Below are 142,533 nucleotides of genomic sequence, written 5' to 3'. Positions count from 1 at the left end.
TCTACCTACCAGTGGCAAGCAAGTAATTTGCTGGGGCTATTACAGAAAAGGCTTGGGAAGGCCTGTCTACCTACCAGGGGTAAGCAAGTAATTTGCTGGGACTATTACAGAATAGGCTTAGGAAGGCCTGTCTACACACCAGGGGTAAGCAAATAATTTGCTGGGGCTATTACAGAATAGGCTTGGGAAAGCCTGTCTACCTACCTGGGGCAAGCAAGTAAAGTGCAGGGGCTATTAGAGAATTGGCTTGGGAAGGCCTGTCTACCTACCAGGGCCAAGCAAATAATATGCTGGAGCTATTAGAGAATTGGCTTGGGATATAAGAGAATTGGCTCGGGAAGGCCAGTCGACCTACCAGGGAGAAGTAAGTCATGGGCTGAGGCAATGAAAGAATAGGCTTGGGAAGGGCAGTCTACCTACCAGGGGCAAGCAAGTAATTTGCTGGGGCGATGAGAGAAAAGGCTTGGGAAGGCCTGTCTACCTACCAGGGGCAAGAAAATAATGTGCTGGGGCTATTCGAGAATTGGCTTGGGCTATAAGAGAATTGGTTTGGGAAGGCCTGTCTACCTACCAGGGGCAAGCAAATAATTTGCTGGGACTATTACAGAATAGGCTTGGGAAAGCCTGTCTACCTACCAGGGGCAAGCAAGTAAAGTGCAGGGGCTATTAGAGAATTGGCTTGGGAAGGCCTGTCTACCTACCAGGGGCAAGCAAATAATATGCTGGGGCTATTCGAGAATTGGCTTGGGCTATAAGAGAATTGGTTTGGGAAGGCCTGTCTACCTACCAGGGGCAAGCAAGTAATTTGCTGGGACTATTACAGAATAGGCTTAGGAAGGCCTGTCTACATACCAGGGGCAAGCAAGTAATTTGCTGGGGCTATTACAGAATAGGCTTGGGAAGGCCTGTCTACCTACCAGGGGCAAGCAAGTAATTTGCTGGGGCTATTACAGAATAGGCTTGGGAAGGCCTGTCTACCTACCAGGGGCAAGCAAGTAATTTGCTGGGACTATTACAGAATAGGCTTAGGAAGGCCTGTCTACATACCAGGGGCAAGCAAGTAATTTGCTGGGGCTATTACAGAATAGGCTTGGGAAGGCCTGTCTACCTACCAGGGACAAGCAAGTAATTTGCTGGGACTATTACAGAATAGGCTTGGGAAAGCCTGTCTACCTACCAGGGGCAAGCAAGTAATTTGCTGGGACTATTACAGAATAGGTTTGGGAAGGCCTGTCTACCTACCAGGGGCAAGCAAGTAATGTGCAGGGGCTATGAGAGAAAAGGCTTGGGAAAACCTGTCTACCTACCTGGGGCAAGCAAGTAATTTGCTGGGGCTATTACAGAATAGGCTTGGGAAGGCCTGTCTACCTACCAGGGGCAAGCAAGTAATGTTCTTGGACTATTCGAGAATTGGCTTGGGCTATAGGAGAATTGGTTTGGGAAGGCCTGTCTACCTACCAGGGGCAAGCAAGGAATTTGCTGGGGCTATTACAGAATAGGCTTGGGGAGGCCTGTCTAGCTACCAGGGAGAAATAAGTCATGGGCTAAGGCGATGAGAGAATAGGCTTGGGAACGCGTGTCTACCTACCAGGGGCAAGCAAGTAATTTGCAGCGGCTATTACAGAATAGGCTTGGGAAGGCCTGTCTACCTACCAGGGGCAAGCAAGTAATTTGCTGGGACTATTACAGAATAGGCTTGGGAAGCCCTGTCTACCATACTTGGGCAAGCAAGTAATTTGCTGGGGCTATTACAGAATAGGCTTGGGAAGGCCTGTCTACCTACCAGGGGCAAGCAAGTAATTTGCTGGGGCTATTACAGAATAGGCTTGGGAAGGCCTGTCTACCTACCAGGGGCAAGCAAGTAATTTGCTGGGACTATTACAGAATAGGCTTAGGAAGGCCTGTCTACATACCAGGGGCAAGCAAGTAATTTGCTGGGGCTATTACAGAATAGGCTTGGGAAGGCCTGTCTACCTACCAGGGACAAGCAAGTAATTTGCTGGGACTATTACAGAATAGGCTTGGGAAAGCCTGTCTACCTACCAGGGGCAAGCAAGTAATTTGCTGGGACTATTACAGAATAGGTTTGGGAAGGCCTGTCTACCTACCAGGGGCAAGCAAGTAATGTGCAGGGGCTATGAGAGAAAAGGCTTGGGAAGAACTGTCTACCTACCTGGGGCAAGCAAGTAATTTGCTGGGGCTATTACAGAATAGGCTTGGGAAGGCCTGTCTACCTACCAGGGGCAAGAAAATAATTTGCTGGGGCTATTCGAGAATTGGCTTGGGCTATTAGAGAATTGGCTTGGGAAGGCCTGTCTACCTACCAGGGGCAAGCAAGTGATTTGCTGGGACTATTACAGAATAGGCTTGGGAAGGCTTGTCTACCTACCAGGGGCAAGCAAGTAATGTGCAGGGGCTATGAGAGAAAAGGCTTGGGAAGGCCTGTCTACCTACCTGGGGCAAGCAAGTAATTTGCTGGGGCTATTAGAGAATTGGCTTGGGAAGGCCTGTCTGCCTACCAAGGGCAAGCAAGTAATTTGCTGGGACTATTACAGAATAGGCTTGGGAAGGCCTGTCTACCTACCAGGGGCAAGCAAGGAATTTGCAAGGGCTATTACAGTATAGGCTTGGGAAGGCCTGTCTGCCTACCAAGGGCAAGCAAGTAATTTTCTGGGGCTATTACAGAATAGGCTTGGGAAGGCCTGTCTACCTACCAGGGGCAAATAATTAATTTGCAGCGGCTATTACAGAAGAGGCTTGGGAAGGCCTGTCTACCTATCAGGGAGAAATAAGTCATGGGCTGAGGCGAAGAGAGAATAGGCTTGGGAAGGCGTGTCTACCTACCAGGGGCAAGCAAGTAATTTGCAGCGGCTATTACAGAATAGGCTTGGGAAAACCTGTCTACCTACCAGGGGCAAGCAAGTAATGTGCAGGGGCTATTAGAGAATTGGCTTGGGAAGGCCTGTCTACCTACAAGCAAATAATGTGCTGGCGCTATTAGAGAATTGGCTTGGGATATAAGAGAATTGGTTCGGGAAGGCCAGTCGACCTACCAGGGAGAAGTAAGTCATGGGCTGAGGCAATGAAAGAATAGGCTTGGGAAGGGCAGTCTACCTACCAGGGGCAAGCAAGTAATTTGCTGGGGCGATGAGAGAAAAGGCTTGGGAAGGCCTGTCTACCTACCAGGGGCAAGAAAATAATGTGCTGGGGCTATTCGAGAATTGGCTTGGGCTATAAGAGAATTGGTTTGGGAAGGCCTGTCTACCTACCAGGGGCAAGCAAGTAATTTGCTGGGACTATTACAGAATAGGCTTGGGAAAGCCTGTCTACCTACCAGGGGCAAGCAAATAATATGCTGGGGCTATTCGAGAATTGGCTTGGGCTATAAGAGAATTGGTTTGGGAAGGCCTGTCTACCTACCAGGGGCAAGCAAGTAATTTGCTGGGGCTATTACAGAATAGGCTTGGGAAGGCCTGTCTACCTACCAGGGGCAAGCAAGTAATTTGCTGGGACTATTACAGAATAGGCTTGGGAAGCCCTGTCTACCATACTTGGGCAAGCAAGTAATTTGCTGGGGCTATTACAGAATAGGCTTGGGAAAGCCTGTCTACATACCAGGGGCAAGCAAGTAATTTGCTGGGACTATTACAGAATAGGTTTGGGAAGACCTGTCTACCTACCAGGGGCAAGCAAGTAATTTGCTGGGGCGATGAGAGAAAAGGCTTGGGCTACAAGAGAATTGGTTTGGGAAGGCCTGTCTACCTACCAGGGGCAAGAAAATAATGAGCTGGGGCTATTCGAGAATTGGCTTGGGCTATAAGAGAATTGGTTTGGGAAGTCCTGTCTACCTACCAGGGGCAAGCAAGTAATTTGCTGGGACTATTACAGAATAGGCTTGGGAAAGCCTGTCTACCTACCAGGGGCAAGCAAGGAATTTGCAAGGGCTATTACAGTATAGGCTTGGGAAGGCCTGTCTGCCTACCAAGGGCAAGCAAGTAATTTTCTGGGGCTATTACAGAATAGGCTTGGGAAGGCCTGTCTACCTACCAGGGGCAAGCAAGTAATGTGCAGGGGCTATGAGAGAAAAGGCTTGGGAAAACCTGTCTACCTACCAGGGGCAAGCAAGTAATGTGCAGGGGCTATTAGAGAATTGGCTTGGGAAGGCCTGTCTACCTACAAGCAAATAATGTGCTGGCGCTATTAGAGAATTGGCTTGGGATATAAGAGAATTGGTTCGGGAAGGCCAGTCGACCTACCAGGGAGAAGTAAGTCATGGGCTGAGGCAATGAAAGAATAGGCTTGGGAAGGGCAGTCTACCTACCAGGGGCAAGCAAGTAATTTGCTGGGGCGATGAGAGAAAAGGCTTGGGAAGGCCTGTCTACCTACCAGGGGCAAGCAAGTAATTTGCTGGGGCTATTACAGAATAGGTTTGGGAAGGCCTGTCTACCTACCAGGGGCAAGCAAGTAATTTGCTGGGGCTATTACAGAATAGGCTTGGGAAGGCCTGTCTACCTACCAGGGGCAAGCAAGTAATTTGCTGGGACTATTACAGAATAGGCTTGGGAAAGCCTGTCTACCTACCAGGGGCAAGCAAGTAATTTGCTGGGACTATTACAGAATAGGTTTGGGAAGGCCTGTCTACCTACCAGGGGCAAGCAAGTAATGTGCAGGGGCTATGAGAGAAAAGGCTTGGGAAAACCTGTCTACCTACCTGGGGCAAGCAAGTAATTTGCTGGGGCTATTACAGAATATGCTTGGGAAGGCCTGTCTACCTACCAGGGGCAAGCAAGTAATGTTCTTGGACTATTCGAGAATTGGCTTGGGCTATAGGAGAATTGGTTTGGGAAGGCCTGTCTACCTACCAGGGGCAAGCAAGGAATTTGCTGGGGCTATTACAGAATAGGCTTGGGGAGGCCTGTCTAGCTACCAGGGAGAAATAAGTCATGGGCTAAGGCGATGAGAGAATAGGCTTGGGAAGGCGTGTCTACCTACCAGGGGCAAGCAAGTAATTTGCAGCGGCTATTACAGAATAGGCTTGGGAAGGCCTGTCTACCTACCAGGGGCAAGCAAGTAATTTGCTGGGACTATTACAGAATAGGCTTGGGAAGGCCTGTCTACCTACCAGGGGCAAGCAAGTAATGTGCAGGGGCTATGAGAGAAAAGGCTTGGGAAGAACTGTCTACCTACCTGGGGCAAGCAAGTAATTTGCTGGGGCTATTACAGAATAGGCTTGGGAAGGCCTGTCTACCTACCAGGGGCAAGAAAATAATTTGCTGGGGCTATTCGAGAATTGGCTTGGGCTATTAGAGAATTGGCTTGGGAAGGCCTGTCTACCTACCAGGGGCAAGCAAGTGATTTGCTGGGACTATTACAGAATAGGCTTGGGAAGGCTTGTCTACCTACCAGGGGCAAGCAAGTAATGTGCAGGGGCTATGAGAGAAAAGGCTTGGGAAGGCCTGTCTACCTACCTGGGGCAAGCAAGTAATTTGCTGGGGCTATTAGAGAATTGGCTTGGGAAGGCCTGTCTGCCTACCAAGGGCAAGCAAGTAATTTGCTGGGACTATTACAGAATAGGCTTGGGAAGGCCTGTCTACCTACCAGGGGCAAGCAAGGAATTTGCAAGGGCTATTACAGTATAGGCTTGGGAAGGCCTGTCTGCCTACCAAGGGCAAGCAAGTAATTTTCTGGGGCTATTACAGAATAGGCTTGGGAAGGCCTGTCTACCTACCAGGGGCAAATAATTAATTTGCAGCGGCTATTACAGAAGAGGCTTGGGAAGGCCTGTCTACCTATCAGGGAGAAATAAGTCATGGGCTGAGGCGAAGAGAGAATAGGCTTGGGAAGGCGTGTCTACCTACCAGGGGCAAGCAAGTAATTTGCAGCGGCTATTACAGAATAGGCTTGGGAAAACCTGTCTACCTACCAGGGGCAAGCAAGTAATGTGCAGGGGCTATTAGAGAATTGGCTTGGGAAGGCCTGTCTACCTACAAGCAAATAATGTGCTGGCGCTATTAGAGAATTGGCTTGGGATATAAGAGAATTGGTTCGGGAAGGCCAGTCGACCTACCAGGGAGAAGTAAGTCATGGGCTGAGGCAATGAAAGAATAGGCTTGGGAAGGGCAGTCTACCTACCAGGGGCAAGCAAGTAATTTGCTGGGGCGATGAGAGAAAAGGCTTGGGAAGGCCTGTCTACCTACCAGGGGCAAGAAAATAATGTGCTGGGGCTATTCGAGAATTGGCTTGGGCTATAAGAGAATTGGTTTGGGAAGGCCTGTCTACCTACCAGGGGCAAGCAAGTAATTTGCTGGGACTATTACAGAATAGGCTTGGGAAAGCCTGTCTACCTACCAGGGGCAAGCAAATAATATGCTGGGGCTATTCGAGAATTGGCTTGGGCTATAAGAGAATTGGTTTGGGAAGGCCTGTCTACCTACCAGGGGCAAGCAAGTAATTTGCTGGGGCTATTACAGAATAGGCTTGGGAAGGCCTGTCTACCTACCAGGGGCAAGCAAGTAATTTGCTGGGACTATTACAGAATAGGCTTGGGAAGCCCTGTCTACCATACTTGGGCAAGCAAGTAATTTGCTGGGGCTATTACAGAATAGGCTTGGGAAAGCCTGTCTACATACCAGGGGCAAGCAAGTAATTTGCTGGGACTATTACAGAATAGGTTTGGGAAGACCTGTCTACCTACCAGGGGCAAGCAAGTAATTTGCTGGGGCGATGAGAGAAAAGGCTTGGGCTACAAGAGAATTGGTTTGGGAAGGCCTGTCTACCTACCAGGGGCAAGAAAATAATGAGCTGGGGCTATTCGAGAATTGGCTTGGGCTATAAGAGAATTGGTTTGGGAAGTCCTGTCTACCTACCAGGGGCAAGCAAGTAATTTGCTGGGACTATTACAGAATAGGCTTGGGAAAGCCTGTCTACCTACCAGGGGCAAGCAAGGAATTTGCAAGGGCTATTACAGTATAGGCTTGGGAAGGCCTGTCTGCCTACCAAGGGCAAGCAAGTAATTTTCTGGGGCTATTACAGAATAGGCTTGGGAAGGCCTGTCTACCTACCAGGGGCAAGCAAGTAATGTGCAGGGGCTATGAGAGAAAAGGCTTGGGAAAACCTGTCTACCTACCAGGGGCAAGCAAGTAATGTGCAGGGGCTATTAGAGAATTGGCTTGGGAAGGCCTGTCTACCTACAAGCAAATAATGTGCTGGCGCTATTAGAGAATTGGCTTGGGATATAAGAGAATTGGTTCGGGAAGGCCAGTCGACCTACCAGGGAGAAGTAAGTCATGGGCTGAGGCAATGAAAGAATAGGCTTGGGAAGGGCAGTCTACCTACCAGGGGCAAGCAAGTAATTTGCTGGGGCGATGAGAGAAAAGGCTTGGGAAGGCCTGTCTACCTACCAGGGGCAAGCAAGTAATTTGCTGGGGCTATTACAGAATAGGTTTGGGAAGGCCTGTCTACCTACCAGGGGCAAGCAAGTAATTTGCTGGGGCTATTACAGAATAGGCTTGGGAAGGCCTGTCTACCTACCAGGGGCAAGCAAGTAATTTGCTGGGACTATTACAGAATAGGCTTGGGAAAGCCTGTCTACCTACCAGGGGCAAGCAAGTAATTTGCTGGGACTATTACAGAATAGGTTTGGGAAGGCCTGTCTACCTACCAGGGGCAAGCAAGTAATGTGCAGGGGCTATGAGAGAAAAGGCTTGGGAAAACCTGTCTACCTACCTGGGGCAAGCAAGTAATTTGCTGGGGCTATTACAGAATATGCTTGGGAAGGCCTGTCTACCTACCAGGGGCAAGCAAGTAATGTTCTTGGACTATTCGAGAATTGGCTTGGGCTATAGGAGAATTGGTTTGGGAAGGCCTGTCTACCTACCAGGGGCAAGCAAGGAATTTGCTGGGGCTATTACAGAATAGGCTTGGGGAGGCCTGTCTAGCTACCAGGGAGAAATAAGTCATGGGCTAAGGCGATGAGAGAATAGGCTTGGGAAGGCGTGTCTACCTACCAGGGGCAAGCAAGTAATTTGCAGCGGCTATTACAGAATAGGCTTGGGAAGGCCTGTCTACCTACCAGGGGCAAGCAAGTAATTTGCTGGGGCTATTACAGAATAGGCTTGGGAAGGCCTGTCTACCTACCAGGGACAAGCAAGTAATTTGCTGGGACTATTACAGAATAGGCTTGGGAAAGCCTGTCTACCTACCAGGGGCAAGCAAGTAATTTGCTGGGACTATTACAGAATAGGTTTGGGAAGGCCTGTCTACCTACCAGGGGCAAGCAAGTAATGTGCAGGGGCTATGAGAGAAAAGGCTTGGGAAAACCTGTCTACCTACCTGGGGCAAGCAAGTAATTTGCTGGGGCTATTACAGAATAGGCTTGGGAAGGCCTGTCTACCTACCAGGGGCAAGCAAGTAATGTTCTTGGACTATTCGAGAATTGGCTTGGGCTATAGGAGAATTGGTTTGGGAAGGCCTGTCTACCTACCAGGGGCAAGCAAGGAATTTGCTGGGGCTATTACAGAATAGGCTTGGGGAGGCCTGTCTAGCTACCAGGGAGAAATAAGTCATGGGCTAAGGCGATGAGAGAATAGGCTTGGGAAGGCGTGTCTACCTACCAGGGGCAAGAAAATAATGTGCTGGGGCTATTCGAGAATTGGCTTGGGCTATAAGAGAATTGGTTTGGGAAGGCCTGTCTACCTACCAGGGGCAAGCAAGTAATGTGCAGGGGCTATGAGAGAAAAGGCTTGGGAAAACCTGTCTACCTACCTGGGGCAAGCAAGTAATTTGCTGGGGCTATTACAGAATAGGCTTGGGAAGGCCTGTCTACCTACCAGGGGCAAGCAAGTAATTTGCTGGGACTATTACAGAATAGGCTTAGGAAGGCCTGTCTACATACCAGGGGCAAGCAAGTAATTTGCTGGGGCTATTACAGAATAGGCTTGGGAAGGCCTGTCTACCTACCAGGGACAAGCAAGTAATTTGCTGGGACTATTACAGAATAGGCTTAGGAAGGCCTGTCTACATACCAGGGGCAAGCAAGTAATTTGCTGGGGCTATTACAGAATAGGCTTGGGAAGGCCTGTCTACCTACCAGGGGCAAGCAAGTAATTTGCTGGGGCTATTACAGAATAGGCTTGGGAAGGCCTGTCTACCTACCAGGGGCAAGCAAGTAATTTGCTGGGGCTATTACAGAATAGGCTTGGGAAGGCCTGTCTACCTACCAGGGGCAAGCAAGTAATTTGCTGGGACTATTACAGAATAGGCTTAGGAAGGCCTGTCTACATACCAGGGGCAAGCAAGTAATTTGCTGGGGCTATTACAGAATAGGCTTGGGAAGGCCTGTCTACCTACCAGGGGCAAGCAAGTAATTTGCTGGGGCTATTACAGAATAGGCTTGGGAAGGCGTGTCTACCTACCAGGGGCAAGCAAGTAATTTGCAGCGGCTATTACAGAATAGGCTTGGGAAGGCCTGTCTACCTACCAGGGGCAAGCAAGTAATTTGCTGGGGCTATTACAGAATAGGCTTGGGAAGGCCTGTCTACCTACCAGGGACAAGCAAGTAATTTGCTGGGACTATTACAGAATAGGCTTGGGAAAGCCTGTCTACCTACCAGGGGCAAGCAAGTAATTTGCTGGGACTATTACAGAATAGGTTTGGGAAGGCCTGTCTACCTACCAGGGGCAAGCAAGTAATGTGCAGGGGCTATGAGAGAAAAGGCTTGGGAAAACCTGTCTACCTACCTGGGGCAAGCAAGTAATTTGCTGGGGCTATTACAGAATAGGCTTGGGAAGGCCTGTCTACCTACCAGGGGCAAGCAAGTAATGTTCTTGGACTATTCGAGAATTGGCTTGGGCTATAGGAGAATTGGTTTGGGAAGGCCTGTCTACCTACCAGGGGCAAGCAAGGAATTTGCTGGGGCTATTACAGAATAGGCTTGGGGAGGCCTGTCTAGCTACCAGGGAGAAATAAGTCATGGGCTAAGGCGATGAGAGAATAGGCTTGGGAAGGCGTGTCTACCTACCAGGGGCAAGAAAATAATGTGCTGGGGCTATTCGAGAATTGGCTTGGGCTATAAGAGAATTGGTTTGGGAAGGCCTGTCTACCTACCAGGGGCAAGCAAGTAATGTGCAGGGGCTATGAGAGAAAAGGCTTGGGAAAACCTGTCTACCTACCTGGGGCAAGCAAGTAATTTGCTGGGGCTATTACAGAATAGGCTTGGGAAGGCCTGTCTACCTACCAGGGGCAAGCAAGTAATTTGCTGGGACTATTACAGAATAGGCTTAGGAAGGCCTGTCTACATACCAGGGGCAAGCAAGTAATTTGCTGGGGCTATTACAGAATAGGCTTGGGAAGGCCTGTCTACCTACCAGGGACAAGCAAGTAATTTGCTGGGACTATTACAGAATAGGCTTAGGAAGGCCTGTCTACATACCAGGGGCAAGCAAGTAATTTGCTGGGGCTATTACAGAATAGGCTTGGGAAGGCCTGTCTACCTACCAGGGGCAAGCAAGTAATTTGCTGGGGCTATTACAGAATAGGCTTGGGAAGGCCTGTCTACCTACCAGGGGCAAGCAAGTAATTTGCTGGGGCTATTACAGAATAGGCTTGGGAAGGCCTGTCTACCTACCAGGGGCAAGCAAGTAATTTGCTGGGACTATTACAGAATAGGCTTAGGAAGGCCTGTCTACATACCAGGGGCAAGCAAGTAATTTGCTGGGGCTATTACAGAATAGGCTTGGGAAGGCCTGTCTACCTACCAGGGGCAAGCAAGTAATTTGCTGGGGCTATTACAGAATAGGCTTGGGAAGGCCTGTCTACCTACCAGGGGCAAGCAAATAATTTGCTGGGACTATTACAGAATAGGCTTAGGAAGGCCTGTCTACATACCAGGGGCAAGCAAGTAATTTGCTGGGGCTATTACAGAATAGGCTTGGGAAGGCCTGTCTACCTACCAGGGACAAGCAAGTAATTTGCTGGGACTATTACAGAATAGCCTTGGGAAAGCCTGTCTACCTACCAGGGGCAAGCAAGTAATTTGCTGGGACTATTACAGAATAGGTTTGGGAAGGCCTGTCTACCTACCAGGGGCAAGCAAGTAATGTGCAGGGGCTATGAGAGAAAAGGCTTGGGAAAACCTGTCTACCTACCTGGGGCAAGCAAGTAATTTGCTGGGGCTATTACAGAATATGCTTGGGAAGGCCTGTCTACCTACCAGGGGCAAGCAAGTAATGTTCTTGGACTATTCGAGAATTGGCTTGGGCTATAGGAGAATTGGTTTGGGAAGGCCTGTCTACCTACCAGGGGCAAGCAAGGAATTTGCTGGGGCTATTACAGAATAGGCTTGGGGAGGCCTGTCTAGCTACCAGGGAGAAATAAGTCATGGGCTAAGGCGATGAGAGAATAGGCTTGGGAAGGCGTGTCTACCTACCAGGGGCAAGCAAGTAATTTGCAGCGGCTATTACAGAATAGGCTTGGGAAGGCCTGTCTACCTACCAGGGGCAAGCAAGTAATTTGCTGGGACTATTACAGAATAGGCTTGGGAAGCCCTGTCTACCATACTTGGGCAAGCAAGTAATTTGCTGGGGCTATTACAGAATAGGCTTGGGAAAGCCTGTCTACATACCAGGGGCAAGCAAGTAATTTGCTGGGACTATTACAGAATAGGTTTGGGAAGACCTGTCTACCTACCAGGGGCAAGCAAGTAATTTGCTGGGGCGATGAGAGAAAAGGCTTGGGCTATAAGAGAATTGGTTTGGGAAGGCCTGTCTACCTACCAGGGGCAAGCAAGTAATTTGCTGGGACTATTACAGAATAGGCTTGGGAAGGCCTGTCTACCTACCAGGGGCAAGCAAGTAATTTGCTGGGGCTATTACAGAATAGGTTTGGGAAGGCCTGTCAACCTACCAGGGGCAAGAAAATAATGAGCTGGGGCTATTCGAGAATTGGCTTGGGCTATAAGAGAATTGGTTTGGGAAGGCCTGTCTACCTACCAGGGGCAAGCAAGTAATTTGCTGGGACTATTACAGAATAGGCTTGGGAAAACCTGTCTACCTACCAGGGACAAGCAAGTAATTTGCTGGGGCTATTACAGAATAGGTTTGGGAAGGCCTGTCAACCTACCAGGGGCAAGAAAATAATGAGCTGGGGCTATTCGAGAATTGGCTTGGGCTATAAGAGAATTGGTTTGGGAAGGCCTGTCTACCTACCAGGGGCAAGCAAGTAATTTGCAGCGGCTATTACAGAATAGGCTTGGGAAGGCCTGTCTACCTACCAGGGGTAAGCAAGTAATTTGCTGGGACTATTACAGAATAGGCTTAGGAAGGCCTGTCTACACACCAGGGGTAAGCAAATAAGTTGCTGGGGCTATTACAGAATAGGCTTGGGAAAGCCTGTCTACCTACCTGGGGCAAGCAAGTAAAGTGCAGGGGCTATTAGAGAATTGGCTTGGGAAGGCCTGTCTACCTACCAGGGCCAAGCAAATAATATGCTGGAGCTATTAGAGAATTGGCTTGGGAAGGCCTGTCTACCTACCAGGGCCAAGCAAATAATATGCTGGAGCTATTAGAGAATTGGCTTGGGATATAAGAGAATTGGCTCGGGAAGGCCAGTCGACCTACCAGGGAGAAGTAAGTCATGGGCTGAGGCAATGAAAGAATAGGCTTGGGAAGGGCAGTCTACCTACCAGGGGCAAGCAAGTAATTTGCTGGGGCGATGAGAGAAAAGGCTTGGGAAGGCCTGTCTACCTACCAGGGGCAAGAAAATAATGTGCTGGGGCTATGAGAGAAAAGGCTTGGGAAAACCTGTCTACCTACCTGGGGCAAGCAAGTAATTTGCTGGGGCTATTACAGAATATGCTTGGGAAGGCCTGTCTACCTACCAGGGGCAAGCAAGTAATGTTCTTGGACTATTCGAGAATTGGCTTGGGCTATAGGAGAATTGGTTTGGGAAGGCCTGTCTACATACCAGGGGCAAGCAAGTAATTTGCTGGGACTATTACAGAATAGGTTTGGGAAGGCCTGTCTACCTACCAGGGGCAAGCAAGTAATTTGCTGGGGCTATTACAGAATAGGCTTGGGAAGGCCTGTCTACCTACCAGGGGCAAGCAAGTAATTTGCTGGGACTATTACAGAATATGCTTGGGAAGGCCTGTCTACCTACCAGGGGCAAGCAAGTAATTTGCTGGGACTATTACAGAATAGGCTTGGGAAGCCCTGTCTACCATACTTGGGCAAGCAAGTAATTTGCTGGGGCTATTACAGAATAGGCTTGGGAAAGCCTGTCTACATACCAGGGGCAAGCAAGTAATTTGCTGGGACTATTACAGAATAGGTTTGGGAAGACCTGTCTACCTACCAGGGGCAAGCAAGTAATTTGCTGGGACTATTACAGAATAGGCTTGGGAAGGCCTGTCTACCTACCAGGGGCAAGCAAATAATTTGCTGGGACTATTACAGAATAGGCTTGGGAAAGCCTGTCTACCTACCAGGGAGAAATAAGTCATGGGCTAAGGCGATGAGAGAAAAGGCTTGGGAAAACCTGTCTACATACCAGGGGCAAGCAAGTAATTTGCTGGGACTATTACAGAATATGCTTGGGAAGCCCTGTCTACCATACTTGGGCAAGCAAGTAATTTGCTGGGGCTATTACAGAATATGCTTGGGAAGCCCTGTCTACCATACTTGGGCAAGCAAGTAATTTGCTGGGGCTATTACAGAATAGGCTTGGGAAGGCCTGTCTACCTACCAGGGGCAAGCAAATAATTTGCTGGGACTATTACAGAATAGGCTTGGGAAAGCCTGTCTACCTACCAGGGAGAAATAAGTCATGGGCTAAGGCGATGAGAGAAAAGGCTTGGGAAAACCTGTCTACATACCAGGGGCAAGCAAGTAATTTGCTGGGACTATTACAGAATATGCTTGGGAAGCCCTGTCTACCATACTTGGGCAAGCAAGTAATTTGCTGGGGCTATTACAGAATAGGTTTGGGAAGGCCTGTCAACCTACCAGGGGCAAGAAAATAATGAGCTGGGGCTATTCGAGAATTGGCTTGGGCTATAAGAGAATTGGTTTGGGAAGGCCTGTCTACCTACCAGGGGCAAGCAAGTAATTTGCTGGGGCTATTACAGAATAGGTTTGGGAAGGCCTGTCAACCTACCAGGGGTAAGCAAATAATTTGCTGGGGCTATTACAGAATAGGTTTGGGAAGGCCTGTCTACCTACCAGGGAGAAATAAGTCATGGGCTAAGGCGATGAGAGAATAGGCTTGGGAAGGCGTGTCTACCTACCAGGGGCAAGCAAGTAATTTGCAGCGGCTATTACAGAATATGCTTGGGAAGCCCTGTCTACCATACTTGGGCAAGCAAGTAATTTGCTGGGGCTATTACAGAATAGGTTTGGGAAGGCCTGTCTACCTACCAGGGGCAAGCAAGTAATGTGCAGGGGCTATGAGAGAAAAGGCTTGGGAAAACCTGTCTACCTACCTGGGGCAAGCAAGTAATTTGCAGCGGCTATTACAGAATAGGCTTGGGAAGGCCTGTCTACCTACCAGGGGCAAGCAAGTAATTTGCTGGGGCTATTACAGAATAGGCTTGGGAAGGCCTGTCTACCTACCAGGGGCAAGCAAATAATTTGCTGGGACTATTACAGAATAGGCTTGGGAAAGCCTGTCTACCTACCAGGGGCAAGCAAGTAATTTGCTGGGACTATTACAGAATAGGCTTGGGGAGGCCTGTCTAGCTACCAGGGGCAAGAAAATAATGAGCTGGGGCTATTCGAGAATTGGCTTGGGCTATAAGAGAATTGGTTTGGGAAGGCCTGTCTACCTACCAGGGGCAAGCAAGTAATTTGCTGGGGCTATTACAGAATAGGTTTGGGAAGGCCTGTCAACCTACCAGGGGCAAGAAAATAATGAGCTGGGGCTATTCGAGAATTGGCTTGGGCTATAAGATTATTGGTTTAAGAAGGCCTGTCTACCTACCAGGGGCAAGCAAGTAATTTGCTGGGGCTATTACAGAATAGGTTTGGGAAGGCCTGTCAACCTACCAGGGGCAAGAAAATAATGAGCTGGGGCTATTCGAGAATTGGCTTGGGCTATAGGAGAATTGGTTTGGGAAGGCCTGTCTACCTACCAGGGGCAAGCAAGTAATTTGCTGGGGCTATTACAGAATAGGTTTGGGAAGGCCTGTCAACCTACCAGGGGCAAGAAAATAATGAGCTGGGGCTATTCGAGAATTGGCTTGGGCTATAGGAGAATTGGTTTGGGAAGGCCTGTCTACCTACCAGGGGCAAGCAAGGAATTTGCTGGGGCTATTACAGAATAGGCTTGGGGAGGCCTGTCTAGCTACCAGGGACAAGCAAGTAATTTGCTGGGACTATTACAGAATAGGCTTGGGAAGGCCTGTCTACCTACCAGGGGCAAGCAAGTAATGTTCTTGGACTATTCGAGAATTGGCTTGGGCTATAGGAGAATTGGTTTGGGAAGGCCTGTCTACCTACCAGGGGCAAGCAAGGAATTTGCTGGGGCTATTACAGAATAGGCTTGGGGAGGCCTGTCTAGCTACCAGGGAGAAATAAGTCATGGGCTAAGGCGATGAGAGAATAGGCTTGGGAACGCGTGTCTACCTACCAGGGGCAAGAAAATAATGTGCTGGGGCTATTCGAGAATTGGCTTGGGCTATAAGAGAATTGGTTTGGGAAGGCCTGTCTACCTACCAGGGGCAAGCAAGTAATGTGCAGGGGCTATGAGAGAAAAGGCTTGGGAAAACCTGTCTACCTACCTGGGGCAAGCAAGTAATTTGCTGGGGCTATTACAGAATAGGCTTAGGAAGGCCTGTCTACATACCAGGGGCAAGCAAGTAATTTGCTGGGGCTATTACAGAATAGGCTTGGGAAGGCCTGTCTACCTACCAGGGGCAAGCAAGTAATTTGCTGGGGCTATTACAGAATAGGCTTGGGAAGGCCTGTCTACCTACCAGGGGCAAGCAAGTAATTTGCTGGGACTATTACAGAATAGGCTTAGGAAGGCCTGTCTACATACCAGGGGCAAGCAAGTAATTTGCTGGGGCTATTACAGAATAGGCTTGGGAAGGCCTGTCTACCTACCAGGGACAAGCAAGTAATTTGCTGGGACTATTACAGAATAGGCTTGGGAAAGCCTGTCTACCTACCAGGGGCAAGCAAGTAATTTGCTGGGACTATTACAGAATAGGTTTGGGAAGGCCTGTCTACCTACCAGGGGCAAGCAAGTAATGTGCAGGGGCTATGAGAGAAAAGGCTTGGGAAAACCTGTCTACCTACCTGGGGCAAGCAAGTAATTTGCTGGGGCTATTACAGAATAGGCTTGGGAAAGCCTGTCTACATACCAGGGGCAAGCAAGTAATTTGCTGGGACTATTACAGAATAGGTTTGGGAAGACCTGTCTACCTACCAGGGGCAAGCAAGTAATTTGCTGGGGCGATGAGAGAAAAGGCTTGGGCTATAAGAGAATTGGTTTGGGAAGGCCTGTCTACCTACCAGGGGCAAGCAAGTAATTTGCTGGGACTATTACAGAATAGGCTTGGGAAGGCCTGTCTACCTACCAGGGGCAAGCAAGTAATTTGCTGGGGCTATTACAGAATAGGTTTGGGAAGGCCTGTCAACCTACCAGGGGCAAGAAAATAATGAGCTGGGGCTATTCGAGAATTGGCTTGGGCTATAAGAGAATTGGTTTGGGAAGGCCTGTCTACCTACCAGGGGCAAGCAAATAATTTGCTGGGACTATTACAGAATAGGCTTGGGAAAGCCTGTCTACCTACCAGGGGCAAGCAAGTAATTTGCTGGGGCTATTACAGAAAAGGCTTGGGAAGGCCTGTCTACCTACCAGGGGTAAGCAAGTAATTTGCTGGGACTATTACAGAATAGGCTTAGGAAGGCCTGTCTACATACCAGGGGTAAGCAAGTAATTTGCTGGGACTATTACAGAATAGGCTTAGGAAGGCCTGTCTACACACCAGGGGTAAGCAAATAATTTGCTGGGGCTATTACAGAATAGGCTTGGGAAAGCCTGTCTACCTACCTGGGGCAAGCAAGTAAAGTGCAGGGGCTATTAGAGAATTGGCTTGGGAAGGCCTGTCTACCTACCAGGGCCAAGCAAATAATATGCTGGAGCTATTAGAGAATTGGCTTGGGATATAAGAGAATTGGCTCGGGAAGGCCAGTCGACCTACCAGGGAGAAGTAAGTCATGGGCTGAGGCAATGAAAGAATAGGCTTGGGAAGGGCAGTCTACCTACCAGGGGCAAGCAAGTAATTTGCTGGGGCGATGAGAGAAAAGGCTTGGGAAGGCCTGTCTACCTACCAGGGGCAAGAAAATAATGTGCTGGGGCTATTCGAGAATTGGCTTGGGCTATAAGAGAATTGGTTTGGGAAGGCCTGTCTACCTACCAGGGGCAAGCAAATAATTTGCTGGGACTATTACAGAATAGGCTTGGGAAAGCCTGTCTACCTACCAGGGGCAAGCAAGTAAAGTGCAGGGGCTATTAGAGAATTGGCTTGGGAAGGCCTGTCTACCTACCAGGGGCAAGCAAATAATATGCTGGGGCTATTCGAGAATTGGCTTGGGCTATAAGAGAATTGGTTTGGGAAGGCCTGTCTACCTACCAGGGGCAAGCAAGTAATTTGCTGGGACTATTACAGAATAGGCTTAGGAAGGCCTGTCTACATACCAGGGGCAAGCAAGTAATTTGCTGGGGCTATTACAGAATAGGCTTGGGAAGGCCTGTCTACCTACCAGGGGCAAGCAAGTAATTTGCTGGGGCTATTACAGAATAGGCTTGGGAAGGCCTGTCTACCTACCAGGGGCAAGCAAGTAATTTGCTGGGACTATTACAGAATAGGCTTAGGAAGGCCTGTCTACATACCAGGGGCAAGCAAGTAATTTGCTGGGGCTATTACAGAATAGGCTTGGGAAGGCCTGTCTACCTACCAGGGACAAGCAAGTAATTTGCTGGGACTATTACAGAATAGGCTTGGGAAAGCCTGTCTACCTACCAGGGGCAAGCAAGTAATTTGCTGGGACTATTACAGAATAGGTTTGGGAAGGCCTGTCTACCTACCAGGGGCAAGCAAGTAATGTGCAGGGGCTATGAGAGAAAAGGCTTGGGAAAACCTGTCTACCTACCTGGGGCAAGCAAGTAATTTGCTGGGGCTATTACAGAATAGGCTTGGGAAGGCCTGTCTACCTACCAGGGGCAAGCAAGTAATGTTCTTGGACTATTCGAGAATTGGCTTGGGCTATAGGAGAATTGGTTTGGGAAGGCCTGTCTACCTACCAGGGGCAAGCAAGGAATTTGCTGGGGCTATTACAGAATAGGCTTGGGGAGGCCTGTCTAGCTACCAGGGAGAAATAAGTCATGGGCTAAGGCGATGAGAGAATAGGCTTGGGAAGGCGTGTCTACCTACCAGGGGCAAGCAAGTAATTTGCAGCGGCTATTACAGAATAGGCTTGGGAAGGCCTGTCTACCTACCAGGGGCAAGCAAGTAATTTGCTGGGACTATTACAGAATAGGCTTGGGAAGCCCTGTCTACCATACTTGGGCAAGCAAGTAATTTGCTGGGGCTATTACAGAATAGGCTTGGGAAAGCCTGTCTACATACCAGGGGCAAGCAAGTAATTTGCTGGGACTATTACAGAATAGGTTTGGGAAGACCTGTCTACCTACCAGGGGCAAGCAAGTAATTTGCTGGGGCGATGAGAGAAAAGGCTTGGGCTATAAGAGAATTGGTTTGGGAAGGCCTGTCTACCTACCAGGGGCAAGAAAATAATGAGCTGGGGCTATTCGAGAATTGGCTTGGGCTATAAGAAAATTGGTTTGGGAAGGCCTGTCTACCTACCAGGGGCAAGCAAGTAATTTGCTGGGACTATTACAGAATAGGCTTGGGAAAGCCTGTCTACCTACCAGGGGCAAGCAAGTAAAGTGCAGGGGCTATTAGAGAGTTGGCTTGGGAAGGCCTGTCTACCTACCAGGGGCAAGCAAATAATGTGCTGGGGCTATTCGAGAATTGGCTTGGGCTATAAGAGAATTGGTTTGGGAAGGCCTGTCTACCTACCAGGGGCAAGCAAGTAATTTGCTGGGACTATTACAGAATAGGCTTGGGAAGGCCTGTCTACCTACCAGTGGCAAGCAAGTAATTTGCTGGGGCTATTACAGAAAAGGCTTGGGAAGGCCTGTCTACCTACCAGGGGTAAGCAAGTAATTTGCTGGGACTATTACAGAATAGGCTTAGGAAGGCCTGTCTACACACCAGGGGTAAGCAAATAATTTGCTGGGGCTATTACAGAATAGGCTTGGGAAAGCCTGTCTACCTACCTGGGGCAAGCAAGTAAAGTGCAGGGGCTATTAGAGAATTGGCTTGGGAAGGCCTGTCTACCTACCAGGGCCAAGCAAATAATATGCTGGAGCTATTAGAGAATTGGCTTGGGATATAAGAGAATTGGCTCGGGAAGGCCAGTGGACCTACCAGGGAGAAGTAAGTCATGGGCTGAGGCAATGAGAGAATAGGCTTGGGAAGGGCAGTCTACCTAACAGGGAGAAATAAGTCATGGGCTGAGGCGATGAAGAATAGGCTTGGGAAGGCCTATCTACCTACCAGGGGCAAGCAAGTAATTTGCTGGGGCTATTACAGAATAGGCTTGGGAAGGCCTGTCTACCTACCAGGGGCAAGCAAGTAATTTGCTGGGACTATTACAGAATAGGCTTAGGAAGGCCTGTCTACATACCAGGGGCAAGCAAGTAATTTGCTGGGGCTATTACAGAATAGGCTTGGGAAAGCCTGTCTACCTACCAGGGGCAAGCAAGTAATTTGCTGGGACTATTACAGAATAGGTTTGGGAAGGCCTGTCTACCTACCAGGGGCAAGCAAGTAATGTGCAGGGGCTATGAGAGAAAAGGCTTGGGAAAACCTGTCTACCTACCTGGGGCAAGCAAGTAATTTGCTGGGGCTATTACAGAATATGCTTGGGAAGGCCTGTCTACCTACCAGGGGCAAGCAAGTAATGTTCTTGGACTATTCGAGAATTGGCTTGGGCTATAGGAGAATTGGTTTGGGAAGGCCTGTCTACCTACCAGGGGCAAGCAAGGAATTTGCTGGGGCTATTACAGAATAGGCTTGGGGAGGCCTGTCTAGCTACCAGGGAGAAATAAGTCATGGGCTAAGGCGATGAGAGAATAGGCTTGGGAAGGCGTGTCTACCTACCAGGGGCAAGCAAGTAATTTGCAGCGGCTATTACAGAATAGGCTTGGGAAGGCCTGTCTACCTACCAGGGGCAAGCAAGTAATTTGCTGGGACTATTACAGAATAGGCTTGGGAAGCCCTGTCTACCATACTTGGGCAAGCAAGTAATTTGCTGGGGCTATTACAGAATAGGCTTGGGAAAGCCTGTCTACATACCAGGGGCAAGCAAGTAATTTGCTGGGACTATTACAGAATAGGTTTGGGAAGACCTGTCTACCTACCAGGGGCAAGCAAGTAATTTGCTGGGGCGATGAGAGAAAAGGCTTGGGCTATAAGAGAATTGGTTTGGGAAGGCCTGTCTACCTACCAGGGGCAAGCAAGTAATTTGCTGGGACTATTACAGAATAGGCTTGGGAAGGCCTGTCTACCTACCAGGGGCAAGCAAGTAATTTGCTGGGGCTATTACAGAATAGGTTTGGGAAGGCCTGTCAACCTACCAGGGGCAAGAAAATAATGAGCTGGGGCTATTCGAGAATTGGCTTGGGCTATAAGAGAATTGGTTTGGGAAGGCCTGTCTACCTACCAGGGGCAAGCAAGTAATTTGCTGGGACTATTACAGAATAGGCTTGGGAAAACCTGTCTACCTACCAGGGACAAGCAAGTAATTTGCTGGGGCTATTACAGAATAGGTTTGGGAAGGCCTGTCAACCTACCAGGGGCAAGAAAATAATGAGCTGGGGCTATTCGAGAATTGGCTTGGGCTATAAGAGAATTGGTTTGGGAAGGCCTGTCTACCTACCAGGGGCAAGCAAGTAATTTGCAACGGCTATTACAGAATAGGCTTGGGAAGGCCTGTCTACCTACCAGGGGTAAGCAAGTAATTTGCTGGGACTATTACAGAATAGGCTTAGGAAGGCCTGTCTACACACCAGGGGTAAGCAAATAAGTTGCTGGGGCTATTACAGAATAGGCTTGGGAAAGCCTGTCTACCTACCTGGGGCAAGCAAGTAAAGTGCAGGGGCTATTAGAGAATTGGCTTGGGAAGGCCTGTCTACCTACCAGGGCCAAGCAAATAATATGCTGGAGCTATTAGAGAATTGGCTTGGGAAGGCCTGTCTACCTACCAGGGCCAAGCAAATAATATGCTGGAGCTATTAGAGAATTGGCTTGGGATATAAGAGAATTGGCTCGGGAAGGCCAGTCGACCTACCAGGGAGAAGTAAGTCATGGGCTGAGGCAATGAAAGAATAGGCTTGGGAAGGGCAGTCTACCTACCAGGGGCAAGCAAGTAATTTGCTGGGGCGATGAGAGAAAAGGCTTGGGAAGGCCTGTCTACCTACCAGGGGCAAGAAAATAATGTGCTGGGGCTATGAGAGAAAAGGCTTGGGAAAACCTGTCTACCTACCTGGGGCAAGCAAGTAATTTGCTGGGGCTATTACAGAATATGCTTGGGAAGGCCTGTCTACCTACCAGGGGCAAGCAAGTAATGTTCTTGGACTATTCGAGAATTGGCTTGGGCTATAGGAGAATTGGTTTGGGAAGGCCTGTCTACATACCAGGGGCAAGCAAGTAATTTGCTGGGACTATTACAGAATAGGTTTGGGAAGGCCTGTCTACCTACCAGGGGCAAGCAAGTAATTTGCTGGGGCTATTACAGAATAGGCTTGGGAAGGCCTGTCTACCTACCAGGGGCAAGCAAGTAATTTGCTGGGACTATTACAGAATATGCTTGGGAAGGCCTGTCTACCTACCAGGGGCAAGCAAGTAATTTGCTGGGACTATTACAGAATAGGCTTGGGAAGCCCTGTCTACCATACTTGGGCAAGCAAGTAATTTGCTGGGGCTATTACAGAATAGGCTTGGGAAAGCCTGTCTACATACCAGGGGCAAGCAAGTAATTTGCTGGGACTATTACAGAATAGGTTTGGGAAGACCTGTCTACCTACCAGGGGCAAGCAAGTAATTTGCTGGGACTATTACAGAATAGGCTTGGGAAGGCCTGTCTACCTACCAGGGGCAAGCAAATAATTTGCTGGGACTATTACAGAATAGGCTTGGGAAAGCCTGTCTACCTACCAGGGAGAAATAAGTCATGGGCTAAGGCGATGAGAGAAAAGGCTTGGGAAAACCTGTCTACATACCAGGGGCAAGCAAGTAATTTGCTGGGACTATTACAGAATATGCTTGGGAAGCCCTGTCTACCATACTTGGGCAAGCAAGTAATTTGCTGGGGCTATTACAGAATATGCTTGGGAAGCCCTGTCTACCATACTTGGGCAAGCAAGTAATTTGCTGGGGCTATTACAGAATAGGCTTGGGAAGGCCTGTCTACCTACCAGGGGCAAGCAAATAATTTGCTGGGACTATTACAGAATAGGCTTGGGAAAGCCTGTCTACCTACCAGGGAGAAATAAGTCATGGGCTAAGGCGATGAGAGAAAAGGCTTGGGAAAACCTGTCTACATACCAGGGGCAAGCAAGTAATTTGCTGGGACTATTACAGAATATGCTTGGGAAGCCCTGTCTACCATACTTGGGCAAGCAAGTAATTTGCTGGGGCTATTACAGAATAGGTTTGGGAAGGCCTGTCAACCTACCAGGGGCAAGAAAATAATGAGCTGGGGCTATTCGAGAATTGGCTTGGGCTATAAGAGAATTGGTTTGGGAAGGCCTGTCTACCTACCAGGGGCAAGCAAGTAATTTGCTGGGGCTATTACAGAATAGGTTTGGGAAGGCCTGTCAACCTACCAGGGGTAAGCAAATAATTTGCTGGGGCTATTACAGAATAGGTTTGGGAAGGCCTGTCTACCTACCAGGGAGAAATAAGTCATGGGCTAAGGCGATGAGAGAATAGGCTTGGGAAGGCGTGTCTACCTACCAGGGGCAAGCAAGTAATTTGCAGCGGCTATTACAGAATATGCTTGGGAAGCCCTGTCTACCATACTTGGGCAAGCAAGTAATTTGCTGGGGCTATTACAGAATAGGTTTGGGAAGGCCTGTCTACCTACCAGGGGCAAGCAAGTAATGTGCAGGGGCTATGAGAGAAAAGGCTTGGGAAAACCTGTCTACCTACATGGGGCAAGCAAGTAATTTGCAGCGGCTATTACAGAATAGGCTTGGGAAGGCCTGTCTACCTACCAGGGGCAAGCAAGTAATTTGCTGGGGCTATTACAGAATAGGCTTGGGAAGGCCTGTCTACCTACCAGGGGCAAGCAAATAATTTGCTGGGACTATTACAGAATAGGCTTGGGAAAGCCTGTCTACCTACCAGGGGCAAGCAAGTAATTTGCTGGGACTATTACAGAATAGGCTTGGGGAGGCCTGTCTAGCTACCAGGGGCAAGAAAATAATGAGCTGGGGCTATTCGAGAATTGGCTTGGGCTATAAGAGAATTGGTTTGGGAAGGCCTGTCTACCTACCAGGGGCAAGCAAGTAATTTGCTGGGGCTATTACAGAATAGGTTTGGGAAGGCCTGTCAACCTACCAGGGGCAAGAAAATAATGAGCTGGGGCTATTCGAGAATTGGCTTGGGCTATAAGAGAATTGGTTTAAGAAGGCCTGTCTACCTACCAGGGGCAAGCAAGTAATTTGCTGGGGCTATTACAGAATAGGTTTGGGAAGGCCTGTCAACCTACCAGGGGCAAGAAAATAATGAGCTGGGGCTATTCGAGAATTGGCTTGGGCTATAGGAGAATTGGTTTGGGAAGGCCTGTCTACCTACCAGGGGCAAGCAAGGAATTTGCTGGGGCTATTACAGAATATGCTTGGGAAGCCCTGTCTACCATACTTGGGCAAGCAAGTAATTTGCTGGGGCTATTACAGAATAGGCTTGGGAAGGCCTGTCTACCTACCAGGGGCAAGCAAGTAATTTGCTGGGACTATTACAGAATAGGCTTGGGAAGGCCTGTCTACCTACCAGGGGCAAGCAAGTAATTTGCTGGGACTATTACAGAATAGGTTTGGGAAGACCTGTCTACCTACCAGGGGCAAGCAAGTAATTTGCTGGGACTATTACAGAATAGGCTTGGGAAGGCCTGTCTACCTACCAGGGGCAAGCAAGTAATGTTCTTGGACTATTCGAGAATTGGCTTGGGCTATAGGAGAATTGGTTTGGGAAGGCCTGTCTACCTACCAGGGGCAAGCAAGGAATTTGCTGGGGCTATTACAGAATAGGCTTGGGGAGGCCTGTCTAGCTACCAGGGAGAAATAAGTCATGGGCTAAGGCGATGAGAGAATAGGCTTGGGAACGCGTGTCTACCTACCAGGGGCAAGAAAATAATGTGCTGGGGCTATTCGAGAATTGGCTTGGGCTATAAGAGAATTGGTTTGGGAAGGCCTGTCTACCTACCAGGGGCAAGCAAGTAATTTGCTGGGGCTATTACAGAATAGGTTTGGGAAGGCCTGTCAACCTACCAGGGGCAAGAAAATAATGAGCTGGGGCTATTCGAGAATTGGCTTGGGCTATAGGAGAATTGGTTTGGGAAGGCCTGTCTACCTACCAGGGGCAAGCAAGGAATTTGCTGGGGCTATTACAGAATAGGCTTGGGGAGGCCTGTCTAGCTACCAGGGACAAGCAAGTAATTTGCTGGGACTATTACAGAATAGGCTTGGGAAGGCCTGTCTACCTACCAGGGGCAAGCAAGTAATGTTCTTGGACTATTCGAGAATTGGCTTGGGCTATAGGAGAATTGGTTTGGGAAGGCCTGTCTACCTACCAGGGGCAAGCAAGGAATTTGCTGGGGCTATTACAGAATAGGCTTGGGGAGGCCTGTCTAGCTACCAGGGAGAAATAAGTCATGGGCTAAGGCGATGAGAGAATAGGCTTGGGAACGCGTGTCTACCTACCAGGGGCAAGAAAATAATGTGCTGGGGCTATTCGAGAATTGGCTTGGGCTATAAGAGAATTGGTTTGGGAAGGCCTGTCTACCTACCAGGGGCAAGCAAGTAATGTGCAGGGGCTATGAGAGAAAAGGCTTGGGAAAACCTGTCTACCTACCTGGGGCAAGCAAGTAATTTGCTGGGGCTATTACAGAATAGGCTTAGGAAGGCCTGTCTACATACCAGGGGCAAGCAAGTAATTTGCTGGGGCTATTACAGAATAGGCTTGGGAAGGCCTGTCTACCTACCAGGGGCAAGCAAGTAATTTGCTGGGGCTATTACAGAATAGGCTTGGGAAGGCCTGTCTACCTACCAGGGGCAAGCAAGTAATTTGCTGGGACTATTACAGAATAGGCTTAGGAAGGCCTGTCTACATACCAGGGGCAAGCAAGTAATTTGCTGGGGCTATTACAGAATAGGCTTGGGAAGGCCTGTCTACCTACCAGGGACAAGCAAGTAATTTGCTGGGACTATTACAGAATAGGCTTGGGAAAGCCTGTCTACCTACCAGGGGCAAGCAAGTAATTTGCTGGGACTATTACAGAATAGGTTTGGGAAGGCCTGTCTACCTACCAGGGGCAAGCAAGTAATGTGCAGGGGCTATGAGAGAAAAGGCTTGGGAAAACCTGTCTACCTACCTGGGGAAAGCAAGTAATTTGCTGGGGCTATTACAGAATAGGCTTGGGAAAGCCTGTCTACATACCAGGGGCAAGCAAGTAATTTGCTGGGACTATTACAGAATAGGTTTGGGAAGACCTGTCTACCTACCAGGGGCAAGCAAGTAATTTGCTGGGGCGATGAGAGAAAAGGCTTGGGCTATAAGAGAATTGGTTTGGGAAGGCCTGTCTACCTACCAGGGGCAAGCAAGTAATTTGCTGGGACTATTACAGAATAGGCTTGGGAAGGCCTGTCTACCTACCAGGGGCAAGCAAGTAATTTGCTGGGGCTATTACAGAATAGGTTTGGGAAGGCCTGTCAACCTACCAGGGGCAAGAAAATAATGAGCTGGGGCTATTCGAGAATTGGCTTGGGCTATAAGAGAATTGGTTTGGGAAGGCCTGTCTACCTACCAGGGGCAAGCAAATAATTTGCTGGGACTATTACAGAATAGGCTTGGGAAAGCCTGTCTACCTACCAGGGGCAAGCAAGTAATTTGCTGGGGCTATTACAGAAAAGGCTTGGGAAGGCCTGTCTACCTACCAGGGGTAAGCAAGTAATTTGCTGGGACTATTACAGAATAGGCTTAGGAAGGCCTGTCTACATACCAGGGGTAAGCAAGTAATTTGCTGGGACTATTACAGAATAGGCTTAGGAAGGCCTGTCTACACACCAGGGGTAAGCAAATAATTTGCTGGGGCTATTACAGAATAGGCTTGGGAAAGCCTGTCTACCTACCTGGGGCAAGCAAGTAAAGTGCAGGGGCTATTAGAGAATTGGCTTGGGAAGGCCTGTCTACCTACCAGGGCCAAGCAAATAATATGCTGGAGCTATTAGAGAATTGGCTTGGGATATAAGAGAATTGGCTCGGGAAGGCCAGTCGACCTACCAGGGAGAAGTAAGTCATGGGCTGAGGCAATGAGAGAATAGGCTTGGGAAGGGCAGTCTACCTAACAGGGAGAAATAAGTCATGGGCTGAGGCGATGAAGAATAGGCTTGGGAAGGCCTATCTACCTACCAGGGGCAAGCAAGTGATTTGCTGGGACTATTACAGAATAGGCTTGGGAAGGCTTGTCTACCTACCAGGGGCAAGCAAGTAATGTGCAGGGGCTATGAGAGAAAAGGCTTGGGAAGGCCTGTCTACCTACCTGGGGCAAGCAAGTAATTTGCTGGGGCTATTAGAGAATTGGCTTGGGAAGGCCTGTCTGCCTACCAAGGGCAAGCAAGTAATTTGCTGGGACTATTACAGAATAGGCTTGGGAAGGCCTGTCTACCTACCAGGGGCAAGCAAGGAATTTGCAAGGGCTATTACAGTATAGGCTTGGGAAGGCCTGTCTGCCTACCAAGGGCAAGCAAGTAATTTTCTGGGGCTATTACAGAATAGGCTTGGGAAGGCCTGTCTACCTACCAGGGGCAAATAAGTAATTTGCAGCGGCTATTACAGAAGAGGCTTGGGAAGGCCTGTCTACCTATCAGGGAGAAATAAGTCATGGGCTGAGGCGAAGAGAGAATAGGCTTGGGAAGGCGTGTCTACCTACCAGGGGCAAGCAAGTAATTTGCAGCGGCTATTACAGAATAGGCTTGGGAAAACCTGTCTACCTACCAGGGGCAAGCAAGTAATGTGCAGGGGCTATTAGAGAATTGGCTTGGGAAGGCCTGTCTACCTACAAGCAAATAATGTGCTGGCGCTATTAGAGAATTGGCTTGGGATATAAGAGAATTGGTTCGGGAAGGCCAGTCGACCTACCAGGGAGAAGTAAGTCATGGGCTGAGGCAATGAAAGAATAGGCTTGGGAAGGGCAGTCTACCTACCAGGGGCAAGCAAGTAATTTGCTGGGGCGATGAGAGAAAAGGCTTGGGAAGGCCTGTCTACCTACCAGGGGCAAGAAAATAATGTGCTGGGGCTATTCGAGAATTGGCTTGGGCTATAAGAGAATTGGTTTGGGAAGGCCTGTCTACCTACCAGGGGCAAGCAAGTAATTTGCTGGGACTATTACAGAATAGGCTTGGGAAAGCCTGTCTACCTACCAGGGGCAAGCAAATAATATGCTGGGGCTATTCGAGAATTGGCTTGGGCTATAAGAGAATTGGTTTGGGAAGGCCTGTCTACCTACCAGGGGCAAGCAAGTAATTTGCTGGGGCTATTACAGAATAGGCTTGGGAAGGCCTGTCTACCTACCAGGGGCAAGCAAGTAATTTGCTGGGACTATTACAGAATAGGCTTGGGAAGCCCTGTCTACCATACTTGGGCAAGCAAGTAATTTGCTGGGGCTATTACAGAATAGGCTTGGGAAAGCCTGTCTACATACCAGGGGCAAGCAAGTAATTTGCTGGGACTATTACAGAATAGGTTTGGGAAGACCTGTCTACCTACCAGGGGCAAGCAAGTAATTTGCTGGGGCGATGAGAGAAAAGGCTTGGGCTACAAGAGAATTGGTTTGGGAAGGCCTGTCTACCTACCAGGGGCAAGAAAATAATGAGCTGGGGCTATTCGAGAATTGGCTTGGGCTATAAGAGAATTGGTTTGGGAAGTCCTGTCTACCTACCAGGGGCAAGCAAGTAATTTGCTGGGACTATTACAGAATAGGCTTGGGAAAGCCTGTCTACCTACCAGGGGCAAGCAAGTAAAGTGCAGGGGCTATTAGAGAGTTGGCTTGGGAAGGCCTGTCTACCTACCAGGGGCAAGCAAATAATGTGCTGGGGCTATTCGAGAATTGGCTTGGGCTATAAGAGAATTGGTTTGGGAAGGCCTGTCTACCTACCAGGGGCAAGCAAGTAATTTGCTGGGACTATTACAGAATAGGCTTGGGAAGGCCTGTCTACCTACCAGTGGCAAGCAAGTAATTTGCTGGGGCTATTACAGAAAAGGCTTGGGAAGGCCTGTCTACACACCAGGGGCAAGCAAGTAATTTGCAGCGGCTATTACAGAAGAGGCTTGGGAAAGCCTGTCTACCTATCAGGGGCAAGCAAGTAATTTGCTGGGACTATTACAGAATAGGCTTGGGAAAGCCTGTCTACCTATCAGGGGCAAGCAAGTAATGTGCAGGGGCTATTAGAGAATTGGCTTAGGAAGGCCTGTCTACCTACCAGGGGCAAGCAAATAATGTGCTGGGGCTATTCGAGAATTGGCTTGGGAAGGCCTGTCTACCTACCAGGGGAAAGCAAATAATTTGCTGGGGCTATTCGAGAATTGGCTTGGGCTATAAGAGAATTGGTTTGGGAAGGCCTGTCTACCTACCAGGGGCAAGCAAGTAATTTGCTGGGACTATTACAGAATAGGCTTGGGAAGCCCTGTCTACCTACCAGGAGCAAGCAAGTAATTTGATGGGGCTATTACAGAATAGGCTTGGGAAGGCCTGTCTACCTACCAGGGACAAGCAAGTAATTTGCTAGGACTATTACAGAATAGGCTTGGGAAAGCCTGTCTACCTACCAGGGGCAAGCAAGTAATTTGCTGGGACTATTACAGAATAGGCTTGGGAAGGCCTGTCTACCTACCAGGGGCAAGCAAGTAATGTGCAGGGGCTATGAGAGAAAAGGCTTGGGAAGGCCTGTCTGCTTACCAGGGGCAAGCAAGTAATTTGCATGGGCTATTACAGAATAGGTTTGGGAAGGCCTGTCTAGCTACCAGGGACAAGCAAGTAATTTGCTGGGACTATTACAGAATAGGCTTGGGAAGGCCTGTCTACCTACCAGGGGCAAGCAAGTAATGTGCAGGGGCTATTAGAGAATTGGCTTGGGATATAAGAGAATTGGCTCGGGAAGGCCAGTGGACCTACCAGGGAGAAGTAAGTCATGGGCTGAGGCAATGAGAGAATAGGCTTGGGAAGGGCAGTCTACCTACCAGGGGCAAGCAAGTATTTTGCTGGGGCTATTAGAGAATTGGCTTGGGAAGGCCTGTCTACCTACCAGGGGCAAGCAAATAATATGCTGGGGCTATTCGATAATTGGCTTGGGCTATGAGAGAATTGGTTTGGGAAGGCCTGTCTACCTACCAGGGGCAAGCAAGTAATTTGCTGGGACTATTACAGAATAGGCTTGGGAAAACCTGTCTACCTAACAGGGGCAAGCAAGTAATGTGCAGGGGCTATTAGAGAATTGGCTTGGGAAGGCCTGTCTACCTACAAGCAAATAATGTGCTGGCGCTATTAGAGAATTGGCTTGGGATATAAGAGAATTGGTTCGGGAAGGCCAGTCGACCTACCAGGGAGAAGTAAGTCATGGGCTGAGGCAATGAAAGAATAGGCTTGTGAAGGGCAGTCTACCTACCAGGGGCAAGCAAGTAATTTGCTGGGGCGATGAGAGAAAAGGCTTGGGAAGGCCTGTCTACCTACCAGGGGCAAGAAAATAATGTGCTGGGGCTATTCGAGAATTGGCTTGGGCTATAAGAGAATTGGTTTGGGAAGGCCTGTCTACCTACCAGGGGCAAGCAAGTAATTTGCTGGGACTATTACAGAATAGGCTTGGGAAAGCCTGTCTACCTACCAGGGGCAAGCAAATAATATGCTGGGGCTATTCGAGAATTGGCTTGGGCTATAAGAGAATTGGTTTGGGAAGGCCTGTCTACCTACCAGGGGCAAGCAAGTAATTTGCTGGGGCTATTACAGAATAGGCTTGGGAAGGCCTGTCTACCTACCAGGGGCAAGCAAGTAATTTGCTGGGACTATTACAGAATAGGCTTGGGAAGCCCTGTCTACCATACTTGGGCAAGCAAGTAATTTGCTGGGGCTATTACAGAATAGGCTTGGGAAAGCCTGTCTACATACCAGGGGCAAGCAAGTAATTTGCTGGGACTATTACAGAATAGGTTTGGGAAGACCTGTCTACCTACCAGGGGCAAGCAAGTAATTTGCTGGGGCGATGAGAGAAAAGGCTTGGGCTACAAGAGAATTGGTTTGGGAAGGCCTGTCTACCTACCAGGGGCAAGAAAATAATGAGCTGGGGCTATTCGAGAATTGGCTTGGGCTATAAGAGAATTGGTTTGGGAAGTCCTGTCTACCTACCAGGGGCAAGCAAGTAATTTGCTGGGACTATTACAGAATAGGCTTGGGAAAGCCTGTCTACCTACCAGGGGCAAGCAAGTAAAGTGCAGGGGCTATTAGAGAGTTGGCTTGGGAAGGCCTGTCTACCTACCAGGGGCAAGCAAATAATGTGCTGGGGCTATTCGAGAATTGGCTTGGGCTATAAGAGAATTGGTTTGGGAAGGCCTGTCTACCTACCAGGGGCAAGCAAGTAATTTGCTGGGACTATTACAGAATAGGCTTGGGAAGGCCTGTCTACCTACCAGTGGCAAGCAAGTAATTTGCTGGGGCTATTACAGAAAAGGCTTGGGAAGGCCTGTCTACACACCAGGGGCAAGCAAGTAATTTGCAGCGGCTATTACAGAAGAGGCTTGGGAAAGCCTGTCTACCTATCAGGGGCAAGCAAGTAATTTGCTGGGACTATTACAGAATAGGCTTGGGAAAGCCTGTCTACCTATCAGGGGCAAGCAAGTAATGTGCAGGGGCTATTAGAGAATTGGCTTAGGAAGGCCTGTCTACCTACCAGGGGCAAGCAAATAATGTGCTGGGGCTATTCGAGAATTGGCTTGGGAAGGCCTGTCTACCTACCAGGGGAAAGCAAATAATTTGCTGGGGCTATTCGAGAATTGGCTTGGGCTATAAGAGAATTGGTTTGGGAAGGCCTGTCTACCTACCAGGGGCAAGCAAGTAATTTGCTGGGACTATTACAGAATAGGCTTGGGAAGGCCTGTCTACCTACCAGGGAGAAATAAGCCATGGGCTGAGGCGATGAGAGAATAGGCTTGGGAAGGCCTGTCTACCTACCAGGGGCAAGCAAGTAATTTGCTGGGACTATTACAGAATAGGCTTGGGAAAGCCTGTCTACCTATCAGGGGCAAGCAAGTAATGTGCAGGGGCTATTAGAGAATTGGCTTAGGAAGGCCTGTCTACCTACCAGGGGCAAGCAAATAATATGCTGGGGCTATTCGAGAATTGGCTTGGGCTATGAAAGAATTAGTTTGGGAAGGCCTGTCTACCTACCAGGGGCAAGCAAGTAATTTGCTGGGACTATTACAGAATAGGCTTGGGAAGGCCTGTCTACCTTCCAGGGGCAAGCAAGTAAAGTACAGGAGCTATTAGAGAATTGGCTTGGGAAGGCCTGTCTGCCTACCAAGGGCAAGCAAGTAATTTGCTGGGACTATTACAGAATAGGCTTGGGAAAGCCTGTCTACCTACCAGGGGCAAGCAAGTAAAGTGCAGGGGCTATTAGAGAATTGGCTTGGGAAGGCCTGTCTACCTACCAGGGGCAAGCAAATAATATGCTGGGGCTATTCGAGAATTGGCTTGGGCTATAAGAGAATTGGTTTGGGAAGGCCTGTCTACCTACCAGGGGCAAGCAAATAATTTGCTGGGACTATTACAGAATAGGCTTGGGAAAGCCTGTCTACCTACCAGGGGCAAGCAAGTAATTTGCTGGGGCTATTACAGAAAAGGCTTGGGAAGGCCTGTCTACCTACCAGGGGTAAGCAAGTAATTTGCTGGGACTATTACAGAATAGGCTTAGGAAGGCCTGTCTACATACCAGGGGTAAGCAAGTAATTTGCTGGGACTATTACAGAATAGGCTTAGGAAGGCCTGTCTACACACCAGGGGTAAGCAAATAATTTGCTGGGGCTATTACAGAATAGGCTTGGGAAAGCCTGTCTACCTACCTGGGGCAAGCAAGTAAAGTGCAGGGGCTATTAGAGAATTGGCTTGGGAAGGCCTGTCTACCTACCAGGGCCAAGCAAATAATATGCTGGAGCTATTAGAGAATTGGCTTGGGATATAAGAGAATTGGCTCGGGAAGGCCAGTCGACCTACCAGGGAGAAGTAAGTCATGGGCTGAGGCAATGAAAGAATAGGCTTGGGAAGGGCAGTCTACCTACCAGGGGCAAGCAAGTAATTTGCTGGGGCGATGAGAGAAAAGGCTTGGGAAGGCCTGTCTACCTACCAGGGGCAAGAAAATAATGTGCTGGGGCTATTCGAGAATTGGCTTGGGCTATAAGAGAATTGGTTTGGGAAGGCCTGTCTACCTACCAGGGGCAAGCAAATAATTTGCTGGGTCTATTACAGAATAGGCTTGGGAAAGCCTGTCTACCTACCAGGGGCAAGCAAGTAAAGTGCAGGGGCTATTAGAGAATTGGCTTGGGAAGGCCTGTCTACCTACCAGGGGCAAGCAAATAATATGCTGGGGCTATTCGAGAATTGGCTTGGGCTATAAGAGAATTGGTTTGGGAAGGCCTGTCTACCTACCAGGGGCAAGCAAGTAATTTGCTGGGACTATTACAGAATAGGCTTAGGAAGGCCTGTCTACATACCAGGGGCAAGCAAGTAATTTGCTGGGGCTATTACAGAATAGGCTTGGGAAGGCCTGTCTACCTACCAGGGGCAAGCAAGTAATTTGCTGGGGCTATTACAGAATAGGCTTGGGAAGGCCTGTCTACCTACCAGGGGCAAGCAAGTAATTTGCTGGGACTATTACAGAATAGGCTTAGGAAGGCCTGTCTACATACCAGGGGCAAGCAAGTAATTTGCTGGGGCTATTACAGAATAGGCTTGGGAAGGCCTGTCTACCTACCAGGGACAAGCAAGTAATTTGCTGGGACTATTACAGAATAGGCTTGGGAAAGCCTGTCTACCTACCAGGGGCAAGCAAGTAATTTGCTGGGACTATTACAGAATAGGTTTGGGAAGGCCTGTCTACCTACCAGGGGCAAGCAAGTAATGTGCAGGGGCTATGAGAGAAAAGGCTTGGGAAAACCTGTCTACCTACCTGGGGCAAGCAAGTAATTTGCTGGGGCTATTACAGAATAGGCTTGGGAAGGCCTGTCTACCTACCAGGGGCAAGCAAGTATTGTTCTTGGACTATTCGAGAATTGGCTTGGGCTATAGGAGAATTGGTTTGGGAAGGCCTGTCTACCTACCAGGGGCAAGCAAGGAATTTGCTGGGGCTATTACAGAATAGGCTTGGGGAGGCCTGTCTAGCTACCAGGGAGAAATAAGTCATGGGCTAAGGCGATGAGAGAATAGGCTTGGGAAGGCGTGTCTACCTACCAGGGGCAAGCAAGTAATTTGCAGCGGCTATTACAGAATAGGCTTGGGAAGGCCTGTCTACCTACCAGGGGCAAGCAAGTAATTTGCTGGGACTATTACAGAATAGGCTTGGGAAGCCCTGTCTACCATACTTGGGCAAGCAAGTAATTTGCTGGGGCTATTACAGAATAGGCTTGGGAAAGCCTGTCTACATACCAGGGGCAAGCAAGTAATTTGCTGGGACTATTACAGAATAGGTTTGGGAAGACCTGTCTACCTACCAGGGGCAAGCAAGTAATTTGCTGGGGCGATGAGAGAAAAGGCTTGGGCTATAAGAGAATTGGTTTGGGAAGGCCTGTCTACCTACCAGGGGCAAGAAAATAATGAGCTGGGGCTATTCGAGAATTGGCTTGGGCTATAAGAGAATTGGTTTGGGAAGGCCTGTCTACCTACCAGGGGCAAGCAAGTAATTTGCTGGGACTATTACAGAATAGGCTTGGGAAAGCCTGTCTACCTACCAGGGGCAAGCAAGTAAAGTGCAGGGGCTATTAGAGAGTTGGCTTGGGAAGGCCTGTCTACCTACCAGGGGCAAGCAAATAATGTGCTGGGGCTATTCGAGAATTGGCTTGGGCTATAAGAGAATTGGTTTGGGAAGGCCTGTCTACCTACCAGGGGCAAGCAAGTAATTTGCTGGGACTATTACAGAATAGGCTTGGGAAGGCCTGTCTACCTACCAGTGGCAAGCAAGTAATTTGCTGGGGCTATTACAGAAAAGGCTTGGGAAGGCCTGTCTACCTACCAGGGGTAAGCAAGTAATTTGCTGGGACTATTACAGAATAGGCTTAGGAAGGCCTGTCTACACACCAGGGGTAAGCAAATAATTTGCTGGGGCTATTACAGAATAGGCTTGGGAAAGCCTGTCTACCTACCTGGGGCAAGCAAGTAAAGTGCAGGGGCTATTAGAGAATTGGCTTGGGAAGGCCTGTCTACCTACCAGGGCCAAGCAAATAATATGCTGGAGCTATTAGAGAATTGGCTTGGGATATAAGAGAATTGGCTCGGGAAGGCCAGTGGACCTACCAGGGAGAAGTAAGTCATGGGCTGAGGCAATGAGAGAATAGGCTTGGGAAGGGCTGTCTACCTAACAGGGAGAAATAAGTCATGGGCTGAGGCGATGAAGAATAGGCTTGGGAAGGCCTATCTACCTACCAGGGGCAAGCAAGTGATTTGCTGGGACTATTACAGAATAGGCTTGGGAAGGCTTGTCTACCTACCAGGGGCAAGCAAGTAATGTGCAGGGGCTATGAGAGAAAAGGCTTGGGAAGGCCTGTCTACCTACCTGGGGCAAGCAAGTAATTTGCTGGGGCTATTAGAGAATTGGCTTGGGAAGGCCTGTCTGCCTACCAAGGGCAAGCAAGTAATTTGCTGGGACTATTACAGAATAGGCTTGGGAAGGCCTGTCTACCTACCAGGGGCAAGCAAGGAATTTGCAAGGGCTATTACAGTATAGGCTTGGGAAGGCCTGTCTGCCTACCAAGGGCAAGCAAGTAATTTTCTGGGGCTATTACAGAATAGGCTTGGGAAGGCCTGTCTACCTACCAGGGGCAAATAAGTAATTTGCAGCGGCTATTACAGAAGAGGCTTGGGAAGGCCTGTCTACCTATCAGGGAGAAATAAGTCATGGGCTGAGGCGAAGAGAGAATAGGCTTGGGAAGGCGTGTCTACCTACCAGGGGCAAGCAAGTAATTTGCAGCGGCTATTACAGAATAGGCTTGGGAAAACCTGTCTACCTACCAGGGGCAAGCAAGTAATGTGCAGGGGCTATTAGAGAATTGGCTTGGGAAGGCCTGTCTACCTACAAGCAAATAATGTGCTGGCGCTATTAGAGAATTGGCTTGGGATATAAGAGAATTGGTTCGGGAAGGCCAGTCGACCTACCAGGGAGAAGTAAGTCATGGGCTGAGGCAATGAAAGAATAGGCTTGGGAAGGGCAGTCTACCTACCAGGGGCAAGCAAGTAATTTGCTGGGGCGATGAGAGAAAAGGCTTGGGAAGGCCTGTCTACCTACCAGGGGCAAGAAAATAATGTGCTGGGGCTATTCGAGAATTGGCTTGGGCTATAAGAGAATTGGTTTGGGAAGGCCTGTCTACCTACCAGGGGCAAGCAAGTAATTTGCTGGGACTATTACAGAATAGGCTTGGGAAAGCCTGTCTACCTACCAGGGGCAAGCAAATAATATGCTGGGGCTATTCGAGAATTGGCTTGGGCTATAAGAGAATTGGTTTGGGAAGGCCTGTCTACCTACCAGGGGCAAGCAAGTAATTTGCTGGGGCTATTACAGAATAGGCTTGGGAAGGCCTGTCTACCTACCAGGGGCAAGCAAGTAATTTGCTGGGACTATTACAGAATAGGCTTGGGAAGCCCTGTCTACCATACTTGGGCAAGCAAGTAATTTGCTGGGGCTATTACAGAATAGGCTTGGGAAAGCCTGTCTACATACCAGGGGCAAGCAAGTAATTTGCTGGGACTATTACAGAATAGGTTTGGGAAGACCTGTCTACCTACCAGGGGCAAGCAAGTAATTTGCTGGGGCGATGAGAGAAAAGGCTTGGGCTACAAGAGAATTGGTTTGGGAAGGCCTGTCTACCTACCAGGGGCAAGAAAATAATGAGCTGGGGCTATTCGAGAATTGGCTTGGGCTATAAGAGAATTGGTTTGGGAAGTCCTGTCTACCTACCAGGGGCAAGCAAGTAATTTGCTGGGACTATTACAGAATAGGCTTGGGAAAGCCTGTCTACCTACCAGGGGCAAGCAAGTAAAGTGCAGGGGCTATTAGAGAGTTGGCTTGGGAAGGCCTGTCTACCTACCAGGGGCAAGCAAATAATGTGCTGGGGCTATTCGAGAATTGGCTTGGGCTATAAGAGAATTGGTTTGGGAAGGCCTGTCTACCTACCAGGGGCAAGCAAGTAATTTGCTGGGACTATTACAGAATAGGCTTGGGAAGGCCTGTCTACCTACCAGTGGCAAGCAAGTAATTTGCTGGGGCTATTACAGAAAAGGCTTGGGAAGGCCTGTCTACACACCAGGGGCAAGCAAGTAATTTGCAGCGGCTATTACAGAAGAGGCTTGGGAAAGCCTGTCTACCTATCAGGGGCAAGCAAGTAATTTGCTGGGACTATTACAGAATAGGCTTGGGAAAGCCTGTCTACCTATCAGGGGCAAGCAAGTAATGTGCAGGGGCTATTAGAGAATTGGCTTAGGAAGGCCTGTCTACCTACCAGGGGCAAGCAAATAATGTGCTGGGGCTATTCGAGAATTGGCTTGGGAAGGCCTGTCTACCTACCAGGGGAAAGCAAATAATTTGCTGGGGCTATTCGAGAATTGGCTTGGGCTATAAGAGAATTGGTTTGGGAAGGCCTGTCTACCTACCAGGGGCAAGCAAGTAATTTGCTGGGACTATTACAGAATAGGCTTGGGAAGCCCTGTCTACCTACCAGGAGCAAGCAAGTAATTTGATGGGGCTATTACAGAATAGGCTTGGGAAGGCCTGTCTACCTACCAGGGACAAGCAAGTAATTTGCTAGGACTATTACAGAATAGGCTTGGGAAAGCCTGTCTACCTACCAGGGGCAAGCAAGTAATTTGCTGGGACTATTACAGAATAGGCTTGGGAAGGCCTGTCTACCTACCAGGGGCAAGCAAGTAATGTGCAGGGGCTATGAGAGAAAAGGCTTGGGAAGGCCTGTCTGCTTACCAGGGGCAAGCAAGTAATTTGCATGGGCTATTACAGAATAGGTTTGGGAAGGCCTGTCTAGCTACCAGGGACAAGCAAGTAATTTGCTGGGACTATTACAGAATAGGCTTGGGAAGGCCTGTCTACCTACCTGGGGCAAGCAAGTAATTTGCTGGGGCTATTAGAGAATTGGCTTGGGAAGGCCTGTCTGCCTACCAAGGGCAAGCAAGTAATTTGCTGGGACTATTACAGAATAGGCTTGGGAAGGCCTGTCTACCTACCAGGGGCAAGCAAGGAATTTGCAAGGGCTATTACAGTATAGGCTTGGGAAGGCCTGTCTGCCTACCAAGGGCAAGCAAGTAATTTTCTGGGGCTATTACAGAATAGGCTTGGGAAGGCCTGTCTACCTACCAGGGGCAAATAAGTAATTTGCAGCGGCTATTACAGAAGAGGCTTGGGAAGGCCTGTCTACCTATCAGGGAGAAATAAGTCATGGGCTGAGGCGAAGAGAGAATAGGCTTGGGAAGGCGTGTCTACCTACCAGGGGCAAGCAAGTAATTTGCAGCGGCTATTACAGAATAGGCTTGGGAAAACCTGTCTACCTACCAGGGGCAAGCAAGTAATGTGCAGGGGCTATTAGAGAATTGGCTTGGGAAGGCCTGTCTACCTACAAGCAAATAATGTGCTGGCGCTATTAGAGAATTGGCTTGGGATATAAGAGAATTGGTTCGGGAAGGCCAGTCGACCTACCAGGGAGAAGTAAGTCATGGGCTGAGGCAATGAAAGAATAGGCTTGGGAAGGGCAGTCTACCTACCAGGGGCAAGCAAGTAATTTGCTGGGGCGATGAGAGAAAAGGCTTGGGAAGGCCTGTCTACCTACCAGGGGCAAGAAAATAATGTGCTGGGGCTATTCGAGAATTGGCTTGGGCTATAAGAGAATTGGTTTGGGAAGGCCTGTCTACCTACCAGGGGCAAGCAAGTAATTTGCTGGGACTATTACAGAATAGGCTTGGGAAAGCCTGTCTACCTACCAGGGGCAAGCAAATAATATGCTGGGGCTATTCGAGAATTGGCTTGGGCTATAAGAGAATTGGTTTGGGAAGGCCTGTCTACCTACCAGGGGCAAGCAAGTAATTTGCTGGGGCTATTACAGAATAGGCTTGGGAAGGCCTGTCTACCTACCAGGGGCAAGCAAGTAATTTGCTGGGACTATTACAGAATAGGCTTGGGAAGCCCTGTCTACCATACTTGGGCAAGCAAGTAATTTGCTGGGGCTATTACAGAATAGGCTTGGGAAAGCCTGTCTACATACCAGGGGCAAGCAAGTAATTTGCTGGGACTATTACAGAATAGGTTTGGGAAGACCTGTCTACCTACCAGGGGCAAGCAAGTAATTTGCTGGGGCGATGAGAGAAAAGGCTTGGGCTACAAGAGAATTGGTTTGGGAAGGCCTGTCTACCTACCAGGGGCAAGAAAATAATGAGCTGGGGCTATTCGAGAATTGGCTTGGGCTATAAGAGAATTGGTTTGGGAAGTCCTGTCTACCTACCAGGGGCAAGCAAGTAATTTGCTGGGACTATTACAGAATAGGCTTGGGAAAGCCTGTCTACCTACCAGGGGCAAGCAAGTAAAGTGCAGGGGCTATTAGAGAGTTGGCTTGGGAAGGCCTGTCTACCTACCAGGGGCAAGCAAATAATGTGCTGGGGCTATTCGAGAATTGGCTTGGGCTATAAGAGAATTGGTTTGGGAAGGCCTGTCTACCTACCAGGGGCAAGCAAGTAATTTGCTGGGACTATTACAGAATAGGCTTGGGAAGGCCTGTCTACCTACCAGTGGCAAGCAAGTAATTTGCTGGGGCTATTACAGAAAAGGCTTGGGAAGGCCTGTCTACACACCAGGGGCAAGCAAGTAATTTGCAGCGGCTATTACAGAAGAGGCTTGGGAAAGCCTGTCTACCTATCAGGGGCAAGCAAGTAAGTTGCTGGGACTATTACAGAATAGGCTTGGGAAAGCCTGTCTACCTATCAGGGGCAAGCAAGTAATGTGCAGGGGCTATTAGAGAATTGGCTTAGGAAGGCCTGTCTACCTACCAGGGGCAAGCAAATAATGTGCTGGGGCTATTCGAGAATTGGCTTGGGAAGGCCTGTCTACCTACCAGGGGAAAGCAAATAATTTGCTGGGGCTATTCGAGAATTGGCTTGGGCTATAAGAGAATTGGTTTGGGAAGGCCTGTCTACCTACCAGGGGCAAGCAAGTAATTTGCTGGGACTATTACAGAATAGGCTTGGGAAGCCCTGTCTACCTACCAGGAGCAAGCAAGTAATTTGATGGGGCTATTACAGAATAGGCTTGGGAAGGCCTGTCTACCTACCAGGGACAAGCAAGTAATTTGCTAGGACTATTACAGAATAGGCTTGGGAAAGCCTGTCTACCTACCAGGGGCAAGCAAGTAATTTGCTGGGACTATTACAGAATAGGCTTGGGAAGGCCTGTCTACCTACCAGGGGCAAGCAAGTAATGTGCAGGGGCTATGAGAGAAAAGGCTTGGGAAGGCCTGTCTGCTTACCAGGGGCAAGCAAGTAATTTGCATGGGCTATTACAGAATAGGTTTGGGAAGGCCTGTCTAGCTACCAGGGACAAGCAAGTAATTTGCTGGGACTATTACAGAATAGGCTTGGGAAGGCCTGTCTACCTACCAGGGGCAAGCAAGTAATGTGCAGGGGCTATTAGAGAATTGGCTTGGGATATAAGAGAATTGGCTCGGGAAGGCCAGTGGACCTACCAGGGAGAAGTAAGTCATGGGCTGAGGCAATGAGAGAATAGGCTTGGGAAGGGCAGTCTACCTACCAGGGGCAAGCAAGTATTTTGCTGGGGCTATTAGAGAATTGGCTTGGGAAGGCCTGTCTACCTACCAGGGGCAAGCAAATAATATGCTGGGGCTATTCGATAATTGGCTTGGGCTATGAGAGAATTGGTTTGGGAAGGCCTGTCTACCTACCAGGGGCAAGCAAGTAATTTGCTGGGACTATTACAGAATAGGCTTGGGAAAACCTGTCTACCTAACAGGGGCAAGCAAGTAATGTGCAGGGGCTATTAGAGAATTGGCTTGGGAAGGCCTGTCTACCTACAAGCAAATAATGTGCTGGCGCTATTAGAGAATTGGCTTGGGATATAAGAGAATTGGTTCGGGAAGGCCAGTCGACCTACCAGGGAGAAGTAAGTCATGGGCTGAGGCAATGAAAGAATAGGCTTGTGAAGGGCAGTCTACCTACCAGGGGCAAGCAAGTAATTTGCTGGGGCGATGAGAGAAAAGGCTTGGGAAGGCCTGTCTACCTACCAGGGGCAAGAAAATAATGTGCTGGGGCTATTCGAGAATTGGCTTGGGCTATAAGAGAATTGGTTTGGGAAGGCCTGTCTACCTACCAGGGGCAAGCAAGTAATTTGCTGGGACTATTACAGAATAGGCTTGGGAAAGCCTGTCTACCTACCAGGGGCAAGCAAATAATATGCTGGGGCTATTCGAGAATTGGCTTGGGCTATAAGAGAATTGGTTTGGGAAGGCCTGTCTACCTACCAGGGGCAAGCAAGTAATTTGCTGGGGCTATTACAGAATAGGCTTGGGAAGGCCTGTCTACCTACCAGGGGCAAGCAAGTAATTTGCTGGGACTATTACAGAATAGGCTTGGGAAGCCCTGTCTACCATACTTGGGCAAGCAAGTAATTTGCTGGGGCTATTACAGAATAGGCTTGGGAAAGCCTGTCTACATACCAGGGGCAAGCAAGTAATTTGCTGGGACTATTACAGAATAGGTTTGGGAAGACCTGTCTACCTACCAGGGGCAAGCAAGTAATTTGCTGGGGCGATGAGAGAAAAGGCTTGGGCTACAAGAGAATTGGTTTGGGAAGGCCTGTCTACCTACCAGGGGCAAGAAAATAATGAGCTGGGGCTATTCGAGAATTGGCTTGGGCTATAAGAGAATTGGTTTGGGAAGTCCTGTCTACCTACCAGGGGCAAGCAAGTAATTTGCTGGGACTATTACAGAATAGGCTTGGGAAAGCCTGTCTACCTACCAGGGGCAAGCAAGTAAAGTGCAGGGGCTATTAGAGAGTTGGCTTGGGAAGGCCTGTCTACCTACCAGGGGCAAGCAAATAATGTGCTGGGGCTATTCGAGAATTGGCTTGGGCTATAAGAGAATTGGTTTGGGAAGGCCTGTCTACCTACCAGGGGCAAGCAAGTAATTTGCTGGGACTATTACAGAATAGGCTTGGGAAGGCCTGTCTACCTACCAGTGGCAAGCAAGTAATTTGCTGGGGCTATTACAGAAAAGGCTTGGGAAGGCCTGTCTACACACCAGGGGCAAGCAAGTAATTTGCAGCGGCTATTACAGAAGAGGCTTGGGAAAGCCTGTCTACCTATCAGGGGCAAGCAAGTAATTTGCTGGGACTATTACAGAATAGGCTTGGGAAAGCCTGTCTACCTATCAGGGGCAAGCAAGTAATGTGCAGGGGCTATTAGAGAATTGGCTTAGGAAGGCCTGTCTACCTACCAGGGGCAAGCAAATAATGTGCTGGGGCTATTCGAGAATTGGCTTAGGAAGGCCTGTCTACCTACCAGGGGAAAGCAAATAATTTGCTGGGGCTATTCGAGAATTGGCTTGGGCTATAAGAGAATTGGTTTGGGAAGGCCTGTCTACCTACCAGGGGCAAGCAAGTAATTTGCTGGGACTATTACAGAATAGGCTTGGGAAGGCCTGTCTACCTACCAGGGAGAAATAAGCCATGGGCTGAGGCGATGAGAGAATAGGCTTGGGAAGGCCTGTCTACCTACCAGGGGCAAGCAAGTAATTTGCTGGGACTATTACAGAATAGGCTTGGGAAAGCCTGTCTACCTATCAGGGGCAAGCAAGTAATGTGCAGGGGCTATTAGAGAATTGGCTTAGGAAGGCCTGTCTACCTACCAGGGGCAAGCAAATAATATGCTGGGGCTATTCGAGAATTGGCTTGGGCTATGAAAGAATTAGTTTGGGAAGGCCTGTCTACCTACCAGGGGCAAGCAAGTAATTTGCTGGGACTATTACAGAATAGGCTTGGGAAGGCCTGTCTACCTTCCAGGGGCAAGCAAGTAAAGTACAGGAGCTATTAGAGAATTGGCTTGGGAAGGCCTGTCTGCCTACCAAGGGCAAGCAAGTAATTTGCTGGGACTATTACAGAATAGGCTTGGGAAAGCCTGTCTACCTACCAGGGGCAAGCAAGTAATTTGCTGGGGCTATTCGAGAATTGGCTTGGGCTATAAGAGAATTGGTTTGGGAAGGCCTGTCTACCTACCAGGGGAGAGCAAGTAATTTACAGCGGCTATTACAGAAGAGGCTTGGGAAGGCCTGTTTACCTACCAGGGAGAAATAAGTCATGGGCTGAGGCGATGAGAGAATAGGATTGGGAAGGCGTGTCTACCTACCAGGGGCAAGCAAGTAATTTGCAGCGGCTATTACAGAATAGGCTTGGGAAAACCTGTCTACCTACCAGGGGCAAGCAAGTAATGTGCAGGGGCTATTAGAGAATTGGCTTGGGAAGGCCTGTCTACCTACAAGCAAATAATGTGCTGGCGCTATTAGAGAATTGGCTTGGGATATAAGAGAATTGGTTCGGGAAGGCCAGTCGACCTACCAGGGAGAAGTAAGTCATGGGCTGAGGCAATGAAAGAATAGGCTTGGAAAGGGCAGTCTACCTACCAGGGGCAAGCAAGTATTTTGCTGGGGCGATGAGAGAAAAGGCTTGGGAAGGCCTGTCTACCTATCAGGGGCAAGAAAATAATGTGCTGGGGCTATTCGAGAATTGGCTTGGGCTATAAGAGAATTGGTTTGGGAAGGCCTATCTACCTACCAGGGGCAAGCAAGTAATTTGCTGGGACTATTACAGAATAGGCTTGGGAAAGCCTGTCTACCTACCAGTGGCAAGCAAGTAAAGTGCAGGGGCTATTAGAGAATTGGCTTGGGAAGGCCTGTCTACCTACCAGGGGCAAGCAAATAATATGCTGGAGCTATTCGAGAATTGGCTTGGGCTATAAGAGAATTGGTTTGGGAAGGCCTGTCTACCTACCAGGGGCAAGCAAGTAATTTGCTGGGACTATTACAGAATAGGCTTGGGAAAACCTGTCTACCTACCAGGGGCAAGCAAGTAATGTGCAGGGGCTATTAGAGAATTGGCTTGGGAAGGCCTGTCTACCTACAAGCAAATAATGTGCTGGCGCTATTAGAGAATTGGCTTGGGATATAAGAGAATTGGTTCGGGAAGGCCAGTCGACCTACAAGGGAGAAGTAAGTCATGGGCTGAGGCAATGAAAGAATAGGCTTGGGAAGGCCTGTCTACCTACCAGGGGCAAGCAAGTAATTTGCTGGGACTATTACAGAATAGGCTTGGGAAAGCCTGTCTACCTACCAGGGGCAAGCAAGTAAAGTGCAGGGGCTATTAGAGAATTGGCTTGGGAAGGCCTGTCTACCTACCAGGGGCAAGCAAATAATATGCTGGGGCTATTCGAGAATTGGCTTGGGCTATAAGAGAATTGGTTTGGGAAGGCCTGTCTACCTACCAGGGGAGAGCAAGTAATTTGCTGGGACTATTACAGAATAGGCTTGGGAAGGCCTGTCTACCTACCAGGGGCAAGCAAGTAATTTGCTGGGACTAATACAGAATAGGCTTGGGAAGCCCTGCCTACCATACTTGGGCAAGCAAGTAATTTGCTGGGGCTATTAGAGAATTGGCTTGGGAAGGCCTGTCTACCTACCAGGGGTAAGCAAGTAATTTGCTGGGACTATTACAGAATAGGCTTAGGAAGGCCTGTCTACATACCATGGGCAAGCAAGTAATTTGCTGGGGCTATTACAGAATAGGCTTGGGAAAGCCTGTCTACCTACCTGGGGCAAGCAAGTAAAGTGCAGGGGCTATTAGAGAATTGGCTTGGGAAGGCCTGTCTACCTACCAGGGGCAAGCAAATAATATGCTGGAGCTATTCGAGAATTGGCTTGGGCTATAAGAGAATTGGTTTGGGAAGGCCTGTCTACCTACCAGGGGCAAGCAAGTAATTTGCTGGGACTATTACAGAATAGGCTTGGGAAGGCGTGTGTACCTACCAGGGAGAAATAAGCCATGGGCTGAGGCGATGAGAGAATAGGCTTGGGAAGGCCTGTCTACCTACCAGGGGCAAGCAAGTAATTTGCTGGGACTATTACAGAATAGGCTTGGGAAAGCCTGTCTACCTATCAGGGGCAAGCAAGTAATGTGCAGGGGCTATTAGAGAATTGGCTTAGGAAGGCCTGTCTACCTACCAGGGGCAAGCAAATAATGTGCTGGGGCTATTCGAGAATTGGCTTGGGAAGGCCTGTCTACCTACCAGGGGAAAGCAAATAATTTGCTGGGGCTATTCGAGAATTGGCTTGGGCTATAAGAGAATTGGTTTGGGAAGGCCTGTCTACCTACCAGGGGCAAGCAAGTAATTTGCTGGGACTATTACAGAATAGGCTTGGGAAGCCCTGTCTACCTACCAGGAGCAAGCAAGTAATTTGCTGGGGCTATTACAGAATAGGCTTGGGAAGGCCTGTCTACCTACCAGGGACAAGCAAGTAATTTGCTAGGACTATTACAGAATAGGCTTGGGAAAGCCTGTCTACCTACCAGGGGCAAGCAAGTAATTTGCTGGGACTATTACAGAATAGGCTTGGGAAAGCCTGTCTACCTATCAGGGGCAAGCAAGTAATGTGCAGGGGCTATTAGAGAATTGGCTTAGGAAGGCCTGTCTACCTACCAGGGGCAAGCAAATAATGTGCTGGGGCTATTCGAGAATTGGCTTGGGAAGGCCTGTCTACCTACCAGGGGAAAGCAAATAATTTGCTGGGGCTATTCGAGAATTGGCTTGGGCTATAAGAGAATTGGTTTGGGAAGGCCTGTCTACCTACCAGGGGCAAGCAAGTAATGTGCAGGGGCTATTAGAGAATTGGCTTGGGATATAAGAGAATTGGCTCGGGAATGCCAGTGGACCTACCAGGGAGAAGTAAGTCATGGGCTGAGGCAATGAGAGAATAGGCTTGGGAAGGGCAGTCTACCTACCAGTGGCAAGGAAGTATTTTGCTGGGGCTATTAGAGAATTGGCTTGGGAAGGCCTGTCTACCTACCAGGGGCAAGCAAATAATATGCTGGGGCTATTCGAGAATTGGCTTGGGCTATGAGAGAATTGGTTTGGGAAGGCCTGTCTACCTACCAGGGCAAGCAAGTAATTTGCTGGGACTATTACAGAATAGGCTTGGGAAGGCCTGTCTACCTACCAGGGGCAAGCAAGTAAAGTACAGGGGCTATTACAGAATAGGCTTGGGAAGCCCTGTCTACCTACCAGGAGCAAGCAAGTAATTTGCTGGGGCTATTACAGAATAGGCTTGGGAAGGCCTGTCTACCTACCAGGTACAAGCAAGTAATTTGCTAGGACTATTACAGAATAGGCTTGGGAAAGCCTGTCTACCTACCAGGGGCAAGCAAGTAATTTGCTGGGACTATTACAGAATAGGCTTGGGAAGGCCTGTCTACCTACCAGGGGCAAGCAAGTAATGTGCAGGGGCTATGAGAGAAAAGGCTTGGGAAGGCCTGTCTGCCTACCAGGGGCAAGCAAGTAATTTGCAGGGGCTATTACAGAATAGGTTTGGGAAGGCCTGTCTAGCTACCAGGGACAAGCAAGTAATTTGCTGGGACTATTACAGAATAGGCTTGGGAAGGCCTGTCTACCTACCAGGGGCAAGCAAGTAATGTGCAGGGGCTATTAGAGAATTGGCTTGGGATATAAGAGAGTTGGCTCGGGAAGGCCAGTGGTCCTACCAGGGAGAAGTAAGTCATGGGCTGAGGCAATGAGAGAATAGGCTAGGGAAGGGCAGTCTACCTACCAGGGGCAAGCAAGTATTTTGCTGGGGCTATTAGAGAATTGGCTTGGGAAGGCCTGTCTACCTACCAGGGACAAGCAAATAATATGCTGGGGCTATTCGAGAATTGGCTTGGGCTATGAGAGAATTGGTTTGGGAAGGCCTGTCTACCTACCAGGGGCAAGCAAGTAATTTGCTGGGACTATTACAGAATAGGCTTGGGAAGGCCTGTCTACCTACCAGGGGCAAGCAAGTAAAGTACAGGGGCTATTAGAGAATTGGTTTGGGAAGGCCTGTCTGCCTACCAAGGGCAAGCAAGTAATTTGCTGGGACTATTACAGAATAGGTTGGGAAAGCCTGTCTAACTACCAGGGGCAAACAAGTAAAGTGCAGGGGCTATTAGAGAATTGGCTTGGGAAGGCCTGTCTGCCTACCAGGGGCAAGCAAGTAATTTGCTGGGGCTATTACAGAATAGGCTTGGGAAGGCCTGTTTACCTACCAGGGAGAAATAAGTCATGGGCTGAGGCGGTGAGAGAATAGGATTGGGAAGGCGTGTCTACCTACCAGGGGCAAGCAAGTAATTTGCAGCTGCTATTATAGAATAGGCTTGGGAAAACCTGTCTACCTACCAGGGGCAAGCAAGTAATGTGCAGGGGCTATTATAGAATTGGCTTGGGAAGGCCTACAAGCAAATAATGTGCTGGCGCTATTAGAGAATTTGCTTGGGATATAAGAGAATTGGTTCGGGAAGTCCAGTCGACCTACCAGGGAGAAGTAAGTCATGGGCTGAGGCAATGAAAGAATAGGCTTGGAAAGGGCAGTCTACCTACCAGGGGCAAGCAAGTAATTTGCTGGGGCGATGAGAGAAAAGGCTTGGGAAGGCCTGTCTACCTACCAGGGGCAAGAAAATAATGTGCTGGGGCTATTCGAGAATTGGCTTGGGCTATAAGAGAATTGGTTTGGGAAGGCCTGTCTACCTACCAGGGGCAAGCAAGTAATTTGATGGGACTATTACAGAATAGGCTTGGGATATAAGAGAGTTGGCTCGGGAAGGCCAGTGGTCCTACCAGGGAGAAGTAAGTCATGGGCTGAGGCAATGAGAGAATAGGCTAGGGAAGGGCAGTCTACCTACCAGGGGCAAGCAAGTAATTTGATGGGACTATTACAGAATAGGCTTGGGAAAGCCTGTCTACCTACCAGGGGCAAGCAAGTAAAGTGCAGGGGCTATTAGAGAATTGGCTTGGGAAGGCCTGTCTACCTACCAGGGGCAAGCAAGTAATATGCTGGGGCTATTCGAGAATTGGCTTGGGCTATAAGAGAATTGGTTTGGGAAGGCCTGTCTGCCTACCAAGGGCAAGCAAGTAATTTGCTGGGACTTTTACAGAATAGGCTTGGGAAAGCCTGTCTACCTACCAGGGGCAAGCAAGTAAAGTGCAGGGGCTATTAGAGAATTGGCTTGGGAAGGCCTGTCTACCTACCAGGGGCAAGCAAATAATGTGCTGGGGCTATTCGAGAATTGGCTTGGGCTATAAGAGAATTGGTTTGGGAAGGCCTGTCTACCTACCAGGGACAAGCAAGTAATTTGCTGGGACTATTACAGAATAGGCTTGGGAAAGCCTGTCTACCTACCAGGGGCAAGCAAGTAATTTGCTGGGACTATTACAGAATAGGCTTGGGAAGGCCTGTCTACCTACCAGGGGCAAGCAAGTAATGTGCAGGGGCTATTAGAGAATTGGCTTGGGATATAAGAGAATTGGCTCGGGAATGCCAGTGGACCTACCAGGGAGAAGTAAGTCATGGGCTGAGGCAATGAGAGAATAGGCTTGGGAAGGGCAGTCTACCTACCAGGGGCAAGGAATTATTTTGCTGGGGCTATTAGAGAATTGGCTTGGGAAGGCCTGTCTACCTACCAGGGGCAAGCAAATAATATGCTGGGGCTATTCGAGAATTGGCTTGGGCTGTGAGAGAATTGGTTTGGGAAGGCCTGTCTACCTACCAGGGGCAAGCAAGTAATTTGCTGGGACTATTACAGAATAGGCTTGGGAAGGCCTGTCTACCTACCAGGGGCAAGCATGTAAAGTACAGGGGCTATTAGAGAATTGGCTTGGGAAGGCCTGTCTGCCTACCAAGGGCAAGCAAGTAATTTGCTGGGACTTTTACAGAATAGGCTTGGTAAAGCCTGTCTACCTACCAGTGGCAAGCAAGTAATGTGCTGGGGCTATTCGAGAATTGGCTTGGGCTATAAGAGAATTGGTTTGGGAAGGCCTGTCTACCTACCAGGGACAAGCAAGTAATTTGCTGGGACTTTTACAGAATAGGCTTGGGAAAGCCTGTCTACCTACCAGGGGCAAGCAAGTAAAGTGCAGGGGCTATTAGAGAATTGGCTTGGGAAGGCCTGTCTACCTACCAGGGGCAAGCAAATAATGTGCTGGGGCTATTCGAGAATTGGCTTGGGCTATAAGAGAATTGGTTTGGGAAGGCCTGTCTACCTACCAGGGACAAGCAAGTAATTTGCTGGGACTATTACAGAATAGGCTTGGGAAGCCTGTCTACCTACCAGGAGCAAGCAAGTAATTTGCTGGGGCTATTACAGAATAGGCTTGGGAAGGCCTGTCTACCTACCAGGTACAAGCAAGTAATTTGCTAGGACTATTACAGAATAGGCTTGGGAAAGCCTGTCTACCTACCAGGGGCAAGCAAGTAATTTGCTGGGACTATTACAGAATAGGCTTGGGAAGGCCTGTCTACCTACCAGGGGCAAGCAAGTAATGTGCAGGGGCTATGAGAGAAAAGGCTTGGGAAGGCCTGTCTGCCTACCAGGGGCAAGCAAGTAATTTGCTTGGGCTATTACAGAATAGTTTTGGGAAGGCCTGTCTAGCTACCAGGGACAAGCAAGTAATTTGCTGGGACTATTACAGAATAGGCTTGGGAAGGCCTGTCTACCTACCAGGGGCAAGCAAGTAATGTGCAGGGGCTATTAGAGAATTGGCTTGGGATATAAGAGAATTGGCTCGGGAAGGCCAGTGGTCCTACCAGGGAGAAGTAAGTCATGGGCTGAGGCAATGAGAGAATAGGCTAGGGAAGGGCAGTCTACCTACCAGGGGCAAGCAAGTATTTTGCTGGGGCTATTAGAGAATTGGCTTAGGAAGGCCTGTCTACCTACCAGGGGCAAGCAAATAATATGCTGGGGCTATTCGAGAATTGGCTTGGGCTATGAGAGAATTGGTTTGGGAAGGCCTGTCTACCTACCAGGGGCAAGCAAGTAATTTGCTGGGACTATTACAGAATAGGCTTGGGAAGGCCTGTCTACCTACCAGGGGCAAGCAAGTAATTTGCAGCTGCTATTATAGAATAGGCTTGGGAAAACCTGTCTACCTACCAGGGGCAAGCAAGTAATGTGCAGGGGCTATTATAGAATTGGCTTGGGAAGGCCTACAAGCAAATAATGTGCTGGCGCTATTAGAGAATTGGCTTGGGATATAAGAGAATTGGTTCGGGAAGTCCAGTTGACCTACCAGGGAGAAGTAAGTCATGGGCTGAGGCAATGAAAGAATAGGCTTGGAAAGGGCAGTCTACCTACCAGGGGCAAGCAAGTAATTTGCTGGGGCGATGAGAGAAAAGGCTTGGGAAGGCCTGTCTACCTACCAGGGGCAAGAAAATAATGTGCTGGGGCTATTCGAGAATTGGCTTGGGCTATAAGAGAATTGGTTTGGGAAGGCCTGTCTACCTACCAGGGGCAAGCAAGTAATTTGATGGGACTATTACAGAATAGGCTTGGGAAAGCCTGTCTACCTACCAGGGGCAAGCAAGTAAAGTGCAGGGGCTCTTAGAGAATTGGCTTGGGAAGGCCTGTCTACCTACCAGGGGCAAGCAAGTAATATGCTGGGGCTATTCGAGAATTGGCTTGGGCTATAAGAGAATTGGTTTGGGAAGGCCTGTCTGCCTACCAAGGGCAAGCAAGTAATTTGCTGGGACTTTTACAGAATAGGCTTGGGAAAGCCTGTCTACCTACCAGGGGCAAGCAAGTAAAGTGCAGGGGCTATTAGAGAATTGGCTTGGGAAGGCCTGTCTACCTACCAGGGGCAAGCAAATAATGTGCTGGGGCTATTCGAGAATTGGCTTGGGCTATAAGAGAATTGGTTTGGGAAGGCCTGTCTACCTACCAGGGACAAGCAAGTAATTTGCTGGGACTATTACAGAATAGGCTTGGGAAAGCCTGTCTACCTACCAGGGGCAAGCAAGTAATTTGCTGGGACTATTACAGAATAGGCTTGGGAAGGCCTGTCTACCTACCAGGGGCAAGCAAGTAATGTGCAGGGGCTATTAGAGAATTGGCTTGGGAAGGCCTGTCTACCTACAAGCAAATAATGTGCTGGCGCTATTAGAGAATTGGCTTGGGATATAAGAGAATTGGTTCGGGAAGTCCAGTCGACCTACCAGGGAGAAGTAAGTCATGGGCTGAGAAAATGAAAGAATAGGCTTGGAAAGGGCAGTCTACCTACCAGGGGCAAGCAAGTAATTTGCTGGGGCGATGAGAGAAAAGGCTTGGGAAGGCCTGTCTACCTACCAGGGGCAAGAAAATAATGTGCTGGGGCTATTCGAGAATTGGCTTGGGCTATAAGAGAATTGGTTTGGGAAGGCCTGTCTACCTACCAGGGGCAAGCAAGTAATTTGATGGGACTATTACAGAATAGGCTTGGGAAAGCCTGTCTACCTACCAGGGGCAAGCAAGTAAAGTGCAGGGGCTATTAGAGAATTGGCTTGGGAAGGCCTGTCTACCTACCAGGGGCAAGCAAGTAATATGCTGGGGCTATTCGAGAATTGGCTTGGGCTATAAGAGAATTGGTTTGGGAAGGCCTGTCTGCCTACCAAGGGCAAGCAAGTAATTTGCTGGGACTTTTACAGAATAGGCTTGGGAAAGCCTGTCTACCTACCAGGGGCAAGCAAGTAAAGTGCAGGGGCTATTAGAGAATTGGCTTGGGAAGGCCTGTCTACCTACCAGGGGCAAGCAAATAATGTGCTGGGGCTATTCGAGAATTGGCTTGGGCTATAAGAGAATTGGTTTGGGAAGGCCTGTCTACCTACCAGGGACAAGCAAGTAATTTGCTGGGACTATTACAGAATAGGCTTGGGAAAGCCTGTCTACCTACCAGGGGCAAGCAAGTAATTTGCTGGGACTATTACAGAATAGGCTTGGGAAGGCCTGTCTACCTACCAGGGGCAAGCAAGTAATGTGCAGGGGCTATTAGAGAATTGGCTTGGGATATAAGAGAATTGGCTCGGGAATGCCAGTGGACCTACCAGGGAGAAGTAAGTCATGGGCTGAGGCAATGAGAGAATAGGCTTGGGAAGGGCAGTCTACCTACCAGGGGCAAGGAAGTATTTTGCTGGGGCTATTAGAGAATTGGCTTGGGAAGGCCTGTCTACCTACCAGGGGCAAGCAAATAATATGCTGGGGCTATTCGAGAATTGGCTTGGGCTGTGAGAGAATTGGTTTGGGAAGGCCTGTCTACCTACCAGGGGCAAGCAAGTAATTTGCTGGGACTATTACAGAATAGGCTTGGGAAGGCCTGTCTACCTACCAGGGGCAAGCATGTAAAGTACAGGGGCTATTAGAGAATTGGCTTGGGAAGGCCTGTCTGCCTACCAAGGGCAAGCAAGTAATTTGCTGGGACTTTTACAGAATAGGCTTGGTAAAGCCTGTCTACCTACCAGTGGCAAGCAAGTAATGTGCTGGGGCTATTCGAGAATTGGCTTGGGCTATAAGAGAATTGGTTTGGGAAGGCCTGTCTACCTACCAGGGACAAGCAAGTAATTTGCTGGGACTTTTACAGAATAGGCTTGGGAAAGCCTGTCTACCTACCAGGGGCAAGCAAGTAAAGTGCAGGGGCTATTAGAGAATTGGCTTGGGAAGGCATGTCTACCTACCAGGGGCAAGCAAATAATGTGCTGGGGCTATTCGAGAATTGGCTTGGGCTATATGAGAATTGGTTTGGGAAGGCCTGTCTACCTACCAGGGGCAAGCAAGTAATTTGATGGGACTATTACAGAATAGGCTTGGGAAAGCCTGTCTACCTACCAGGGGCAAGCAAGTAAAGTGCAGGGGCTATTAGAGAATTGGCTTGGGAAGGCCTGTCTACCTACCAGGGGCAAGCAAGTAATATGCTGGGGCTATTCGAGAATTGGCTTGGGCTATAAGAGAATTGGTTTGGGAAGGCCTGTCTACCTACCAGGGACAAGCAAGTAATTTGCTGGGACTTTTACAGAATAGGCTTGGGAAAGCCTGTCTACCTACCAGGGGCAAGCAAGTAAAGTGCAGGGGCTATTAGAGAATTGGCTTGGGAAGGCATGTCTACCTACCAGGGGCAAGCAAATAATGTGCTGGGGCTATTCGAGAATTGGCTTGGGCTATGAGAGAATTGGTTTGGGAAGGCCTGTCTACCTACCAGGGGCAAGCAAGTAATTTGCTGGGACTATTACAGAATAGGCTTGGGAAGGCCTGTCTACCTACCAGGGGCAAGCAAGTAATTTGCAGCTGCTATTATAGAATAGGCTTGGGAAAACCTGTCTACCTACCAGGGGCAAGCAAGTAATGTGCAGGGGCTATTATAGAATTGGCTTGGGAAGGCCTACAAGCAAATAATGTGCTGGCGCTATTAGAGAATTGGCTTGGGATATAAGAGAATTGGTTCGGGAAGTCCAGTTGACCTACCAGGGAGAAGTAAGTCATGGGCTGAGGCAATGAAAGAATAGGCTTGGAAAGGGCAGTCTACCTACCAGGGGCAAGCAAGTAATTTGCTGGGGCGATGAGAGAAAAGGCTTGGGAAGGCCTGTCTACCTACCAGGGGCAAGAAAATAATGTGCTGGGGCTATTCGAGAATTGGCTTGGGCTATAAGAGAATTGGTTTGGGAAGGCCTGTCTACCTACCAGGGGCAAGCAAGTAATTTGATGGGACTATTACAGAATAGGCTTGGGAAAGCCTGTCTACCTACCAGGGGCAAGCAAGTAAAGTGCAGGGGCTCTTAGAGAATTGGCTTGGGAAGGCCTGTCTACCTACCAGGGGCAAGCAAGTAATATGCTGGGGCTATTCGAGAATTGGCTTGGGCTATAAGAGAATTGGTTTGGGAAGGCCTGTCTGCCTACCAAGGGCAAGCAAGTAATTTGCTGGGACTTTTACAGAATAGGCTTGGGAAAGCCTGTCTACCTACCAGGGGCAAGCAAGTAAAGTGCAGGGGCTATTAGAGAATTGGCTTGGGAAGGCCTGTCTACCTACCAGGGGCAAGCAAATAATGTGCTGGGGCTATTCGAGAATTGGCTTGGGCTATAAGAGAATTGGTTTGGGAAGGCCTGTCTACCTACCAGGGACAAGCAAGTAATTTGCTGGGACTATTACAGAATAGGCTTGGGAAAGCCTGTCTACCTACCAGGGGCAAGCAAGTAATTTGCTGGGACTATTACAGAATAGGCTTGGGAAGGCCTGTCTACCTACCAGGGGCAAGCAAGTAATGTGCAGGGGCTATTAGAGAATTGGCTTGGGAAGGCCTGTCTACCTACAAGCAAATAATGTGCTGGCGCTATTAGAGAATTGGCTTGGGATATAAGAGAATTGGTTCGGGAAGTCCAGTCGACCTACCAGGGAGAAGTAAGTCATGGGCTGAGGCAATGAAAGAATAGGCTTGGAAAGGGCAGTCTACCTACCAGGGGCAAGCAAGTAATTTGCTGGGGCGATGAGAGAAAAGGCTTGGGAAGGCCTGTCTACCTACCAGGGGCAAGAAAATAATGTGCTGGGGCTATTCGAGAATTGGCTTGGGCTATAAGAGAATTGGTTTGGGAAGGCCTGTCTACCTACCAGGGGCAAGCAAGTAATTTGATGGGACTATTACAGAATAGGCTTGGGAAAGCCTGTCTACCTACCAGGGGCAAGCAAGTAAAGTGCAGGGGCTATTAGAGAATTGGCTTGGGAAGGCCTGTCTACCTACCAGGGGCAAGCAAATAATGTGCTGGGGCTATTCGAGAATTGGCTTGGGCTATAAGAGAATTGGTTTGGGAAGGCCTGTCTACCTACCAGGGACAAGCAAGTAATTTGCTGGGACTATTACAGAATAGGCTTGGGAAAGCCTGTCTACCTACCAGGGGCAAGCAAGTAATTTGCTGGGACTATTACAGAATAGGCTTGGGAAGGCCTGTCTACCTACCAGGGGCAAGCAAGTAATGTGCAGGGGCTATTAGAGAATTGGCTTGGGAAGGCCTGTCTACCTACAAGCAAATAATGTGCTGGCGCTATTAGAGAATTGGCTTGGGATATAAGAGAATTGGTTCGGGAAGTCCAGTCGACCTACCAGGGAGAAGTAAGTCATGGGCTGAGAAAATGAAAGAATAGGCTTGGAAAGGGCAGTCTACCTACCAGGGGCAAGCAAGTAATTTGCTGGGGCGATGAGAGAAAAGGCTTGGGAAGGCCTGTCTACCTACCAGGGGCAAGAAAATAATGTGCTGGGGCTATTCGAGAATTGGCTTGGGCTATAAGAGAATTGGTTTGGGAAGGCCTGTCTACCTACCAGGGGCAAGCAAGTAATTTGATGGGACTATTACAGAATAGGCTTGGGAAAGCCTGTCTACCTACCAGGGGCAAGCAAGTAAAGTGCAGGGGCTATTAGAGAATTGGCTTGGGAAGGCCTGTCTACCTACCAGGGGCAAGCAAGTAATATGCTGGGGCTATTCGAGAATTGGCTTGGGCTATAAGAGAATTGGTTTGGGAAGGCCTGTCTGCCTACCAAGGGCAAGCAAGTAATTTGCTGGGACTTTTACAGAATAGGCTTGGGAAAGCCTGTCTACCTACCAGGGGCAAGCAAGTAAAGTGCAGGGGCTATTAGAGAATTGGCTTGGGAAGGCCTGTCTACCTACCAGGGGCAAGCAAATAATGTGCTGGGGCTATTCGAGAATTGGCTTGGGCTATAAGAGAATTGGTTTGGGAAGGCCTGTCTACCTACCAGGGACAAGCAAGTAATTTGCTGGGACTATTACAGAATAGGCTTGGGAAAGCCTGTCTACCTACCAGGGGCAAGCAAGTAATTTGCTGGGACTATTACAGAATAGGCTTGGGAAGGCCTGTCTACCTACCAGGGGCAAGCAAGTAATGTGCAGGGGCTATTAGAGAATTGGCTTGGGATATAAGAGAATTGGCTCGGGAATGCCAGTGGACCTACCAGGGAGAAGTAAGTCATGGGCTGAGGCAATGAGAGAATAGGCTTGGGAAGGGCAGTCTACCTACCAGGGGCAAGGAAGTATTTTGCTGGGGCTATTAGAGAATTGGCTTGGGAAGGCCTGTCTACCTACCAGGGGCAAGCAAATAATATGCTGGGGCTATTCGAGAATTGGCTTGGGCTGTGAGAGAATTGGTTTGGGAAGGCCTGTCTACCTACCAGGGGCAAGCAAGTAATTTGCTGGGACTATTACAGAATAGGCTTGGGAAGGCCTGTCTACCTACCAGGGGCAAGCATGTAAAGTACAGGGGCTATTAGAGAATTGGCTTGGGAAGGCCTGTCTGCCTACCAAGGGCAAGCAAGTAATTTGCTGGGACTTTTACAGAATAGGCTTGGTAAAGCCTGTCTACCTACCAGTGGCAAGCAAGTAATGTGCTGGGGCTATTCGAGAATTGGCTTGGGCTATAAGAGAATTGGTTTGGGAAGGCCTGTCTACCTACCAGGGACAAGCAAGTAATTTGCTGGGACTTTTACAGAATAGGCTTGGGAAAGCCTGTCTACCTACCAGGGGCAAGCAAGTAAAGTGCAGGGGCTATTAGAGAATTGGCTTGGGAAGGCATGTCTACCTACCAGGGGCAAGCAAATAATGTGCTGGGGCTATTCGAGAATTGGCTTGGGCTATAAGAGAATTGGTTTGGGAAGGCCTGTCTACCTACCAGGGGCAAGCAAGTAATTTGATGGGACTATTACAGAATAGGCTTGGGAAAGCCTGTCTACCTACCAGGGGCAAGCAAGTAAAGTGCAGGGGCTATTAGAGAATTGGCTTGGGAAGGCCTGTCTACCTACCAGGGGCAAGCAAGTAATATGCTGGGGCTATTCGAGAATTGGCTTGGGCTATAAGAGAATTGGTTTGGGAAGGCCTGTCTACCTACCAGGGACAAGCAAGTAATTTGCTGGGACTTTTACAGAATAGGCTTGGGAAAGCCTGTCTACCTACCAGGGGCAAGCAAGTAAAGTGCAGGGGCTATTAGAGAATTGGCTTGGGAAGGCATGTCTACCTACCAGGGGCAAGCAAATAATGTGCTGGGGCTATTCGAGAATTGGCTTGGGCTATGAGAGAATTGGTTTGGGAAGGCCTGTCTACCTACCAGGGGCAAGCAAGTAATTTGCTGGGACTATTACAGAATAGGCTTGGGAAGGCCTGTCTACCTACCAGGGGCAAGCAAGTAATTTGCAGCTGCTATTATAGAATAGGCTTGGGAAAACCTGTCTACCTACCAGGGGCAAGCAAGTAATGTGCAGGGGCTATTATAGAATTGGCTTGGGAAGGCCTACAAGCAAATAATGTGCTGGCGCTATTAGAGAATTGGCTTGGGATATAAGAGAATTGGTTCGGGAAGTCCAGTTGACCTACCAGGGAGAAGTAAGTCATGGGCTGAGGCAATGAAAGAATAGGCTTGGAAAGGGCAGTCTACCTACCAGGGGCAAGCAAGTAATTTGCTGGGGCGATGAGAGAAAAGGCTTGGGAAGGCCTGTCTACCTACCAGGGGCAAGAAAATAATGTGCTGGGGCTATTCGAGAATTGGCTTGGGCTATAAGAGAATTGGTTTGGGAAGGCCTGTCTACCTACCAGGGGCAAGCAAGTAATTTGATGGGACTATTACAGAATAGGCTTGGGAAAGCCTGTCTACCTACCAGGGGCAAGCAAGTAAAGTGCAGGGGCTCTTAGAGAATTGGCTTGGGAAGGCCTGTCTACCTACCAGGGGCAAGCAAGTAATATGCTGGGGCTATTCGAGAATTGGCTTGGGCTATAAGAGAATTGGTTTGGGAAGGCCTGTCTGCCTACCAAGGGCAAGCAAGTAATTTGCTGGGACTTTTACAGAATAGGCTTGGGAAAGCCTGTCTACCTACCAGGGGAAAGCAAGTAAAGTGCAGGGGCTATTAGAGAATTGGCTTGGGAAGGCCTGTCTACCTACCAGGGGCAAGCAAATAATGTGCTGGGGCTATTCGAGAATTGGCTTGGGCTATAAGAGAATTGGTTTGGGAAGGCCTGTCTACCTACCAGGGACAAGCAAGTAATTTGCTGGGACTATTACAGAATAGGCTTGGGAAAGCCTGTCTACCTACCAGGGGCAAGCAAGTAATTTGCTGGGACTATTACAGAATAGGCTTGGGAAGGCCTGTCTACCTACCAGGGGCAAGCAAGTAATGTGCAGGGGCTATTAGAGAATTGGCTTGGGAAGGCCTGTCTACCTACAAGCAAATAATGTGCTGGCGCTATTAGAGAATTGGCTTGGGATATAAGAGAATTGGTTCGGGAAGTCCAGTCGACCTACCAGGGAGAAGTAAGTCATGGGCTGAGAAAATGAAAGAATAGGCTTGGAAAGGGCAGTCTACCTACCAGGGGCAAGCAAGTAATTTGCTGGGGCGATGAGAGAAAAGGCTTGGGAAGGCCTGTCTACCTACCAGGGGCAAGAAAATAATGTGCTGGGGCTATTCGAGAATTGGCTTGGGCTATAAGAGAATTGGTTTGGGAAGGCCTGTCTACCTACCAGGGGCAAGCAAGTAATTTGATGGGACTATTACAGAATAGGCTTGGGAAAGCCTGTCTACCTACCAGGGGCAAGCAAGTAAAGTGCAGGGGCTATTAGAGAATTGGCTTGGGAAGGCCTGTCTACCTACCAGGGGCAAGCAAGTAATATGCTGGGGCTATTCGAGAATTGGCTTGGGCTATAAGAGAATTGGTTTGGGAAGGCCTGTCTGCCTACCAAGGGCAAGCAAGTAATTTGCTGGGACTTTTACAGAATAGGCTTGGGAAAGCCTGTCTACCTACCAGGGGCAAGCAAGTAAAGTGCAGGGGCTATTAGAGAATTGGCTTGGGAAGGCCTGTCTACCTACCAGGGGCAAGCAAATAATGTGCTGGGGCTATTCGAGAATTGGCTTGGGCTATAAGAGAATTGGTTTGGGAAGGCCTGTCTACCTACCAGGGACAAGCAAGTAATTTGCTGGGACTATTACAGAATAGGCTTGGGAAAGCCTGTCTACCTACCAGGGGCAAGCAAGTAATTTGCTGGGACTATTACAGAATAGGCTTGGGAAGGCCTGTCTACCTACCAGGGGCAAGCAAGTAATGTGCAGGGGCTATTAGAGAATTGGCTTGGGATATAAGAGAATTGGCTCGGGAATGCCAGTGGACCTACCAGGGAGAAGTAAGTCATGGGCTGAGGCAATGAGAGAATAGGCTTGGGAAGGGCAGTCTACCTACCAGGGGCAAGGAAGTATTTTGCTGGGGCTATTAGAGAATTGGCTTGGGAAGGCCTGTCTACCTACCAGGGGCAAGCAAATAATATGCTGGGGCTATTCGAGAATTGGCTTGGGCTGTGAGAGAATTGGTTTGGGAAGGCCTGTCTACCTACCAGGGGCAAGCAAGTAATTTGCTGGGACTATTACAGAATAGGCTTGGGAAGGCCTGTCTACCTACCAGGGGCAAGCATGTAAAGTACAGGGGCTATTAGAGAATTGGCTTGGGAAGGCCTGTCTGCCTACCAAGGGCAAGCAAGTAATTTGCTGGGACTTTTACAGAATAGGCTTGGTAAAGCCTGTCTACCTACCAGTGGCAAGCAAGTAATGTGCTGGGGCTATTCGAGAATTGGCTTGGGCTATAAGAGAATTGGTTTGGGAAGGCCTGTCTACCTACCAGGGACAAGCAAGTAATTTGCTGGGACTTTTACAGAATAGGCTTGGGAAAGCCTGTCTACCTACCAGGGGCAAGCAAGTAAAGTGCAGGGGCTATTAGAGAATTGGCTTGGGAAGGCATGTCTACCTACCAGGGGCAAGCAAATAATGTGCTGGGGCTATTCGAGAATTGGCTTGGGCTATAAGAGAATTGGTTTGGGAAGGCCTGTCTACCTACCAGGGGCAAGCAAGTAATTTGATGGGACTATTACAGAATAGGCTTGGGAAAGCCTGTCTACCTACCAGGGGCAAGCAAGTAAAGTGCAGGGGCTATTAGAGAATTGGCTTGGGAAGGCCTGTCTACCTACCAGGGGCAAGCAAGTAATATGCTGGGGCTATTCGAGAATTGGCTTGGGCTATAAGAGAATTGGTTTGGGAAGGCCTGTCTACCTACCAGGGACAAGCAAGTAATTTGCTGGGACTTTTACAGAATAGGCTTGGGAAAGCCTGTCTACCTACCAGGGGCAAGCAAGTAAAGTGCAGGGGCTATTAGAGAATTGGCTTGGGAAGGCATGTCTACCTACCAGGGGCAAGCAAATAATGTGCTGGGGCTATTCGAGAATTGGCTTGGGCTATGAGAGAATTGGTTTGGGAAGGCCTGTCTACCTACCAGGGGCAAGCAAGTAATTTGCTGGGACTATTACAGAATAGGCTTGGGAAGGCCTGTCTACCTACCAGGGGCAAGCAAGTAATTTGCAGCTGCTATTATAGAATAGGCTTGGGAAAACCTGTCTACCTACCAGGGGCAAGCAAGTAATGTGCAGGGGCTATTATAGAATTGGCTTGGGAAGGCCTACAAGCAAATAATGTGCTGGCGCTATTAGAGAATTGGCTTGGGATATAAGAGAATTGGTTCGGGAAGTCCAGTTGACCTACCAGGGAGAAGTAAGTCATGGGCTGAGGCAATGAAAGAATAGGCTTGGAAAGGGCAGTCTACCTACCAGGGGCAAGCAAGTAATTTGCTGGGGCGATGAGAGAAAAGGCTTGGGAAGGCCTGTCTACCTACCAGGGGCAAGAAAATAATGTGCTGGGGCTATTCGAGAATTGGCTTGGGCTATAAGAGAATTGGTTTGGGAAGGCCTGTCTACCTACCAGGGGCAAGCAAGTAATTTGATGGGACTATTACAGAATAGGCTTGGGAAAGCCTGTCTACCTACCAGGGGCAAGCAAGTAAAGTGCAGGGGCTCTTAGAGAATTGGCTTGGGAAGGCCTGTCTACCTACCAGGGGCAAGCAAGTAATATGCTGGGGCTATTCGAGAATTGGCTTGGGCTATAAGAGAATTGGTTTGGGAAGGCCTGTCTGCCTACCAAGGGCAAGCAAGTAATTTGCTGGGACTTTTACAGAATAGGCTTGGGAAAGCCTGTCTACCTACCAGGGGCAAGCAAGTAAAGTGCAGGGGCTATTAGAGAATTGGCTTGGGAAGGCCTGTCTACCTACCAGGGGCAAGCAAATAATGTGCTGGGGCTATTCGAGAATTGGCTTGGGCTATAAGAGAATTGGTTTGGGAAGGCCTGTCTACCTACCAGGGACAAGCAAGTAATTTGCTGGGACTATTACAGAATAGGCTTGGGAAAGCCTGTCTACCTACCAGGGGCAAGCAAGTAATTTGCTGGGACTATTACAGAATAGGCTTGGGAAGGCCTGTCTACCTACCAGGGGCAAGCAAGTAATGTGCAGGGGCTATTAGAGAATTGGCTTGGGAAGGCCTGTCTACCTACAAGCAAATAATGTGCTGGCGCTATTAGAGAATTGGCTTGGGATATAAGAGAATTGGTTCGGGAAGTCCAGTCGACCTACCAGGGAGAAGTAAGTCATGGGCTGAGGCAATGAAAGAATAGGCTTGGAAAGGGCAGTCTACCTACCAGGGGCAAGCAAGTAATTTGCTGGGGCGATGAGAGAAAAGGCTTGGGAAGGCCTGTCTACCTACCAGGGGCAATAAAATAATGTGCTGGGGCTATTCGAGAATTGGCTTGGGCTATAAGAGAATTGGTTTGGGAAGGCCTGTCTACCTACCAGGGGCAAGCAAGTAATTTGATGGGACTATTACAGAATAGGCTTGGGAAAGCCTGTCTACCTACCAGGGGCAAGCAAGTAAAGTGCAGGGGCTATTAGAGAATTGGCTTGGGAAGGCCTGTCTACCTACCAGGGGCAAGCAAATAATGTGCTGGGGCTATTCGAGAATTGGCTTGGGCTATAAGAGAATTGGTTTGGGAAGGCCTGTCTACCTACCAGGGACAAGCAAGTAATTTGCTGGGACTATTACAGAATAGGCTTGGGAAAGCCTGTCTACCTACCAGGGGCAAGCAAGTAATTTGCTGGGACTATTACAGAATAGGCTTGGGAAGGCCTGTCTACCTACCAGGGGCAAGCAAGTAATGTGCAGGGGCTATTAGAGAATTGGCTTGGGAAGGCCTGTCTACCTACAAGCAAATAATGTGCTGGCGCTATTAGAGAATTGGCTTGGGATATAAGAGAATTGGTTCGGGAAGTCCAGTCGACCTACCAGGGAGAAGTAAGTCATGGGCTGAGAAAATGAAAGAATAGGCTTGGAAAGGGCAGTCTACCTACCAGGGGCAAGCAAGTAATTTGCTGGGGCGATGAGAGAAAAGGCTTGGGAAGGCCTGTCTACCTACCAGGGGCAAGAAAATAATGTGCTGGGGCTATTCGAGAATTGGCTTGGGCTATAAGAGAATTGGTTTGGGAAGGCCTGTCTACCTACCAGGGGCAAGCAAGTAATTTGATGGGACTATTACAGAATAGGCTTGGGAAAGCCTGTCTACCTACCAGGGGCAAGCAAGTAAAGTGCAGGGGCTATTAGAGAATTGGCTTGGGAAGGCCTGTCTACCTACCAGGGGCAAGCAAGTAATATGCTGGGGCTATTCGAGAATTGGCTTGGGCTATAAGAGAATTGGTTTGGGAAGGCCTGTCTGCCTACCAAGGGCAAGCAAGTAATTTGCTGGGACTTTTACAGAATAGGCTTGGGAAAGCCTGTCTACCTACCAGGGGCAAGCAAGTAAAGTGCAGGGGCTATTAGAGAATTGGCTTGGGAAGGCCTGTCTACCTACCAGGGGCAAGCAAATAATGTGCTGGGGCTATTCGAGAATTGGCTTGGGCTATAAGAGAATTGGTTTGGGAAGGCCTGTCTACCTACCAGGGACAAGCAAGTAATTTGCTGGGACTATTACAGAATAGGCTTGGGAAAGCCTGTCTACCTACCAGGGGCAAGCAAGTAATTTGCTGGGACTATTACAGAATAGGCTTGGGAAGGCCTGTCTACCTACCAGGGGCAAGCAAGTAATGTGCAGGGGCTATTAGAGAATTGGCTTGGGATATAAGAGAATTGGCTCGGGAATGCCAGTGGACCTACCAGGGAGAAGTAAGTCATGGGCTGAGGCAATGAGAGAATAGGCTTGGGAAGGGCAGTCTACCTACCAGGGGCAAGGAAGTATTTTGCTGGGGCTATTAGAGAATTGGCTTGGGAAGGCCTGTCTACCTACCAGGGGCAAGCAAATAATATGCTGGGGCTATTCGAGAATTGGCTTGGGCTGTGAGAGAATTGGTTTGGGAAGGCCTGTCTACCTACCAGGGGCAAGCAAGTAATTTGCTGGGACTATTACAGAATAGGCTTGGGAAGGCCTGTCTACCTACCAGGGGCAAGCATGTAAAGTACAGGGGCTATTAGAGAATTGGCTTGGGAAGGCCTGTCTGCCTACCAAGGGCAAGCAAGTAATTTGCTGGGACTTTTACAGAATAGGCTTGGTAAAGCCTGTCTACCTACCAGTGGCAAGCAAGTAATGTGCTGGGGCTATTCGAGAATTGGCTTGGGCTATAAGAGAATTGGTTTGGGAAGGCCTGTCTACCTACCAGGGACAAGCAAGTAATTTGCTGGGACTTTTACAGAATAGGCTTGGGAAAGCCTGTCTACCTACCAGGGGCAAGCAAGTAAAGTGCAGGGGCTATTAGAGAATTGGCTTGGGAAGGCATGTCTACCTACCAGGGGCAAGCAAATAATGTGCTGGGGCTATTCGAGAATTGGCTTGGGCTATAAGAGAATTGGTTTGGGAAGGCCTGTCTACCTACCAGGGGCAAGCAAGTAATTTGATGGGACTATTACAGAATAGGCTTGGGAAAGCCTGTCTACCTACCAGGGGCAAGCAAGTAAAGTGCAGGGGCTATTAGAGAATTGGCTTGGGAAGGCCTGTCTACCTACCAGGGGCAAGCAAGTAATATGCTGGGGCTATTCGAGAATTGGCTTGGGCTATAAGAGAATTGGTTTGGGAAGGCCTGTCTACCTACCAGGGACAAGCAAGTAATTTGCTGGGACTTTTACAGAATAGGCTTGGGAAAGCCTGTCTACCTACCAGGGGCAAGCAAGTAAAGTGCAGGGGCTATTAGAGAATTGGCTTGGGAAGGCATGTCTACCTACCAGGGGCAAGCAAATAATGTGCTGGGGCTATTCGAGAATTGGCTTGGGCTATGAGAGAATTGGTTTGGGAAGGCCTGTCTACCTACCAGGGGCAAGCAAGTAATTTGCTGGGACTATTACAGAATAGGCTTGGGAAGGCCTGTCTACCTACCAGGGGCAAGCAAGTAATTTGCAGCTGCTATTATAGAATAGGCTTGGGAAAACCTGTCTACCTACCAGGGGCAAGCAAGTAATGTGCAGGGGCTATTATAGAATTGGCTTGGGAAGGCCTACAAGCAAATAATGTGCTGGCGCTATTAGAGAATTGGCTTGGGATATAAGAGAATTGGTTCGGGAAGTCCAGTTGACCTACCAGGGAGAAGTAAGTCATGGGCTGAGGCAATGAAAGAATAGGCTTGGAAAGGGCAGTCTACCTACCAGGGGCAAGCAAGTAATTTGCTGGGGCGATGAGAGAAAAGGCTTGGGAAGGCCTGTCTACCTACCAGGGGCAAGAAAATAATGTGCTGGGGCTATTCGAGAATTGGCTTGGGCTATAAGAGAATTGGTTTGGGAAGGCCTGTCTACCTACCAGGGGCAAGCAAGTAATTTGATGGGACTATTACAGAATAGGCTTGGGAAAGCCTGTCTACCTACCAGGGGCAAGCAAGTAAAGTGCAGGGGCTCTTAGAGAATTGGCTTGGGAAGGCCTGTCTACCTACCAGGGGCAAGCAAGTAATATGCTGGGGCTATTCGAGAATTGGCTTGGGCTATAAGAGAATTGGTTTGGGAAGGCCTGTCTGCCTACCAAGGGCAAGCAAGTAATTTGCTGGGACTTTTACAGAATAGGCTTGGGAAAGCCTGTCTACCTACCAGGGGAAAGCAAGTAAAGTGCAGGGGCTATTAGAGAATTGGCTTGGGAAGGCCTGTCTACCTACCAGGGGCAAGCAAATAATGTGCTGGGGCTATTCGAGAATTGGCTTGGGCTATAAGAGAATTGGTTTGGGAAGGCCTGTCTACCTACCAGGGACAAGCAAGTAATTTGCTGGGACTATTACAGAATAGGCTTGGGAAAGCCTGTCTACCTACCAGGGGCAAGCAAGTAATTTGCTGGGACTATTACAGAATAGGCTTGGGAAGGCCTGTCTACCTACCAGGGGCAAGCAAGTAATGTGCAGGGGCTATTAGAGAATTGGCTTGGGAAGGCCTGTCTACCTACAAGCAAATAATGTGCTGGCGCTATTAGAGAATTGGCTTGGGATATAAGAGAATTGGTTCGGGAAGTCCAGTCGACCTACCAGGGAGAAGTAAGTCATGGGCTGAGGCAATGAAAGAATAGGCTTGGAAAGGGCAGTCTACCTACCAGGGGCAAGCAAGTAATTTGCTGGGGCGATGAGAGAAAAGGCTTGGGAAGGCCTGTCTACCTACCAGGGGCAAGAAAATAATGTGCTGGGGCTATTCGAGAATTGGCTTGGGCTATAAGAGAATTGGTTTGGGAAGGCCTGTCTACCTACCAGGGGCAAGCAAGTAATTTGATGGGACTATTACAGAATAGGCTTGGGAAAGCCTGTCTACCTACCAGGGGCAAGCAAGTAAAGTGCAGGGGCTATTAGAGAATTGGCTTGGGAAGGCCTGTCTACCTACCAGGGGCAAGCAAGTAATATGCTGGGGCTATTCGAGAATTGGCTTGGGCTATAAGAGAATTGGTTTGGGAAGGCCTGTCTGCCTACCAAGGGCAAGCAAGTAATTTGCTGGGACTTTTACAGAATAGGCTTGGGAAAGCCTGTCTACCTACCAGGGGCAAGCAAGTAAAGTGCAGGGGCTATTAGAGAATTGGCTTGGGAAGGCCTGTCTACCTACCAGGGGCAAGCAAATAATGTGCTGGGGCTATTCGAGAATTGGCTTGGGCTATAAGAGAATTGGTTTGGGAAGGCCTGTCTACCTACCAGGGACAAGCAAGTAATTTGCTGGGACTATTACAGAATAGGCTTGGGAAAGCCTGTCTACCTACCAGGGGCAAGCAAGTAATTTGCTGGGACTATTACAGAATAGGCTTGGGAAGGCCTGTCTACCTACCAGGGGCAAGCAAGTAATGTGCAGGGGCTATTAGAGAATTGGCTTGGGATATAAGAGAATTGGCTCGGGAATGCCAGTGGACCTACCAGGGAGAAGTAAGTCATGGGCTGAGGCAATGAGAGAATAGGCTTGGGAAGGGCAGTCTACCTACCAGGGGCAAGGAAGTATTTTGCTGGGGCTATTAGAGAATTGGCTTGGGAAGGCCTGTCTACCTACCAGGGGCAAGCAAATAATATGCTGGGGCTATTCGAGAATTGGCTTGGGCTGTGAGAGAATTGGTTTGGGAAGGCCTGTCTACCTACCAGGGGCAAGCAAGTAATTTGCTGGGACTATTACAGAATAGGCTTGGGAAGGCCTGTCTACCTACCAGGGGCAAGCATGTAAAGTACAGGGGCTATTAGAGAATTGGCTTGGGAAGGCCTGTCTGCCTACCAAGGGCAAGCAAGTAATTTGCTGGGACTTTTACAGAATAGGCTTGGTAAAGCCTGTCTACCTACCAGTGGCAAGCAAGTAATGTGCTGGGGCTATTCGAGAATTGGCTTGGGCTATAAGAGAATTGGTTTGGGAAGGCCTGTCTACCTACCAGGGACAAGCAAGTAATTTGCTGGGACTTTTACAGAATAGGCTTGGGAAAGCCTGTCTACCTACCAGGGGCAAGCAAGTAAAGTGCAGGGGCTATTAGAGAATTGGCTTGGGAAGGCCTGTCTACCTTCCAGGGGCAAGCAAATAATGTGCTGGGGCTATTCGAGAATTGGCTTGGGCTATAAGAGAATTGGTTTGGGAAGGCCTGTCTACCTACCAGGGGCAAGCAAGTAATTTGATGGGACTATTACAGAATAGGCTTGGGAAAGCCTGTCTACCTACCAGGGGCAAGCAAGTAAAGTGCAGGGGCTATTAGAGAATTGGCTTGGGAAGGCCTGTCTACCTACCAGGGGCAAGCAAGTAATATGCTGGGGCTATTCGAGAATTGGCTTGGGCTATAAGAGAATTGGTTTGGGAAGGCCTGTCTGCCTACCAAGGGCAAGCAAGTAATTTGCTGGGACTTTTACAGAATAGGCTTGGGAAAGCCTGTCTACCTACCAGGGGCAAGCAAGTAAAGTGCAGGGGCTATTAGAGAATTGGCTTGGGAAGGCCTGTCTACCTACCAGGGGCAAGCAAATAATGTGCTGGGGCTATTCGAGAATTGGCTTGGGCTATAAGAGAATTGGTTTGGGAAGGCCTGTCTACCTACCAGGGACAAGCAAGTAATTTGCTGGGACTATTACAGAATAGGCTTGGGAAAGCCTGTCTACCTACCAGGGGCAAGCAAGTAATTTGCTGGGACTATTACAGAATAGGCTTGGGAAGGCCTGTCTACCTACCAGGGGCAAGCAAGTAATGTGCAGGGGCTATTAGAGAATTGGCTTGGGATATAAGAGAATTGGCTCGGGAATGCCAGTGGACCTACCAGGGAGAAGTAAGTCATGGGCTGAGGCAATGAGAGAATAGGCTTGGGAAGGGCAGTCTACCTACCAGGGGCAAGGAAGTATTTTGCTGGGGCTATTAGAGAATTGGCTTGGGAAGGCCTGTCTACCTACCAGGGGCAAGCAAATAATATGCTGGGGCTATTCGAGAATTGGCTTGGGATATAAGAGAATTGGTTCGGGAAGTCCAGTCGACCTACCAGGGAGAAGTAAGTCATGGGCTGAGGCAATGAAAGAATAGGCTTGGAAAGGGCAGTCTACCTACCAGGGGCAAGCAAGTAATTTGCTGGGGCGATGAGAGAAAAGGCTTGGGAAGGCCTGTCTACCTACCAGGGGCAAGAAAATAATGTGCTGGGGCTATTCGAGAATTGGCTTGGGCTATAAGAGAATTGGTTTGGGAAGGCCTGTCTACCTACCAGGGGCAAGCAAGTAATTTGATGGGACTATTACAGAATAGGCTTGGGAAAGCCTGTCTACCTACCAGGGGCAAGCAAGTAAAGTGCAGGGGCTCTTAGAGAATTGGCTTGGGAAGGCCTGTCTACCTACCAGGGGCAAGCAAGTAATATGCTGGGGCTATTCGAGAATTGGCTTGGGCTATAAGAGAATTGGTTTGGGAAGGCCTGTCTGCCTACCAAGGGCAAGCAAGTAATTTGCTGGGACTTTTACAGAATAGGCTTGGGAAAGCCTGTCTACCTACCAGGGGCAAGCAAGTAAAGTGCAGGGGCTATTAGAGAATTGGCTTGGGAAGGCCTGTCTACCTACCAGGGGCAAGCAAATAATGTGCTGGGGCTATTCGAGAATTGGCTTGGGCTATAAGAGAATTGGTTTGGGAAGGCCTGTCTACCTACCAGGGACAAGCAAGTAATTTGCTGGGACTATTACAGAATAGGCTTGGGAAAGCCTGTCTACCTACCAGGGGCAAGCAAGTAATTTGCTGGGACTATTACAGAATAGGCTTGGGAAGGCCTGTCTACCTACCAGGGGCAAGCAAGTAATGTGCAGGGGCTATTAGAGAATTGGCTTGGGAAGGCCTGTCTACCTACAAGCAAATAATGTGCTGGCGCTATTAGAGAATTGGCTTGGGATATAAGAGAATTGGTTCGGGAAGTCCAGTCGACCTACCAGGGAGAAGTAAGTCATGGGCTGAGGCAATGAAAGAATAGGCTTGGAAAGGGCAGTCTACCTACCAGGGGCAAGCAAGTAATTTGCTGGGGCGATGAGAGAAAAGGCTTGGGAAGGCCTGTCTACCTACCAGGGGCAAGAAAATAATGTGCTGGGGCTATTCGAGAATTGGCTTGGGCTATAAGAGAATTGGTTTGGGAAGGCCTGTCTACCTACCAGGGGCAAGCAAGTAATTTGATGGGACTATTACAGAATAGGCTTGGGAAAGCCTGTCTACCTACCAGGGGCAAGCAAGTAAAGTGCAGGGGCTATTAGAGAATTGGCTTGGGAAGGCCTGTCTACCTACCAGGGGCAAGCAAGTAATATGCTGGGGCTATTCGAGAATTGGCTTGGGCTATAAGAGAATTGGTTTGGGAAGGCCTGTCTGCCTACCAAGGGCAAGCAAGTAATTTGCTGGGACTTTTACAGAATAGGCTTGGGAAAGCCTGTCTACCTACCAGGGGCAAGCAAGTAAAGTGCAGGGGCTATTAGAGAATTGGCTTGGGAAGGCCTGTCTACCTACCAGGGGCAAGCAAATAATGTGCTGGGGCTATTCGAGAATTGGCTTGGGCTATAAGAGAATTGGTTTGGGAAGGCCTGTCTACCTACCAGGGACAAGCAAGTAATTTGCTGGGACTATTACAGAATAGGCTTGGGAAAGCCTGTCTACCTACCAGGGGCAAGCAAGTAATTTGCTGGGACTATTACAGAATAGGCTTGGGAAGGCCTGTCTACCTACCAGGGGCAAGCAAGTAATGTGCAGGGGCTATTAGAGAATTGGCTTGGGATATAAGAGAATTGGCTCGGGAATGCCAGTGGACCTACCAGGGAGAAGTAAGTCATGGGCTGAGACAATGAGAGAATAGGCTTGGGAAGGGCAGTCTACCTACCAGGGGCAAGGAAGTATTTTGCTGGGGCTATTAGAGAATTGGCTTGGGAAGGCCTGTCTACCTACCAGGGGCAAGCAAATAATATGCTGGGGCTATTCGAGAATTGGCTTGGGCTGTGAGAGAATTGGTTTGGGAAGGCCTGTCTACCTACCAGGGGCAAGCAAGTAATTTGCTGGGATTATTACAGAATAGGCTTGGGAAGGCCTGTCTACCTACCAGGGGCAAGCATGTAAAGTACAGGGGCTATTAGAGAATTGGCTTGGGAAGGCCTGTCTGCCTACCAAGGGCAAGCAAGTAATTTGCTGGGACTTTTACAGAATAGGCTTGGTAAAGCCTGTCTACCTACCAGTGGCAAGCAAGTAATGTGCTGGGGCTATTCGAGAATTGGCTTGGGCTATAAGAGAATTGGTTTGGGAAGGCCTGTCTACCTACCAGGGACAAGCAAGTAATTTGCTGGGACTTTTACAGAATAGGCTTGGGAAAGCCTGTCTACCTACCAGGGGCAAGCAAGTAAAGTGCAGGGGCTATTAGAGAATTGGCTTGGGAAGGCCTGTCTACCTACCAGGGGCAAGCAAATAATGTGCTGGGGCTATTCGAGAATTGGCTTGGGCTATAAGAGAATTGGTTTGGGAAGGCCTGTCTACCTACCAGGGGCAAGCAAGTAATTTGATGGGACTATTACAGAATAGGCTTGGGAAAGCCTGTCTACCTACCAGGGGCAAGCAAGTAAAGTGCAGGGGCTATTAGAGAATTGGCTTGGGAAGGCCTGTCTACCTACCAGGGGCAAGCAAGTAATATGCTGGGGCTATTCGAGAATTGGCTTGGGCTATAAGAGAATTGGTTTGGGAAGGCCTGTCTGCCTACCAAGGGCAAGCAAGTAATTTGCTGGGACTTTTACAGAATAGGCTTGGGAAAGCCTGTCTACCTACCAGGGGCAAGCAAGTAAAGTGCAGGGGCTATTAGAGAATTGGCTTGGGAAGGCCTGTCTACCTACCAGGGGCAAGCAAATAATGTGCTGGGGCTATTCGAGAATTGGCTTGGGCTATAAGAGAATTGGTTTGGGAAGGCCTGTCTACCTACCAGGGACAAGCAAGTAATTTGCTGGGACTATTACAGAATAGGCTTGGGAAAGCCTGTCTACCTACCAGGGGCAAGCAAGTAATTTGCTGGGACTATTACAGAATAGGCTTGGGAAGGCCTGTCTACCTACCAGGGGCAAGCAAGTAATGTGCAGGGGCTATTAGAGAATTGGCTTGGGAAGGCCTGTCTACCTACAAGCAAATAATGTGCTGGCGCTATTAGAGAATTGGCTTGGGATATAAGAGAATTGGTTCGGGAAGTCCAGTCGACCTACCAGGGAGAAGTAAGTCATGGGCTGAGGCAATGAAAGAATAGGCTTGGAAAGGGCAGTCTACCTACCAGGGGCAAGCAAGTAATTTGCTGGGGCGATGAGAGAAAAGGCTTGGGAAGGCCTGTCTACCTACCAGGGGCAAGAAAATAATGTGCTGGGGCTATTCGAGAATTGGCTTGGGCTATAAGAGAATTGGTTTGGGAAGGCCTGTCTACCTACCAGGGGCAAGCAAGTAATTTGATGGGACTATTACAGAATAGGCTTGGGAAAGCCTGTCTACCTACCAGGGGAGAGCAAGTAAAGTGCAGGGGCTATTAGAGAATTGGCTTGGGAAGGCCTGTCTACCTACCAGGGGCAAGCAAGTAATATGCTGGGGCTATTCGAGAATTGGCTTGGGCTATAAGAGAATTGGTTTGGGAAGGCCTGTCTGCCTACCAAGGGCAAGCAAGTAATTTGCTGGGACTTTTACAGAATAGGCTTGGGAAAGCCTGTCTACCTACCAGGGGCAAGCAAGTAAAGTGCAGGGGCTATTAGAGAATTGGCTTGGGAAGGCCTGTCTACCTACCAGGGGCAAGCAAATAATGTGCTGGGGCTATTCGAGAATTGGCTTGGGCTATAAGAGAATTGGTTTGGGAAGGCCTGTCTACCTACCAGGGACAAGCAAGTAATTTGCTGGGACTATTACAGAATAGGCTTGGGAAAGCCTGTCTACCTACCAGGGGCAAGCAAGTAATTTGCTGGGACTATTACAGAATAGGCTTGGGAAGGCCTGTCTACCTACCAGGGGCAAGCAAGTAATGTGCAGGGGCTATTAGAGAATTGGCTTGGGATATAAGAGAATTGGCTCGGGAATGCCAGTGGACCTACCAGGGAGAAGTAAGTCATGGGCTGAGACAATGAGAGAATAGGCTTGGGAAGGGCAGTCTACCTACCAGGGGCAAGGAAGTATTTTGCTGGGGCTATTAGAGAATTGGCTTGGGAAGGCCTGTGTACCTACCAGGGGCAAGCAAATAATATGCTGGGGCTATTCGAGAATTGGCTTGGGCTGTGAGAGAATTGGTTTGGGAAGGCCTGTCTACCTACCAGGGGCAAGCAAGTAATTTGCTGGGACTATTACAGAATAGGCTTGGGAAGGCCTGTCTACCTACCAGGGGCAAGCATGTAAAGTACAGGGGCTATTAGAGAATTGGCTTGGGAAGGCCTGTCTGCCTACCAAGGGCAAGCAAGTAATTTGCTGGGACTTTTACAGAATAGGCTTGGTAAAGCCTGTCTACCTACCAGTGGCAAGCAAGTAATGTGCTGGGGCTATTCGAGAATTGGCTTGGGCTATAAGAGAATTGGTTTGGGAAGGCCTGTCTACCTACCAGGGACAAGCAAGTAATTTGCTGGGACTTTTACAGAATAGGCTTGGGAAAGCCTGTCTACCTACCAGGGGCAAGCAAGTAAAGTGCAGGGGCTATTAGAGAATTGGCTTGGGAAGGCCTGTCTACCTACCAGGGGCAAGCAAATAATGTGCTGGGGCTATTCGAGAATTGGCTTGGGCTATAAGAGAATTGGTTTGGGAAGGCCTGTCTACCTACCAGGGGCAAGCAAGTAATTTGATGGGACTATTACAGAATAGGCTTGGGAAAGCCTGTCTACCTACCAGGGGCAAGCAAGTAAAGTGCAGGGGCTATTAGAGAATTGGCTTGGGAAGGCCTGTCTACCTACCAGGGGCAAGCAAGTAATATGCTGGGGCTATTCGAGAATTGGCTTGGGCTATAAGAGAATTGGTTTGGGAAGGCCTGTCTGCCTACCAAGGGCAAGCAAGTAATTTGCTGGGACTTTTACAGAATAGGCTTGGGAAAGCCTGTCTACCTACCAGGGGCAAGCAAGTAAAGTGCAGGGGCTATTAGAGAATTGGCTTGGGAAGGCCTGTCTACCTACCAGGGGCAAGCAAATAATGTGCTGGGGCTATTCGAGAATTGGCTTGGGCTATAAGAGAATTGGTTTGGGAAGGCCTGTCTACCTACCAGGGACAAGCAAGTAATTTGCTGGGACTATTACAGAATAGGCTTGGGAAAGCCTGTCTACCTACCAGGGGCAAGCAAGTAATTTGCTGGGACTATTACAGAATAGGCTTGGGAAGGCCTGTCTACCTACCAGGGGCAAGCAAGTAAAGTGCAGGGGCTATTAGAGAATTGGCTTGGGAAGGCCTGTCTACCTACAAGCAAATAATGTGCTGGCGCTATTAGAGAATTGGCTTGGGATATAAGAGAATTGGTTCGGGAAGTCCAGTCGACCTACCAGGGAGAAGTAAGTCATGGGCTGAGGCAATGAAAGAATAGGCTTGGAAAGGGCAGTCTACCTACCAGGGGCAAGCAAGTAATTTGCTGGGGCGATGAGAGAAAAGGCTTGGGAAGGCCTGTCTACCTACCAGGGGCAAGAAAATAATGTGCTGGGGCTATTCGAGAATTGGCTTGGGCTATAAGAGAATTGGTTTGGGAAGGCCTGTCTACCTACCAGGGGCAAGCAAGTAATTTGATGGGACTATTACAGAATAGGCTTGGGAAAGCCTGTCTACCTACCAGGGGCAAGCAAGTAAAGTGCAGGGGCTATTAGAGAATTGGCTTGGGAAGGCCTGTCTACCTACCAGGGGCAAGCAAGTAATATGCTGGGGCTATTCGAGAATTGGCTTGGGCTATAAGAGAATTGGTTTGGGAAGGCCTGTCTGCCTACCAAGGGCAAGCAAGTAATTTGCTGGGACTTTTACAGAATAGGCTTGGGAAAGCCGGTCTACCTACCAGGGGCAAGCAAGTAAAGTGCAGGGGCTATTAGAGAATTGGCTTGGGAAGGCCTGTCTACCTACCAGGGGCAAGCAAATAATGTGCTGGGGCTATTCGAGAATTGGCTTGGGCTATAAGAGAATTGGTTTGGGAAGGCCTGTCTACCTACCAGGGACAAGCAAGTAATTTGCTGGGACTATTACAGAATAGGCTTGGGAAAGCCTGTCTACCTACCAGGGGCAAGCAAGTAATTTGCTGGGACTATTACAGAATAGGCTTGGGAAGGCCTGTCTACCTACCAGGGGCAAGCAAGTAATGTGCAGGGGCTATTAGAGAATTGGCTTGGGATATAAGAGAATTGGCTCGGGAATGCCAGTGGACCTACCAGGGAGAAGTAAGTCATGGGCTGAGGCAATGAGAGAATAGGCTTGGGAAGGGCAGTCTACCTACCAGGGGCAAGGAAGTATTTTGCTGGGGCTATTCGAGAATTGGCTTGGGCTGTGAGAGAATTGGTTTGGGAAGGCCTGTCTACCTACCAGGGGCAAGCAAGTAATTTGCTGGGACTATTACAGAATAGGCTTGGGAAGGCCTGTCTACCTACCAGGGGCAAGCATGTAAAGTACAGGGGCTATTAGAGAATTGGCTTGGGAAGGCCTGTCTGCCTACCAAGGGCAAGCAAGTAATTTGCTGGGACTTTTACAGAATAGGCTTGGTAAAGCCTGTCTACCTACCAGTGGCAAGCAAGTAATGTGCTGGGGCTATTCGAGAATTGGCTTGGGCTATAAGAGAATTGGTTTGGGAAGGCCTGTCTACCTACCAGGGACAAGCAAGTAATTTGCTGGGACTTTTACAGAATAGGCTTGGGAAAGCCTGTCTACCTACCAGGGGCAAGCAAGTAAAGTGCAGGGGCTATTAGAGAATTGGCTTGGGAAGGCCTGTCTACCTACCAGGGGCAAGCAAATAATGTGCTGGGGCTATTCGAGAATTGGCTTGGGCTATAAGAGAATTGGTTTGGGAAGGCCTGTCTACCTACCAGGGGCAAGCAAGTAATTTGATGGGACTATTACAGAATAGGCTTGGGAAAGCCTGTCTACCTACCAGGGGCAAGCAAGTAAAGTGCAGGGAATATTAGAGAATTGGCTTGGGAAGGCCTGTCTACCTACCAGGGGCAAGCAAGTAATATGCTGGGGCTATTCGAGAATTGGCTTGGGCTATAAGAGAATTGGTTTGGGAAGGCCTGTCTGCCTACCAAGGGCAAGCAAGTAATTTGCTGGGACTTTTACAGAATAGGCTTGGGAAAGCCTGTCTACCTACCAGGGGCAAGCAAGTAAAGTGCAGGGGCTATTAGAGAATTGGCTTGGGAAGGCCTGTCTACCTACCAGGGGCAAGCAAATAATGTGCTGGGGCTATTCGAGAATTGGCTTGGGCTATAAGAGAATTGGTTTGGGAAGGCCTGTCTACCTACCAGGGACAAGCAAGTAATTTGCTGGGACTATTACAGAATAGGCTTGGGAAAGCCTGTCTACCTACCAGGGGCAAGCAAGTAATTTGCTGGGACTATTACAGAATAGGCTTGGGAAGGCCTGTCTACCTACCAGGGGCAAGCAAGTAAAGTGCAGGGGCTATTAGAGAATTGGCTTGGGAAGGCCTGTCTACCTACAAGCAAATAATGTGCTGGCGCTATTAGAGAATTGGCTTGGGATATAAGAGAATTGGTTCGGGAAGTCCAGTCGACCTACCAGGGAGAAGTAAGTCATGGGCTGAGGCAATGAAAGAATAGGCTTGGAAAGGGCAGTCTACCTACCAGGGGCAAGCAAGTAATTTGCTGGGGCGATGAGAGAAAAGGCTTGGGAAGGCCTGTCTACCTACCAGGGGCAAGAAAATAATGTGCTGGGGCTATTCGAGAATTGGCTTGGGCTATAAGAGAATTGGTTTGGGAAGGCCTGTCTACCTACCAGGGGCAAGCAAGTAATTTGATGGGACTATTACAGAATAGGCTTGGGAAAGCCTGTCTACCTACCAGGGGCAAGCAAGTAAAGTGCAGGGGCTATTAGAGAATTGGCTTGGGAAGGCCTGTCTACCTACCAGGGGCAAGCAAGTAATATGCTGGGGCTATTCGAGAATTGGCTTGGGCTATAAGAGAATTGGTTTGGGAAGGCCTGTCTGCCTACCAAGGGCAAGCAAGTAATTTGCTGGGACTTTTACAGAATAGGCTTGGGAAAGCCTGTCTACCTACCAGGGGCAAGCAAGTAAAGTGCAGGGGCTATTAGAGAATTGGCTTGGGAAGGCCTGTCTACCTACCAGGGGCAAGCAAATAATGTGCTGGGGCTATTCGAGAATTGGCTTGGGCTATAAGAGAATTGGTTTGGGAAGGCCTGTCTACCTACCAGGGACAAGCAAGTAATTTGCTGGGACTATTACAGAATAGGCTTGGGAAAGCCTGTCTACCTACCAGGGGCAAGCAAGTAATTTGCTGGGACTATTACAGAATAGGCTTGGGAAGGCCTGTCTACCTACCAGGGGCAAGCAAGTAATGTGCAGGGGCTATTAGAGAATTGGCTTGGGATATAAGAGAATTGGCTCGGGAATGCCAGTGGACCTACCAGGGAGAAGTAAGTCATGGGCTGAGGCAATGAGAGAATAGGCTTGGGAAGGGCAGTCTACCTACCAGGGGCAAGGAAGTATTTTGCTGGGGCTATTAGAGAATTGGCTTGGGAAGGCCTGTCTACCTACCAGGGGCAAGCAAATAATATGCTGGGGCTATTCGAGAATTGGCTTGGGCTGTGAGAGAATTGGTTTGGGAAGGCCTGTCTACCTACCAGGGGCAAGCAAGTAATTTGCTGGGACTATTACAGAATAGGCTTGGGAAGGCCTGTCTACCTACCAGGGGCAAGCATGTAAAGTACAGGGGCTATTAGAGAATTGGCTTGGGAAGGCCTGTCTGCCTACCAAGGGCAAGCAAGTAATTTGCTGGGACTTTTACAGAATAGGCTTGGTAAAGCCTGTCTACCTACCAGTGGCAAGCAAGTAATGTGCTGGGGCTATTCGAGAATTGGCTTGGGCTATAAGAGAATTGGTTTGGGAAGGCCTGTCTACCTACCAGGGACAAGCAAGTAATTTGCTGGGACTTTTACAGAATAGGCTTGGGAAAGCCTGTCTACCTACCAGGGGCAAGCAAGTAAAGTGCAGGGGCTATTAGAGAATTGGCTTGGGAAGGCATGTCTACCTACCAGGGGCAAGCAAGTAATATGCTGGGGCTATTCGAGAATTGGCTTGGGCTATAAGAGAATTGGTTTGGGAAGGCCTGTCTGCCTACCAAGGGCAAGCAAGTAATTTGCTGGGACTTTTACAGAATAGGCTTGGGAAAGCCTGTCTACCTACCAGGGGCAAGCAAGTAAAGTGCAGGGGCTATTAGAGAATTGGCTTGGGAAGGCCTGTCTACCTACCAGGGGCAAGCAAATAATGTGCTGGGGCTATTCGAGAATTGGCTTGGGCTATAAGAGAATTGGTTTGGGAAGGCCTGTCTACCTACCAGGGACAAGCAAGTAATTTGCTGGGACTATTACAGAATAGGCTTGGGAAAGCCTGTCTACCTACCAGGGGCAAGCAAGTAATTTGCTGGGACTATTACAGAATAGGCTTGGGAAGGCCTGTCTACCTACCAGGGGCAAGCAAGTAATGTGCAGGGGCTATTAGAGAATTGGCTTGGGATATAAGAGAATTGGCTCGGGAATGCCAGTGGACCTACCAGGGAGAAGTAAGTCATGGGCTGAGGCAATGAGAGAATAGGCTTGGGAAGGGCAGTCTACCTACCAGGGGCAAGGAAGTATTTTGCTGGGGCTATTAGAGAATTGGCTTGGGAAGGCCTGTCTACCTACCAGGGGCAAGCAAATAATATGCTGGGGCTATTCGAGAATTGGCTTGGGATATAAGAGAATTGGTTCGGGAAGTCCAGTCGACCTACCAGGGAGAAGTAAGTCATGGGCTGAGGCAATGAAAGAATAGGCTTGGAAAGGGCAGTCTACCTACCAGGGGCAAGCAAGTAATTTGCTGGGGCGATGAGAGAAAAGGCTTGGGAAGGCCTGTCTACCTACCAGGGGCAAGAAAATAATGTGCTGGGGCTATTCGAGAATTGGCTTGGGCTATAAGAGAATTGGTTTGGGAAGGCCTGTCTACCTACCAGGGGCAAGCAAGTAATTTGATGGGACTATTACAGAATAGGCTTGGGAAAGCCTGTCTACCTACCAGGGGCAAGCAAGTAAAGTGCAGGGGCTCTTAGAGAATTGGCTTGGGAAGGCCTGTCTACCTACCAGGGGCAAGCAAGTAATATGCTGGGGCTATTCGAGAATTGGCTTGGGCTATAAGAGAATTGGTTTGGGAAGGCCTGTCTGCCTACCAAGGGCAAGCAAGTAATTTGCTGGGACTTTTACAGAATAGGCTTGGGAAAGCCTGTCTACCTACCAGGGGCAAGCAAGTAAAGTGCAGGGGCTATTAGAGAATTGGCTTGGGAAGGCCTGTCTACCTACCAGGGGCAAGCAAATAATGTGCTGGGGCTATTCGAGAATTGGCTTGGGCTATAAGAGAATTGGTTTGGGAAGGCCTGTCTACCTACCAGGGACAAGCAAGTAATTTGCTGGGACTATTACAGAATAGGCTTGGGAAAGCCTGTCTACCTACCAGGGGCAAGCAAGTAATTTGCTGGGACTATTACAGAATAGGCTTGGGAAGGCCTGTCTACCTACCAGGGGCAAGCAAGTAATGTGCAGGGGCTATTAGAGAATTGGCTTGGGAAGGCCTGTCTACCTACAAGCAAATAATGTGCTGGCGCTATTAGAGAATTGGCTTGGGATATAAGAGAATTGGTTCGGGAAGTCCAGTCGACCTACCAGGGAGAAGTAAGTCATGGGCTGAGGCAATGAAAGAATAGGCTTGGAAAGGGCAGTCTACCTACCAGGGGCAAGCAAGTAATTTGCTGGGGCGATGAGAGAAAAGGCTTGGGAAGGCCTGTCTACCTACCAGGGGCAAGAAAATAATGTGCTGGGGCTATTCGAGAATTGGCTTGGGCTATAAGAGAATTGGTTTGGGAAGGCCTGTCTACCTACCAGGGGCAAGCAAGTAATTTGATGGGACTATTACAGAATAGGCTTGGGAAAGCCTGTCTACCTACCAGGGGCAAGCAAGTAAAGTGCAGGGGCTATTAGAGAATTGGCTTGGGAAGGCCTGTCTACCTACCAGGGGCAAGCAAGTAATATGCTGGGGCTATTCGAGAATTGGCTTGGGCTATAAGAGAATTGGTTTGGGAAGGCCTGTCTGCCTACCAAGGGCAAGCAAGTAATTTGCTGGGACTTTTACAGAATAGGCTTGGGAAAGCCTGTCTACCTACCAGGGGCAAGCAAGTAAAGTGCAGGGGCTATTAGAGAATTGGCTTGGGAAGGCCTGTCTACCTACCAGGGGCAAGCAAATAATGTGCTGGGGCTATTCGAGAATTGGCTTGGGCTATAAGAGAATTGGTTTGGGAAGGCCTGTCTACCTACCAGGGACAAGCAAGTAATTTGCTGGGACTATTACAGAATAGGCTTGGGAAAGCCTGTCTACCTACCAGGGGCAAGCAAGTAATTTGCTGGGACTATTACAGAATAGGCTTGGGAAGGCCTGTCTACCTACCAGGGGCAAGCAAGTAATGTGCAGGGGCTATTAGAGAATTGGCTTGGGATATAAGAGAATTGGCTCGGGAATGCCAGTGGACCTACCAGGGAGAAGTAAGTCATGGGCTGAGGCAATGAGAGAATAGGCTTGGGAAGGGCAGTCTACCTACCAGGGGCAAGGAAGTATTTTGCTGGGGCTATTAGAGAATTGGCTTGGGAAGGCCTGTCTACCTACCAGGGGCAAGCAAATAATATGCTGGGGCTATTCGAGAATTGGCTTGGGCTGTGAGAGAATTGGTTTGGGAAGGCCTGTCTACCTACCAGGGGCAAGCAAGTAATTTGCTGGGACTATTACAGAATAGGCTTGGGAAGGCCTGTCTACCTACCAGGGGCAAGCATGTAAAGTACAGGGGCTATTAGAGAATTGGCTTGGGAAGGCCTGTCTGCCTACCAAGGGCAAGCAAGTAATTTGCTGGGACTTTTACAGAATTGGCTTGGGAAGGCCTGTCTACCTACCAGGGGCAAGCAAGTAATATGCTGGGGCTATTCGAGAATTGGCTTGGGCTATAAGAGAATTGGTTTGGGAAGGCCTGTCTGCCTACCAAGGGCAAGCAAGTAATTTGCTGGGACTTTTACAGAATAGGCTTGGGAAAGCCTGTCTACCTACCAGGGGCAAGCAAGTAAAGTGCAGGGGCTATTAGAGAATTGGCTTGGGAAGGCCTGTCTACCTACCAGGGGCAAGCAAATAATGTGCTGGGGCTATTCGAGAATTGGCTTGGGCTATAAGAGAATTGGTTTGGGAAGGCCTGTCTACCTACCAGGGACAAGCAAGTAATTTGCTGGGACTATTACAGAATAGGCTTGGGAAAGCCTGTCTACCTACCAGGGGCAAGCAAGTAATTTGCTGGGACTATTACAGAATAGGCTTGGGAAGGCCTGTCTACCTACCAGGGGCAAGCAAGTAATGTGCAGGGGCTATTAGAGAATTGGCTTGGGATATAAGAGAATTGGCTCGGGAATGCCAGTGGACCTACCAGGGAGAAGTAAGTCATGGGCTGAGGCAATGAGAGAATAGGCTTGGGAAGGGCAGTCTACCTACCAGGGGCAAGGAAGTATTTTGCTGGGGCTATTAGAGAATTGGCTTGGGAAGGCCTGTCTACCTACCAGGGGCAAGCAAATAATATGCTGGGGCTATTCGAGAATTGGCTTGGGCTGTGAGAGAATTGGTTTGGGAAGGCCTGTCTACCTACCAGGGGCAAGCAAGTAATTTGCTGGGACTATTACAGAATAGGCTTGGGAAGGCCTGTCTACCTACCAGGGGCAAGCATGTAAAGTACAGGGGCTATTAGAGAATTGGCTTGGGAAGGCCTGTCTGCCTACCAAGGGCAAGCAAGTAATTTGCTGGGACTTTTACAGAATAGGCTTGGTAAAGCCTGTCTACCTACCAGTGGCAAGCAAGTAATGTGCTGGGGGATATTCGAGAATTGGCTTGGGCTATAAGAGAATTGGTTTGGGAAGGCCTGTCTACCTACCAGGGACAAGCAAGTAATTTGCTGGGACTTTTACAGAATAGGCTTGGGAAAGCCTGTCTACCTACCAGGGGCAAGCAAGTAAAGTGCAGGGGCTATTAGAGAATTGGCTTGGGAAGGCATGTCTACCTACCAGGGGCAAGCAAGTAATATGCTGGGGCTATTCGAGAATTGGCTTGGGCTATAAGAGAATTGGTTTGGGAAGGCCTGTCTGCCTACCAAGGGCAAGCAAGTAATTTGCTGGGACTTTTACAGAATAGGCTTGGGAAAGCCTGTCTACCTACCAGGGGCAAGCAAGTAAAGTGCAGGGGCTATTAGAGAATTGGCTTGGGAAGGCCTGTCTACCTACCAGGGGCAAGCAAATAATGTGCTGGGGCTATTCGAGAATTGGCTTGGGCTATAAGAGAATTGGTTTGGGAAGGCCTGTCTACCTACCAGGGACAAGCAAGTAATTTGCTGGGACTATTACAGAATAGGCTTGGGAAAGCCTGTCTACCTACCAGGGGCAAGCAAGTAATTTGCTGGGACTATTACAGAATAGGCTTGGGAAGGCCTGTCTACCTACCAGGGGCAAGCAAGTAATGTGCAGGGGCTATTAGAGAATTGGCTTGGGATATAAGAGAATTGGCTCGGGAATGCCAGTGGACCTACCAGGGAGAAGTAAGTCATGGGCTGAGGCAATGAGAGAATAGGCTTGGGAAGGGCAGTCTACCTACCAGGGGCAAGGAAGTATTTTGCTGGGGCTATTAGAGAATTGGCTTGGGAAGGCCTGTCTACCTACCAGGGGCAAGCAAATAATATGCTGGGGCTATTCGAGAATTGGCTTGGGATATAAGAGAATTGGTTCGGGAAGTCCAGTCGACCTACCAGGGAGAAGTAAGTCATGGGCTGAGGCAATGAAAGAATAGGCTTGGAAAGGGCAGTCTACCTACCAGGGGCAAGCAAGTAATTTGCTGGGGCGATGAGAGAAAAGGCTTGGGAAGGCCTGTCTACCTACCAGGGGCAAGAAAATAATGTGCTGGGGCTATTCGAGAATTGGCTTGGGCTATAAGAGAATTGGTTTGGGAAGGCCTGTCTACCTACCAGGGGCAAGCAAGTAATTTGATGGGACTATTACAGAATAGGCTTGGGAAAGCCTGTCTACCTACCAGGGGCAAGCAAGTAAAGTGCAGGGGCTCTTAGAGAATTGGCTTGGGAAGGCCTGTCTACCTACCAGGGGCAAGCAAGTAATATGCTGGGGCTATTCGAGAATTGGCTTGGGCTATAAGAGAATTGGTTTGGGAAGGCCTGTCTGCCTACCAAGGGCAAGCAAGTAATTTGCTGGGACTTTTACAGAATAGGCTTGGGAAAGCCTGTCTACCTACCAGGGGCAAGCAAGTAAAGTGCAGGGGCTATTAGAGAATTGGCTTGGGAAGGCCTGTCTACCTACCAGGGGCAAGCAAATAATGTGCTGGGGCTATTCGAGAATTGGCTTGGGCTATAAGAGAATTGGTTTGGGAAGGCCTGTCTACCTACCAGGGACAAGCAAGTAATTTGCTGGGACTATTACAGAATAGGCTTGGGAAAGCCTGTCTACCTACCAGGGGCAAGCAAGTAATTTGCTGGGACTATTACAGAATAGGCTTGGGAAGGCCTGTCTACCTACCAGGGGCAAGCAAGTAATGTGCAGGGGCTATTAGAGAATTGGCTTGGGAAGGCCTGTCTACCTACAAGCAAATAATGTGCTGGCGCTATTAGAGAATTGGCTTGGGATATAAGAGAATTGGTTCGGGAAGTCCAGTCGACCTACCAGGGAGAAGTAAGTCATGGGCTGAGGCAATGAAAGAATAGGCTTGGAAAGGGCAGTCTACCTACCAGGGGCAAGCAAGTAATTTGCTGGGGCGATGAGAGAAAAGGCTTGGGAAGGCCTGTCTACCTACCAGGGGCAAGAAAATAATGTGCTGGGGCTATTCGAGAATTGGCTTGGGCTATAAGAGAATTGGTTTGGGAAGGCCTGTCTACCTACCAGGGGCAAGCAAGTAATTTGATGGGACTATTACAGAATAGGCTTGGGAAAGCCTGTCTACCTACCAGGGGCAAGCAAGTAAAGTGCAGGGGCTATTAGAGAATTGGCTTGGGAAGGCCTGTCTACCTACCAGGGGCAAGCAAGTAATATGCTGGGGCTATTCGAGAATTGGCTTGGGCTATAAGAGAATTGGTTTGGGAAGGCCTGTCTGCCTACCAAGGGCAAGCAAGTAATTTGCTGGGACTTTTACAGAATAGGCTTGGGAAAGCCTGTCTACCTACCATGGGCAAGCAAGTAAAGTGCAGGGGCTATTAGAGAATTGGCTTGGGAAGGCCTGTCTACCTACCAGGGGCAAGCAAATAATGTGCTGGGGCTATTCGAGAATTGGCTTGGGCTATAAGAGAATTGGTTTGGGAAGGCCTGTCTACCTACCAGGGACAAGCAAGTAATTTGCTGGGACTATTACAGAATAGGCTTGGGAAAGCCTGTCTACCTACCAGGGGCAAGCAAGTAATTTGCTGGGACTATTACAGAATAGGCTTGGGAAGGCCTGTCTACCTACCAGGGGCAAGCAAGTAATGTGCAGGGGCTATTAGAGAATTGGCTTGGGATATAAGAGAATTGGCTCGGGAATGCCAGTGGACCTACCAGGGAGAAGTAAGTCATGGGCTGAGGCAATGAGAGAATAGGCTTGGGAAGGGCAGTCTACCTACCAGGGGCAAGGAAGTATTTTGCTGGGGCTATTAGAGAATTGGCTTGGGAAGGCCTGTCTACCTACCAGGGGCAAGCAAATAATATGCTGGGGCTATTCGAGAATTGGCTTGGGCTGTGAGAGAATTGGTTTGGGAAGGCCTGTCTACCTACCAGGGGCAAGCAAGTAATTTGCTGGGACTATTACAGAATAGGCTTGGGAAGGCCTGTCTACCTACCAGGGGCAAGCATGTAAAGTACAGGGGCTATTAGAGAATTGGCTTGGGAAGGCCTGTCTGCCTACCAAGGGCAAGCAAGTAATTTGCTGGGACTTTTACAGAATAGGCTTGGTAAAGCCTGTCTACCTACCAGTGGCAAGCAAGTAATGTGCTGGGGCTATTCGAGAATTGGCTTGGGCTATAAGAGAATTGGTTTGGGAAGGCCTGTCTACCTACCAGGGACAAGCAAGTAATTTGCTGGGACTTTTACAGAATAGGCTTGGGAAAGCCTGTCTACCTACCAGGGGCAAGCAAGTAAAGTGCAGGGGCTATTAGAGAATTGGCTTGGGAAGGCCTGTCTACCTACCAGGGGCAAGCAAATAATGTGCTGGGGCTATTCGAGACTTGGCTTGGGCTATAAGAGAATTGGTTTGGGAAGGCCTGTCTACCTACCAGGGGCAAGCAAGTAATTTGATGGGACTATTACAGAATAGGCTTGGGAAAGCCTGTCTACCTACCAGGGGCAAGCAAGTAAAGTGCAGGGGCTATTAGAGAATTGGCTTGGGAAGGCCTGTCTACCTACCAGGGGCAAGCAAGTAATATGCTGGGGCTATTCGAGAATTGGCTTGGGCTATAAGAGAATTGGTTTGGGAAGGCCTGTCTGCCTACCAAGGGCAAGCAAGTAATTTGCTGGGACTTTTACAGAATAGGCTTGGGAAAGCCTGTCTACCTACCAGGGGCAAGCAAGTAAAGTGCAGGGGCTATTAGAGAATTGGCTTGGGAAGGCCTGTCTACCTACCAGGGGCAAGCAAATAATGTGCTGGGGCTATTCGAGAATTGGCTTGGGCTATAAGAGAATTGGTTTGGGAAGGCCTGTCTACCTACCAGGGACAAGCAAGTAATTTGCTGGGACTATTACAGAATAGGCTTGGGAAAGCCTGTCTACCTACCAGGGGCAAGCAAGTAATTTGCTGGGACTATTACAGAATAGGCTTGGGAAGGCCTGTCTACCTACCAGGGGCAAGCAAGTAATGTGCAGGGGCTATTAGAGAATTGGCTTGGGAAGGCCTGTCTACCTACAAGCAAATAATGTGCTGGCGCTATTAGAGAATTGGCTTGGGATATAAGAGAATTGGTTCGGGAAGTCCAGTCGACCTACCAGGGAGAAGTAAGTCATGGGCTGAGGCAATGAAAGAATAGGCTTGGAAAGGGCAGTCTACCTACCAGGGGCAAGCAAGTAATTTGCTGGGGCGATGAGAGAAAAGGCTTGGGAAGGCCTGTCTACCTACCAGGGGCAAGAAAATAATGTGCTGGGGCTATTCGAGAATTGGCTTGGGCTATAAGAGAATTGGTTTGGGAAGGCCTGTCTACCTACCAGGGGCAAGCAAGTAATTTGATGGGACTATTACAGAATAGGCTTGGGAAAGCCTGTCTACCTACCAGGGGCAAGCAAGTAAAGTGCAGGGGCTATTAGAGAATTGGCTTGGGAAGGCCTGTCTACCTACCAGGGGCAAGCAAGTAATATGCTGGGGCTATTCGAGAATTGGCTTGGGCTATAAGAGAATTGGTTTGGGAAGGCCTGTCTGCCTACCAAGGGCAAGCAAGTAATTTGCTGGGACTTTTACAGAATAGGCTTGGGAAAGCCTGTCTACCTACCAGGGGCAAGCAAGTAAAGTGCAGGGGCTATTAGAGAATTGGCTTGGGAAGGCCTGTCTACCTACCAGGGGCAAGCAAATAATGTGCTGGGGCTATTCGAGAATTGGCTTGGGCTATAAGAGAATTGGTTTGGGAAGGCCTGTCTACCTACCAGGGACAAGCAAGTAATTTGCTGGGACTATTACAGAATAGGCTTGGGAAAGCCTGTCTACCTACCAGGGGCAAGCAAGTAATTTGCTGGGACTATTACAGAATAGGCTTGGGAAGGCCTGTCTACCTACCAGGGGCAAGCAAGTAATGTGCAGGGGCTATTAGAGAATTGGCTTGGGATATAAGAGAATTGGCTCGGGAATGCCAGTGGACCTACCAGGGAGAAGTAAGTCATGGGCTGAGGCAATGAGAGAATAGGCTTGGGAACGGCAGTCTACCTACCAGGGGCAAGGAAGTATTTTGCTGGGGCTATTAGAGAATTGGCTTGGGAAGGCCTGTCTACCTACCAGGGGCAAGCAAATAATATGCTGGGGCTATTCGAGAATTGGCTTGGGCTGTGAGAGAATTGGTTTGGGAAGGCCTGTCTACCTACCAGGGGCAAGCAAGTAATTTGCTGGGACTATTACAGAATAGGCTTGGGAAGGCCTGTCTACCTACCAGGGGCAAGCATGTAAAGTACAGGGGCTATTAGAGAATTGGCTTGGGAAGGCCTGTCTGCCTACCAAGGGCAAGCAAGTAATTTGCTGGGACTTTTACAGAATAGGCTTGGTAAAGCCTGTCTACCTACCAGTGGCAAGCAAGTAATGTGCTGGGGCTATTCGAGAATTGGCTTGGGCTATAAGAGAATTGGTTTGGGAAGGCCTGTCTACCTACCAGGGACAAGCAAGTAATTTGCTGGGACTTTTACAGAATAGGCTTGGGAAAGCCTGTCTACCTACCAGGGGCAAGCAAGTAAAGTGCAGGGGCTATTAGAGAATTGGCTTGGGAAGGCCTGTCTACCTACCAGGGGCAAGCAAATAATGTGCTGGGGCTATTCGAGAATTGGCTTGGGCTATAAGAGAATTGGTTTGGGAAGGCCTGTCTACCTACCAGGGGCAAGCAAGTAATTTGATGGGACTATTACAGAATAGGCTTGGGAAAGCCTGTCTACCTACCAGGGGCAAGCAAGTAAAGTGCAGGGGCTATTAGAGAATTGGCTTGGGAAGGCCTGTCTACCTACCAGGGGCAAGCAAGTAATATGCTGGGGCTATTCGAGAATTGGCTTGGGCTATAAGAGAATTGGTTTGGGAAGGCCTGTCTGCCTACCAAGGGCAAGCAAGTAATTTGCTGGGACTTTTACAGAATAGGCTTGGGAAAGCCTGTCTACCTACCAGGGGCAAGCAAGTAAAGTGCAGGGGCTATTAGAGAATTGGCTTGGGAAGGCCTGTCTACCTACCAGGGGCAAGCAAATAATGTGCTGGGGCTATTCGAGAATTGGCTTGGGCTATAAGAGAATTGGTTTGGGAAGGCCTGTCTACCTACCAGGGACAAGCAAGTAATTTGCTGGGACTATTACAGAATAGGCTTGGGAAAGCCTGTCTACCTACCAGGGGCAAGCAAGTAATTTGCTGGGACTATTACAGAATAGGCTTGGGAAGGCCTGTCTACCTACCAGGGGCAAGCAAGTAATGTGCAGGGGCTATTAGAGAATTGGCTTGGGATATAAGAGAATTGGCTCGGGAATGCCAGTGGACCTACCAGGGAGAAGTAAGTCATGGGCTGAGGCAATGAGAGAATAGGCTTGGGAAGGGCAGTCTACCTACCAGGGGCAAGGAAGTATTTTGCTGGGGCTATTAGAGAATTGGCTTGGGAAGGCCTGTCTACCTACCAGGGGCAAGCAAATAATATGCTGGGGCTATTCGAGAATTGGCTTGGGCTGTGAGAGAATTGGTTTGGGAAGGCCTGTCTACCTACCAGGGGCAAGCAAGTAATTTGCTGGGACTATTACAGAATAGGCTTGGGAAGGCCTGTCTACCTACCAGGGGCAAGCATGTAAAGTACAGGGGCTATTAGAGAATTGGCTTGGGAAGGCCTGTCTGCCTACCAAGGGCAAGCAAGTAATTTGCTGGGACTTTTACAGAATAGGCTTGGTAAAGCCTGTCTACCTACCAGTGGCAAGCAAGTAATGTGCTGGGGCTATTCGAGAATTGGCTTGGGCTATAAGAGAATTGGTTTGGGAAGGCCTGTCTACCTACCAGGGACAAGCAAGTAATTTGCTGGGACTTTTACAGAATAGGCTTGGGAAAGCCTGTCTACCTACCAGGGGCAAGCAAGTAAAGTGCAGGGGCTATTAGAGAATTGGCTTGGGAAGGCCTGTCTACCTACCAGGGGCAAGCAAATAATGTGCTGGGGCTATTCGAGAATTGGCTTGGGCTATAAGAGAATTGGTTTGGGAAGGCCTGTCTACCTACCAGGGGCAAGCAAGTAATTTGATGGGACTATTACAGAATAGGCTTGGGAAAGCCTGTCTACCTACCAGGGGCAAGCAAGTAAAGTGCAGGGGCTATTAGAGAATTGGCTTGGGAAGGCCTGTCTACCTACCAGGGGCAAGCAAGTAATATGCTGGGGCTATTCGAGAATTGGCTTGGGCTATAAGAGAATTGGTTTGGGAAGGCCTGTCTGCCTACCAAGGGCAAGCAAGTAATTTGCTGGGACTTTTACAGAATAGGCTTGGGAAAGCCTGTCTACCTACCAGGGGCAAGCAAGTAAAGTGCAGGGGCTATTAGAGAATTGGCTTGGGAAGGCCTGTCTACCTACCAGGGGCAAGCAAATAATGTGCTGGGGCTATTCGAGAATTGGCTTGGGCTATAAGAGAATTGGTTTGGGAAGGCCTGTCTACCTACCAGGGACAAGCAAGTAATTTGCTGGGACTATTACAGAATAGGCTTGGGAAAGCCTGTCTACCTACCAGGGGCAAGCAAGTAATTTGCTGGGACTATTACAGAATAGGCTTGGGAAGGCCTGTCTACCTACCAGGGGCAAGCAAGTAATGTGCAGGGGCTATTAGAGAATTGGCTTGGGATATAAGAGAATTGGCTCGGGAATGCCAGTGGACCTACCAGGGAGAAGTAAGTCATGGGCTGAGGCAATGAGAGAATAGGCTTGGGAAGGGCAGTCTACCTACCAGGGGCAAGGAAGTATTTTGCTGGGGCTATTAGAGAATTGGCTTGGGAAGGCCTGTCTACCTACCAGGGGCAAGCAAATAATATGCTGGGGCTATTCGAGAATTGGCTTGGGCTGTGAGAGAATTGGTTTGGGAAGGCCTGTCTACCTACCAGGGGCAAGCAAGTAATTTGCTGGGACTATTACAGAATAGGCTTGGGAAGGCCTGTCTACCTACCAGGGGCAAGCATGTAAAGTACAGGGGCTATTAGAGAATTGGCTTGGGAAGGCCTGTCTGCCTACCAAGGGCAAGCAAGTAATTTGCTGGGACTTTTACAGAATAGGCTTGGTAAAGCCTGTCTACCTACCAGTGGCAAGCAAGTAATGTGCTGGGGCTATTCGAGAATTGGCTTGGGCTATAAGAGAATTGGTTTGGGAAGGCCTGTCTACCTACCAGGGACAAGCAAGTAATTTGCTGGGACTTTTACAGAATAGGCTTGGGAAAGCCTGTCTACCTACCAGGGGCAAGCAAGTAAAGTGCAGGGGCTATTAGAGAATTGGCTTGGGAAGGCATGTCTACCTACCAGGGGCAAGCAAATAATGTGCTGGGGCTATTCGAGAATTGGCTTGGGCTATAAGAGAATTGGTTTGGGAAGGCCTGTCTACCTACCAGGGGCAAGCAAGTAATTTGATGGGACTATTACAGAATAGGCTTGGGAAAGCCTGTCTACCTACCAGGGGCAAGCAAGTAAAGTGCAGGGGCTCTTAGAGAATTGGCTTGGGAAGGCCTGTCTACCTACCAGGGGCAAGCAAGTAATATGCTGGGGCTATTCGAGAATTGGCTTGGGCTATAAGAGAATTGGTTTGGGAAGGCCTGTCTGCCTACCAAGGGCAAGCAAGTAATTTGCTGGGACTTTTACAGAATAGGCTTGGGAAAGCCTGTCTACCTACCAGGGGCAAGCAAGTAAAGTGCAGGGGCTATTAGAGAATTGGCTTGGGAAGGCCTGTCTACCTACCAGGGGCAAGCAAATAATGTGCTGGGGCTATTCGAGAATTGGCTTGGGCTATAAGAGAATTGGTTTGGGAAGGCCTGTCTACCTACCAGGGACAAGCAAGTAATTTGCTGGGACTATTACAGAATAGGCTTGGGAAAGCCTGTCTACCTACCAGGGGCAAGCAAGTAATTTGCTGGGACTATTACAGAATAGGCTTGGGAAGGCCTGTCTACCTACCAGGGGCAAGCAAGTAATGTGCAGGGGCTATTAGAGAATTGGCTTGGGATATAAGAGAATTGGCTCGGGAATGCCAGTGGACCTACCAGGGAGAAGTAAGTCATGGGCTGAGGCAATGAGAGAATAGGCTTGGGAAGGGCAGTCTACCTACCAGGGGCAAGGAAGTATTTTGCTGGGGCTATTAGAGAATTGGCTTGGGAAGGCCTGTCTACCTACCAGGGGCAAGCAAATAATATGCTGGGGCTATTCGAGAATTGGCTTGGGCTGTGAGAGAATTGGTTTGGGAAGGCCTGTCTACCTACCAGGAGCAAGCAAGTAATTTGCTGGGACTATTACAGAATAGGCTTGGGAAGGCCTGTCTACCTACCAGGGGCAAGCATGTAAAGTACAGGGGCTATTAGAGAATTGGCTTGGGAAGGCCTGTCTGCCTACCAAGGGCAAGCAAGTAATTTGCTGGGACTTTTACAGAATAGGCTTGGTAAAGCCTGTCTACCTACCAGTGGCAAGCAAGTAATGTGCTGGGGCTATTCGAGAATTGGCTTGGGCTATAAGAGAATTGGTTTGGGAAGGCCTGTCTACCTACCAGGGACAAGCAAGTAATTTGCTGGGACTTTTACAGAATAGGCTTGGGAAAGCCTGTCTACCTACCAGGGGCAAGCAAGTAAAGTGCAGGGGCTATTAGAGAATTGGCTTGGGAAGGCATGTCTACCTACCAGGGGCAAGCAAATAATGTGCTGGGGCTATTCGAGAATTGGCTTGGGCTATAAGAGAATTGGTTTGGGAAGGCCTGTCTACCTACCAGGGGCAAGCAAGTAATTTGATGGGACTATTACAGAATAGGCTTGGGAAAGCCTGTCTACCTACCAGGGGCAAGCAAGTAAAGTGCAGGGGCTATTAGAGAATTGGCTTGGGAAGGCCTGTCTACCTACCAGGGGCAAGCAAGTAATATGCTGGGGCTATTCGAGAATTGGCTTGGGCTATAAGAGAATTGGTTTGGGAAGGCCTGTCTGCCTACCAAGGGCAAGCAAGTAATTTGCTGGGACTTTTACAGAATAGGCTTGGGAAAGCCTGTCTACCTACCAGGGGCAAGCAAGTAAAGTGCAGGGGCTATTAGAGAATTGGCTTGGGAAGGCCTGTCTACCTACCAGGGGCAAGCAAATAATGTGCTGGGGCTATTCGAGAATTGGCTTGGGCTATAAGAGAATTGGTTTGGGAAGGCCTGTCTACCTACCAGGGACAAGCAAGTAATTTGCTGGGACTATTACAGAATAGGCTTGGGAAAGCCTGTCTACCTACCAGGGGCAAGCAAGTAATTTGCTGGGACTATTACAGAATAGGCTTGGGAAGGCCTGTCTACCTACCAGGGGCAAGCAAGTAATGTGCAGGGGCTATTAGAGAATTGGCTTGGGATATAAGAGAATTGGCTCGGGAATGCCAGTGGACCTACCAGGGAGAAGTAAGTCATGGGCTGAGGCAATGAGAGAATAGGCTTGGGAAGGGCAGTCTACCTACCAGGGGCAAGGAAGTATTTTGCTGGGGCTATTAGAGAATTGGCTTGGGAAGGCCTGTCTACCTACCAGGGGCAAGCAAATAATATGCTGGGGCTATTCGAGAATTGGCTTGGGATATAAGAGAATTGGTTCGGGAAGTCCAGTCGACCTACCAGGGAGAAGTAAGTCATGGGCTGAGGCAATGAAAGAATAGGCTTGGAAAGGGCAGTCTACCTACCAGGGGCAAGCAAGTAATTTGCTGGGGCGATGAGAGAAAAGGCTTGGGAAGGCCTGTCTACCTACCAGGGGCAAGAAAATAATGTGCTGGGGCTATTCGAGAATTGGCTTGGGCTATAAGAGAATTGGTTTGGGAAGGCCTGTCTACCTACCAGGGGCAAGCAAGTAATTTGATGGGACTATTACAGAATAGGCTTGGGAAAGCCTGTCTACCTACCAGGGGCAAGCAAGTAAAGTGCAGGGGCTCTTAGAGAATTGGCTTGGGAAGGCCTGTCTACCTACCAGGGGCAAGCAAGTAATATGCTGGGGCTATTCGAGAATTGGCTTGGGCTATAAGAGAATTGGTTTGGGAAGGCCTGTCTGCCTACCAAGGGCAAGCAAGTAATTTGCTGGGACTTTTACAGAATAGGCTTGGGAAAGCCTGTCTACCTACCAGGGGCAAGCAAGTAAAGTGCAGGGGCTATTAGAGAATTGGCTTGGGAAGGCCTGTCTACCTACCAGGGGCAAGCAAATAATGTGCTGGGGCTATTCGAGAATTGGCTTGGGCTATAAGAGAATTGGTTTGGGAAGGCCTGTCTACCTACCAGGGACAAGCAAGTAATTTGCTGGGACTATTACAGAATAGGCTTGGGAAAGCCTGTCTACCTACCAGGGGCAAGCAAGTAATTTGCTGGGACTATTACAGAATAGGCTTGGGAAGGCCTGTCTACCTACCAGGGGCAAGCAAGTAATGTGCAGGGGCTATTAGAGAATTGGCTTGGGAAGGCCTGTCTACCTACAAGCAAATAATGTGCTGGCGCTATTAGAGAATTGGCTTGGGATATAAGAGAATTGGTTCGGGAAGTCCAGTCGACCTACCAGGGAGAAGTAAGTCATGGGCTGAGGCAATGAAAGAATAGGCTTGGAAAGGGCAGTCTACCTACCAGGGGCAAGCAAGTAATTTGCTGGGGCGATGAGAGAAAAGGCTTGGGAAGGCCTGTCTACCTACCAGGGGCAAGAAAATAATGTGCTGGGGCTATTCGAGAATTGGCTTGGGCTATAAGAGAATTGGTTTGGGAAGGCCTGTCTACCTACCAGGGGCAAGCAAGTAATTTGATGGGACTATTACAGAATAGGCTTGGGAAAGCCTGTCTACCTACCAGGGGCAAGCAAGTAAAGTGCAGGGGCTATTAGAGAATTGGCTTGGGAAGGCCTGTCTACCTACCAGGGGCAAGCAAGTAATATGCTGGGGCTATTCGAGAATTGGCTTGGGCTATAAGAGAATTGGTTTGGGAAGGCCTGTCTGCCTACCAAGGGCAAGCAAGTAATTTGCTGGGACTTTTACAGAATAGGCTTGGGAAAGCCTGTCTACCTACCAGGGGCAAGCAAGTAAAGTGCAGGGGCTATTAGAGAATTGGCTTGGGAAGGCCTGTCTACCTACCAGGGGCAAGCAAATAATGTGCTGGGGCTATTCGAGAATTGGCTTGGGCTATAAGAGAATTGGTTTGGGAAGGCCTGTCTACCTACCAGGGACAAGCAAGTAATTTGCTGGGACTATTACAGAATAGGCTTGGGAAAGCCTGTCTACCTACCAGGGGCAAGCAAGTAATTTGCTGGGACTATTACAGAATAGGCTTGGGAAGGCCTGTCTACCTACCAGGGGCAAGCAAGTAATGTGCAGGGGCTATTAGAGAATTGGCTTGGGATATAAGAGAATTGGCTCGGGAATGCCAGTGGACCTACCAGGGAGAAGTAAGTCATGGGCTGAGGCAATGAGAGAATAGGCTTGGGAAGGGCAGTCTACCTACCAGGGGCAAGGAAGTATTTTGCTGGGGCTATTAGAGAATTGGCTTGGGAAGGCCTGTCTACCTACCAGGGGCAAGCAAATAATATGCTGGGGCTATTCGAGAATTGGCTTGGGCTGTGAGAGAATTGGTTTGGGAAGGCCTGTCTACCTACCAGGGGCAAGCAAGTAATTTGCTGGGACTATTACAGAATAGGCTTGGGAAGGCCTGTCTACCTACCAGGGGCAAGCATGTAAAGTACAGGGGCTATTAGAGAATTGGCTTGGGAAGGCCTGTCTGCCTACCAAGGGCAAGCAAGTAATTTGCTGGGACTTTTACAGAATAGGCTTGGTAAAGCCTGTCTACCTACCAGTGGCAAGCAAGTAATGTGCTGGGGCTATTCGAGAATTGGCTTGGGCTATAAGAGAATTGGTTTGGGAAGGCCTGTCTACCTACCAGGGACAAGCAAGTAATTTGCTGGGACTTTTACAGAATAGGCTTGGGAAAGCCTGTCTACCTACCAGGGGCAAGCAAGTAAAGTGCAGGGGCTATTAGAGAATTGGCTTGGGAAGGCCTGTCTACCTACCAGGGGCAAGCAAATAATGTGCTGGGGCTATTCGAGAATTGGCTTGGGCTATAAGAGAATTGGTTTGGGAAGGCCTGTCTACCTACCAGGGGCAAGCAAGTAATTTGATGGGACTATTACAGAATAGGCTTGGGAAAGCCTGTCTACCTACCAGGGGCAAGCAAGTAAAGTGCAGGGGCTATTAGAGAATTGGCTTGGGAAGGCCTGTCTACCTACCAGGGGCAAGCAAGTAATATGCTGGGGCTATTCGAGAATTGGCTTGGGCTATAAGAGAATTGGTTTGGGAAGGCCTGTCTGCCTACCAAGGGCAAGCAAGTAATTTGCTGGGACTTTTACAGAATAGGCTTGGGAAAGCCTGTCTACCTACCAGGGGCAAGCAAGTAAAGTGCAGGGGCTATTAGAGAATTGGCTTGGGAAGGCCTGTCTACCTACCAGGGGCAAGCAAATAATGTGCTGGGGCTATTCGAGAATTGGCTTGGGCTATAAGAGAATTGGTTTGGGAAGGCCTGTCTACCTACCAGGGACAAGCAAGTAATTTGCTGGGACTATTACAGAATAGGCTTGGGAAAGCCTGTCTACCTACCAGGGGCAAGCAAGTAATTTGCTGGGACTATTACAGAATAGGCTTGGGAAGGCCTGTCTACCTACCAGGGGCAAGCAAGTAATGTGCAGGGGCTATTAGAGAATTGGCTTGGGATATAAGAGAATTGGCTCGGGAATGCCAGTGGACCTACCAGGGAGAAGTAAGTCATGGGCTGAGGCAATGAGAGAATAGGCTTGGGAAGGGCAGTCTACCTACCAGGGGCAAGGAAGTATTTTGCTGGGGCTATTAGAGAATTGGCTTGGGAAGGCCTGTCTACCTACCAGGGGCAAGCAAATAATATGCTGGGGCTATTCGAGAATTGGCTTGGGCTGTGAGAGAATTGGTTTGGGAAGGCCTGTCTACCTACCAGGGGCAAGCAAGTAATTTGCTGGGACTATTACAGAATAGGCTTGGGAAGGCCTGTCTACCTACCAGGGGCAAGCATGTAAAGTACAGGGGCTATTAGAGAATTGGCTTGGGAAGGCCTGTCTGCCTACCAAGGGCAAGCAAGTAATTTGCTGGGACTTTTACAGAATAGGCTTGGTAAAGCCTGTCTACCTACCAGTGGCAAGCAAGTAATGTGCTGGGGCTATTCGAGAATTGGCTTGGGCTATAAGAGAATTGGTTTGGGAAGGCCTGTCTACCTACCAGGGACAAGCAAGTAATTTGCTGGGACTTTTACAGAATAGGCTTGGGAAAGCCTGTCTACCTACCAGGGGCAAGCAAGTAAAGTGCAGGGGCTATTAGAGAATTGGCTTGGGAAGGCCTGTCTACCTACCAGGGGCAAGCAAATAATGTGCTGGGGCTATTCGAGAATTGGCTTGGGCTATAAGAGAATTGGTTTGGGAAGGCCTGTCTACCTACCAGGGACAAGCAAGTAATTTGCTGGGACTATTACAGAATAGGCTTGGGAAGGCCTGTCTACCTACCAGGTACAAGCAAGTAATTTGCTAGGACTATTACAGAATAGGCTTGGGAAAGCCTGTCTACCTACCAGGGGCAAGCAAGTAATTTGCTGGGACTATTACAGAATAGGCTTGGGAAGGCCTGTCTACCTACCAGGGGCAAGCAAGTAATGTGCAGGGGCTATGAGAGAAAAGGCTTGGGAAGGCCTGTCTGCCTACCAGGGGCAAGCAAGTAATTTGCAGGGGCTATTACAGAATAGTTTTGGGAAGGCCTGTCTAGCTACCAGGGACAAGCAAGTAATTTGCTGGGACTATTACAGAATAGGCTTGGGAAGGCCTGTCTACCTACAAGGGGCAAGCAAGTAATGTGCAGGGGCTATTAGAGAATTGGCTTGGGATATAAGAGAATTGGCTCGGGAAGGCCAGTGGTCCTACCAGGGAGAAGTAAGTCATGGGCTGAGGCAATGAGAGAATAGGCTAGGGAAGGGCAGTCTACCTACCAGGGGCAAGCAAGTATTTTGCTGGGGCTATTAGAGAATTGGCTTGGGAAGGCCTGTCTACCTACCAGGGGCAAGCAAATAATATGCTGGGGCTATTCGAGAATTGGCTTGGGCTATGAGAGAATTGGTTTGGGAAGGCCTGTCTACCTACCAGGGGCAAGCAAGTAATTTGCTGGGACTATTACAGAATAGGCTTGGGAAGGCCTGTCTACCTACCAGGGGCAAGCAAGTAAAGTACAGGGGCTATTAGAGAATTGGTTTGGGAAGGCCTGTCTGCCTACCAAGGGCAAGCAAGTAATTTGCTGGGACTATTACAGAATAGGTTGGGAAAGCCTGTCTAACTACCAGGGGTAAACAAGTAAAGTGCAGGGGCTATTAGAGAATTGGCTTGGGAAGGCCTGTCTGCCTACCAGGGGCAAGCAAGTAATTTGCTGGGGCTATTACAGAATAGGCTTGGGAAGGCCTGTCTACCTACCAGGGGCAAGCAAGGAATGTGCAGGGGCTATTAGAGAATTGGCTTGGGATATAAGAGAATTGGCTCGGGAAGGCCAGTGGTCCTACCAGGGAGAAGTAAGTCATGGGCTGAGGCAATGAGAGAATAGGCTAGGGAAGGGCAGTCTACCTACCAGGGGCAAGCAAGTATTTTGCTGGGGCTATTAGAGAATTGGCTTGGGAAGGCCTGTCTACCTACCAGGGACAAGCAAATAATATGCTGGGGCTATTCGAGAATTGGCTTGGGCTATGAGAGAATTGGTTTGGGAAGGCCTGTCTACCTACCAGGGGCAAGCAAGTAATTTGCTGGGACTATTACAGAATAGGCTTGGGAAGGCCTGTTAACCTACCAGGGGCAAGCAAGTAAAGTACAGGGGCTATTAGAGAATTGGTTTGGGAAGGCCTGTCTGCCTACCAAGGGCAAGCAAGTAATTTGCTGGGACTATTACAGAATAGGTTGGGAAAGCCTGTCTAACTACCAGGGGCAAACAAGTAAAGTGCAGGGGCTATTAGAGAATTGGCTTGGGAAGGCCTGTCTGCCTACCAGGGGCAAGCAAGTAATTTGCTGGGGCTATTACAGAATAGGCTTGGGAAGGCCTGTTTACCTACCAGGGAGAAATAAGTCATGGGCTGAGGCGGTGAGAGAATAGGATTGGGAAGGCGTGTCTACCTACCAGGGGCAAGCAAGTAATTTGCAGCTGCTATTATAGAATAGGCTTGGGAAAACCTGTCTACCTACCAGGGGCAAGCAAGTAATGTGCAGGGGCTATTATAGAATTGGCTTGGGAAGGCCTACAAGCAAATAATGTGCTGGCGCTATTAGAGAATTGGCTTGGGATATAAGAGAATTGGTTCGGGAAGTCCAGTCGACCTACCAGGGAGAAGTAAGTCATGGGCTGAGGCAATGAAAGAATAGGCTTGGAAAGGGCAGTCTACCTACCAGGGGCAAGCAAGTAATTTGCTGGGGCGATGAGAGAAAAGGCTTGGGAAGGCCTGTCTACCTACCAGGGGCAAGAAAATAATGTGCTGGGGCTATTCGAGAATTGGCTTGGGCTATAAGAGAATTGGTTTGGGAAGGCCTGTCTACCTACCAGGGGCAAGCAAGTAATTTGATGGGACTATTACAGAATAGGCTTGGGAAAGCCTGTCTACCTACCAGGGGCAAGCAAGTAAAGTGCAGGGGCTCTTAGAGAATTGGCTTGGGAAGGCCTGTCTACCTACCAGGGGCAAGCAAGTAATATGCTGGGGCTATTCGAGAATTGGCTTGGGCTATAAGAGAATTGGTTTGGGAAGGCCTGTCTGCCTACCAAGGGCAAGCAAGTAATTTGCTGGGACTTTTACAGAATAGGCTTGGGAAAGCCTGTCTACCTACCAGGGGCAAGCAAGTAAAGTGCAGGGGCTATTAGAGAATTGGCTTGGGAAGGCCTGTCTACCTACCAGGGGCAAGCAAATAATGTGCTGGGGCTATTCGAGAATTGGCTTGGGCTATAAGAGAATTGGTTTGGGAAGGCCTGTCTACCTACCAGGGACAAGCAAGTAATTTGCTGGGACTATTACAGAATAGGCTTGGGAAAGCCTGTCTACCTACCAGGGGCAAGCAAGTAATTTGCTGGGACTATTACAGAATAGGCTTGGGAAGGCCTGTCTACCTACCAGGGGCAAGCAAGTAATGTGCAGGGGCTATTAGAGAATTGGCTTGGGAAGGCCTGTCTACCTACAAGCAAATAATGTGCTGGCGCTATTAGAGAATTGGCTTGGGATATAAGAGAATTGGTTCGGGAAGTCCAGTCGACCTACCAGGGAGAAGTAAGTCATGGGCTGAGGCAATGAAAGAATAGGCTTGGAAAGGGCAGTCTACCTACCAGGGGCAAGCAAGTAATTTGCTGGGGCGATGAGAGAAAAGGCTTGGGAAGGCCTGTCTACCTACCAGGGGCAAGAAAATAATGTGCTGGGGCTATTCGAGAATTGGCTTGGGCTATAAGAGAATTGGTTTGGGAAGGCCTGTCTACCTACCAGGGGCAAGCAAGTAATTTGATGGGACTATTACAGAATAGGCTTGGGAAAGCCTGTCTACCTACCAGGGGCAAGCAAGTAAAGTGCAGGGGCTATTAGAGAATTGGCTTGGGAAGGCCTGTCTACCTACCAGGGGCAAGCAAGTAATATGCTGGGGCTATTCGAGAATTGGCTTGGGCTATAAGAGAATTGGTTTGGGAAGGCCTGTCTGCCTACCAAGGGCAAGCAAGTAATTTGCTGGGACTTTTACAGAATAGGCTTGGGAAAGCCTGTCTACCTACCAGGGGCAAGCAAGTAAAGTGCAGGGGCTATTAGAGAATTGGCTTGGGAAGGCCTGTCTACCTACCAGGGGCAAGCAAATAATGTGCTGGGGCTATTCGAGAATTGGCTTGGGCTATAAGAGAATTGGTTTGGGAAGGCCTGTCTACCTACCAGGGGCAAGCATGTAAAGTACAGGGGCTATTAGAGAATTGGCTTGGGAAGGCCTGTCTGCCTACCAAGGGCAAGCAAGTAATTTGCTGGGACTTTTACAGAATAGGCTTGGTAAAGCCTGTCTACCTACCAGTGGCAAGCAAGTAATGTGCAGGGGCTATTAGAGAATTGGCTTGGGATTTAAGAGAATTGGCTCGGGAATGCCAGTGGACCTACCAGGGAGAAGTAAGTCATGGGCTGAGGCAATGAGAGAATAGGCTTGGGAAGGGCAGTCTACCTACCAGGGGCAAGGAAGTATTTTGCTGGGGCTATTAGAGAATTGGCTTGGGAAGGCCTGTCTACCTACCAGGGGCAAGCAAATAATATGCTGGGGCTATTCGAGAATTGGCTTGGGCTGTGAGAGAATTGGTTTGGGAAGGCCTGTCTACCTACCAGGGACAAGCAAGTAATTTGCTGGGACTATTACAGAATAGGCTTGGGAAGCCTGTCTACCTACCAGGAGCAAGCAAGTAATTTGCTGGGGCTATTACAGAATAGGCTTGGGAAGGCCTGTCTACCTACCAGGTACAAGCAAGTAATTTGCTAGGACTATTACAGAATAGGCTTGGGAAAGCCTGTCTACCTACCAGGGGCAAGCAAGTAATTTGCTGGGACTATTACAGAATAGGCTTGCGAAGGCCTGTCTACCTACCAGGGGCAAGCAAGTAATGTGCAGGGGCTATGAGAGAAAAGGCTTGGGAAGGCCTGTCTGCCTACCAGGGGCAAGCAAGTAATTTGCAGGGGCTATTACAGAATAGTTTTGGGAAGGCCTGTCTAGCTACCAGGGACAAGCAAGTAATTTGCTGGGACTATTACAGAATAGGCTTGGGAAGGCCTGTCTACCTACCAGGGGCAAGCAAGTAATGTGCAGGTGCTATTAGAGAATTGGCTTGGGATATAAGAGAATTGGCTCGGGAAGGCCAGTGGTCCTACCAGGGAGAAGTAAGTCATGGGCTGAGGCAATGAGAGAATAGGCTAGGGAAGGGCAGTCTACCTACCAGGGGCAAGCAAGTATTTTGCTGGGGCTATTAGAGAATTGGCTTGGGAAGGCCTGTCTACCTACCAGGGGCAAGCAAATAATATGCTGGGGCTATTCGAGAATTGGCTTGGGCTATGAGAGAATTGGTTTGGGAAGGCCTGTCTACCTACCAGGGGCAAGCAAGTAATTTGCTGGGACTATTACAGAATAGGCTTGGGAAGGCCTGTCTACCTACCAGGGGCAAGCAAGTAAAGTACAGGGGCTATTAGAGAATTGGTTTGGGAAGGCCTGTCTGCCTACCAAGGGCAAGCAAGTAATTTGCTGGGACTATTACAGAATAGGTTGGGAAAGCCTGTCTAACTACCAGGGGTAAACAAGTAAAGTGCAGGGGCTATTAGAGAATTGGCTTGGGAAGGCCTGTCTGCCTACCAGGGGCAAGCAAGTAATTTGCTGGGGCTATTACAAAATAGGCTTGGGAAGGCCTGTCTACCTACCAGGGGCAAGCAAGTAATGTGCAGGGGCTATTAGAGAATTGGCTTGGGATATAAGAGAATTGGCTCGGGAAGGCCAGTGGTCCTACCAGGGAGAAGTAAGTCATGGGCTGAGGCAATGAGAGAATAGGCTAGGGAAGGGCAGTCTACCTACCAGGGGCAAGCAAGTATTTTGCTGGGGCTATTAGAGAATTGGCTTGGGAAGGCCTGTCTACCTACCAGGGACAAGCAAATAATATGCTGGGGCTATTCGAGAATTGGCTTGGGCTATGAGAGAATTGGTTTGGGAAGGCCTGTCTACCTACCAGGGGCAAGCAAGTAATTTGCTGGGACTATTACAGAATAGGCTTGGGAAGGCCTGTCTACCTACCAGGGGCAAGCAAGTAAAGTACAGGGGCTATTAGAGAATTGGTTTGGGAAGGCCTGTCTGCCTACCAAGGGCAAGCAAGTAATTTGCTGGGACTATTACAGAATAGGTTGGGAAAGCCTGTCTAACTACCAGGGGCAAACAAGTAAAGTGCAGGGGCTATTAGAGAATTGGCTTGGGAAGGCCTGTCTGCCTACCAGGGGCAAGCAAGTAATTTGCTGGGGCTATTACAGAATAGGCTTGGGAAGGCCTGTTTACCTACCAGGGAGAAATAAGTCATGGGCTGAGGCGGTGAGAGAATAGGATTGGGAAGGCGTGTCTACCTACCAGGGGCAAGCAAGTAATTTGCAGCTGCTATTATAGAATAGGCTTGGGAAAACCTGTCTACCTACCAGGGGCAAGCAAGTAATGTGCAGGGGCTATTATAGAATTGGCTTGGGAAGGCCTACAAGCAAATAATGTGCTGGCGCTATTAGAGAATTGGCTTGGGATATAAGAGAATTGGTTCGGGAAGTCCAGTCGACCTACCAGGGAGAAGTAAGTCATGGGCTGAGGCAATGAAAGAATAGGCTTGGAAAGGGCAGTCTACCTACCAGGGGCAAGCAAGTAATTTGCTGGGGCGATGAGAGAAAAGGCTTGGGAAGGCCTGTCTACCTACCAGGGGCAAGAAAATAATGTGCTGGGGCTATTCGAGAATTGGCTTGGGCTATAATAGAATTGGTTTGGGAAGGCCTGTCTACCTACCAGGGGCAAGCAAGTAATTTGATGGGACTATTACAGAATAGGCTTGGGAAAGCCTGTCTACCTACCAGGGGCAAGCAAGTAAAGTGCAGAAGCTCTTAGAGAATTGGCTTGGGAAGGCCTGTCTACCTACCAGGGGCAAGCAAGTAATATGCTGGGGCTATTCGAGAATTGGCTTGGGCTATAAGAGAATTGGTTTGGGAAGGCCTGTCTGCCTACCAAGGGCAAGCAAGTAATTTGCTGGGACTTTTACAGAATAGGCTTGGGAAAGCCTGTCTACCTACCAGGGGCAAGCAAGTAAAGTGCAGGGGCTATTAGAGAATTGGCTTGGGAAGGCCTGTCTACCTACCAGGGGCAAGCAAATAATGTGCTGGGGCTATTCGAGAATTGGCTTGGGCTATAAGAGAATTGGTTTGGGAAGGCCTGTCTACCTACCAGGGACAAGCAAGTAATTTGCTGGGACTATTACAGAATAGGCTTGGGAAAGCCTGTCTACCTACCAGGGGCAAGCAAGTAATTTGCTGGGACTATTACAGAATAGGCTTGGGAAGGCCTGTCTACCTACCAGGGGCAAGCAAGTAATATGCAGGGGCTATTAGAGAATTGGCTTGGGAAGGCCTGTCTACCTACAAGCAAATAATGTGCTGGCGCTATTAGAGAATTGGCTTGGGATATAAGAGAATTGGTTCGGGAAGTCCAGTCGACCTACCAGGGAGAAGTAAGTCATGGGCTGAGGCAATGAAAGAATAGGCTTGGAAAGGGCAGTCTACCTACCAGGGGCAAGCAAGTAATTTGCTGGGGCGATGAGAGAAAAGGCTTGGGAAGGCCTGTCTACCTACCAGGGGCAAGAAAATAATGTGCTGGGGCTATTCGAGAATTGGCTTGGGCTATAAGAGAATTGGTTTGGGAAGGCCTGTCTACCTACCAGGGGCAAGCAAGTAATTTGATGGGACTATTACAGAATAGGCTTGGGAAAGCCTGTCTACCTACCAGGGGCAAGCAAGTAAAGTGCAGGGGCTATTAGAGAATTGGCTTGGGAAGGCCTGTCTACCTACCAGGGGCAAGCAAGTAATATGCTGGGGCTATTCGAGAATTGGCTTGGGCTATAAGAGAATTGGTTTGGGAAGGCCTGTCTGCCTACCAAGGGCAAGCAAGTAATTTGCTGGGACTTTTACAGAATAGGCTTGGGAAAGCCTGTCTACCTACCAGGGGCAAGCAAGTAAAGTGCAGGGGCTATTAGAGAATTGGCTTGGGAAGGCCTGTCTACCTACCAGGGGCAAGCAAATAATGTGCTGGGGCTATTCGAGAATTGGCTTGGGCTATAAGAGAATTGGTTTGGGAAGGCCTGTCTACCTACCAGGGACAAGCAAGTAATTTGCTGGGACTATTACAGAATAGGCTTGGGAAAGCCTGTCTACCTACCAGGGGCAAGCAAGTAATTTGCTGGGACTTTTACAGAATAGGCTTGGGAAGGCCTGTCTACCTACCAGGGGCAAGCAAGTAATGTGCAGGGGCTATTAGAGAATTGGCTTGGGATATAAGAGAATTGGCTCGGGAATGCCAGTGGACCTACCAGGGAGAAGTAAGTCATGGGCTGAGGCAATGAGAGAATAGGCTTGGGAAGGGCAGTCTACCTACCAGGGGCAAGGAAGTATTTTGCTGGGGCTATTAGAGAATTGGCTTGGGAAGGCCTGTCTACCTACCAGGGGCAAGCAAATAATATGCTGGGGCTATTCGAGAATTGGCTTGGGCTGTGAGAGAATTGGTTTGGGAAGGCCTGTCTACCTACCAGGGGCAAGCAAGTAATTTGCTGGGACTATTACAGAATAGGCTTGGGAAGGCCTGTCTACCTACCAGGGGCAAGCATGTAAAGTACAGGGGCTATTAGAGAATTGGCTTGGGAAGGCCTGTCTGCCTACCAAGGGCAAGCAAGTAATTTGCTGGGACTTTTACAGAATAGGCTTGGTAAAGCCTGTCTACCTACCAGTGGCAAGCAAGTAATGTGCTGGGGCTATTCGAGAATTGGCTTGGGCTATAAGAGAATTGGTTTGGGAAGGCCTGTCTACCTACCAGGGACAAGCAAGTAATTTGCTGGGACTTTTACAGAATAGGCTTGGGAAAGCCTGTCTACCTACCAGGGGCAAGCAAGTAAAGTGCAGGGGCTATTAGAGAATTGGCTTGGGAAGGCCTGTCTACCTACAAGGGGCAAGCAAGTAATTTGCTGGGACTATTACAGAATAGGCTTGGGAAGCCCTGTCTACCATACTGAGGCAAGCAAGTAATTTGCTGGGGCTATTACAGAATAGGCTTGGGAAAGCCTGTCTACATACCAGGGGCAAGCAAGTAATTTGCTGGGACTATTACAGAATAGGCTTGGGAAAGCCTGTCTACCTACCAGGGGCAAGCAAGTAATTTGCTGGGACTATTACAGAATAGGTTTGGGAAGGCCTGTCTACCTACCAGGGGCAAGCAAATAATGTGCTGGGGCTATTCGAGAATTGGCTTGGGCTATAAGAGAATTGGTTTGGGAATACCTGTCTACCTACCAAGGACAAGCAAGTAATTTGCTGGGACTATTACAGAATAGGCTAGGGAAGCCTGTCTACCTACCAGGAGCAAGCAAGTAATTTGCTGGGGCTATTACAGATTAGGCTTGGGAAGGCCTGTCTACCTACCAGGTACAAGCAAGTAATTTGCTAGGACTATTACAGAATAGGCTTGGGAAAGCCTGTCTACCTACCAGGGGCAAGCAAGTAATTTGCTGGGACTATTACAGAATAGGCTTGGGAAGGCCTGTCTACCTACCAGGGGCAAGCAAGTAATGTGCAGGGGCTATGAGAGAAAAGGCTTGGGAAGGCCTGTCTGCCTACCAGGGGCAAGCAAGTAATTTGCAGGGGCTATTACAGAATAGTTTTGTGAAGGCCTGTCTAGCTACCAGGGACAAGCAAGTAATTTGCTGGGACTATTACAGAATAGGCTTGGGAAGGCCTGTCTACCTACCAGGGGCAAGCAAGTAATGTGCAGGGGCTATTAGAGAATTGGCTTGGGACATAAGAGAATTGGCTCGGGAAGGCCAGTGGTCCTACCAGGGAGAAGTAAGTCATGGGCTGAGGCAATGAGAGAATAGGCTAGGGAAGGGCAGTCTACCTACCAGGGGCAAGCAAGTATTTTGCTGGGGCTATTAGAGAATTGGCTTGGGAAGGCCTGTCTACCTACCAGGGGCAAGCAAATAATATGCTGGGGCTATTCGAGAATTGGCTTGGGCTATGAGAGAATTGGTTTGGGAAGGCCTGTCTACCTACCAGGGGCAAGCAAGTAATTTGCTGGGACTATTACAGAATAGGCTTGGGAAGGCCTGTCTACCTACCAGGGGCAAGCAAGTAAAGTACAGGGGCTATTAGAGAATTGGTTTGGGAAGGCCTGTCTGCCTACCAAGGGCAAGCAAGTAATTTGTTGGGACTATTACAGAATAGGTTGGGAAAGCCTGTCTAACTACCAGGGGCAAACAAGTAAAGTGCAGGGGCTATTACAGAAGAGGCTTGGGAAGGCCTGTTTACCTACCAGGGAGAAATAAGTCATGGGCTGAGGCGGTGAGAGAATAGGATTGGGAAGGCGTGTCTACCTACCAGGGGCAAGCAAGTAATTTGCTGGGGCGATGAGAGAAAAGGCTTGGGAAGGCCTGTCTACCTACCAGGGGCAAGAAAATAATGTGCTGGGGCTATTCGAGAATTGGCTTGGGCTATAAGAGAATTGGTTTGGGAAGGCCTGTCTACCTACCAGGGGCAAGCAAGTAATTTGATGGGACTATTACAGAATAGGCTTGGGAAAGCCTGTCTACCTACCAGGGGCAAGCAAGTAAAGTGCAGGGGCTCTTAGAGAATTGGCTTGGGAAGGCCTGTCTACCTACCAGGGGCAAGCAAGTAATATGCTGGGGCTATTCGAGAATTGGCTTGGGCTATAAGAGAATTGGTTTGGGAAGGCCTGTCTGCCTACCAAGGGCAAGCAAGTAATTTGCTGGGACTTTTACAGAATAGGCTTGGGAAAGCCTGTCTACCTACCAGGGGCAAGCAAGTAAAGTGCAGGGGCTATTAGAGAATTGGCTTGGGAAGGCCTGTCTACCTACCAGGGGCAAGCAAATAATGTGCTGGGGCTATTCGAGAATTGGCTTGGGCTATAAGAGAATTGGTTTGGGAAGGCCTGTCTACCTACCAGGGACAAGCAAGTAATTTGCTGGGACTATTACAGAATAGGCTTGGGAAAGCCTGTCTACCTACCAGGGGCAAGCAAGTAATTTGCTGGGACTATTACAGAATAGGCTTGGGAAGGCCTGTCTACCTACCAGGGGCAAGCAAGTAATGTGCAGGGGCTATTAGAGAATTGGCTTGGGAAGGCCTGTCTACCTACAAGCAAATAATGTGCTGGCGCTATTAGAGAATTGGCTTGGGATATAAGAGAATTGGTTCGGGAAGTCCAGTCGACCTACCAGGGAGAAGTAAGTCATGGGCTGAGGCAATGAAAGAATAGGCTTGGAAAGGGCAGTCTACCTACCAGGGGCAAGCAAGTAATTTGCTGGGGCGATGAGAGAAAAGGCTTGGGAAGGCCTGTCTACCTACCAGGGGCAAGAAAATAATGTGCTGGGGCTATTCGAGAATTGGCTTGGGCTATAAGAGAATTGGTTTGGGAAGGCCTGTCTACCTACCAGGGGCAAGCAAGTAATTTGATGGGACTATTACAGAATAGGCTTGGGAAAGCCTGTCTACCTACCAGGGGCAAGCAAGTAAAGTGCAGGGGCTATTAGAGAATTGGCTTGGGAAGGCCTGTCTACCTACCAGGGGCAAGCAAGTAATATGCTGGGGCTATTCGAGAATTGGCTTGGGCTATAAGAGAATTGGTTTGGGAAGGCCTGTCTGCCTACCAAGGGCAAGCAAGTAATTTGCTGGGACTTTTACAGAATAGGCTTGGGAAAGCCTGTCTACCTACCAGGGGCAAGCAAGTAAAGTGCAGGGGCTATTAGAGAATTGGCTTGGGAAGGCCTGTCTACCTACCAGGGGCAAGCAAATAATGTGCTGGGGCTATTCGAGAATTGGCTTGGGCTATAAGAGAATTGGTTTGGGAAGGCCTGTCTACCTACCAGGGGCAAGCATGTAAAGTACAGGGGCTATTAGAGAATTGGCTTGGGAAGGCCTGTCTGCCTACCAAGGGCAAGCAAGTAATTTGCTGGGACTTTTACAGAATAGGCTTGGTAAAGCCTGTCTACCTACCAGTGGCAAGCAAGTAATGTGCAGGGGCTATTAGAGAATTGGCTTGGGATTTAAGAGAATTGGCTCGGGAATGCCAGTGGACCTACCAGGTAGAAGTAAGTCATGGGCTGAGGCAATGAGAGAATAGGCTTGGGAAGGGCAGTCTACCTACCAGGGGCAAGGAAGTATTTTGCTGGGGCTATTAGAGAATTGGCTTGGGAAGGCCTGTCTACCTACCAGGGGCAAGCAAATAATATGCTGGGGCTATTCGAGAATTGGCTTGGGCTGTGAGAGAATTGGTTTGGGAAGGCCTGTCTACCTACCAGGGACAAGCAAGTAATTTGCTGGGACTATTACAGAATAGGCTTGGGAAGCCTGTCTACCTACCAGGAGCAAGCAAGTAATTTGCTGGGGCTATTACAGAATAGGCTTGGGAAGGCCTGTCTACCTACCAGGTACAAGCAAGTAATTTGCTAGGACTATTACAGAATAGGCTTGGGAAAGCCTGTCTACCTACCAGGGGCAAGCAAGTAATTTGCTGGGACTATTACAGAATAGGCTTGCGAAGGCCTGTCTACCTACCAGGGGCAAGCAAGTAATGTGCAGGGGCTATGAGAGAAAAGGCTTGGGAAGGCCTGTCTGCCTACCAGGGGCAAGCAAGTAATTTGCAGGGGCTATTACAGAATAGTTTTGGGAAGGCCTGTCTAGCTACCAGGGACAAGCAAGTAATTTGCTGGGACTATTACAGAATAGGCTTGGGAAGGCCTGTCTACCTACCAGGGGCAAGCAAGTAATGTGCAGGTGCTATTAGAGAATTGGCTTGGGATATAAGAGAATTGGCTCGGGAAGGCCAGTGGTCCTACCAGGGAGAAGTAAGTCATGGGCTGAGGCAATGAGAGAATAGGCTAGGGAAGGGCAGTCTACCTACCAGGGGCAAGCAAGTATTTTGCTGGGGCTATTAGAGAATTGGCTTGGGAAGGCCTGTCTACCTACCAGGGGCAAGCAAATAATATGCTGGGGCTATTCGAGAATTGGCTTGGGCTATGAGAGAATTGGTTTGGGAAGGCCTGTCTACCTACCAGGGGCAAGCAAGTAATTTGCTGGGACTATTACAGAATAGGCTTGGGAAGGCCTGTCTACCTACCAGGGGCAAGCAAGTAAAGTACAGGGGCTATTAGAGAATTGGTTTGGGAAGGCCTGTCTGCCTACCAAGGGCAAGCAAGTAATTTGCTGGGACTATTACAGAATAGGTTGGGAAAGCCTGTCTAACTACCAGGGGTAAACAAGTAAAGTGCAGGGGCTATTAGAGAATTGGCTTGGGAAGGCCTGTCTGCCTACCAGGGGCAAGCAAGTAATTTGCTGGGGCTATTACAAAATAGGCTTGGGAAGGCCTGTCTACCTACCAGGGGCAAGCAAGTAATGTGCAGGGGCTATTAGAGAATTGGCTTGGGATATAAGAGAATTGGCTCGGGAAGGCCAGTGGTCCTACCAGGGAGAAGTAAGTCATGGGCTGAGGCAATGAGAGAATAGGCTAGGGAAGGGCAGTCTACCTACCAGGGGCAAGCAAGTATTTTGCTGGGGCTATTAGAGAATTGGCTTGGGAAGGCCTGTCTACCTACCAGGGACAAGCAAATAATATGCTGGGGCTATTCGAGAATTGGCTTGGGCTATGAGAGAATTGGTTTGGGAAGGCCTGTCTACCTACCAGGGGCAAGCAAGTAATTTGCTGGGACTATTACAGAATAGGCTTGGGAAGGCCTGTCTACCTACCAGGGGCAAGCAAGTAAAGTACAGGGGCTATTAGAGAATTGGTTTGGGAAGGCCTGTCTGCCTACCAAGGGCAAGCAAGTAATTTGCTGGGACTATTACAGAATAGGTTGGGAAAGCCTGTCTAACTACCAGGGGCAAACAAGTAAAGTGCAGGGGCTATTAGAGAATTGGCTTGGGAAGGCCTGTCTGCCTACCAGGGGCAAGCAAGTAATTTGCTGGGGCTATTACAGAATAGGCTTGGGAAGGCCTGTTTACCTACCAGGGAGAAATAAGTCATGGGCTGAGGCGGTGAGAGAATAGGATTGGGAAGGCGTGTCTACCTACCAGGGGCAAGCAAGTAATTTGCAGCTGCTATTATAGAATAGGCTTGGGAAAACCTGTCTACCTACCAGGGGCAAGCAAGTAATGTGCAGGGGCTATTATAGAATTGGCTTGGGAAGGCCTACAAGCAAATAATGTGCTGGCGCTATTAGAGAATTGGCTTGGGATATAAGAGAATTGGTTCGGGAAGTCCAGTCGACCTACCAGGGAGAAGTAAGTCATGGGCTGAGGCAATGAAAGAATAGGCTTGGAAAGGGCAGTCTACCTACCAGGGGCAAGCAAGTAATTTGCTGGGGCGATGAGAGAAAAGGCTTGGGAAGGCCTGTCTACCTACCAGGGGCAAGAAAATAATGTGCTGGGGCTATTCGAGAATTGGCTTGGGCTATAATAGAATTGGTTTGGGAAGGCCTGTCTACCTACCAGGGGCAAGCAAGTAATTTGATGGGACTATTACAGAATAGGCTTGGGAAAGCCTGTCTACCTACCAGGGGCAAGCAAGTAAAGTGCAGAAGCTCTTAGAGAATTGGCTTGGGAAGGCCTGTCTACCTACCAGGGGCAAGCAAGTAATATGCTGGGGCTATTCGAGAATTGGCTTGGGCTATAAGAGAATTGGTTTGGGAAGGCCTGTCTGCCTACCAAGGGCAAGCAAGTAATTTGCTGGGACTTTTACAGAATAGGCTTGGGAAAGCCTGTCTACCTACCAGGGGCAAGCAAGTAAAGTGCAGGGGCTATTAGAGAATTGGCTTGGGAAGGCCTGTCTACCTACCAGGGGCAAGCAAATAATGTGCTGGGGCTATTCGAGAATTGGCTTGGGCTATAAGAGAATTGGTTTGGGAAGGCCTGTCTACCTACCAGGGACAAGCAAGTAATTTGCTGGGACTATTACAGAATAGGCTTGGGAAAGCCTGTCTACCTACCAGGGGCAAGCAAGTAATTTGCTGGGACTATTACAGAATAGGCTTGGGAAGGCCTGTCTACCTACCAGGGGCAAGCAAGTAATATGCAGGGGCTATTAGAGAATTGGCTTGGGAAGGCCTGTCTACCTACAAGCAAATAATGTGCTGGCGCTATTAGAGAATTGGCTTGGGATATAAGAGAATTGGTTCGGGAAGTCCAGTCGACCTACCAGGGAGAAGTAAGTCATGGGCTGAGGCAATGAAAGAATAGGCTTGGAAAGGGCAGTCTACCTACCAGGGGCAAGCAAGTAATTTGCTGGGGCGATGAGAGAAAAGGCTTGGGAAGGCCTGTCTACCTACCAGGGGCAAGAAAATAATGTGCTGGGGCTATTCGAGAATTGGCTTGGGCTATAAGAGAATTGGTTTGGGAAGGCCTGTCTACCTACCAGGGGCAAGCAAGTAATTTGATGGGACTATTACAGAATAGGCTTGGGAAAGCCTGTCTACCTACCAGGGGCAAGCAAGTAAAGTGCAGGGGCTATTAGAGAATTGGCTTGGGAAGGCCTGTCTACCTACCAGGGGCAAGCAAGTAATATGCTGGGGCTATTCGAGAATTGGCTTGGGCTATAAGAGAATTGGTTTGGGAAGGCCTGTCTGCCTACCAAGGGCAAGCAAGTAATTTGCTGGGACTTTTACAGAATAGGCTTGGGAAAGCCTGTCTACCTACCAGGGGCAAGCAAGTAAAGTGCAGGGGCTATTAGAGAATTGGCTTGGGAAGGCCTGTCTACCTACCAGGGGCAAGCAAATAATGTGCTGGGGCTATTCGAGAATTGGCTTGGGCTATAAGAGAATTGGTTTGGGAAGGCCTGTCTACCTACCAGGGACAAGCAAGTAATTTGCTGGGACTATTACAGAATAGGCTTGGGAAAGCCTGTCTACCTACCAGGGGCAAGCAAGTAATTTGCTGGGACTTTTACAGAATAGGCTTGGGAAGGCCTGTCTACCTACCAGGGGCAAGCAAGTAATGTGCAGGGGCTATTAGAGAATTGGCTTGGGATATAAGAGAATTGGCTCGGGAATGCCAGTGGACCTACCAGGGAGAAGTAAGTCATGGGCTGAGGCAATGAGAGAATAGGCTTGGGAAGGGCAGTCTACCTACCAGGGGCAAGGAAGTATTTTGCTGGGGCTATTAGAGAATTGGCTTGGGAAGGCCTGTCTACCTACCAGGGGCAAGCAAATAATATGCTGGGGCTATTCGAGAATTGGCTTGGGCTGTGAGAGAATTGGTTTGGGAAGGCCTGTCTACCTACCAGGGGCAAGCAAGTAATTTGCTGGGACTATTACAGAATAGGCTTGGGAAGGCCTGTCTACCTACCAGGGGCAAGCATGTAAAGTACAGGGGCTATTAGAGAATTGGCTTGGGAAGGCCTGTCTGCCTACCAAGGGCAAGCAAGTAATTTGCTGGGACTTTTACAGAATAGGCTTGGTAAAGCCTGTCTACCTACCAGTGGCAAGCAAGTAATGTGCTGGGGCTATTCGAGAATTGGCTTGGGCTATAAGAGAATTGGTTTGGGAAGGCCTGTCTACCTACCAGGGACAAGCAAGTAATTTGCTGGGACTTTTACAGAATAGGCTTGGGAAAGCCTGTCTACCTACCAGGGGCAAGCAAGTAAAGTGCAGGGGCTATTAGAGAATTGGCTTGGGAAGGCCTGTCTACCTACAAGGGGCAAGCAAGTAATTTGCTGGGACTATTACAGAATAGGCTTGGGAAGCCCTGTCTACCATACTGAGGCAAGCAAGTAATTTGCTGGGGCTATTACAGAATAGGCTTGGGAAAGCCTGTCTACATACCAGGGGCAAGCAAGTAATTTGCTGGGACTATTACAGAATAGGCTTGGGAAAGCCTGTCTACCTACCAGGGGCAAGCAAGTAATTTGCTGGGACTATTACAGAATAGGTTTGGGAAGGCCTGTCTACCTACCAGGGGCAAGCAAATAATGTGCTGGGGCTATTCGAGAATTGGCTTGGGCTATAAGAGAATTGGTTTGGGAATACCTGTCTACCTACCAAGGACAAGCAAGTAATTTGCTGGGACTATTACAGAATAGGCTAGGGAAGCCTGTCTACCTACCAGGAGCAAGCAAGTAATTTGCTGGGGCTATTACAGATTAGGCTTGGGAAGGCCTGTCTACCTACCAGGTACAAGCAAGTAATTTGCTAGGACTATTACAGAATAGGCTTGGGAAAGCCTGTCTACCTACCAGGGGCAAGCAAGTAATTTGCTGGGACTATTACAGAATAGGCTTGGGAAGGCCTGTCTACCTACCAGGGGCAAGCAAGTAATGTGCAGGGGCTATGAGAGAAAAGGCTTGGGAAGGCCTGTCTGCCTACCAGGGGCAAGCAAGTAATTTGCAGGGGCTATTACAGAATAGTTTTGTGAAGGCCTGTCTAGCTACCAGGGACAAGCAAGTAATTTGCTGGGACTATTACAGAATAGGCTTGGGAAGGCCTGTCTACCTACCAGGGGCAAGCAAGTAATGTGCAGGGGCTATTAGAGAATTGGCTTGGGACATAAGAGAATTGGCTCGGGAAGGCCAGTGGTCCTACCAGGGAGAAGTAAGTCATGGGCTGAGGCAATGAGAGAATAGGCTAGGGAAGGGCAGTCTACCTACCAGGGGCAAGCAAGTATTTTGCTGGGGCTATTAGAGAATTGGCTTGGGAAGGCCTGTCTACCTACCAGGGGCAAGCAAATAATATGCTGGGGCTATTCGAGAATTGGCTTGGGCTATGAGAGAATTGGTTTGGGAAGGCCTGTCTACCTACCAGGGGCAAGCAAGTAATTTGCTGGGACTATTACAGAATAGGCTTGGGAAGGCCTGTCTACCTACCAGGGGCAAGCAAGTAAAGTACAGGGGCTATTAGAGAATTGGTTTGGGAAGGCCTGTCTGCCTACCAAGGGCAAGCAAGTAATTTGTTGGGACTATTACAGAATAGGTTGGGAAAGCCTGTCTAACTACCAGGGGCAAACAAGTAAAGTGCAGGGGCTATTACAGAAGAGGCTTGGGAAGGCCTGTTTACCTACCAGGGAGAAATAAGTCATGGGCTGAGGCGGTGAGAGAATAGGATTGGGAAGGCGTGTCTACCTACCAGGGGCAAGCAAGTAATTTGCAGCGGCTATTATAGAATAGGCTTGGGAAAACCTGTCTACCTACCAGGGGCAAGCAAGTAATGTGCAGGGGCTATTATAGAATTGGCTTGGGAAGGCCTGTCTACCTACAAGCAAATAATGTGCTGGCGCTATTAGAGAATATGCTTGGGATATAAGAGAATTGGTTCGGGAAGTCCAGTCGACCTACCAGGGAGAAGTAAGTCATGGGCTGAGGCAATGAAAGAATAGGCTTGGAAAGGGCAGTCTACCTACCAGGGGCAAGCAAGTAATTTGCTGGGGCGATGAGAGAAAAGGCTTGGGAAGGCCTGTCTACCTACCAGGGGCAAGAAAATAATGTGCTGGGGCTATTCGAGAATTGGCTTGGGCTATAAGAGAATTGGTTTGGGAAGGCCTGTCTACCTACCAGGGGCAAGCAAGTAATTTGATGGGACTATTACAGAATAGGCTTGGGAAAGCCTGTCTACCTACCAGGGGCAAGCAAGTAAAGTGCAGGGGCTATTAGAGAATTGGCTTGGGAAGGCCTGTCTACCTACCAGGGGCAAGCAAGTAATATGCTGGGGCTATTCGAGAATTGGCTTGGGCTATAAGAAAATTGGTTTGGGAAGGCCTGTCTGCCTACCAAGGGCAAGCAAGTAATTTGCTGGGACTTTTACAGAATAGGCTTGGGAAAGCCTGTCTACCTACCAGGGGCAAGCAAGTAAAGTGCAGGGGCTATTAGAGAATTGGCTTGGGAAGGCCTGTCTACCTACCAGGGGCAAGCAAATAATGTGCTGGGGCTATTCGAGAATTGGCTTGGGCTATAAGAGAATTGGTTTGGGAAGGCCTGTCTACCTACCAGGGACAAGCAAGTAATTTGCTGGGACTATTACAGAATAGGCTTGGGAAAGCCTGTCTACCTACCAGGGGCAAGCAAGTAATTTGCTGGGACTATTACAGAATAGGCTTGGGAAGGCCTGTCTACCTACCAGGGGCAAGCAAGTAATGTGCAGTGGCTATTAGAGAATTGGCTTGGGATATAAGAGAATTGGCTCGGGAATGCCAGTGGACCTACCAGGGAGAAGTAAGTCATGGGCTGAGGCAATGAGAGAATAGGCTTGGGAAGGGCAGTCTACCTACCAGGGGCAAGGAAGTATTTTGATGGGGCTATTAGAGAATTGGCTTGGGAAGGCCTGTCTACCTACCAGGGGCAAGCAAATAATATGCTGGGGCTATTCGAGAATTGGCTTGGGCTGTGAGAGAATTGGTTTGGGAAGGCCTGTCTACCTACCAGGGGCAAGCAAGTAATTTGCTGGGACTATTACAGAATAGGCTTGGGAAGGCCTGTCTACCTACCAGGGGCAAGCATGTAAAGTACAGGGGCTATTAGAGAATTGGCTTGGGAAGGCCTGTCTGCCTACCAAGGGCAAGCAAGTAATTTGCTGGGACTTTTACAGAATAGGCTTGGTAAAGCCTGTCTACCTACCAGTGGCAAGCAAGTAATGTGCTGGGGCTATTCGAGAATTGGCTTGGGCTATAAGAGAATTGGTTTGGGAAGGCCTGTCTACCTACCAGGGACAAGCAAGTAATTTGCTGGGACTATTACAGAATAGGCTTGGGAAGGCCTGTGTACCTACCAAGGAGAAATAAGTCATGGGCTGAGGCGATGAGAGAATAGGCTTGGGAAGGCCTATTTACCTACCAGGGGCAAGCAAGTAAAGTGCAGGGGCTATTAGAGAATTGGCTTGGGCTATAAGAGAATTGGTTTGGGAAGGCCTGTCTACCTACCAGGGGCAAGCAAGTAATTTGCAGCGGCTATTACAGAATAGGCTTGGGAAAACCTGTGTACCTACCAGGGGCAAGCAAGTAATGTGCAGGGGCTATTAGAGAATTGGCTTGGGAAGGCCTGTCTACCTACAAGCAAATAATGTGCTGGCGCTATTAGAGAATTGGCTTGGGATATAAGAGAATTGGTTCGGGAAGGCCAGTCGACCTACCAGGGAGAAGTAAGTCATGGGCTGAGGCAATGAAAGAATAGGCTTGGGAAGGGCAGTCTACCTACCAGGGGCAAGCAAGTAATTTGCTGGGGCGATGAGAGAAAAGGCTTGGGAAGGCCTGTCTACCTACCAGGGGCAAGAAAATAATGTGCTGGGGCTATTCGAGAATTGGCTTGGGCTATAAGAGAATTGGTTTGGGAAGGCCTGTCTACCTACCAGGGGCAAGCAAGTAATTTGCTGGGACTATTACAGAATAGGCTTGGGAAAGCCTGTCTACCTACCAGGGGCAAGCAAATAATATGCTGGGGCTATTCGAGAATTGGCTTGGGCTATAAGAGAATTGGTTTGGGAAGGCCTGTCTACCTACCAGGGGCAAGCAAGTAATTTGCTGGGGCTATTACAGAATAGGCTTGGGAAGGCCTGTCTACCTACCAGGGGCAAGCAAGTAATTTGCTGGGACTATTACAGAATAGGCTTGGGAAGCCCTGTCTACCATACTGAGGCAAGCAAGTAATTTGCTGGGGCTATTACAGAATAGGCTTGGGAAAGCCTGTCTACATACCAGGGGCAAGCAAGTAATTTGCTGGGACTATTACAGAATAGGCTTGGGAAAGCTTGTCTACCTACCAGGGGCAAGCAAGTAATTTGCTGGGACTATTACAGAATAGGTTTGGGAAGGCCTGTCTACCTACCAGGGGCAAGCAAGTAATGTGCAGGGGCTATGAGAGAAAAGTCTTGGGAAGGCCTGTCTACCTACCTGGGGCAAGCAAGTAATTTGCTGGGGCTATTACAGAATAGGCTTGGGAAGGCCTGTCTACCTACCAGTGGCAAGCAAGTAATTTGCTGGGGCTATTACAGAATAGGCTTGGGAAGGCCTGTCTACCTACCAGGGGCAAGCAAGTAATTTGCTGGGACTATTACAGAATAGGTTGGGAAAGCCTGTCTAACTACCAGGGGCAAACAAGTAAAGTGCAGGGGCTATTAGAGAATTGGCTTGGGAAGGCCTGTCTGCCTACCAGGGGCAAGCAAGTAATTTGCTGGGGCTATTACAGAATAGGCTTGGGAAAACCTGTCTACCTACCAGGGGCAAGCAAGTAATGTGCAGGGGCTATTAGAGAATTGGCTCGGGATATAAGATAATTGGCTCGGGAATGCCAGTGGACCTACCAGGGAGAAGTAAGTCATGGGCTGAGGCAATGAGAGAATAGGCTTGGGAAGGGCAGTCTACCTACCAGGGGCAAGGAAGTATTTTGCTGGGGCTATTAGAGAATTGGCTTGGGAAGGCCTGTCTACCTACCAGGGGCAAGCAATAATATGCTGGGGCTATTCGAGAATTGGCTTGGGCTATGAGAGAATTGGTTTGGGAAGGCCTGTCTACCTACCAGGGGCAAGCAAGTAATTTGCTGGGACTATTACAGAATAGGCTTGGGAAGGCCTGTCTACCTACCAGGGGCAAGCAAGTAATTTGCTGGGACTATTACAGAATAGGTTGGGAAAGCCTGTCTAACTACCAGGGGCAAACAAGTAAAGTGCAGGGGCTATTAGAGAATTGGCTTGGGAAGGCCTGTCTGCCTACCAGGGGCAAGCAAGTAATTTGCTGGGGCTATTACAGAATAGGCTTGGGAAGGCCTGTCTACCTACCAGGGGCAAGCAAGTAATTTACAGCGGCTATTACAGAAGAGGCTTGGGAAGGCCTGTTTACCTACCAGGGAGAAATAAGTCATGGGCTGAGGCGGTGAGAGAATAGGATTGGGAAGGCGTGTCTACCTACCAGGGGCAAGCAAGTAATTTGCAGCGGCTATTATAGAATAGGCTTGGGAAAACCTGTCTACCTACCAGGGGCAAGCAAGTAATGTGCAGGGGCTATTAGAGAATTGGTTTGGGAAGGCCTGTCTGCCTACCAAGGGCAAGCAAGTAATTTGCTGGGACTATTACAGAATAGGTTGGGAAAGCCTGTCTAACTACCAGGGGCAAACAAGTAAAGTGCAGGGGCTATTAGAGAATTGGCTTGGGAAGGCCTGTCTGCCTACCAGGGGCAAGCAAGTAATTTGCTGGGGCTATTACAGAATAGGCTTGGGAAGGCCTGTTTACCTACCAGGGAGAAATAAGTCATGGGCTGAGGCGGTGAGAGAATAGGATTGGGAAGGCGTGTCTACCTACCAGGGGCAAGCAAGTAATTTGCAGCTGCTATTATAGAATAGGCTTGGGAAAACCTGTCTACCTACCAGGGGCAAGCAAGTAATGTGCAGGGGCTATTATAGAATTGGCTTGGGAAGGCCTACAAGCAAATAATGTGCTGGCGCTATTAGAGAATTGGCTTGGGATATAAGAGAATTGGTTCGGGAAGTCCAGTCGACCTACCAGGGAGAAGTAAGTCATGGGCTGAGGCAATGAAAGAATAGGCTTGGAAAGGGCAGTCTACCTACCAGGGGCAAGCAAGTAATTTGCTGGGGCGATGAGAGAAAAGGCTTGGGAAGGCCTGTCTACCTACCAGGGGCAAGAAAATAATGTGCTGGGGCTATTCGAGAATTGGCTTGGGCTATAAGAGAATTGGTTTGGGAAGGCCTGTCTACCTACCAGGGGCAAGCAAGTAATTTGATGGGACTATTACAGAATAGGCTTGGGAAAGCCTGTCTACCTACCAGGGGCAAGCAAGTAAAGTGCAGAAGCTCTTAGAGAATTGGCTTGGGAAGGCCTGTCTACCTACCAGGGGCAAGCAAGTAATATGCTGGGGCTATTCGAGAATTGGCTTGGGCTATAAGAGAATTGGTTTGGGAAGGCCTGTCTGCCTACCAAGGGCAAGCAAGTAATTTGCTGGGACTTTTACAGAATAGGCTTGGGAAAGCCTGTCTACCTACCAGGGGCAAGCAAGTAAAGTGCAGGGGCTATTAGAGAATTGGCTTGGGAAGGCCTGTCTACCTACCAGGGGCAAGCAAATAATGTGCTGGGGCTATTCGAGAATTGGCTTGGGCTATAAGAGAATTGGTTTAGGAAGGCCTGTCTACCTACCAGGGACAAGCAAGTAATTTGCTGGGACTATTACAGAATAGGCTTGGGAAAGCCTGTCTACCTACCAGGGGCAAGCAAGTAATTTGCTGGGACTATTACAGAATAGGCTTGGGAAGGCCTGTCTACCTACCAGGGGCAAGCAAGTAATGTGCAGGGGCTATTAGAGAATTGGCTTGGGAAGGCCTGTCTACCTACAAGCAAATAATGTGCTGGCGCTATTAGAGAATTGGCTTGGGATATAAGAGAATTGGTTCGGGAAGTCCAGTCGACCTACCAGGGAGAAGTAAGTCATGGGCTGAGGCAATGAAAGAATAGGCTTGGAAAGGGCAGTCTACCTACCAGGGGCAAGCAAGTAATTTGCTGGGGCGATGAGAGAAAAGGCTTGGGAAGGCCTGTCTACCTACCAGGGGCAAGAAAATAATGTGCTGGGGCTATTCGAGAATTGGCTTGGGCTATAAGAGAATTGGTTTGGGAAGGCCTGTCTACCTACCAGGGGCAAGCAAGTAATTTGATGGGACTATTACAGAATAGGCTTGGGAAAGCCTGTCTACCTACCAGGGGCAAGCAAGTAAAGTGCAGGGGCTATTAGAGAATTGGCTTGGGAAGGCCTGTCTACCTACCAGGGGCAAGCAAGTAATATGCTGGGGCTATTCGAGAATTGGCTTGGGCTATAAGAGAATTGGTTTGGGAAGGCCTGTCTGCCTACCAAGGGCAAGCAAGTAATTTGCTGGGACTTTTACAGAATAGGCTTGGGAAAGCCTGTCTACCTACCAGGGGCAAGCAAGTAAAGTGCAGGGGCTATTAGAGAATTGGCTTGGGAAGGCCTGTCTACCTACCAGGGGCAAGCAAATAATGTGCTGGGGCTATTCGAGAATTGGCTTGGGCTATAAGAGAATTGGTTTGGGAAGGCCTGTCTACCTACCAGGGACAAGCAAGTAATTTGCTGGGACTATTACAGAATAGGCTTGGGAAAGCCTGTCTACCTACCAGGGGCAAGCAAGTAATTTGCTGGGACTATTACAGAATAGGCTTGGGAAGGCCTGTCTACCTACCAGGGGCAAGCAAGTAATGTGCAGGGGCTATTAGAGAATTGGCTTGGGATATAAGAGAATTGGCTCGGGAATGCCAGTGGACCTACCAGGGAGAAGTAAGTCATGGGCTGAGGCAATGAGAGAATAGGCTTGGGAAGGGCAGTCTACCTACCAGGGGCAAGGAAGTATTTTGCTGGGGCTATTAGAGAATTGGCTTGGGAAGGCCTGTCTACCTACCAGGGGCAAGCAAATAATATGCTGGGGCTATTTGAGAATTGGCTTGGGCTGTGAGAGAATTGGTTTGGGAAGGCCTGTCTACCTACCAGGGGCAAGCAAGTAATTTGCTGGGACTATTACAGAATAGGCTTGGGAAGGCCTGTCTACCTACCAGGGGCAAGCATGTAAAGTACAGGGGCTATTAGAGAATTGGCTTGGGAAGGCCTGTCTGCCTACCAAGGGCAAGCAAGTAATTTGCTGGGACTTTTACAGAATAGGCTTGGTAAAGCCTGTCTACCTACCAGTGGCAAGCAAGTAATGTGCTGGGGCTATTCGAGAATTGGCTTGGGCTATAAGAGAATTGGTTTGGGAAGGCCTGTCTACCTACCAGGGACAAGCAAGTAATTTGCTGGGACTTTTACAGAATAGGCTTGGGAAAGCCTGTCTACCTACCAGGGGCAAGCAAGTAAAGTGCAGGGGCTATTAGAGAATTGGCTTGGGAAGGCCTGTCTACCTACCAGGGGCAAGCAAGTAATTTGCTGGGACTATTACAGAATAGGCTTGGGAAGCCCTGTCTACCATACTGAGGCAAGCAAGTAATTTGCTGGGGCTATTACAGAATAGGCTTGGGAAAGCCTGTCTACATACCAGGGGCAAGCAAGTAATTTGCTGGGACTATTACAGAATAGGCTTGGGAAAGCCTGTCTACCTACCAGGGGCAAGCAAGTAATTTGCTGGGACTATTACAGAATAGGTTTGGGAAGGCCTGTCTACCTACCAGGGGCAAGCAAATAATGTGCTGGGGCTATTCGAGAATTGGCTTGGGCTATAAGAGAATTGGTTTGGGAATACCTGTCTACCTACCAGGGACAAGCAAGTAATTTGCTGGGACTATTACAGAATAGGCTTGGGAAGCCTGTCTACCTACCAGGAGCAAGCAAGTAATTTGCTGGGGCTATTACAGAATAGGCTTGGGAAGGCCTGTCTACCTACCAGGTACAAGCAAGTAATTTGCTAGGACTATTACAGAATAGGCTTGGGAAAGCCTGTCTACCTACCAGGGGCAAGCAAGTAATTTGCTGGGACTATTACAGAATAGGCTTGGGAAGGCCTGTCTACCTACCAGGGGCAAGCAAGTAATGTGCAGGGGCTATGAGAGAAAAGGCTTGGGAAGGCCTGTCTGCCTACCAGGGGCAAGCAAGTAATTTGCAGGGGCTATTACAGAATAGTTTTGTGAAGGCCTGTCTAGCTACCAGGGACAAGCAAGTAATTTGCTGGGACTATTACAGAATAGGCTTGGGAAGGCCTGTCTACCTACCAGGGGCAAGCAAGTAATGTGCAGGGGCTATTAGAGAATTGGCTTGGGATATAAGAGAATTGGCTCGGGAAGGCCAGTGGTCCTACCAGGGAGAAGTAAGTCATGGGCTGAGGCAATGAGAGAATAGGCTAGGGAAGGGCAGTCTACCTACCAGGGGCAAGCAAGTATTTTGCTGGGGCTATTAGAGAATTGGCTTGGGAAGGCCTGTCTACCTACCAGGGGCAAGCAAATAATATGCTGGGGCTATTCGAGAATTGGCTTGGGCTATGAGAGAATTGGTTTGGGAAGGCCTGTCTACCTACCAGGGGCAAGCAAGTAATTTGCTGGGACTATTACAGAATAGGCTTGGGAAGGCCTGTCTACCTACCAGGGGCAAGCAAGTAAAGTACAGGGGCTATTAGAGAATTGGTTTGGGAAGGCCTGTCTGCCTACCAAGGGCAAGCAAGTAATTTGCTGGGACTTTTACAGAATAGGCTTGGGAAGGCCTGTCTACCTACCAGGGGCAAGCAAGTAATTTACAGCGGCTATTACAGAAGAGGCTTGGGAAGGCCTGTTTACCTACCAGGGAGAAATAAGTCATGGGCTGAGGCGGTGAGAGAATAGGATTGGGAAGGCGTGTCTACCTACCAGGGGCAAGCAAGTAATTTGCAGCGGCTATTATAGAATAGGCTTGGGAAAACCTGTCTACCTACCAGGGGCAAGCAAGTAATGTGCAGGGGCTATTATAGAATTGGCTTGGGAAGGCCTGTCTACCTACAAGCAAATAATGTGCTGGCGCTATTAGAGAATATGCTTGGGATATAAGAGAATTGGTTCGGGAAGTCCAGTCGACCTACCAGGGAGAAGTAAGTCATGGGCTGAGGCAATGAAAGAATAGGCTTGGAAAGGGCAGTCTACCTACCAGGGGCAAGCAAGTAATTTGCTGGGGCGATGAGAGAAAAGGCTTGGGAAGGCCTGTCTACCTACCAGGGGCAAGAAAATAATGTGCTGGGGCTATTCGAGAATTGGCTTGGGCTATAAGAGAATTGGTTTGGGAAGGCCTGTCTACCTACCAGGGGCAAGCAAGTAATTTGATGGGACTATTACAGAATAGGCTTGGGAAAGCCTGTCTACCTACCAGGGGCAAGCAAGTAAAGTGCAGGGGCTATTAGAGAATTGGCTTGGGAAGGCCTGTCTACCTACCAGGGGCAAGCAAGTAATATGCTGGGGCTATTCGAGAATTGGCTTGGGCTATAAGAAAATTGGTTTGGGAAGGCCTGTCTGCCTACCAAGGGCAAGCAAGTAATTTGCTGGGACTTTTACAGAATAGGCTTGGGAAAGCCTGTCTACCTACCAGGGGCAAGCAAGTAAAGTGCAGGGGCTATTAGAGAATTGGCTTGGGAAGGCCTGTCTACCTACCAGGGGCAAGCAAATAATGTGCTGGGGCTATTCGAGAATTGGCTTGGGCTATAAGAGAATTGGTTTGGGAAGGCCTGTCTACCTACCAGGGACAAGCAAGTAATTTGCTGGGACTATTACAGAATAGGCTTGGGAAAGCCTGTCTACCTACCAGGGGCAAGCAAGTAATTTGCTGGGACTATTACAGAATAGGCTTGGGAAGGCCTGTCTACCTACCAGGGGCAAGCAAGTAATGTGCAGGGGCTATTAGAGAATTGGCTTGGGATATAAGAGAATTGGCTCGGGAATGCCAGTGGACCTACCAGGGAGAAGTAAGTCATGGGCTGAGGCAATGAGAGAATAGGCTTGGGAAGGGCAGTCTACCTACCAGGGGAAAGGAAGTATTTTGCTGGGGCTATTAGAGAATTGGCTTGGGAAGGCCTGTCTACCTACCAGGGGCAAGCAAATAATATGCTGGGGCTATTCGAGAATTGGCTTGGGCTGTGAGAGAATTGGTTTGGGAAGGCCTGTCTACCTACCAGGGGCAAGCAAGTAATTTGCTGGGACTATTACAGAATAGGCTTGGGAAGGCCTGTCTACCTACCAGGGGCAAGCATGTAAAGTACAGGGGCTATTAGAGAATTGGCTTGGGAAGGCCTGTCTGCCTACCAAGGGCAAGCAAGTAATTTGCTGGGACTTTTACAGAATAGGCTTGGTAAAGCCTGTCTACCTACCAGTGGCAAGCAAGTAATGTGCTGGGGCTATTCGAGAATTGGCTTGGGCTATAAGAGAATTGGTTTGGGAAGGCCTGTCTACCTACCAGGGACAAGCAAGTAATTTGCTGGGACTATTACAGAATAGGCTTGGGAAGGCCTGTGTACCTACCAAGGAGAAATAAGTCATGGGCTGAGGCGATGAGAGAATAGGCTTGGGAAGGCCTATTTACCTACCAGGGGCAAGCAAGTAAAGTGCAGGGGCTATTAGAGAATTGGCTTGGGCTATAAGAGAATTGGTTTGGGAAGGCCTGTCTACCTACCAGGGGCAAGCAAGTAATTTGCAGCGGCTATTACAGAATAGGCTTGGGAAAACCTGTGTACCTACCAGGGGCAAGCAAGTAATGTGCAGGGGCTATTAGAGAATTGGCTTGGGAAGGCCTGTCTACCTACAAGCAAATAATGTGCTGGCGCTATTAGAGAATTGGCTTGGGATATAAGAGAATTGGTTCGGGAAGGCCAGTCGACCTACCAGGGAGAAGTAAGTCATGGGCTGAGGCAATTAAAGAATAGGCTTGGGAAGGGCAGTCTACCTACCAGGGGCAAGCAAGTAATTTGCTGGGGCGATGAGAGAAAAGGCTTGGGAAGGCCTGTCTACCTACCAGGGGCAAGAAAATAATGTGCTGGGGCTATTCGAGAATTGGCTTGGGCTATAAGAGAATTGGTTTGGGAAGGCCTGTCTACCTACCAGGGGCAAGCAAGTAATTTGCTGGGACTATTACAGAATAGGCTTGGGAAAGCCTGTCTACCTACCAGGGGCAAGCAAATAATATGCTGGGGCTATTCGAGAATTGGCTTGGGCTATAAGAGAATTGGTTTGGGAAGGCCTGTCTACCTACCAGGGGCAAGCAAGTAATTTGCTGGGGCTATTACAGAATAGGCTTGGGAAGGCCTGTCTACCTACCAGGGGCAAGCAAGTAATTTGCTGGGACTATTACAGAATAGGCTTGGGAAGCCCTGTCTACCATACTGAGGCAAGCAAGTAATTTGCTGGGGCTATTACAGAATAGGCTTGGGAAAGCCTGTCTACATACCAGGGGCAAGCAAGTAATTTGCTGGGACTATTACAGAATAGGCTTGGGAAAGCTTGTCTACCTACCAGGGGCAAGCAAGTAATTTGCTGGGACTATTACAGAATAGGTTTGGGAAGGCCTGTCTACCTACCAGGGGCAAGCAAGTAATGTGCAGGGGCTATGAGAGAAAAGGCTTGGGAAGGCCTGTCTACCTACCTGGGGCAAGCAAGTAATTTGCTGGGGCTATTACAGAATAGGCTTGGGAAGGCCTGTCTACCTACCAGTGGCAAGCAAGTAATTTGCTGGGGCTATTACAGAATAGGCTTGGGAAGGCCTGTCTACCTACCAGGGGCAAGCAAGTAATTTGCTGGGACTATTACAGAATAGGTTGGGAAAGCCTGTCTAACTACCAGGGGCAAACAAGTAAAGTGCAGGGGCTATTAGAGAATTGGCTTGGGAAGGCCTGTCTGCCTACCAGGGGCAAGCAAGTAATTTGCTGGGGCTATTACAGAATAGGCTTGGGAAAACCTGTCTACCTACCAGGGGCAAGCAAGTAATGTGCAGGGGCTATTAGAGAATTGGCTTGGGATATAAGATAATTGGCTCGGGAATGCCAGTGGACCTACCAGGGAGAAGTAAGTCATGGGCTGAGGCAATGAGAGAATAGGCTTGGGAAGGGCAGTCTACCTACCAGGGGCAAGGAAGTATTTTGCTGGGGCTATTAGAGAATTGGCTTGGGAAGGCCTGTCTACCTACCAGGGGCAAGCAATAATATGCTGGGGCTATTCGAGAATTGGCTTGGGCTATGAGAGAATTGGTTTGGGAAGGCCTGTCTACCTACCAGGGGCAAGCAATAATATGCTGGGGCTATTCGAGAATTGGCTTGGGCTATGAGAGAATTGGTTTGGGAAGGCCTGTCTACCTACCAGGGGCAAGCAAGTAATTTGCTGGGACTATTACAGAATAGGCTTGGGAAGGCCTGTCTACCTACCAGGGGCAAGCAAGTAATTTGCTGGGACTATTACAGAATAGGTTGGGAAAGCCTGTCTAACTACCAGGGGCAAACAAGTAAAGTGCAGGGGCTATTAGAGAATTGGCTTGGGAAGGCCTGTCTGCCTACCAGGGGCAAGCAAGTAATTTGCTGGGGCTATTACAGAATAGGCTTGGGAAGGCCTGTCTACCTACCAGGGGCAAGCAAGTAATTTACAGCGGCTATTACAGAAGAGGCTTGGGAAGGCCTGTTTACCTACCAGGGAGAAATAAGTCATGGGCTGAGGCGGTGAGAGAATAGGATTGGGAAGGCGTGTCTACCTACCAGGGGCAAGCAAGTAATTTGCAGCGGCTATTATAGAATAGGCTTGGGAAAACCTGTCTACCTACCAGGGGCAAGCAAGTAATGTGCAGGGGCTATTATAGAATTGGCTTGGGAAGGCCTGTCTACCTACAAGCAAATAATGTGCTGGCGCTATTAGAGAATTGGCTTGGGATATAAGAGAATTGGTTCGGGAAGTCCAGTCGACCTACCAGGGAGAAGTAAGTCATGGGCTGAGGCAATGAAAGAATAGGCTTGGAAAGGGCAGTCTACCTACCAGGGGCAAGCAAGTAATTTGCTGGGGCGATGAGAGAAAAGGCTTGGGAAGGCCTGTCTACCTACCAGGGGCAAGAAAATAATGTGCTGGGGCTATTCGAGAATTGGCTTGGGCTATAAGAGAATTGGTTTGGGAAGGCCTGTCTACCTACCAGGGGCAAGCAAGTAATTTGATGGGACTATTACAGAATAGGCTTGGGAAAGCCTGTCTACCTACCAGGGGCAAGCAAGTAAAGTGCAGGGGCTATTAGAGAATTGGCTTGGGAAGGCCTGTCTACCTACCAGGGGCAAGCAAGTAATATGCTGGGGCTATTCGAGAATTGGCTTGGGCTATAAGAGAATTGGTTTGGGAAGGCCTGTCTGCCTACCAAGGGCAAGCAAGTAATTTGCTGGGACTTTTACAGAATAGGCTTGGGAAAGCCTGTCTACCTACCAGGGGCAAGCAAGTAAAGTGCAGGGGCTATTAGAGAATTGGCTTGGGAAGGCCTGTCTACCTACCAGGGGCAAGCAAATAATGTGCTGGGGCTATTCGAGAATTGGCTTGGGCTATAAGAGAATTGGTTTGGGAAGGCCTGTCTACCTACCAGGGACAAGCAAGTAATTTGCTGGGACTATTACAGAATAGGCTTGGGAAAGCCTGTCTACCTACCAGGGGCAAGCAAGTAATTTGCTGGGACTATTACAGAATAGGCTTGGGAAGGCCTGTCTACCTACCAGGGGCAAGCAAGTAATGTGCAGGGGCTATTAGAGAATTGGCTTGGGATATAAGAGAATTGGCTCGGGAATGCCAGTGGACCTACCAGGGAGAAGTAAGTCATGGGCTGAGGCAATGAGAGAATAGGCTTGGGAAGGGCAGTCTACCTACAAGGGGCAAGGAAGTATTTTGCTGGGGCTATTAGAGAATTGGCTTGGGAAGGCCTGTCTACCTACCAGGGGCAAGCAAATAATATGCTGGGGCTATTCGAGAATTGGCTTGGGCTGTGAGAGAATTGGTTTGGGAAGGCCTGTCTACCTACCAGGGGCAAGCAAGTAATTTGCTGGGACTATTACAGAATAGGCTTGGGAAGGCCTGTCTACCTACCAGGGGCAAGCATGTAAAGTACAGGGGCTATTAGAGAATTGGCTTGGGCTATAAGAGAATTGGTTTGGGAAGGCCTGTCTACCTACCAGGGACAAGCAAGTAATTTGCTGGGACTATTACAGAATAGGCTTGGGAAGGCCTGTGTACCTACCAAGGAGAAATAAGTCATGGGCTGAGGCGATGAGAGAATAGGCTTGGGAAGGCCTATTTACCTACCAGGGGCAAGCAAGTAAAGTGCAGGGGCTATTAGAGAATTGGCTTGGGCTATAAGAGAATTGGTTTGGGAAGGCCTGTCTACCTACCAGGGGCAAGCAAGTAATTTGCAGCGGCTATTACAGAATAGGCTTGGGAAAACCTGTCTACCTACCAGGGGCAAGCAAGTAATGTGCAGGGGCTATTAGAGAATTGGCTTGGGAAGGCCTGTCTACCTACAAGCAAATAATGTGCTGGCGCTATTAGAGAATTGGCTTGGGATATAAGAGAATTGGTTCGGGAAGGCCAGTCGACCTACCAGGGAGAAGTAAGTCATGGGCTGAGGCAATGAAAGAATAGGCTTGGGAAGGGCAGTCTACCTACCAGGGGCAAGCAAGTAATTTGCTGGGGCGATGAGAGAAAAGGCTTGGGAAGGCCTGTCTACCTACCAGGGGCAAGAAAATAATGTGCTGGGGCTATTCGAGAATTGGCTTGGGCTATAAGAGAATTGGTTTGGGAAGGCCTGTCTACCTACCAGGGGCAAGCAAGTAATTTGCTGGGACTATTACAGAATAGGCTTGGGAAAGCCTGTCTACCTACCAGGGGCAAGCAAATAATATGCTGGGGCTATTCGAGAATTGGCTTGGGCTATAAGAGAATTGGTTTGGGAAGGCCTGTCTACCTACCAGGGGCAAGCAAGTAATTTGCTGGGACTATTACAGAATAGGCTTGGGAAGCCCTGTCTACCATACTGAGGCAAGCAAGTAATTTGCTGGGGCTATTACAGAATAGGCTTGGGAAAGCCTGTCTACATACCAGGGGCAAGCAAGTAATTTGCTGGGACTATTACAGAATAGGCTTGGGAAAGCCTGTCTACCTACCAGGGGCAAGCAAGTAATTTGCTGGGACTATTACAGAATAGGTTTGGGAAGGCCTGTCTACCTACCAGGGGCAAGCAAGTAATGTGCAGGGGCTATGAGAGAAAAGGCTTGGGAAGGCCTGTCCACCTACCTGGGGCAAGCAAGTAATTTGCTGGGGCTATTACAGAATAGGTTTGGGAAGACCTGTCTACCTACCAGGGGCAAGCAAGTAATTTGCTGGGGCGATGAGAGAAAAGGCTTGGGAAGGCCTGTCTACCTACCAGGGGCAAGAAAATAATGAGCTGGGGCTATTCGAGAATTGGCTTGGGCTATAAGAGAATTGGTTTGGGAAGGCCTGTCTACCTACCAGGGGCAAGCAAGTAATTTGCTGGGACTATTACAGAATAGGCTTGGGAAAGCCTGTCTACCTACCAGGGGCAAGCAAGTAAAGTGCAGGGGCTATTAGAGAGTTGGCTTGGGAAGGCCTGTCTACCTACCAGGGGCAAGCAAATAATGTGCTGGGGCTATTCGAGAATTGGCTTGGGCTATAAGAGAATTGGTTTGGGAAGGCCTGTCTACCTACCAGGGGCAAGCAAGTAATTTGCTGGGACTATTACAGAATAGGCTTGGGAAGGCCTGTCTACCTACCAGTGGCAAGCAAGTAATTTGCTGGGGCTATTAAAGAAAAGGCTTGGGAAGGCCTGTCTACCTACCAGGGGCAAGCAAATAATATGCTGGGGCTATTCGAGAATTGGCTTGGGCTATAAGAGAATTGGTTTGGGAAGGCCTGTCTACCTACCAGGGGAGAGCAAGTAATTTGCTGGGACTATTACAGAATAGGCTTGGGAAGGCCTGTCTACCTACCAGGGGCAAGCAAGTAATTTGCTGGGACTATTACAGAATAGGCTTGGGAAAGCCTGTCTACCTACCTGGGGCAAGCAAGTAAAGTGCAGGGGCTATTAGAGAATTGGCTTGGGAAGGCCTGTCTACCTACCAGGGGCAAGCAAATAATATGCTGGAGCTATTCGAGAATTGGCTTGGGCTATAAGAGAATTGGTTTGGGAAGGCCTGTCTACCTACCAGGGGCAAGCAAGTAATTTGCTGGGACTATTACAGAATAGGCTTGGGAAGGCCTGTCTACCTACCAGGGAGAAATAAGCCATGGGCTGAGGCGATGAGAGAATAGGCTTGGGAAGGCCTGTCTACCTACCAGGGGCAAGCAAGTAATTTGCTTGGACTATTACAGAATAGGCTTGGGAAAGCCTGTCTACCTATCAGGGGCAAGCAAGTAATGTGCAGGGGCTATTAGAGAATTGGCTTAGGAAGGCCTGTCTACCTACCAGGGGCAAGCAAATAATGTGCTGGGGCTATTCGAGAATTGGCTTGGGAAGGCCTGTCTACCTACCAGGGGAAAGCAAATAATTTGCTGGGGCTATTCGAGAATTGGCTTGGGCTATAAGAGAATTGGTTTGGGAAGGCCTGTCTACCTACCAGGGGCAAGCAAGTAATTTGCTGGGACTATTACAGAATAGGCTTGGGAAGCCCTGTCTACCTACCAGGAGCAAGCAAGTAATTTGCTGGGGCTAATACAGAATAGGCTTGGGAAGGCCTGTCTACCTACCAGGGACAAGCAAGTAATTTGCTAAGACTATTACAGAATAGGCTTGGGAAAGCCTGTCTACCTACCAGGGGCAAGCAAGTAATTTGCTGGGACTATTACAGAAAAGGCTTGGGAAGGCCTGTCTACCTACCAGGGGCAAGCAAGTAATGTGCAGGGGCTATTAGAGAATTGGCTTGGGATATAAGAGAATTGGCTCGGGAAGGCCATTGGTCCTACCAGGGAGAAGTAAGTCATGGGCTGAGGCAATGAGAGAATAGGCTAGGGAAGGGCAGTCTACCTACCAGGGGCAAGCAAGTATTTTGCTGGGGCTATTAGAGAATAGGCTTGGGAAGGCCTGTCTACCTACCAGGGACAAGCAAGTAATTTGCTAAGACTATTACAGAATAGGCTTGGGAAAGCCTGTCTACCTACCAGGGGCAAGCAAGTAATTTGCTGGGACTATTACAGAATAGGCTTGGGAAGGCCTGTCTACCTACCAGGGGCAAGCAAGTAATGTGCAGGGGCTATTAGAGAATTGGCTTGGGATATAAGAGAATTGGCTCGGGAATGCCAGTGGACCTACCAGGGAGAAGTAAGTCATGGGCTGAGGCAATGAGAGAATAGGCTTGGGAAGGGCAGTCTACCTACCAGGGGCAAGGAAGTATTTTGCTGGGGCTATTAGAGAATTGGCTTGGGAAGGCCTGTCTACCTACCAGGGGCAAGCAAATAATATGCTGGGGCTATTCGAGAATTGGCTTGGGCTATGAGAGAATTGGGTTGGGAAAGCCTGTCTACCTACCAGGGGCAAGCAAGTAATTTGCTGGGACTATTACAGAATAGGCTTGGGAAGGCCTGTCTACCTACCAGGGGCAAGCATGTAAAGTACAGGGGCTATTAGAGAATTGGCTTGCGAAGGCCTGTCTGCCTACCAAGGGCAAGCAAGTAATTTGTTGGGACTTTTACAGAATAGGCTTGGGAAAGCCTGTCTACCTACCAGGGGCAAGCAAGTAATGTGCTGGGGCTATTCGAGAATTGGCTTGGGCTATAAGAGAATTGGTTTGGGAAGGCCTGTCTACCTACCAGGGGAGAGCAAGTAATTTGCTGGGACTATTACAGAATAGGCTTGGGAAGGCCTGTCTACCTACCAGGGGCAAGCAAGTAATTTGCTGGGACTATTACAGAATAGGCTTGGGAAAGCCTGTCTACCTACCAGGGGCAAGCATGTAAAGTACAGGGGCTATTAGAGAATTGGCTTGCGAAGGCCTGTCTGCCTACCAAGGGCAAGCAAGTAATTTGTTGGGACTTTTACAGAATAGGCTTGGGAAAGCCTGTCTACCTACCAGGGGCAAGCAAGTAATGTGCTGGGGCTATTCGAGAATTGGCTTGGGCTATAAGAGAATTGGTTTGGGAAGGCCTGTCTACCTACCAGGGACAAGCAAGTAATTTGCTGGGACTATTACAGAATAGGCTTGGGAAGGCCTGTGTACCTACCAAGGAGAAATAAGTCATGGGCTGAGGCGATGAGAGAATAGGCTTGGGAAGGCCTATCTACCTACCAGGGGCAAGCAAGTAAAGTGCAGGGGCTATTAGAGAATTGGCTTGGGAAGGCCTGTCTACCTACCAGGGGCAAGCAAATAATATGCTGGAGCTATTCGAGAATTGGCTTGGGCTATAAGAGAATTGGTTTGGGAAGGCCTGTCTACCTACCAGGGGCAAGCAAGTAATTTGATGGGACTATTACAGAATAGGCTTGGGAAAGCCTGTCTACCTACCAGGGGCAAGCAAGTAAAGTGCAGGGGCTATTACAGAATAGGCTTGGGAAAACCTGTCTACCTACCAGGGGCAAGCAAGTAATGTCCAGGGGCTATTAGAGAATTGGCTTGGGAAGGCCTGTCTAACTACAAGCAAATAATGTGCTGGCGCTATTAGAGAATTGGCTTGGGATATAAGAGAATTGGTTCGGGAAGGCCAATCGACCTACAAGGGAGAAGTAAGTCATGGGCTGAGGCAATGAAAGAATAGGCTTGGGAAGGGCAGTCTACCTACCAGGGGCAAGCAAGTAATTTGCTGGGGCGATGAGAGAAAAGGCTTGGGAAGGCCTGTCTACCTACCAGGGGCAAGAAAACAATGTGCTGGGGCTATTCGAGAATTGGCTTGGGCTATAAGAGAATTGGTTTGGGAAGGCCTGTCTACCTACCAGGGGCAAGCAAGTAATTTGATGGGACTATTACAGAATAGGCTTGGGAAAGCCTGTCTACCTACCAGGGGCAAGCAAGTAAAGTGCAGGGGCTATTAGAGAATTGGCTTGGGAAGGCCTGTCTACCTACCAGGGGAAAGCAAATAATTTGCTGGGGCTATTCGAGAATTGGCTTGGGCTATAAGAGAATTGGTTTGGGAAGGCCTGTCTACCTACCAGGGGCAAGCAAGTAATTTGCTGGGACTATTACAGAATAGGCTTGGGAAGCCCTGTCTACCTACCAGGAGCAAGCAAGTAATTTGCTGGGGCTATTACAGAATAGGCTTGGGAAGGCCTGTCTACCTACCAGGTACAAGCAAGTAATTTGCTAGGACTATTACAGAATAGGCTTGGGAAAGCCTGTCTACCTACCAGGGGCAAGCAAGTAATTTGCTGGGACTATTACAGAATAGGCTTGGGAAGGCCTGTCTACCTACCAGGGGCAAGCAAGTAATGTGCAGGGGCTATGAGAGAAAAGGCTTGGGAAGGCCTGTCTGCCTACCAGGGGCAAGCAAGTAATTTGCAGGGGCTATTACAGAATAGGTTTGGGAAGGCCTGTCTAGCTACCAGGGACAAGCAAGTAATTTGCTGGGACTATTACAGAATAGGCTTGGGAAGGCCTGTCTACCTACCAGGGGCAAGCAAGTAATGTGCAGGGGCTATTAGAGAATTGGCTTGGGATATAAGAGAATTGGCTCGGGAAGGCCAGTGGTCCTACCAGGGAGAAGTAAGTCATGGGCTGAGGCAATGAGAGAATAGGCTAGGGAAGGGCAGTCTACCTACCAGGGGCAAGCAAGTATTTTGCTGGGGCTATTAGAGAATTGGCTTGGGAAGGCCTGTCTACCTACCAGGGGCAAGCAAATAATATGCTGGGGCTATTTGAGAATTGGCTTGGGCTATGAGAGAATTGGTTTGGGAAGGCCTGTCTACCTACAAGCAAATAATGTGCTGGCGCTATTAGAGAATTGGCTTGGGATATAAGAGAATTGGTTCGGGAAGTCCAGTCGACCTACCAGGGAGAAGTAAGTCATGGGCTGAGGCAATGAGAGAATAGGCTAGGGAAGGGCAGTCTACCTACCAGGGGCAAGCAAGTAATTTGCTGGGACTATTACAGAATAGGCTTGGGAAGGCCTGTCTACCTACCAGGGGCAAGCAAGTAAAGTACAGGGGCTATTAGAGAATTGGTTTGGGAAGGCCTGTCTGCCTACCAAGGGCAAGCAAGTAATTTGCTGGGACTATTACAGAATAGGTTGGGAAAGCCTGTCTAACTACCAGGGGCAAACAAGTAAAGTGCAGGGGCTATTAGAGAATTGGCTTGGGAAGACCTGTCTAACTACCAGGGGCAAGCAAGTAATTTACAGCGGCTATTACAGAAGAGGCTTGGGAAGGCCTGTTTACCTACCAGGGAGAAATAAGTCATGGGCTGAGGCGGTGAGAGAATAGGATTGGGAAGGCGTGTCTACCTACCAGGGGCAAGCAAGTAATTTGCAGCGGCTATTATAGAATAGGCTTGGGAAAACCTGTCTACCTACCAGGGGCAAGCAAGTAATGTGCAGGGGCTATTATAGAATTGGCTTGGGAAGGCCTGTCTACCTACAAGCAAATAATGTGCTGGCGCTATTAGAGAATTGGCTTGGGATATAAGAGAATTGGTTCGGGAAGTCCAGTCGACCTACCAGGGAGAAGTAGGTCATGGGCTGAGGCAATGAAAGAATAGGTTTGGAAAGGGCAGTCTACCTACCAGGGGCAAGCAAGTAATTTGCTGGGGCGATGAGAGAAAAGGCTTGGGAAGGCCTGTCTACCTACCAGGGGCAAGAAAATAATGTGCTGGGGCTATTCGAGAATTGGCTTGGGCTATAAGAGAATTGGTTTGGGAAGGCCTGTCTACCTACCAGGGGCAAGCAAGTAATTTGATGGGACTATTACAGAATAGGCTTGGGAAAGCCTGTCTACCTACCAGGGGCAAGCAAGTAAAGTGCAGGGGCTATTAGAGAATTGGCTTGGGAAGGCCTGTCTACCTACCAGGGGCAAGCAAGTAATATGCTGGGGCTATTCAAGAATTGGCTTGGGCTATAAGAGAATTGGTTTGGGAAGGCCTGTCTGCCTACCAAGGGCAAGCAAGTAATTTGCTGGGACTTTTACAGAATAGGCTTGGGAAAGCCTGTCTACCTACCAGGGGCAAGCAAGTAAAGTGCAGGGGCTATTAGAGAATTGGCTTGGGAAGGCCTGTCTACCTACCAGGGGCAAGCAAATAATGTGCTGGGGCTATTCGAGAATTGGCTTGGGCTATAAGAGAATTGGTTTGGGAAGGCCTGTCTACCTACCAGGGACAAGCAAGTAATTTGCTGGGACTATTACAGAATAGGCTTGGGAAGGCCTGTGTACCTACCAAGGAGAAATAAGTCATGGGCTGAGGCGATGAGAGAATAGGCTTGGGAAGGCCTATCTACCTACCAGGGGAAAGCAAGTAAAGTGCAGGGGCTATTAGAGAATTGGCTTGGGAAGGCCTGTCTACCTACCAGGGGCAAGCAAATAATATGCTGGAGCTATTCGAGAATTGGCTTGGGCTATAAGAGAATTGGTTTGGGAAGGCCTGTCTGCCTACCAAGGGCAAGCAAGTAATTTGCTGGGACTTTTACAGAATAGGCTTGGGAAAGCCTGTCTACCTACCAGGGGCAAGCAAGTAAAGTGCAGGGGCTATTAGAGAATTGGCTTGGGAAGGCCTGTCTACCTACCAGGGGCAAGCAAATAATGTGCTGGGGCTATTCGAGAATTGGTTTGGGAAGGCCTGTCTGCCTACCAAGGGCAAGCAAGTAATTTGCTGGGACTTTTACAGAATAGGCTTGGGAAATCCTGTCTACCTACCAGGGGCAAGCAAGTAAAGTGCAGGGGCTATTAGAGAATTGGCTTGGGAAAGCCTGTCTACCTACCAGGGGCAAGCAAGTAAAGTGCAGGGGCTATTAGAGAATTGGCTTGGGAAGGCCTGTCTACCTACCAGGGGCAAGCAAGTAATATGCTGGGGCTATTCAAGAATTGGCTTGGGCTATAAGAGAATTGGTTTGGGAAGGCCTGTCTGCCTACCAAGGGCAAGCAAGTAATTTGCTGGGACTTTTACAGAATAGGCTTGGGAAAGCCTGTCTACCTACCAGGGGCAAGCAAGTAAAGTGCAGGGGCTATTAGAGAATTGGCTTGCGAAGGCCTGTCTGCCTACCAAGGGCAAGCAAGTAATTTGTTGGGACTTTTACAGAATAGGCTTGGGAAAGCCTGTCTACCTACCAGGGGCAAGCAAGTAATGTGCTGGGGCTATTCGAGAATTGGCTTGGGCTATAAGAGAATTGGTTTGGGAAGGCCTGTCTACCTACCAGGGGAGAGCAAGTAATTTGCTGGGACTATTACAGAATAGGCTTGGGAAGGCCTGTCTACCTACCAGGGGCAAGCAAGTAATTTGCTGGGACTATTACAGAATAGGCTTGGGAAAGCCTGTCTACCTACCAGGGGCAAGCATGTAAAGTACAGGGGCTATTAGAGAATTGGCTTGCGAAGGCCTGTCTGCCTACCAAGGGCAAGCAAGTAATTTGTTGGGACTTTTACAGAATAGGCTTGGGAAAGCCTGTCTACCTACCAGGGGCAAGCAAGTAATGTGCTGGGGCTATTCGAGAATTGGCTTGGGCTATAAGAGAATTGGTTTGGGAAGGCCTGTCTACCTACCAGGGACAAGCAAGTAATTTGCTGGGACTATTACAGAATAGGCTTGGGAAGGCCTGTGTACCTACCAAGGAGAAATAAGTCATGGGCTGAGGCGATGAGAGAATAGGCTTGGGAAGGCCTATCTACCTACCAGGGGCAAGCAAGTAAAGTGCAGGGGCTATTAGAGAATTGGCTTGGGAAGGCCTGTCTACCTACCAGGGGCAAGCAAATAATATGCTGGAGCTATTCGAGAATTGGCTTGGGCTATAAGAGAATTGGTTTGGGAAGGCCTGTCTACCTACCAGGGGCAAGCAAGTAATTTGATGGGACTATTACAGAATAGGCTTGGGAAAGCCTGTCTACCTACCAGGGGCAAGCAAGTAAAGTGCAGGGGCTATTACAGAATAGGCTTGGGAAAACCTGTCTACCTACCAGGGGCAAGCAAGTAATGTCCAGGGGCTATTAGAGAATTGGCTTGGGAAGGCCTGTCTAACTACAAGCAAATAATGTGCTGGCGCTATTAGAGAATTGGCTTGGGATATAAGAGAATTGGTTCGGGAAGGCCAATCGACCTACAAGGGAGAAGTAAGTCATGGGCTGAGGCAATGAAAGAATAGGCTTGGGAAGGGCAGTCTACCTACCAGGGGCAAGCAAGTAATTTGCTGGGGCGATGAGAGAAAAGGCTTGGGAAGGCCTGTCTACCTACCAGGGGCAAGAAAACAATGTGCTGGGGCTATTCGAGAATTGGCTTGGGCTATAAGAGAATTGGTTTGGGAAGGCCTGTCTACCTACCAGGGGCAAGCAAGTAATTTGATGGGACTATTACAGAATAGGCTTGGGAAAGCCTGTCTACCTACCAGGGGCAAGCAAGTAAAGTGCAGGGGCTATTAGAGAATTGGCTTGGGAAGGCCTGTCTACCTACCAGGGGAAAGCAAATAATTTGCTGGGGCTATTCGAGAATTGGCTTGGGCTATAAGAGAATTGGTTTGGGAAGGCCTGTCTACCTACCAGGGGCAAGCAAGTAATTTGCTGGGACTATTACAGAATAGGCTTGGGAAGCCCTGTCTACCTACCAGGAGCAAGCAAGTAATTTGCTGGGGCTATTACAGAATAGGCTTGGGAAGGCCTGTCTACCTACCAGGTACAAGCAAGTAATTTGCTAGGACTATTACAGAATAGGCTTGGGAAAGCCTGTCTACCTACCAGGGGCAAGCAAGTAATTTGCTGGGACTATTACAGAATAGGCTTGGGAAGGCCTGTCTACCTACCAGGGGCAAGCAAGTAATGTGCAGGGGCTATGAGAGAAAAGGCTTGGGAAGGCCTGTCTGCCTACCAGGGGCAAGCAAGTAATTTGCAGGGGCTATTACAGAATAGGTTTGGGAAGGCCTGTCTAGCTACCAGGGACAAGCAAGTAATTTGCTGGGACTATTACAGAATAGGCTTGGGAAGGCCTGTCTACCTACCAGGGGCAAGCAAGTAATGTGCAGGGGCTATTAGAGAATTGGCTTGGGATATAAGAGAATTGGCTCGGGAAGGCCAGTGGTCCTACCAGGGAGAAGTAAGTCATGGGCTGAGGCAATGAGAGAATAGGCTAGGGAAGGGCAGTCTACCTACCAGGGGCAAGCAAGTATTTTGCTGGGGCTATTAGAGAATTGGCTTGGGAAGGCCTGTCTACCTACCAGGGGCAAGCAAATAATATGCTGGGGCTATTTGAGAATTGGCTTGGGCTATGAGAGAATTGGTTTGGGAAGGCCTGTCTACCTACAAGCAAATAATGTGCTGGCGCTATTAGAGAATTGGCTTGGGATATAAGAGAATTGGTTCGGGAAGTCCAGTCGACCTACCAGGGAGAAGTAAGTCATGGGCTGAGGCAATGAGAGAATAGGCTAGGGAAGGGCAGTCTACCTACCAGGGGCAAGCAAGTAATTTGCTGGGACTATTACAGAATAGGCTTGGGAAGGCCTGTCTACCTACCAGGGGCAAGCAAGTAAAGTACAGGGGCTATTAGAGAATTGGTTTGGGAAGGCCTGTCTGCCTACCAAGGGCAAGCAAGTAATTTGCTGGGACTATTACAGAATAGGTTGGGAAAGCCTGTCTAACTACCAGGGGCAAACAAGTAAAGTGCAGGGGCTATTAGAGAATTGGCTTGGGAAGACCTGTCTAACTACCAGGGGCAAGCAAGTAATTTACAGCGGCTATTACAGAAGAGGCTTGGGAAGGCCTGTTTACCTACCAGGGAGAAATAAGTCATGGGCTGAGGCGGTGAGAGAATAGGATTGGGAAGGCGTGTCTACCTACCAGGGGCAAGCAAGTAATTTGCAGCGGCTATTATAGAATAGGCTTGGGAAAACCTGTCTACCTACCAGGGGCAAGCAAGTAATGTGCAGGGGCTATTATAGAATTGGCTTGGGAAGGCCTGTCTACCTACAAGCAAATAATGTGCTGGCGCTATTAGAGAATTGGCTTGGGATATAAGAGAATTGGTTCGGGAAGTCCAGTCGACCTACCAGGGAGAAGTAGGTCATGGGCTGAGGCAATGAAAGAATAGGTTTGGAAAGGGCAGTCTACCTACCAGGGGCAAGCAAGTAATTTGCTGGGGCGATGAGAGAAAAGGCTTGGGAAGGCCTGTCTACCTACCAGGGGCAAGAAAATAATGTGCTGGGGCTATTCGAGAATTGGCTTGGGCTATAAGAGAATTGGTTTGGGAAGGCCTGTCTACCTACCAGGGGCAAGCAAGTAATTTGATGGGACTATTACAGAATAGGCTTGGGAAAGCCTGTCTACCTACCAGGGGCAAGCAAGTAAAGTGCAGGGGCTATTAGAGAATTGGCTTGGGAAGGCCTGTCTACCTACCAGGGGCAAGCAAGTAATATGCTGGGGCTATTCAAGAATTGGCTTGGGCTATAAGAGAATTGGTTTGGGAAGGCCTGTCTGCCTACCAAGGGCAAGCAAGTAATTTGCTGGGACTTTTACAGAATAGGCTTGGGAAAGCCTGTCTACCTACCAGGGGCAAGCAAGTAAAGTGCAGGGGCTATTAGAGAATTGGCTTGGGAAGGCCTGTCTACCTACCAGGGGCAAGCAAATAATGTGCTGGGGCTATTCGAGAATTGGCTTGGGCTATAAGAGAATTGGTTTGGGAAGGCCTGTCTACCTACCAGGGACAAGCAAGTAATTTGCTGGGACTATTACAGAATAGGCTTGGGAAGGCCTGTGTACCTACCAAGGAGAAATAAGTCATGGGCTGAGGCGATGAGAGAATAGGCTTGGGAAGGCCTATCTACCTACCAGGGGAAAGCAAGTAAAGTGCAGGGGCTATTAGAGAATTGGCTTGGGAAGGCCTGTCTACCTACCAGGGGCAAGCAAATAATATGCTGGAGCTATTCGAGAATTGGCTTGGGCTATAAGAGAATTGGTTTGGGAAGGCCTGTCTGCCTACCAAGGGCAAGCAAGTAATTTGCTGGGACTTTTACAGAATAGGCTTGGGAAAGCCTGTCTACCTACCAGGGGCAAGCAAGTAAAGTGCAGGGGCTATTAGAGAATTGGCTTGGGAAGGCCTGTCTACCTACCAGGGGCAAGCAAATAATGTGCTGGGGCTATTCGAGAATTGGTTTGGGAAGGCCTGTCTGCCTACCAAGGGCAAGCAAGTAATTTGCTGGGACTTTTACAGAATAGGCTTGGGAAATCCTGTCTACCTACCAGGGGCAAGCAAGTAAAGTGCAGGGGCTATTAGAGAATTGGCTTGGGAAGGCCTGTCTACCTACCAGGGGCAAGCAAATAATGTGCTGGGGCTATTCGAGAATTGGCTTGGGCTATAAGAGAATTGGTTTGGGAAGGCCTGTCTACCTACCAGGGACAAGCAAGTAATTTGCTGGGACTATTACAGAATAGGCTTGGGAAGGCCTGTGTACCTACCAAGGAGAAATAAGTCATGGGCTGAGGCGATGAGAGAATAGGCTTGGGAAGGCCTATCTACCTACCAGGGGCAAGCAAGTAAAGTGCAGGGGCTATTAGAGAATTGGCTTGGGAAGGCCTGTCTACCTACCAGGGGCAAGCAAATAATATGCTGGAGCTATTCGAGAATTGGCTTGGGTTATATGAGAATTGGTTTGGGAAGGCCTGTCTACCTACCAGGGGCAAGCAAGTAATTTGCTGGGACTATTACAGAATAGGCTTGGGAAGCCCTGTCTACCTACCAGGAGCAAGCAAGTAATTTGCTGGGACTATTACAGAATAGGCTTGGGAAAGCCTGTCTACTGAAGGGGAAACGATATCGTCATCGCACACACCATATAACTGTTTGCATTAGTCTAACACATATATAGTCTAACACATACATATGGTACAGGTTTTCGTAGGCACCGTCTAACTGTTTGCATTAGGCTAACACACGTAATATAATTAATCAGGAAATGTGTATCATTTTCATATTTACGGTAGGACTACACTACTAATATAAAATAAATAGCACACCATAGTTTAATGAGAAGAAATAGAGATACACAATGCCGTCTTATCACAAGAGTGACGCACATACTCGGGGAATCTGCTCTCAGCAAACTCCAAGGACAAAGCGCTTTGTCCTAAAACAAGCACCACCAGCCCGGACAGCAAAGTTGATAGCGGGCGTCCCAATCCGCGCACGAACCTAAACCGCCCAAAACCGGCCACAGCGGGGGCGGCCCCAAAGCAACGCCCAGAAACGCCTTCGACGAGACCCGCGTCAGCAAAGACTTCAAAAAGACTGGACACTGAGATAAGACAGATTTTCTTCTGCTCGGAAACATGTAGCCTTGTTTTGGATCCAGAATTGTCCCTCCGTCGTCTGTTTTTGCCTTGTCTTTGACCATTGTCGACGAATAAATTGTCAACCTGTTTTCGGCGAGCGTTCTTCAAGCTTTTGAAACATGGAGTCAGTGTGCAAAGGGTTAACACAGGAACGCGCGGAGTTTAGCTTCCTCCTTAGCCTGGCTCCTCGGGGGAGTCAGCGACGGAGCACATTTCCGTTCTGTTGCCGGCCTCCCCGTGCAGTTTGGGCTGGGAGGACTAAATTCCTTCACTACCTACCAGGGGCAAGCAAGTAATTTGCTGGGACTATTACAGAATAGGCTTGGGAAGGCCTGTCTACCTACCAGGGGCAAGCAAGTAATGTGCAGGGGCTATGAGAGAATAGGATTGGGAAGGCATGTCTACCTACCAGGGGCAAGCAAGTAATTTGCTGGGACTATTACAGAATAGGCTTGGGAAAACCAATCTACCTACCAGGGGCAAGCAAGTAATGTCCAGGGGCTATTAGAGAATTGGCTTGGGAAGGCCTGTCTAACTACAAGCAAATAATGTGCTGGCGCTATTAGAGAATTGGCTTGGGATATAAGAGAATTGGTTCGGGAAGGCCAGTCGACCTACAAGGGAGAAGTAAGTCATGGGCTGAGGCAATGAAAGAATAGGCTTGGGAAGGGCAGTCTACCTACCAGGGGCAAGCAAGTAATTTGCTGGGGCGATGAGAGAAAAGGCTTGGGAAGGCCTGTCTACCTACCAGGGGCAAGAAAATAATGTGCTGGGGCTATTCGAGAATTGGCTTGGGCTATAAGAGAATTGGTTTGGGAAGGCCTGTCTACCTACCAGGGGCAAGCAAGTAATTTGATGGGACTATTACAGAATAGGCTTGGGAAAGCCTGTCTACCTACCAGGGGCAAGCAAGTAAAGTGCAGGGGCTATTAGAGAATTGGCTTGGGAAGGCCTGTCTACCTACCAGGGGCAAGCAAATAATATGCTGGGGCTATTCGAGAATTGGCTTGGGCTATAAGAGAATTGGTTTGGGAAGGCCTGTCTACCTACCAGGGGAAAGCAAGTAATTTGCTGGGACTATTACAGAATAGGCTTGGGAAGGCCTGTCTACCTACCAGGGGCAAGCAAATAATGTGCTGGGGCTATTCGAGAATTGGCTTGGGAAGGCCTGTCTACCTACCAGGGGAAAGCAAATAATTTGCTGGGGCTATTCGAGAATTGGCTTGGGCTATAAGAGAATTGGTTTGGGAAGGCCTGTCTACCTACCAGGGGCAAGCAAGTAATTTGCTGGGACTATTACAGAATAGGCTTGGGAAGCCCTGTCTACCTACCAGGAGCAAGCAAGTAATTTGCTGGGACTATTACAGAATAGGCTTGGGAAAGCCTGTCTACCTACCAGGGGCAAGCAAGTAATTTGCTGGGACTATTACAGAATAGGCTTGGGAAGGCCTGACTACCTACCAGGGGCAAGCAAGTAATGTGCAGGGGCTATTAGAGAATTGGCTTGGGATATAAGAGAATTGGCTCGGGAAGGCCAGTGGTCCTACCAGGGAGAAGTAAGTCATGGGCTGAGGCAATGAGAGAATAGGCTTGGGAAGGGCAGTCTACCTACCAGGGGCAAGCAAGTATTTTGCTGGGGCTATTAGAGAATTGGCTTGGGAAGGCCTGTCTACCTACCAGGGGCAAGCAAATAATATGCTGGGGCTATTGGAGAATTGGCTTGGGCTATGAGAGAATTGGTTTGGGAAGGCCTGTCTACCTGCCAGGGGCAAGCAAGTAATTTGCTGGGACTATTACAGAATAGGCTTGGGAAGGCCTGTCTACCTACCAGGGGCAAGCAAGTAAAGTACAGGGGCTATTAGAGAATTGGTTTGGGAAGGCCTGTCTGCCTACCAAGGGCAAGCAAGTTATTTGCTGGGACTATTACAGAATAGGTTAGGAAAGCCTGTCTAACTACCAGGGGCAAACAAGTAAAGTGCAGGGGCTATTAGAGAATTGGCTTGGGAAGGCCTGTCTACCTACCAGGGGCAAGCAAGGAATTTGCAGGGGCTATTACAGTATAGGCTTGGGAAGGCCTGTCTGCCTACCAGGGGCAAGCAAGTAATTTGCTGGGGCTATTACAGAATAGGCTTGGGAAGGCCTGTCTACCTACCAGGGGCAAGCAAGTAATTTACAGCGGCTATTACAGAAGAGGCTTGGGAAGGCCTGTTTACCTACCAGGGAGAAATAAGTCATGGGCTGAGGCGGTGAGAGAATAGGATTGGGAAGGCGTGTCTACCTACCAGGGGCAAGCAAGTAATTTGCAGCGGCTATTATAGAATAGGCTTGGGAAAACCTGTCTACCTACCAGGGGCAAGCAAGTAATGTGTAGGGGCTATTATAGAATTGGCTTGGGAAGGCCTGTCTACCTACAAGCAAATAATGTGCTGGCGCTATTAGAGAATTGGCTTGGGATATAAGAGAATTGGTTCGGGAAGGCCAGTCGACCTACCAGGGAGAAGTAAGTCATGGGCTGAGGCAATGAAAGAATAGGCTTGGAAAGGGCAGTCTACCTACCAGGGGCAAGCAAGTAATTTGCTGGGGCGATGAGAGAAAAGGCTTGGGAAGCCCTGCCTACCACACTTGGGCAAGCAAGTAATTTGCTGGGGCTATTACAGAATAGGCTTGGGAAGGCCTGTCTACCTACCAGGGGCAAGCAAGTAATTTGCTGGGACTATTACAGAATAGGCTTAGGAAGGCCTGTCTACATACCAGGGGCAAGCAAGTAATTTGCTGGGGCTATTACAGAATAGGCTTGGGAAGGCCTGTCTACCTACCAGGGGCAAGCAAGTAATTTGCTGGGACTATTACAGAATAGGCTTAGGAAGGCCTGTCTACATACCAGGGGCAAGCAAGTAATTTGCTGGGGCTATTACAGAATAGGCTTGGGAAGGCCTGTCTACCTACCAGGGGCAAGCAAGTAATTTACTGGGACTATTACAGAATAGGCTTAGGAAGGCCTGTCTACATACCAGGGGCAAGCAAGTAATTTGCTGGGGCTATTACAGAATAGGCTTGGGAAAGCCTGTCTACCTACCAGGGGCAAGCAAGTAATGTGCAGGGGCTATTAGAGTATTGGCTTGGGAAGGCCTGTCTACCTACAAGCAAATAATGTGCTGGCGCTATTAGAGAATTGGCTTGGG

This window comes from Corythoichthys intestinalis, unplaced genomic scaffold (assembly GCF_030265065.1).
Source record: "Corythoichthys intestinalis isolate RoL2023-P3 unplaced genomic scaffold, ASM3026506v1 HiC_scaffold_35, whole genome shotgun sequence".
Taxonomy (NCBI): domain Eukaryota; kingdom Metazoa; phylum Chordata; class Actinopteri; order Syngnathiformes; family Syngnathidae; genus Corythoichthys; species Corythoichthys intestinalis.
Note: the sequence above shows the minus strand (reverse complement) of the source record.